At 31.5% G+C, this 121896-nt stretch overlaps 4 protein-coding genes across 5 annotated transcripts; 2 read left to right on the top strand and 2 right to left on the bottom strand.

Moving 5' to 3' along the window:
- Positions 1–5109: 5109 nt before the first annotated feature.
- Positions 5110–7173, top strand: LOC136980126 (BTB/POZ domain-containing protein 1-like). The gene is made up of 3 exons (XM_067276165.1): positions 5110–5288; positions 5572–5835; positions 5966–7173. The coding sequence occupies exons 1-3, from the start codon at positions 5125–5127 to the stop codon at positions 7071–7073; spliced, it is 1536 nt and encodes a 511-aa protein (XP_067132266.1). The 5' UTR covers positions 5110–5124; the 3' UTR covers positions 7074–7173.
- Positions 7174–18010: 10837 nt separating this feature from the next.
- Positions 18011–107260, bottom strand: LOC136980217 (enhancer of mRNA-decapping protein 4-like). 2 transcript variants are annotated; one of them, XM_067276305.1, is made up of 24 exons: positions 107174–107260; positions 86869–86977; positions 85847–85943; positions 84769–84874; positions 79946–80135; positions 74532–74697; positions 73085–73192; positions 63185–63297; positions 58898–58981; positions 58719–58814; positions 56764–56860; positions 50376–50538; positions 45003–45054; positions 43643–43731; positions 43186–43557; positions 34410–34578; positions 34226–34318; positions 33016–33233; positions 32462–32614; positions 28157–28272; positions 22876–23041; positions 18562–18959; positions 18316–18479; positions 18011–18249 (listed from the first exon to the last, which is right to left on the bottom strand). In XM_067276305.1, exons 1-24 carry the CDS (start codon positions 107178–107180, stop codon positions 18066–18068), a joined length of 3510 nt encoding a protein of 1169 aa, XP_067132406.1. In that variant the 5' UTR covers positions 107181–107260; the 3' UTR covers positions 18011–18065. The 2 variants fall into 2 exon arrangements, with proteins under 2 accessions (XP_067132406.1, XP_067132405.1); XM_067276304.1 differs by having other exon boundaries at positions 107052–107235.
- A 2863-nt stretch (positions 107261–110123) lies between these two features.
- LOC136980237 (uncharacterized) lies at positions 110124–113101 on the bottom strand. Its single transcript, XM_067276331.1, has 3 exons — positions 111765–113101; positions 110320–110441; positions 110124–110182 (listed from the first exon to the last, which is right to left on the bottom strand). Exons 1-3 carry the CDS (start codon positions 113099–113101, stop codon positions 110124–110126), a joined length of 1518 nt encoding a protein of 505 aa, XP_067132432.1.
- Positions 113102–113296: 195 nt separating this feature from the next.
- LOC136980238 (uncharacterized) lies at positions 113297–116109 on the top strand. The gene is made up of 2 exons (XM_067276332.1): positions 113297–114633; positions 116031–116109. Exons 1-2 carry the CDS (start codon positions 113297–113299, stop codon positions 116107–116109), a joined length of 1416 nt encoding a protein of 471 aa, XP_067132433.1.
- The last annotated feature ends 5787 nt before the right edge of the window (positions 116110–121896 follow it).

Genomic DNA, 121896 nt, shown 5'->3' on the forward strand with positions numbered 1-121896 from the left:
AAAAATCCTAGCCGTCAGAAAATAAAATATCACGGCGTGAGAGATACGAGCGAAAGTTTCAAAGTTGGATCAACACTCGTGGACCAAGTCGAATGGAAGTGTCCAATTGATTAACCCATCAAATTAAGAATTTGGGGGGACAGATCCTTTAAAAAGCCAAATATTTCAAGGAGAAAGAATGGTGGCTTCTACCCCGGCTCGGCCTGTTTTCCTCCCTGACGGTTTCCCCTTTGTCTCCGACTTCATTTTAGTTCGGGCGTATTATATAAGTTTTTCGGTATTTTTAATATTAACTTTATCCAGTTTGATGTCGCACTAATACGCGAAACCCGCAACCCCGACGGTGAGCGATGAATCTTTCCGTAAACGGCGTAAAGCGAAATAAATCGAAATCCTAAGAATTTGATTTATTTCATCCGATGGCCGAAAATGGACGAAAAAGACATTTGTCAAACGAATTTCGGGCAATTTTCGGAGATAATCAAGCCTCAAAACGTAGAATTTAAAGCGATCGTCTTTTACCTGTCCACGGTGGACATTCTGCACCACGTAAATGCAGAAAATAATTTATTTATCGAATTCCGAACACAAGAAAATGATTGAAGCAAAATTTAAAAAAGAAAAAACATTAAAAATTAATTTAAAAAAATAAAATTGATTATTTTTAATTCTTATTTTTACGTAATTCGAACATCTTTTAACGTTTGTTCGAAATTTGTCACGCATGACGATTCGCAGTTTGATTGTGTTTCTTGTTGTGGTCGGACGTGCTTTCGTTGTGCTCTTGGATTGCGTTGCTTTTTTTGCTGTTTGAAGACTTTTGCAGAGAAGATTAAAGATTTTTCAGGTAAGTCTTAGTCCATATTGACCCTACACGTAAGAATTTATTTAATATTACTTGGAGAATCGGTCCCAGAAGACATCTCGAATCTTTTAGGTTTAAAAACTTACGCCTTCACGCGCTTCAATCGCGTGAAGGCGTAAGTTTGCTTGAGCGTAGGGAGTCATCTGTAAACATTCGAAATTCTTTTAAAGATCTTCGTGCTCATCGTATATTTCATCATTTCGTAACTAAACTATAACACGCATATTTCATATAACCAACGTCCGAAGACGTCAGGTAATCGCTTTTAAAATGGCGTCGGATAAACGAAATTTAGTAAAAATTGCAATAGGAAAATACTGGACGAACGAGAGGAATGATTTGTTTTAGTTTTGGGGGTGGAAACGTTCGATTATAGAAAATCTTGCTTCTAACCCCTTGTGGAGAATGGAAACCGAAGGCGTAGGATGGTAGGGAATCTCTCGATCCCAATCCGTCGTCACTCGGGGAATAGAAACATAAAAAATGCAGATATTTAGCCTTAAAATTCGAAAAGAATTCATTACGTCAATCGCATTCGAATTCGTTAGGCGCTTTCTAATCTCCATAGAAACGGCAACAATTGCCGTTTCTATTGTTGCAACACGATTTTGCGTCACTTTGCACGTTTTTCGCTTGCCGGACGGACGTGTGCGCTCTGTGTTCTTGTTTTCGCTGTGCTTTTTGCCTTTCGTCAGTGTTTTTTGCTACCGGAACGTGGTTTTAAGAAGACTTTTGGACGCTTACATTATACCAAGTAAGATTTTAATTAGAATTTATCTAGCTGTAAGATTTTATTTTCGTTTCGTTTAGTCCAACTTTCAAAGACGACATCGGCCGGCGTATTTGCGTTTAAATGTGCCGTCGCTTGTGAATTCTTCTTCTTCTTCCTGGTTTATATGGAGATGTTAGCCTTGTATGCTCTTTCTCCGAACAGACGTCGCTTGTGAATCAGGATCCGAAATGACTTTTAAACGAGCCGCCACATTGGAAAGCGACCGAAGCGCCGGAAACGGATTGAGTATTTGCTCATTGGTTTATTTTCGTAATTAATTCTTTTATATTTTATAAACACGGTCAAAGAATAAGGATTATTTATAGAAATTTAATTAAAAATTATTTAATATTAACTTTAAATACGAATTCCATCGTAATTTTAACTGAAATATACTCTGGTAACATTGATGGACGGAGACCATATTCCGAAGCATGGGATGTTCCTTGGACAGGTCAAAACTTCCGCCCTTTGACCTCCGATTTCTCCATGCAATTTATGTACTACTTACAACGCTATTCAATGGCTTATTTTGTCAGAATTAAATTGTCTGCAAACACATCTAATACTAATACACTTAACAGTTATCTATACAGGCTGGACACAAAGAATTCTTTTCCTTAGGCTCTTTGTCTCTTTCCACGAGGTGGTCTTTTCCGAGTGCAGTCGATCTGCCGATGCTTTGTGCCAGTTACGTTCGTGTCCCGAATGGCGAGTTGGGATGCGGGCGGGTTTCGCTTCTTCGTACGTTTGTCTTGTGTTTTGGTCGACTCGTTGGCAATTTCTTTGCACGAAACTCTCTTAAATGCCGTCGTTGCGTTTATGTGACGTACACGTTAGGTAAATTGCTCTAGAACGAAACACTTGTTACGAGTCGGGCTCGAGTGCCTTTTCCTCAAGGCTACGTGCGGCGTGTCTTTAATTTACTGTCGTACAAATACAAATTACACGTAAGAGAGTTTCTTCGTTCCGGGTCGGTCGTCTCTACTGCAAATACAGTAGGAACGTTCTAGCAATTTCCGGTAGGATCTAACGCGAGCTATCCGAATTCCGATTCGTCGTGAGTATAATCTTGAACTTTTTCTGCGTTAATCGGTCCCAGAAGACATCTCGTCACGTCGTTCGATGGTCGGATTCGAATTTTTTAGATTTAAAAAGGCAGCTGCGGTGAGCATTCTGCTTATTCTCGGAAGAATTTAGACATTAATTTAAGCTTTTGTTTTAATCGACTAATTGCAATTTTTTTTTTTTTTTTTTCAGAATGAAGATGTTGGAGTGGTTTCGCCGGAGGTTCCGACGGAAGAATGCGGTGGCGCCGGCGCCGGAGGGAGGGGGTTCCTCGGACGGCTCCGATGAGACGTTCGAGGAGCCGGAGGTGGACTTGGTCTCTGCCGAATGTTCGGTGTCGTTGGAGACCGTCGAGCGAGAGACAGCGGGTGGTGACGACCTTCCCCCAGTGCGTGTGGCGTGGGACTCTCCCGGAGGCGGGAGAGTTCTGAGTCCATTCCACTTGGCCAAGGTCGTCAGGGATCAGCCGGCCACAGGCCTTGTTGTGGAAGACGTAGAGAGTGACAGCAGTTCGTTGTCACTTTCTATTTCCGCGAGGGGTGTCTCTTCGTCCGTGCTCGCGATAGCGGCGTCGTTGCAATCGTCTTTCGGAAGTCGGAACGGGGAAGAATCGGAGGAGAGCGCCACCGAAGTCGAGGAACCGCGGTTTTGTTGCTGCGGGTGGCTGCGGTTTCCTTGGCCTAGGCGGTGATCTTCTTCGGTTTTACCCAACTCGTCTTTTGCACCCGGATTCGACACTTTTCACCCGGACATGACACCTTTACTCGGACGTGACCTTCTCTTACCCGGATGTGACCACGGACTTGTCTCCCGAACGGGTCGACGACAACGGATCGGTCCAAATCGGTCGACGACAACGGATTTGACTCCCGATTGTGACCACCCGGACGCGACATTCGGCCGACCTTTCTTCCCAAACAGCTGTTACGAGGATTGAGCTTCCGGTTAAGGTTAGGTTAGGTTAGGTTAGGCTAGGCTAGGTCAGGTCCTTCTCTCTCCTCGTGACACTGTTCGGGAAGAAAGACTATCTGATAAAGGTAATAATTTGACGGCCGGATGGTCGAGCGGTCAAGGTGGCAGCCTAACGCTCTGGGGGACCCGGGATCGAATCCGAACGGGTCGAATAATCCCCATGAAATTTTCGGGGGGTGGTCCGTTCGGATATGTCGGGCCCCGTCCCTCACCACCCGGTCGCCCCATTGTGGGCCTGGCCGAACCCATAATGGGCTCCTCTAAAAGAGGCCCTCTTGGTGCCCACAGGGCGGAAAGAATTAAAAAAAAAAGTAATAATTTTGACCTTAGATAATAAATGAATCAACTTCTCGTTTTCTCACTGTCTTTGTGTTTTGTAGGAACATTTTGGAGGGAGAAGAATCTCCCTCCTCAACTTTACCAGGAAGAGGACCAATTTGCCATTTATCGTACAAGTGAATATTTGCCGAAATCTCCGATGGTAAGAACTCTTTCGTTTCATTTTCAACATATCTTATTCTCGTATCGTAATTTACTGATTTTCTGTTTTCAGACATGCCGAAGATGTTCTTCGAACACAGACACACACACACACGCACGGACATAGCATCACTGTACACGAAGATATACACCGTTTAACCTTTACTCGAATTCTCGCACTCACGCACTTACACGTCAAGCGCCTCGTTTTGCGTAATTCCACACAATGAAACAATCCGAACACTCGCTTCCCACAAATCCAACCCCTGGGTCCTCGTCCCGGGAAGTGGAAACGCCAATTTTAAAGATTAAAACACTTTAAATTGGCGGCCGAAGGGGCTCTGGTAATCATAACTTGCATGGATTAAATGGAATTTCACACATTCGCATCAATAATCGCTTTGTGATGAATTTTTCTGTTAAAATCTCTGTAAATTTATTATAGTAAGAAATTATCTGCGCACAAATCTCGCTTGTATTTCAATATTGCTAACTCTTACCTAACATGATTAATTAAAGATCTTCGTGCTCATCGTATATTTCATCATACTTGCAACATGGCAGCTGGTGGTTTTTTTTTTTTTTGTTTTTTTTTGTTTATTGAGAACTGCCTTAACGTTACCCATTTTTGTTTTCTTAAGATCCACAATTTGGGCTGCAGGACTGTATGGAACTTCAACAGCCCGAAATCGATCTCAGAGCGGTAAACTGAAGTCTTAACAGCTCAAACATCCGGCCGTCACCTTGTTATACCAGGTGTTGAAAGTATAACAAGTTTCTTATGTAAACTAATTAGCACTTGACGAATAAAACATTTTTATATTTTTATTTTTATATCTTTGAACGAAGCTTGGCAGTCAATTCAGCCTTTCACAACAATACTTATTACATTTATTGTTATGACTCTCTATTGATAAATAATAATATATTTTCTTTATTAATTCTGAATTATAACTATTATATAAATATGTATAAATATAATCCTTTCATTACTACGTACGTCATTTCTGAAGACGATGACGTACCGTTCAGCAGATTGCAAGTGTTTCCCGAAGATAATGAAATTTCGATTAGATTATGGAATCACAAAGCAAAAAATGAGATACTCGACATGTGCATTTATATTAAAAGGTGATTATGAATGTCTATTATGCGAATAAATTCCATTCTAGACTGGTTTTTATAAGTTATTATCGCATTAGAATTCTTGTTGTATTTATACGGTCGAACCTCCAATGACGTCCACCTTTGAACGGCAGCCATTTTTTTGGGAACGTTCGACAGAAAAAAATACAATAGCAACTCCCGGCACGGCCACTTTTTACGTTGCCGTCAGTGGCCGTTTTCGGGGTTTAGACTGTATATCTATAAAAATATTTCTCTAAATTTTAGAAATTTATAAACGCTTTTCCAGAGATCGAGATGAAAAAACATCGGATAAATGGCAGAAATTAGAATCGGATAATGCTAAAATGCTTTATTTATTCGAGTCGGAAGATTTTGCAGATGCTATTTTTCTAATAGGAAAAGACTTTCAGAAATATTTTAAGGTACATAAAATATATTTAGGGGCTGCCAGCAATGTATTCGAAGAATATTTTCTAAAGAATAATTATCAGGAAGATAAAGTCATAAAGATTCCCGACATCGATCCCGACACTTTCGAATCGCTTTTATAGTAAGTAAATTGTTACGTCAGACTCGGGTTAATATAATATAAATTCGTAAAGATTAAATCAATAATTGCATTTTAGAGTATAAATACGAATTATAAATGAGAAAATAACGCATTAAAATTTCCTAAACAGTTTTATTTATATTTCGAAACTGAAGACGACGTCGGTGGAAAAATCTATATTATTGCAGTCTGCCGCCGAAAAATTCCAATTGAATGATCTGGTATCTTCTTGCAGACAATATATTTTAGATCATTTGACGCCGAATAATGCGTGTCAAGCGTTAGCTCACGCTATTAAGGAGAACGACAAAGAGTTGCGAATGAAATGCAAGAGATTGATCGCTGCGGATACAAAAGACGTGGTTCTTTCGGAAGGTTTTCTGAATTCCACTTTGGAAATCGTCACTTTCATACTCGGAATGAAAAATCTTTGCTACGAATCGGAAGTTTTTTTATATTCTCAACTCTGTCGGTGGAGTTGGACACAATGTTGTAAACGTAAGGGATCCGAAGAAGTAACCGTAGACGAAGTGAGAAATACAATGGAACCACTTCTACCATTTATCAGTTTTTTATCTATGAGTAAAGAGGAATTTCTTCATTACGCTTTTCCTTTTAAGATTCTAACTCACGCCGAAGCTAATGCTATTATCGAGAATATCGTAAATCCCGGTTCCAAAGAGTTGCCGCATTGGTGCTGGGAAGGCCAGAGAAAACCTGGTTTCAAACTTCGCCCCTGGCAATACAACTGGAGAACTACTTGGGTCTGCGAAATATCGTGTTACAATAAAAAGAAATTAAAAAGTCAACTCGGATATTCTGGCTGTAAATTCGATCTGAAGTATAAAGATATCGATCTACGTGGATTGTGTTTCTTCGCACAGACCGAAAGCGATATAAATCTTCCCGGTAGTTGCGAAATTGCAGTGTGGTTCTCGCGCTCGCTTCAAAGTCGTTTCATAAAACTCGGAGGGAAATTATCACACGACTCGGCAACAGACATTTTTAAAGTGATTTTCCTAAAACCACTTTTTCTAGAAGCTGGAGAAACGTATACTTTTCTCGTCGATTCTCGACCCCTCTTCAAGAATGGTGATTGGACTTCGTGTGCAAATCTCGTCAATATAATACCGAGTGAAGTAGAAGGAGTCGAGTTTATATTTCGGCACATCCCGATAAAGTATAGACCTTTTTTAATAATTGATCATCCTCATGAATTATTATTTAAAATTCGATAAAGCCGTTTCCAAATCTTATAAAATTCTTTATAAAAATTTTCTTTTCGTTATCTTTTACAAAGTTTGATTATGATACAATTCGACATAAAGACAAATTTTAAAATTATTTCTAAAATTAAAGTATTAAAGTATATAAAATTTATATTATTTAATAAGTTTAAAAATAAATAAACTTAAAAGAAAGTCACTTTTAGAAATTCACTATTTTCAAGATGTGACAAATAACTTATGGAACACAACTCATAAAATTCTATAATATCGTGTGGTAGTTGCAAAATTCTTCAAACAGTTGGAATTAATAGTAGAATTCGAGGGTCATTGTAACAAAAAATAAATTTAGATTTTTGCAGGAATAATTTAAATTATTGTTAAATTGAAAATGTAAAGATATAGAAAATGAATTATATATATTTATAAGACTACTTATAAATCTTAAATAAAGTAAAATTTCAAATTTATTACAGATTTTAGAAGAAAAACGACTTTAAATAAAGTATTATTATGTACAGTAGACCCCACCATAACACGGTAAATACGTTCCGTGTTATATAAACCCGTGTTATAGGGGGGACTACTGTATAATAAAACCTGTCTAAAACGGAACGGCCAGAACTTTTCGTTTTGACAATTATCTAGTTAATAGAATTCGCGTTTTTATTGACGAAAAAAGAAGGAAAAGTTTAAAAATGTCCCAGTTTATATTTAGAACTGCTTCTTCTCCGTTGTAATTATTGTTGGAAATATACGTTAGAAATATCAAACCGTGTATGTGGTCCCCTTAAAACTCTTGGAATGTTGATGATTTTTGACTTATCAATATAATTTAACTGCCGTTATGCTGCAATATTCTATTTGAGATCCGTTTCCGCGTTAGACAACTTTCTGGTTTAAAATACTGTAATAATTTTTGTAGACGATTGTTCGTTCCGAGATTTATTTTTCGTTTCGGCAGATTTACGTTTTCTAAAGGGTCCGTTTTCGACAGGTTTTATTGTAAATTGTAACGCGTGAATATAAACATAAAAGAATTCAAAAATCTAATTAGATTACAAAGTTATAAATTAAATTGAATAGGAAGAAATTATTAAAAATGTTAAAATTTACTTAATTCTAAAATTTTATTCCAATCAAAATTACAACCATAATTACGGAGAAAATATCCTGTCTAAATGCTTGGCAGAAACTTTACACTTACGCGCTGTTTGTATTTATAGTATAGTTGGTTTATTATAACATTTACGTATGAGAACATACATACGTTAAAAGTTACTTGTCAATATAGCCCGGACACGAATATAAATATTGCGATTCACTACGTAATTTAGATAAATCAAAAAATTTTTCGTAAAATTTACTTAATTTAAAGAACTAAAACACGCTTGGAAAAATTGTTAATAATTTTAACTATAGATAACTATAGATTCTATTAATGAAACAATACAATTATTCTTAATTACCACTATTAAATTTCCTAAAGTTATATAATATTTACACTGAATAATACATGTTATAATCAGAGATTTAAAATATTGTGTTTTTAAAAATGCCTTTTTCCTTCTTTAATCAACATTAAATAAACATATAACTATTAAAGACATTTAATGGATATATTTATATATAGTATTTATATACACAGTATGTAAAAAGTCACGTTCTTTCAATTCAAACTTTTCACCTGGAAGCAGTTAATAGATGACTCGATTATAAATGACTATAAAAAATTTGTAACGATGCAGGCAAAACGAAAGTTGATATGTGCAATTAAAGTAAAATTTACGAGCGTTTACTTATTGTGACATCGTCATAATGCCGGGCTGCAACTTTTTACATCTCGATGCACAATGCTCTTTATTTTACTAGTGTCTTGCATTTGTATATCATACTTTTCCTGTTAATAAGATAGTCATGCCGGGCATCAATCTAACTCCGTTCTGGAGAAAAGTTTTGAATTGAAATCTCCAGTAAGTAAGGCGATAGAGGGGTCGTGTGTCATATCTCGAGAGGGATTTTTTTCAAACGAGGGAATTAAATTTAATTGCAAAAAAATACGTTCAACTGCTGCACTTGAATGAGGAAGCAATAAAAACATCTATTTATAGCCAAAGTAAAGTAAAAATAAAATATAGAAATATAGAATAAAAATGAATGTTTTGAAAGGTTACTAAATTGAAAGAAAAGGTATTAGGATTTCATGAATGGTACTAGGAAAATTGTGTTGGGTATCTTGGTACCGGAACAAGTAAAAATGTACTAGATTAGTACAAAAGTACTAGGTGGAACAACACTGGTGCCGCGTTTGTAGCCCGGATTCTGTTACCCGGCGTCCCGCTAGAGGCGCCTCGATCTAGTTTTGCCGTTCCTTCCGCTAGCTCTATTACGAGATCAGAGCGAGCCTGACATTCTTCAGTTCTGTTGTTTTAGAAAAAACTTTACATCAGCCCTTACACAGCTTTGGTTTGGCTCTCTTCGAAAAATCCCTTCTTAGTGTACATTGTCTTGAATACCCTATTAAAACGCAATGAAAAACGCAAAAAACCGCATCTGCGCCTGTAAATCTTGTAGGTCGCTTTCTCTTAACACTTTCATTGTTACGTAACTCTTCCTTTGATAACACTTCCATCGTTAACACTCCGATTGTGAGCGGCCGGATGGCCGAGCGGTCAAGGTTCGCAGTCTGCCGCCCTGGGGGACCCGGGATCGAATCCGGACGGGTCGAAAAATCCCCAGGAATTTTTCGGGGGGTGGTGCATCCGGATACGTCGGTCCCCGTCCCTCACCACCCGGCCGCCCCATTGTCGGCCTGGCCGAACCCATAATGGGCTTGCTATAAGAGGCCCTCTTAGTGCCCACAGGGCGGAAAGAGTTACAAAAAAAAAACACTCCAATTGTTGACAGATATTTAGTTCAGTATAAATAGAACCAATTGTGAGGTTTCCGACTGGATGCCGACCATGTCAAGAGGTCGAGCGGTCGCGAAGGGTCGTATGTGAGCGATCGGCACTGAGACAGACTCTACGGTTACAAGAAACCGTTTATTTGACACGAAAGAAGCTTACAAGATTTCCGCGATCTTGGAAGTTCTAGGTCGGCAGCAGCCTCTGGGTCTTCCTCTCCTTTCCGATATAGTCCCATTTTGAAGTAGTGTCCCTAGGTCGCGAATGGCCAGTTCCCTCGACGACTCCGCGACTCCAGGACGATGCGGTCGACTTCCGTTGATGGAAAGATGTCGATCCGAGGTCGGGAGACGGAGACGAAGATGGGCACCAGACACACACACGACAATAGATCCGTCACTTGGAACTTTCGGGAGAAGAAGCCCTCGCGTCCTTGAATTCTCAGGTTTTATCTGTTTTCCTCCGATTCCACTTTCCGATTGGTCTCTCCTCGTCACCTGGTGACAATTCGAAACCTTTCGGGGGCGCGGGAGAGGTCAAAATCGAAGTTTAATTCGATTCCCACTCGGAGATAGACGATCTACGTTTCCCCATTGTTCTATTGTTTAAAAGTTCGCGTCGTGTTTTTTAAGAAAAACTATTTCTAACTTCTATTTTTTTTCCTCTAAAAAAGATAATTTTTTCCTAAAAATAAATGATTTTAACGCGAATTTCAGTGAGGTTCGGACCTATCCAGAGCCTCACACAATAACCATTGTAGTATTAGGACTCGTGGTGGTCGGCTCTTAAGAGTAAAATCTTACCTAAAGACTTTAATAAAGGTTTAATCACCCTCATTCCAAAATCGGACAACCCAAGTGATCTTAGACATGTTAATAACTGGAGACCCATTTCTCTACTGAATACTGATTACAAAATATTAGCGAAAATCCTGGCGGAAAGGCTACAGAACTACATTAAACATATTGTAAACGACAACCAAACATGTGGAATAAAAGGCCATTCCATCCACACAAACACCCTCTTAGTCCAAACGATCTACGGCTATGACGTGAAAAAATTTAAAAAAAATAAAATAAAAATAAAAAAGGACCCACCGGTGGCGCAAACCCAGGCCTACCAGCTCATGACGACACAGACGGAGCAGTGGCGTAGCGAACATAACTGGCGCCCGGTGCACGACACTTTATTGGCATCAATGAAACAAACGGATTTTTCATCCAACGATTTAACCACGTGGCAACTATAGAACATGGAGGCAGTAAATTATTTGGAAACTCTTTTACACAAAATCTTCTGTTCAGCCAATTCCAGAATGCATTAGTTTGGAATTGCTGTTTATGTTATGATGGTCTTGATAGATATTTGTGTTTATACTATATGGGGGTATGTAAGCTAATGAGTTTTTGTGCCCGAAATGCAGTCTACTAAAAATTTGATTGTGGTTAATTAAAAATTAATTTTTGCATACATTTAGTCTATTTTCCTCCAGTCAGTCTCTGATCTGATAAGCCCTCCAATTTATTATAGCCATATTTATTAGGCTAATTAATTTAATCTTAATAATAGGTTGTTAGAGACTTGCACAACACAAAACATTAGTAACAAAAGAAAAAAATTTAATGGTAATTATAAATACAACTTAACTTAAAATGTGGCTAAATATAAAATTACATTCATCTTTATATTAACGCAGTTATGTTATGAGTAATGGAAAGTCTCACATGAAGATACGTACAGTACCTTTTTTACAAGCAAAATTAAATCATTACGAATAAAAATCCGATTGTCAAATAATTATGAGCATCGAGTGATTTGTATGCCTTCATCTGATCCAGTGTGACAGCGTTAGTTGTTAAAACCAAATAATTTACTGCCTCCATGTTCTATAGTTGGACACGTGGTTAAATCGTTGGATGAAAAATCCGTTTGTTTCATTTCTTATGGTGATGACTCTTCCCCCGATGAACCACCGAACTTTATTATATAAGAGAAGATCTCCATATTCTGATTCAGCTTCTTTCGACAATAATTTTAATTTCCCGTGAGAGAGAGAAGACCGTGTAATAATTTTATTGACAATTTTTGTCACAATTTTTCGTCGCCATAATTTCTTTAAATTTACTGCTACAAATATCAGCGCACGAGCTTTTTTTGATGAATAACACAATGAAAACATAAAATTGGTCGTTCGAAATATTTTTCAAACTTCTTGATGAAACCACTATTTTGCCAATCATTGCCGCTCCGTCCTAACTGAAAATATTTTATTCTCTACGTCATCGTATTTATTTATGCATTTTACAACACAGTCCAAAATTTTAATTTATATCTTATAAAATATATTATTATTAAAAATATTTTAATAAATTATTTTTTATTAAAGTACCAAAAAAGTTTCATTAATAGTCATTGTAAAGATAAGTAAACCCAACGATCTCTCCATATTTTTTTTTAAACTCTCCGCCCTGTGGGCCCTAAGAGGACCTCTTTTTAGCAAGCGCATTAAAGGTTCGGCCAGACCCACAATGGGGCGGCCGGGTGGTGAGAGACGGGATCGACATATACGGACGGACCACTTCCGGATTCCGACAGTCATGATTTGATTCCGGGACCCCAGAGCGGTAGGCTAGCACCTTGGCCCCTCGGCCAACCGGCCGTAAGCCCTCCGTATTAAATATTTGTAAAGGCTACACACGTTCTACATTAGGCCACCAAATAGTTTTCTCCGATTGGCGTAATAGTTAAATCTTCAGCATAGACATCGAAGTTCATTAACAATTTTATTTAAACAATAAAAAGACTCTACAAATCACAAAACATCTTGTAGCCGAACAACACTTCCGACCACTAAAACCATCCAGTCCCTACCACAGGGTTGGGGTCCAGGTGCCACACACCTCGCCATTCAAATTACAACGAGAGGAGCTAACGTCATCCTTTTCGCAAGCTCCTTCTCACAGATCATTAAACAAAATAGAAAAGTAAAAACGTTCATCTTCGGTTGTAACAGTCATTCTCTAGGCCGTGCCACCAAGAAACCTTTCGCGTGCCGGCCGCTGCCCTAAGCTTTCCATATTTGGTCTCGTCTTTCATCTATCTAACACAGTTCTCGAGATTAAGGAAAGACGGATGGACTCGATAATGCCTGTCCTTTATCACACGTGTTTTGTTTCCTGGAAGAATGCGATTCTCTTTAATCCGAGCAGTAAGTTCGTACGATTTATATTCTTCTAAATATATACAAAATGAGCCTATTGCACGTCCTTCGGCATCACGAAATTTTTTTTTCACTACATAAGTGTTTTATAGAAACATTAACAATGTCCGTAAGAACTGCAGTACCTTCGTATTCGGCATGTCGTATTGGTAGAATAATAACGAAGCAATTGTTTCTGCAATTATTTTACAAAGAAATCGGGTGTTACTGGTCACCAGAATATCTTTCTCAGTCTTCGTGGAACTTCGATTCAAATATGTATTTTCTCTTTTCTCTATTTCTGCAAATAGTAGCGGGAAGATTTGATATAGATGTCGTCGGTAATTATTTTGTTGTGCCTCGAATTCTTCATTGCACAATTGGCAAAACAGAACGGTTAAAGCGATCCGGTGGTATTGTTAGGAACCTGATGTTTGGTAAGTACGGTTCCATAATTAATCTCAGATTTTCCGATTTGATTATATTGGCCTCAGCTCGGTTATAAACGATATGGAACACGTCCGCTTCATCCATTCATTTATACGTAGGACGAGATACGAAGAGACTAATTGTTTTCACTACAGTTAAAACAATTTCATTTTTTAAACACTTCCATACATTCGTCGTCGAACCATTTCCGACATTGATATTTAATATTATCATCGACAACCTCGCATACAAAGTCGTAAACATTAAATATGTTTTTCTTATTCGTCACCGACAGAATATATTTAGCACGAAGATTTCTCAAAGGTATCGGTTTGTTCATTATACTGAAATTGTACACTTGTTTTCCGTTTTCTAAAGAGGAAAATTCCATTCTTCTTACTTCCATAAACCTGATTGACGTGATAAAAAGAATGCCAAATTACAACATCTAACAACGTAATGGTTTTTTAAAATAATTGCAAATAATTTCATAACAAATTAATTACAAATAAAGACAGTTAAGACCGAAATGCGGTTCTAACGTCGGGTGACTCTGGATCAAATTCTTCCAGTCCAAAACACTATACGAATTTTTCGTGTGGTGTTTTGGACTGGAGGAATTAGTTGTTTTGGAACAACTACGCGAATTTTTCGTAGTGGTGATAAATCCAGCTATGTCAAGCCCCGTCTTTCATCACACTATCGCTCCCATTGTGAGCTTGGAAGCCCCCTAAGGGTATGGAAAACAAAGGGCGTCTTAGTGCTCCACAGAAAAGGAACAATCAAGAATTAAAAAAAATGTATAAGTAAAATGTTTATAGTTTCGAATGCGGAAACTTACGCCACAAGTTGACGAATTATTTCGACTCTAACGCGAAAATACCTGGTAATAATTCATCGTAAATTTGAACAATTTACTGAAGTAATAAAATATGGATACGAAACTATTAGGCCTACTTCTCCATCCAAACCCACTAGTTTTATTTGAGTCATTGTTTAAGGATGAAACAAATGAAAGGGAGTAATTGTTATATTTCGCGATATTGTTGTGTAAATTATTGAAATTCATTAAAAGATTTTAAAATATTGTGTAGTAATTTTATATTTTTGATGTATTTGCTTTCTTGCACTTGGCAAAAAATTTCTGGAGTCTTTCGATCGCCCCGATTTCATCCCGACTCATCCACACCAGTAAACTTAAGTAAAATTTATTAGAATCAATCCCCATAATACAGAAACCTATATGAAAAACTTCAGAAATTTTTGACAGAGCATTAAAAAAACACGTTGTTTTAATGCTCTGTTTTGGTTTCCCGTAAACATCAAAATTACAAAATTCTATGATGCATTTTGTTTAGCGCAAATAATACTTACTCAAATATTAAATCATAATAAAAATACATAATAGAAATCTGCCTCTGGTGGCCAAAGGAGAAGTAATAAAAATGAACATTGGGCTTATAGCTGGGAAGAAAGGTTACTTTCAAAAATAAATTAGGAAAGGCAGTTTTGTGTTAAAAGATGGATGTGTTTTAAACTGATGATATATTGTTACTTTTCGACTGATATTGTTAATGTGTGACTTTTTATTTCGACTGTTTGTACGGGTTTAAGAATCCCAAAAATGCTACGATAATAAATTGTAAATTACAGAAAAAGCAGTTTCTTTCTTTCTTTTTTCAACTTCTTTCTCCAAGAAAGAAGTGAATACAGAAGTTTTTATCTATATTAAATTTAAATAATGCTTAAATAATAATTGTAATTTGACATCCATATTCAAAACAATTTCTTACTTTACAGACTACCAGATAAAGTAATATAAAAATTGACTTCGAATAAGAAAAGCGTAAAACTTCTTAATAAAAAACATTCCGAGGATTCTCTTCCTCATCTTCAGTTCTTTAAAATAAAACGGAAAATACGAATGTTTCTGATTAGGATGATAAAAGTCGAACGGACTTGGACGACAACAACTTTGAAACTTTCGCTATTCTAATTTGTCATTACAAATAAAAATGATATTTAAAAAATACGAAACGAAGCTTTAACTAAATACTGTACAATATGGTACGATAAACGAAAATTTGTAGTTGTTTCCTTTGTAATATGAATTATATGAAATGAGTTCCAATGGTCAAGTCTCTCAAGGATAAACCTCTTCAGCAACCGGAAGTTGAGGTATTATCACATCATAACTTCCTGTTGGCGAAAGGTTTAAAAGCTTCTCAATTCAAATTTTTTCCCCTGAAAGTAGTTAATAGTTGACTCTATTGTTAAAGAAAAAGTATGATGCACAGGGGCAAGCCACTACTAATTTGAGTTGGAGAGCACATGTTTTAAATTAAATGATTTAAAAATTGCACCTCGGCATTGTGACCGTGTCACAATAAATAATTTCTCGTAGTTATAGTTTGTTTGTGAAAACTTTGGTTTCAACTTGTGAAAATATTTACAACGAAAAACCACATTTGACCTTTGTCGTGTTACGAACAACATTAAAGTTAAAATTTTTCTAAGAGGTAATAAGAAGTTAATAATTGGGGGAAATAAAAGAAACATTGCGTTTTTCCATCAAAAATAAACAAAGAAAACATGCCATTAAGTGAGAGAGACTGATATGAAGAAACTACACCATTAAGATGTGCACTACTGTATATCCATCATTGTGGATAACACAAGTATATTAAGACGAACTAACCTTTTGTTCGTTATTGTTGGAGACAATAACTTTAGACATCGAAATCGGAGTCCGAAGAAAAATTGGAAAATTACCGATCCGAAATGCATTGTTAAGTAGGCGAAATACATACAGTTGTTTTAATCTCGGTCTCTGTTAATTGTGCATAATTACGTTAAAATTAGGAAAATGAAGTTATAAAAAATCGTCAAAATTGTTTAAATTTTGAGTAATAAGATAAAAGAAGGACCTTTGACATACACTCAGACGAAAAAACGGAGTGAATGCGAATGATGAAGATCGTAGATTTCTCGCAGGAACATGTTAAAATAGCCATCATAATAAATAAAAGTTAAAAAATGTAAAATAAAGTAAACAATCCAAATATTTGATATGCTCAAAAATAAGGAAGGAAAATCTAATGTAATTCTGAGTATATGGTAAATTGCATAATTTATTAAAAAATAAACAAACTTTTTCGACAGCTCTAGCAATTTTATCTAAAAGGAAAGGCGCATCCATACACCAAATGGGTAATTCGTAATCTACTCAAGACTGAAAATTAGTAAAGAGGAATAATTCTAAGGAATAATGGCATTATCAACAACTTTAACTGTTTACGTAATCGTATTAAAACAATTCTTGATAAACATTTTAAGTTAGAAAGTGGTAGGAAATTTATAAGTTCACGGATTCCAAGAGGAATATTTAATTAGCTTATCCCCGCTGACGTGACGATGATGAGATATTGGCGTAATGTAGCAGAATCCAGGGAAGAACAGAACAAACTTTAACACAATACTTTCAAAATTAATTGTAATTGTCAAAAATTGAGTCATAGTCAAAATAAACACTTTTTTATATACAGTAGACTTGCGTGTGAATCTTATTTTAAAAATATCACACTCCCTTATCTGGATTTTCTCACATCCAAATCACTCCCAGCCACATTTGTTAGGATATGAGAGTCTATTGTAATTTAAAAAAAATGATATAAATGGATTAGATTTATTCATTTGTTATAATTTTCAGCAAATGGTAACAAATAACAAAGAAATATGAATTTCCTCCTATCTTGTTAATAAGGAAAAAAATAATGATTACAATGGATTACATTTCAATTATTCCAAATCTACTGAATAGAATTCACACTAAAAACAAAAACATTTTTAGTGGTAGTGAGTAACCAACACAATTTTTAATTTCAATTTGTATTCAATAATCAGCTAAATAGAAAAAAAATTTTGTAAATATTATCTCTAAACACGTATGTGTGATGTAATTTATAACTATTATTTGTTTTTGATAAGATCTATATAAAAAATGACCGAAGAGGGGTCATTAAGACCCGAAATGCGTATCCACATCCAGTAATAAAGTCTATATCAATGAGTGTTCCTTATGTGATTAAGTTACTGAAAAATAACCGTAAATTTTAGGCTTGAAAAAAATCCACAGAAACTGAAAACGATCAAGAGTAGAACTTACACTTTCCCTAATATCTATTCATTTATATCTAGAAACGAAGCTAAAACTGCTCAAAAAGCTAATAAACGAAAAATATGTTTATTTATAAGAAAATAACATTAAATAATTTTTATTTTGAAAATAAAATACACAAATATTAAATATGTACAATTACATCTTTTTTTACTTTGACTTTTTTTTTTTTTTTGGTCTTAATTTTAACAACGAAAATAAAAAGAACGTAGACATAGTCAAGTACATATACTCAGTGTTGAATAAAAACTTTTATGTTCAAACAAAATAGTACAAAAATACTTAAGAACTAACTATTTGTTACACAAGGAATGTGTAGCAAGCAGTAACATTTTCACTTTTACATAATACTTATGATTTGTATTTGCTTGTAGAAATGCCATCAATTTCTGTTGAAGCGATCTCAATACTGCCTTTCCGTGTTCTCTAGTCACGTGATTATTCATGTCTAATTGCATTACCGCTTCTTCTACGTATCTAAAGTAAAAAAAAAACTTCGTGAGCTTCAATAAATGTACTTACAATTAGTTTTATTAATCGTACCTCAATTTTAAATCTATGTGCGTAGATAAATCTGCTACTAATTGTTGAATTAACGATAGAAGAACGTGCTGCTGTAGAGGACAAGGATATTGGCCAAAAACTACACTTGGATCGACTGCTCTACACGTGAACAATACTAGATTTAAATTAGCTGCTGATAATGCCTATTAGGAGGAAAAAAAATTGAATTATTTTTTAAAAAATAAATTTAAAATTTTATTTTCGTTTAATAAAGCTTTTTGTTACCTGTTGAAAGGCAACGCTCAGCTGTCCCTGTTTAATTGCTTGAAGTATTTGTTGCTGTTGCATTTGTAAGTCCATCATTGGAGGAAAAGGAGTCGTACTACACTGGCGTAATGACGACAGGTCACCTTCTAATACTGACTGCTCTTTTAAATTAGAATCTATTTCTTCTCTAACCATCACCTGCACTTTCGTTAACATCGTTTCTTGCTGTTTTGCTAGCATTTCTTGAAGATGTTTATCTGTCTGTTTTTTCACTTCAACAACACACGACTCGAGTAACTGTTCCGTAAAAAGTTTTATTTCACTTGCTTGTTCTAAAGTTTGTGTGAGAGTTTTTTCATTTTTATTACATGCTTGCTGTGACTGTTTATTTAAATACACATCCACTTCATGTAAATCTATATAATTAAAAAAAAAATAAAAATTTGATTATGAAATAATAATTTTTACTTATTAATAAAACCTTACTGTTAGTTAATTTTGCCATAAAAATTCAATTTTTACAATAATTTATGATGATTATCTAATATATAAATGATGATGTTTGTTTGTTCGCTATACACTCCTAGGCCGTTAGACCAATTGTTACGAAACTCAACAGTTACGTTTCACATACTCCCGATTTAGATAATGTCGTACATCCCATCCCAAAATATCTCTTGAAATTCTATAAATCAATTAATTTCTATCTACATTCATTTGCTAATTTACCCGTAGCGCCATCTATTGACAAAAATCTAACAAAATAAACTAAGTGCATAAAACCCCTAACTCTGGTAGTTAGTAGTGGGTTCGGACATGGCCAACAGCTGGCCACGTGGAGTTTTTCCGTTTTCCTTCACGTTAATAACACCTAAATAGGGTGCAGCATCCCATAAGTCTTCCTGGGATACATTCCTTTCGGCAGATCGCTGGTGTGTCGCATTGCCGTAACCAAATAAACCAAACTAAAAAGCGATTATTTATTATGACATCGTATCAATGCCGGGTTGCGACTTTTCGTTAATGTTCTCAATTCTTTTAGTGGTGGTCTTGCCCATGTACATCGTACTTTTTCTGTTAGCAATAAAGTGCCGGTCATTTATCTAACTCCGTTTGTATTGAAAATTCGTATATACAGTAGACCCTCCTATAACACGGGTTCATATAACACGGCGAAAAAATTGCAACCGTGTTCGTATAACAAGCTAAAGAGACTCGTATAACACGGTAAAACCTCATTGCCAACTCGTGTTGGGACAGGATTGGTCGATTCTGGGACAGATAGTGAATGAGCAGCCAAACTACTTGCCAACGTCCAGCGCCAGGCATATATACGGAGAGTTTAGGAGGGAAAGTATTAATAAATTTTAATACAGTTCTTGTGAATAAAACATTTACAGTATTATTCAACGGCCATAAAAATTATATTTCTATTAATGATGTCTCCAAAGTTCAGCAAATTCTTTGCAGAATGAATAACTTAACAGGAAGCACGCGCACCATTCGATGAGCCGCTCTGCAATGAAAACAAGTTTAGGCAATGGCATCTTCGAATGGTGCACACTCGGTAAGTAATCCCACAATTTTTTGTTAATAGCATAGTTTATATGGATTATTCCCAAAAAATTATACGTGCTTTGGAAATGTTCGAGTCAAATTAGTCTAGAATCGATTAATTTCATGGAAGAAAACCTTTCAAACAGCCGTACCCCCTAAACTGCACACGTGCTGGGATGTGATTGGCTCATGTATTTAAGTGACTCGTACAACACGGATTCATATAACACGGAACGTATCTACCGTGTTATAGGGAGGGTCTACTGTAGTTACTCGAGGCCTTCTGCCCCTATTCTTTCTATATCTGGTCTCGACTTTCAGCTATATAACTCTCTTCTTGAGATTAAGGAAGACAGGCAGACAGCGGACTACAGTGGAATTTATAGTTCTATAATTTTTTCAAATTGCAGCCCAATAACTTTTCTATAAACGCAATATTTACGAGAACATACTTCTCATGTAGTTTATACAATCTGTTGCCAAAATTTAAACACTATTATCACATAAAACAATTATTCTCACATTTTTGCATTTTTTTTTATTTAAACAAATCATATGAAGTCTTTAGGATGTTAAGGTTAGCAACATCACATGCTAACCAGCATCACAACCTATCCAACACGGATTACTTTTCAAATATTAATAGTAGACCAGTATTAATTAATTAAGTAATGGTCATTGAGCATCATCTCTTCTGGGAGAAGGTCAATGACTACTTTTGGTCGAATTACTCTGACCTCCTTTTGCAAAACTCCTTTCTTTCTATCAGACCAACAGTATAGTGACATTGGAATAGGAAAATTGAATAATACAAGGTTACCAGTCAGCACAAAATACGATTTAAGTAATTTTCGAGGGTGCCAAGTTTAATTATTTGGTCCGTTTTTCTGTGAAATTTGATTTGTTGGCAGATTACCATTTGATATTCAGCTGCAAATGGTACAATTTCTTAGAGTTAACATTAAGAAAAAATATATCTTAAAAAATTATGATATTTTCAATTGGTGTCTACTTGACCAATGAAATTGTACCATTTCATACCATCCGAGTATCACGATAAACATGACAATGGTAGACTAAAATACCAAATTCTATACGGTTTTCGTTTTGATGTTAGAAGTACCAAATAATCTGTAATCTTAATTTTTGAAGTCGTTATTTTTTGCTGGAGCAATGCTAGGCTCATCTGTTAGTATATGTATATTTTTTAAATTCAATTACTGTAAATGGTGATATGAATGGTGGAAAATTAGATTTGGGTGGACTATTATTGGATACACAATCATTTGTTTTGACCAATCAGTGATTTTCTCGATGCAGTGAACAGAATCTGAAAAACTAATTTTTGTTTTCACACACTCATTTGGTTTCTTGATTAATCCAAATTAATATCTTTAATGTGACACTAAATGCAAAATTTATTTCAATTTCCTACTACTTTCAAAACTATAATCAATGAAATTTTGTTATCCATAAAACTTAATAAAACTGCAAGTACTATCTATAAGATTAAAGAATGTTTCAAAAAAGGTCAAACTGAAGTTTGACCTTTCAGAATGTTTGTTGCTTTAAGCAACAAACATTCTGGTAGAACTTAAACTAGCAAAAATCCAAAAACAATTGAGAAAGTGTAGTGGTTGATGTTGGAAGATCATAGAATAACACTTGGAGAGAGTATGAATGATGTGGTCATTTCTTATAACCAGAGTGATGATCTTGGTATCTGCCAAGTTGCAGCAAAATTCATTCCAAAGCTCAGAGATGACCATAAGGAAAACTGTCAGTATGTTGCTTGTGACATGCTGGAATGTACCAATGCTGACCTTGATTTCATAAAGATCATAACCAGAAATGAGACCTGGATCTACAGGTATGAGGTACAATCATTCCAGTGGAAAATGCCAGGTCTCCACGACCAAAGAAGACATGGCAGTCACATAGCAATGTGATGGTCATGTTGACCTTTTTTTTTATCACTAGGCCTTAGTTCATCATAAGTATTCCCCTCAAAGACAAACTATGATAAAGAAGTACTACCTGACAGTTCTACATTACCTACAAGATGCTGTTAGATGCAAGAGACCACAGCTCTGGCAGTCTGGAGACTGGTTCATTCATAATCACAACAATACTCTGGCCAACAGATTGTGTTTCATCCAGACATTCCTTGCAAAACATATTAAAGCACAGGTTCAGCAGCCTCTTTACTCCACAGACATGGCTCTGACCAAGTTTTGGCTCTCCAAACTCAAGATGCCACTCAAAGGAAAAATATTTCAGGATGCAGAGATTAAGACTAATGCAACAAAGCACCTAATGGAAATGCCGATGACTTTGAAAAATGCTTTCAACAGTGGAAGCATTGCTGGGAAAAGTGTGTAAACTTAGAAGGGCACTAGTGTTTGAATACATTTGTAGGTATTTTTTCTTCACCTTAGGTCATATACTTTTTGAAGTGTTCTGTCAAAAAGCTTTATAATCCAAAGCATGCTGTGATTTCAGAAAGATTGAATACTACTGCTGTAAAGGGAAGGGAAGAGGTTAAAAGAATTATTTAAAGCTTTTTTAAAGCTTTAAATAATTCAGATTGTTTTGTTTGACTTTTTAAGTCAAACAAAACAACTTGAAAACTAAATCTAATTTAAATTATTATTAAACCATATTTTATTTTATTTGATTTAAACTAATAAAATAAATATATAAATTATTCATCAGAGAAAAAAATTAAAGTAACTTTACAATTTACATGTAATAAACTTATTATTAACAACTTACATTCATGAATGCCTTTGTTGAAATTATCATTAAGTTGTTGAAATAAATTTTGGCATGCTTTTTCTAATGATGGAGTTATCATATTTTTGCTGACTTCTAAACATGCATCATGGAGTTGTGGTTCAATAGCAGAAACCATACAATAGCCAATATTTTCAGAAAATCCCTTCAAAACAAAAATATATTTTATTTTAAAATTTATATTGACATTTTCTAAACATTTTAAAATTAAACAATATCATATCTGAATTCTACTTTAGTAATTTTTTCTTTCAACAAAATAATTAAATAGCTAACATATTCATATTGAAATAAGATTCAATATTTAAATACAGGCCTAGGAGTGCTATTTCCCCTTTGAAAAAGTGAGAAAAGTGAGTTGAAATACAGAAAAAGTGAATAAAAAGTGAGTGCAATAGTGACAAAACAAAGTGAAAACACAGAAGGAAAACTCAGCAAAACAGCAGTAAAAATTGTTATTTCTTTTTATTCTGTTATGGTTAAACACATTTTAAAAATTTCTGTATATACTGTAATATAGTAGCCACTCGTTATATCGCGTTTTTTTGGTCCCCTAAATTTTAAAAGCATTTGAGTCAATTAATTTTAAATTACCAATTACCACTGAATTTCTATTTGCAACGAAATACGAGAAAGAGCTAAATATGCAGAACAGGTGGATAGATCGATTGTCATTTGTTTCCTTTTGATATAAAAGTTGTTTATTTATTAGTTTTAAGTACAGTCTCCTCATTTACAAGTTTCTGTGAATTCGAAATTTCATACATTTATGTGAATTAACGGTATTGCGTCAATTCACATAAAGGTGTGAAATTTCGAATTCACCGCATAACGTGTAAGGAAAAGATCTCTCTAATTCTGAACGAAAACTTCTAAAATTTTTATACAGTAGTAACTTCATTTTGCTTTTTAGAGAATTTTTACTCTGTAATTTTATAAGTTTTGATGTTCTATTATATATTCAATATTCATTTTTTTTAAATTTTCAATTACAGCATTTATAATTTTTATTGAAAAATATAAACTACACGAATTTCTAATAAGCGATTTATATAGTACTGTATAATAAAATCGCAATTGATGTTTTGTTTTTATATCGACAGTATTTGTCTTTCAATGTCATTGTTAAAGAAACAATGCTAAATGGGCGTTCATGGTTTCGATGTTTACGTAAACGTCAATTAATTCGATATAACCTACGAATAAAATTCAGGATTGAAAAACTAAGCTTATTTTATATCAGAAACACTTGCTGATGAAAGAACAGAGATTCCATAGCATGTATAATCTGTTTAGTAAAAGCCCAGAATTTTTATTACTCGGTTATATCGCGTTTTTTTTTCTGTTTCCCGATAACCAGTGGCTTCTGTATTTCCAGTAAACCATGAATACTTGAAATGTCTTTGGCTTCTGTAAATAATCAGTCATGAAAGATGATGTTCTTTTATTAAGATTATTCTGCATGTTATCAACTTCCTTCTATTTCGCTTCCTCTTGCTTTTGAACACTTAACACTAATAAGCATCACACGTGCTGCTTGTACTTCATTCATGTTCTTGCTGTTAATAGCCTTCTCCAGTTTTTTTGTTTGCTGCTTCTAACAAAACTTAGACTGTCGCATGTATTTCATTTTCTTCTACATTTTTCTGGTTTAAACTCAGTTGCCGTTCCATAATCTTCATGTTACGAACAGCTTTCTTTTGTTGTTCTTCAAAACATTTCTGTGCTCTTTTTTCCGTTTCTCTTATTCTTTTAACTTCTTTTCATTTTCCAATCGTTCTTGATAATTTCTATGCACCGAGGAAGCTAATTTCAGTCGTCCTTTGCAATAGGTACAAGGTGTGGGCTTTGGTCATACATGTTTAGTCCCTCCTTAACAATCAAAAGTGAATTAAGCATTCTTTCCAACACTGATGCTCTATCAGGAGAAAGTGCCCGGCATAAAATTGATCCTCTCATTCATGGGAACGGGATTTTCGATGCTGATTTCACTAATTTGGCTATTCTCGGATATTTATCATTATCAGAAACTGTTTATTTTTTAATGCTTCGAGATGTGTAAATATTGATTTCCAAATAAAATAATAAATCTGAAATAAATATACTCCAAATAATATAAGTAAAATAATATTTTATTAATGATTTCATAAATAACAAAAAACTTTTTCCTGCAGATGAATAAAAACCAACATCGTTGCAAAGTTGTTAACCTTTGGGAAGCCTGTGAAAATCTTTCTCACAAGCAATTACGTGTTGTACTTTTTACAACACTTCGAATATTTTAATTTATTTGGTAAATTTTATATGTAAATATGAATTTACATTTTCGTTTACTTTTTTAGTCTCTCAATTAATGCACAATTATAATCGGCATAAGAGAAGATTAAAAAATGGATATTTCACAAGCAAAGTAATCACACATTTTATGAAAATAACACTTACTATATGGAATAATTATACTTGTAGTCAATTTAAACATACATTTATGGGAAGATGTAGATGTGATTTAACGTTAACAATATGCTATGAAATCATTAAAGTAATTTTATTAAACTCAAGTTTATGAAATTATTTAAAGATAAATCAAGTAAAAAAATATTTTTGTAAACGACAACTCCATAACCCGATTGTTAATTAAAACCAAATAATCTGCCAAATTATTGGGCTATAACCAGGATAACTAAATGGTCAGAAACGAAATCTTTTTTAGTGGTAGGAGGTTACGCTACTATCTCGTGTTAATTTTAATAATTATATATTTTGAATTTAAAAGCGGCAGCAGTGTTGTCAGCTTGAGAGATTAATCCCTCTGCGTAATGTGCTTTCCCCTGCAAAAGGACTTTAGTGATTTTCTTAGAAAACAGCCAAAACTGCAGGGATGCTTAGAATACTTATTTTTAAACTCTGTAGAAGGAAATGCAATTCGGATAAGGTAGATTTTGGCGAATAATGAAAATATGGCATGAGTACATAACTTTACTCAACACTGGCTTCTGAATTTGTAATGAGAGGGATTTTTTAAGTGCATAAAAGATTTTTTTAAATACGTTAAATAAATTTTTGTTTTCTATAACCTAACGACACTGAGCGGGCAGTTGCAATTTTGAGTCTGCTCAGGGCCGCGTATTTTCTTCTAAAAAATTCTATTCTGATAGTCCGATAATTCGGCAATTCGTTTGGCTTTAAAATTATTTTTGGTTTGCCCCACATCTTAATTAAGCACGTGAAAATGACCAAAAAAGTGAGAAAAGTGAGAAAATGACCTGAAAAGTGAGAAAAGTGAGGATACTTCAGAAAAGTGAGTACAAGTGAGAAAAGTGAGCGACTCCGAGGCCTGTTAAATACCAGTACAAAGTGTTGGATTAAATACACTATCGGTTAAGAAAATCAAAACATTAGGATGTAAACAATTTATATTTTCAAAATAATCATCCTGAGCTTCAATATATTCTCTAATTCAGAATACATTTAGAAAAATCAGCTTCTTTAAGGTATTGCAAAATTTTATTTTGATTCATTTTATACGAATTCTATTGACTGAAACCATTCTTTTTTACCTTTGGGTAAAAATACAAAAACATTAAAACCTAAATTAGGGAAACAGTTCCATATTTTGCTAGATGCCATAATGTAACTAGGAATTGCAATCCAGCAGTGTTTTCAATCCAGCAAAAATCCAGCTGGATCCAGTGTGGATGTATTTTTGGTGAATAAATGCAATAATGTCTGTCTGTCTATCCAGCAATTTATGGTTTTTTTTTTAAAGAAATAAAACATTTTTTTAAAATACTTAAGAAGCTTTTATTATTTAGACTGGTCACTATAAATCAGTAAAACATCTTACACATTTAGGTAGTAAACTTAACTTTGGTTCAGTTTAACACTTGAGATAGAGAGAATTATCTTTAAATGTTTAGTTAAAGATTACATTATAATTATAATCTAAGTTAAATAATAACAAAGGTAATTCTACTAATTAATTTATATTAATATATTATATTATAATAATGTAAAATGAGAATGTAAAAGGATCTCCCCACGGTAAACAATGAGTCTGCATCTCTATGGTTTATACAACCAGTTGCCATGTGCGCCTTGCAGATTTCCAATCTCTCAAGATGTTTGACCGTTTGCCTATTCGTCGTCGTTTTTATAATTGCCACTTGATCCTATTGGATGTTAACATCCTTCTGTTTTGTGTATGATGCCAGCGCAGTGTTGTCAAGGTTCTTACTGATTGTATATTTGTGCTCCTTGAGCCTTCGTTTTAAACTGAGCATCGTTTAAACCAACGTTTCAATTTCAAGCTTGTTTATGTGGGCTTGAAATTGAAACGTTGGTTGTGTAAAGGCACCAAATATATACCCGTTGTTGAATTCTGATCCTCTTTCTTTTTATCGTTTCTTAAAAGTTTGAAAACAGTGGGATTACGTCGGTATACAATACGAAAATTATTAGACCTGGCAGTACATCTATGTGTCTTGTTTAAAAATGGGATGTAATTAAGCACTATTCTTTTTATATTTATTCCAAACACATTTTATGTTCATAGTTAATGTTGTATTTTTTTTTGTAACTAAGGAAGATCGTTAAAAGCAATTTGAATACGTTATTATTTTATTAAATTTTGCTGGATTGATTAAAGGTATAGTTTATTTATAAGTAATTTAATTATTAGTGTTAGTAAAGTAGTGAGTAAGTAATTAGTAGCAGTCTAGTAGTTAGCAAAGCGGCAGTATGACAACGTAGACTTTTGCTCTATTATTTAGAAAGTTAATTGAGTATTTGCAGATCCGTAGCGCTGGATCCAGCAGGCCGAAGAATGCGCTGGCCAGCTGGATTGCTGGATGAGGAATCCAGCAATTGCAATCTCTAAATGTAACATCTACTTTTCGATCATTATTTTCCAGGTCATTTCAGTTTTATTTATTTACTAATTGTTTTTGTTAACTATCACAAAAACATTTTATATTAAATGTACCATAGATACCATATGGACTAAAAACATACAATTTTAATATTTTTCATAAGGAAAAAAATGGAATGAATATAGTTTATTAACTTGATTTATTAACACAAATAATTAGACAGTTTTTAGAAATCAACTATAAATAAAAAAACAGACAGCTAAAACAAAATCATCATACAAAGTTTATAATAAATAAAACTACATAAATTATAAACATATTATATTAAAAGTTAACTGAAACTGTTTTATTTTTTCAATAAATGTATGTTATTAATTAAAATTAACAATTACCTTATTTCGAATTAATTTTCCAATACTTTCTTTGACACTGTATTCAGTAGTTGTCAATTTCTGATTCAGATCTTGTTGAAGTTGATGTTGAAGTGTTTCAAGAAAATTTGAAATATCTTTAAAAAACAAATAAGAAAACATTTAATTAAATTATTAACTTTTCTGTCTATTTTATCAAAATATTCAATAAAAAAAGCTTAGACATCCCATTAAATATATCTCTCTGTATTATTATTAATGAAAACAGACAAAATTCATAAAATCAGACTCTTCAAAACTTTATTAACCAAATTTACTTTGACTTATACTTAGTTATAATTTCAATATTATATTCATCTTATAATTAAAAATATATCACTACCCATGTCTGTACTATTAAAAAAAAGTAACAAATTGTTTTGTGCTATTTCTTCTTAACTTGTACAAATATGATTTAAAAAAAAGTATTTTATTAAATGTTGATTTATGTCAAGTAAATTACTTTATTAATATTGTTTTATAACTGATTTTTTAAATTTTTGATCGATTATTACATCCATTATAAGTGGGCATAATCTGCAACAGATCAGCCAGCATTTATAAGGGATTAGAATGACATTCTAAATTGTACTGTCAAGAACAAAATATAAGTATCTAGATTAGAGTCAACACAATTTCTACAGCATAAGAACATGAACTCATAATATTTCTTCATTAATGGAAAAAGAGGGGGGAAAAACCCAGTAAATAGTATATACAATGATTATAAAAAGTATACTGTAATAGGAAATTGGTGCAACTTCAAAGAATAGACATTTTATAGAATTTTGGTACAAGAAATGGCTTTAAGCACAGTACTTGCATCCCTATATCCATGGACCTTTAATCCTAATGTCCAACAGTTGGACCTTATCAACTATTAGACCTGTGCAAGGAATAAAGAATAAAGCGCTTTATGTAATATGCTTTTTGAATGAAAAAGTCTGCCCTATCGAAATTTACAGACAGATAACTGAGGTTTTGTCTGTAAATTTTCACCAACTACGCCATGCCATTCAAAACAAACGGGGGGAATCGTAGTCCAGAGGCATTGTGTTTCTTCAGGATAATGCATGTCCACATGCTGCTGCATTGACGAAGAACTTGCTTCAGCAGCTTAAGTGGGAAGTTTTCTCCTTATAGCTTGGACTTAGCTCCTTAGAATTTTGGGAAAAGGTGATTACCACCTTTTCCCAAAATTGAAGGATTTTTTGAGAATCACTATGGAAGTGGCAACGAACTGAAAGAGGCCGTTAATGACTGGTTCAAGAACTTGGTGGTAACTGAGTGTGAAGAAGGCATAGAAAAGCTGGTGATATGCTAAGACAAATGTTTAAATTTGTATGGCAACTATGTAGAAAAATAGCTAAGTTATCATATGTGTTGTAAAATAAATATTGTTTCATTATCTTAAATAAAACTATCTAGAGAAACAAACATTCTTTATTTTTAGAATGACCTTCATATATTCAGAAATAATGTTATTTCTTCAAAAAGAATCCACAGAATTTTCAAATAAAAGTGATAAGTGAGGCATGGCATTGAAAATTACTTATCTGATTGATTGAAATGACAGTTTTTGAAAATTATTCTTTTTCATTAGAATTAGTTTTTTTTAACTCCACCACATTTATTCATCATCTAAATTTAATGATTATTTAATAAAAAATTAAAAAATGATGTGTTTTATATTTTTGGCCATTTTTTAAATTTCTTAAACCACTGTGCATTGTAACTGTTTATGCTTGTGTCATGATCAGACAATCATCTCTCCTGGTGGTCTGTCTGGGACATACAGAACCTGCCTACCATCACGTATCCAGTATCCCAACATCTCTTCAGTCTAGCCAGAACAGTCCAAATAGCAGGCAATTTGGTAAAACAGCAATCTTACTTCCTTCAGCCCAATGATCCAGCATTTCTCAAACTCTAAGCTGTGAAAATGTCTCTGACTGCATTGTATTATCACGGTTGGTGTTTGAAAACCTTCAGAGATACTGTGTTCAGAATTTTCAATGTAAGTTTCTGTGAGGCTTTATATAGTATACTGGGGTGGCAATTTAAAGGCATTCTGGTGGCATTATTTGATATGCAATTGGATCACAACTATAAGCATATAGCTATGTCTAAATGATGAGAATTTGCAGTAATTGGACAATTCTATCTGGGTGCCTTAACATTTTTGTCAATGAATGTAATTAAAAACAAGCAAATGTTTATTGTGACATCGTCACAATGCTGGGCTGCAATTTTTAATTTAATTTTAAATATATGCTCTCCACCTCGAATTAGTGTCTACACATCACACTTTTTCTGTTAGCTATAGTCATGCCGGTCATCTATCTAACTCAGTGTTTTTCAACCTATTTTATCTCACAGCACACTTGAACATTTAATTAAATTTCTGTAGAAAAAAAACACATAATTTAAAGTTATGTTTGTAAACATTATCTCCACATGACTTGCCACTTAACCTAATTCTTTTTATCTATATTTTTTGTAAATTAAATAAAACAATATTGTTGTTCCTTAAAATAGCAGCAGGTCACAACAATAGTTATTTAAATTAAAATTTTTATTTACATAAGAAAAGCAATTAACATTAAGTCTTGATTTGCATTTAAAAGTGTCATGATAATTTCCATTAGAAACCTGCCCAATGTCCTGCTATTTCTAAGTTAAAATAATTTGAATTAAATGTGGACAATTATAGATACTTTTCTGATTTAAAGAAAATTTCATATTAAATGAAATACATCCAGTTTATGCACATATAGTGTATTGCTTATATATATATATATATATATATATATTACTATGTGTTTATTTATTATAACTTGTGAAAAAGTTGTATAATCAATTTAAAAAGGTTTTAATTTTGATATATACACAATTTTTATATATATATATATATATTTTTTATACAAAATATATATATATATAAGAAGAAAATATATATATATATATATATATATATATTTTCTATATATATATATATATATATATATATATATGATAAATAAATATATATATATATCATATATATACTATATATACATATATAGATATATGTTACCGACAAAACCTGATTTTACGCCAAACTAGTTTTGCCTAGGCCAAACTAGTTTGGCATAAGTGTGTCAGGCCAAACTAGTTTAGAATTATTATTCAAGTATATTAATGGTTAAAATAAAATTGCGACCTTTCGGGTAGGAAAAATTTGGTTGCTAATAATTGTGGTAATTGATTAGAATAGGTTAGGTTAGGTTAGAATGCACATCTCCACTGTTCCGTCTTCTGATTGCTGGAATCGGAGACAAGCCGCCACCTTTGATATCTAGGATAACTAAGGGTAGGGTAATAAATATTGTTTATCTAATTGATTGCCTTTTAATTTTATTTTAACCATTAATATACTTGAATAATAATTCTAAACTAGTTCGGCCTGACATGCTTACGCCAAACTAGTTTGGCGTAAGCATGTCAATTTTACGCCAAACTAGTTTGGCGTAAAATTGGGTTTTGCCGGTAACATATACACAAATTGTTGCATTTTAAATTTATGTAATAACTTAAATTTAAAATGCAACAATTTAAATTTTGAATGTCACAATTCATATTTAAAATGTGACATTAAACTTCAAATGTAAAATTAAACCAAAATTTATTTTTATGATTTCCTTAAAGATACACTGTTCTCTGCTTTTAAAATTTAAAAACTGTCATATTTTTGTAAATATTTGTAAACTTAAATATAAATTGGATTGTTCTCTGTTTGTCTTTTCATGTTCTAACCAAAAAAGCCTTAGTATTAAAAGCAAAAATGCTTTTACTTACATTCTTATAATCTTTTTAATCTTTCTTTTTATCATTGATGCTGCGTAGAATTTCTCAAATTTATCACATATAATTACATTGATTAAACAATATATTTCATTGGTTATTGTATAAGAGATTAGCAACTTATCAATATTTCTTTACCTAAATTATGCTGTCCTATTATTTAAAGTGATTAATCTTGTATAATTCGATGTGCTGTAAGCTAGAACTTCTAGATAATATTACCACACACCTTTCTCACTCTTTCTAGCAAATTTTAATTAAATGAACAATTTTGTTCATTTAATTAAAATTTGCTAGAGGTGTGCAGTAATATTATGATTAATCTTGTATACTATATAATAAAAAAAATACACAGAATTTGTTGTAATCATAAAATTATTAAATCAAATAAACTTGATTTAATTTATATCAATGTTTATAACTATTAAAGTAAATTTTACTTACATGGAAGTATACTAGTTTTTATTTCATTTTTCACACTTTTTTCAATTTTATGTCCTACTGATGTATTAACTATTTCTGAGAGAGTGGTCGTTTGTTTATCAATCCATTCTTCATCTTCAATATTTTCCACAACAAATGAATCTAGATTATTTACTTAGAAAGTTAAGATTTTTTTTCTTAACAGCAGCAATTGAAAATTTTATGAAAATCATTTTATAATTATTTAATAATATATCTATGAAAACTAAAAACAACCAAAGATAAAGAAACATAAAAGTTTTATTCCATTAACAATGTTTCCTATTAACACTTATTCAATATTTTATACATTTGCATTTGTTTACTCTTACCTTGTTATAAGTAAGTTTAAATTTTAAATTTTTATTATGATAACTATGATATTATTATTACTATTTCCTACCAAACATTATCAATTCCTAGAAAAAGATATTAGGTTGGAATACATTACTATGGAATAAATGAATTTATTTATGCCTCCATCTATCTTTGCTAATGTATATTTTATTAAAAAATTTATTCAGTATAAAGGATACTTTCAAAATCTATTTGTTTAGAAACAATCTTCTCTACATTATTACATATGATTTTATCCATATGTTTTATATGATCTTGTAAAGATGGAAGTGATTTCATCTGCTTTTGATGACTCAGGAGCTTATGTTTTACTTTGCAAATACTGTTTTGCTGAGACTTCATCAAATCCATAACTTTAGGCAATGTTTCAGTCAATTTATCCAATGTTGACTGTAATCTATTTAATAAAAGTTAATATTTTAAAATAAATGTTATCAGAATTATAAAAGAAATTCATATTATTTACTATGATATTTAACAATATATTAAGTCTAATTAATCCAGAAATACTTTGTAAATTTAAAAACTAAAATAATATATTTTTCAATTCCTGATGTAAACAGCCACATTTCTTCCGAATGACAATGACTAAGCAGGTGAGAATATCATCCAATATTATCTTATTACAATTCTTAATATATATGCATTTCAAGTTTAGATATTCTGAGTTCAAAACACTATTTCACAAAGAATGTAGGAATACTTACAATGATTCGAAATGTAATTTACAGAATAATTATGTTTAGATAAAAAATACACTAATCTTAATTTCAAAATTAAAATTCTGAATGAATATTAGAACATCAACAACACAAGGCCGAAAGGACAACAACAACAACAACAACAAAATTACCATTGAAAAGGCTAATATTCATTTTTCTATGGCCAAATCCAGATTTTCAATGCTTCACTGTATATATATAATAATATACAATATATTTATTTTAAAATTTTGTAAAGATTACTGTTAGCAAATATTTCCTAAGTAACATGGTTACATGACAAAACACAAATTATCAACAGTTGATAATAAATTTGTTTAGTGTGGAAAATTTAAATCAAACATTTAATTGCCAGATTTACCACGCTATATTTAGACCACTGATTTAATTAACTAACTACATAATTTGTCTAAAGATATGCAGATTGTGATTCTACATAAAGTTTTTGCATTTTATTTCCTATTCACAAAATAATAAATACAAAATTAGGTGTACTTTAAATATTCATCACTACATCAATAATAATAGAAAGAATTTGGACCATCATCTTGTGTTAATACTTATAATCAGAAATTAAATTTAAATTAAACTACAAATTATTTAGAATAATCTGAAAAAAAATATTAGTAAATCAGGCTAGTTGAAATGATAATTTTAAATTACTCACGTCTGTAATTTAGATATTGTACTATTCTTACATTGCTTCATACTTTCAGAAGGAACATAACTATTCAAATTGTTCATAAAAGATGTTGAAATCCTGTAGAATTAATTATTAGGATAGGGAGAAATTTGAAAATCCAATCAAAATTGTTAAAAATGCAAATATTGTATATTTAAAAGATATTTACTTTTCTGTCTCATTTTTAATGTTCACATCATTATTTTTTGAATTAATAAATTTGTTTTCTTCAGAATCTTCTTTAAGTTCCATTGAGCATATATTTTTATTCAATATATTATTGTCCTTAATTGGTGAATCTATTGGCAATTTCTGATTTTCCTTGCTATGCTGTTTATCTATAATAAAGTTTTTACAAAAATTAATTCATATTTATAGGTGCATATTACATTAAAGGTAATATCATTTATTAAGTTCTTTGTAAACTAAAATAATTGTTTAATCATTTTATCTATGAATGAAAATAAAAACTAAAAATTTAATTATTACTTTTTTAAACAAAATATTTTTCCTTAAACGTTTTCAATTTATTAATTGCAAATTAGAACTATCATATTTAAAAAGTACTGACCAACTTATCCAAATTTACAGCTTTCCTTTTTTACATAAGTAATATAAAAGTCTATTTAAAATTTTTAATATATATAAATAGTCAACAACATACATTAAATTACAATAATAATTTTATCATTAAAAGTGAACAAGTTTATTAAGCAGCAACATTAATTACAATTATAAATGTATTTTATATTTTTGAATAAATCTTTATTTATTAAAATTTTTTTTTAAGCTAAAAACTTCATTTCAGATTTGATCTACTTATGCCAATTAAATTCCACTGTTTTAAAATATTAAATTTTACATATTAGAATCTCAAACCAAATTTCAACATTAAAGCTTTAAACAATTTCAAATTTTATTCTGATTGATAACATGTCTTCTTGACATTTCTAACAGAAAACCAATAAAGTTTATATAATAATTTGAACTCTACAAAAGATAGAACAAATACATTTTTAAATTGTTATTAATTCTAATTCTTTCATTATATATTTGTTTTTAATAGATAAATAATACAAATGCATATAGTTTCTAGCATGTTCACGATTATATCTGTTCTGTTATGCCAAAATTTTGAAATATTAATGAACTGGGAAAAAAATCAAATTGTTTTGTTATGCAATCAAAATTATTAAAATGAAAAATATAATACCACTTAAATTAAAATTATTTATCATATTTTTGTACTTTGTAAATTTTGGGAGAAATTTAGACAGCTACACTTAGTCAAGCATATTGTCAGCAAAATATCAACAAGGCAGTCAAGAAGGCAAATTCCTTGACTTTTCCTGACTTTCCAAACACTAATGAAAATCCCCGACATTCCCAGGTGCCCTGGAAAATCAGGCAAGAACCCTGTATATTAATAGTAATAAAAGAACTTTTATATTACAAATAAAATAAAACTGAAATAATTCAAACTATGCAATTAATCAATTTTCATTTAACCAGCTCAGTTTTATAGTAGTAATAATTCAATTTATTCAGTTCTTTTTTTTGTATCACATGATATGATATGTATATGTCTATCTTCAAACCTTTTAAATGAACAGACTTTTGTGTGATGGTATCTCTGTATGAATCTCAGTATTAAGAAATGTCTTTTTAATAACTTGATTTCCATTCTTTATCCAAGATTTCATCTTCCTTGTTTCTCAAGATTTATTCACTTGCAATTTTTTGATGCTCATTTTAGGTACTAAATCACAAATTTAATTTTTCTTTTTCATTTAATTTATTATATTAAATAGTTAATGTTGAAGGAAAAAGCCATGTTTCTGAGTATTTGTTAACAGATTTACAAATTGCAACTTAGTCCTTCATGAAGGTTTAATTGACAACTGTCAAAAATAAAATATATAAGTGACCCCCCATGATGTTACTTGCCATTTCAACAAAAAAGTTTAAGTTCTAAATTTAAAATTTTGAATTTATTTATTATGAATTTTTATTGTTTTTTTTATTGTTTATGGTATTTTTTTAATATAAATTTAGAATTTGCATATTGCAGTTGCATATAAAAATATTAGTAAAACCATTAAAGGGAGAATTTTTCTTTTTACATATTTTAAACTTTATCCATAATCTGTTTGTTAGATTGAAGTAATGCATATTTTACATCAATTTGACATCAATTGTAAAAGTGAAGAGATGAACTTAAAATGTATATTTTTTAGACAAAACAAGTAGGGCATCATAGTTTTTATAATGATAAATTAGCAACTGTCTGTTATATTATGATCTAAAATACCTGAGTAGGTTATTCAGAATGTTCACTATTAGAAAATAATTATAGCTGACTTAAAATACAATAGAATAAAGTCTGCATTTTACGAACATTGTACTCTAAATAACTGCAACATAGACAAAGATAACGTCAAAATACTGCATAAAGAAAAATTAATGTACAACTGTAAGTTTAAAGAAACCATAGAAATTATAAAAAGTAAAGACAATATAAATAAAAACCTAAGCCTTAAAATAAACGACAACTGGCTTAATATATTATAAATTAAAATATTTTGGGGAAAAAACAATTTCTTTGGAAAAAATGAGCCTGCAAAAAAGTTTGGTAAACGACCATAAGGCGGCGAACGCCATACGTGGCAACACTGGCCGTACCAACGTAAACGTCAAGGAGGGGGTGGAAGAGAAAAAGGGGGCAGAAAGAGTTTTAAAAATCTTTTATATTTGCAATATATTTTTATGTCTTACAGCGAACTTTTAAAGTTATAATGCACCTTTTATAGTCGATGAACTTCTTAAAACCATAATGTATACAGTTAACAAGATTTTACATTCTTTTAAAAAAGATAATCAACAGTTGACTGAGGAGGGGCAGGGCCCGAAACGTGTACAAACAGAGTACCGTATCAACGAGAACGAATAAAGATATCTGACAGAAAACTTGCCAAGTGTCTTTGAAGAAAAACACACAACATTAGTGTTTATCAAGTCTAAATTATAGAACAAGACACGGTTTTATAAAACAAAAAAAATAATTTATGTTAAATTTTATGTGATCTATTAGTCAAATATACAAATTATATCACATCATATAAAAATATGAAACAGTATATTTCAAACTAAAAACTTGTTTCCTGAGAACAACTTATATGATTTATTAAATTTTAAATTAAATAATTTATTTTCTTTTTATATTTTCAATATAGAAAAAATAAACTACATCCAATATGGCTGATTTTATTTTGCTATTTGTTCATTCAATATTGACCTTATACCTCGGAGGTCAGCCAGAAAAATAAATGTCAGGTTAGTTTCTTGGTATACTTTTCTTAAAAGGTATCATACCAACATACGGATCTCAAATAGAAGGGATATCAATAAGTTAACAAGAAACACTCCATTTATTAAAAGTCATTAGAAGTCTTGTTTTACATACTGTATGCTTTGTTACACATCACAGAGAGAGTTCTGTAAATCTATATATTTGCTTACAGCTATCAGCAGGTTTATGGGTCATCAAACAAACAGTCAGTTCACTTCATTGTTCATTTCCAGGCATCCATTTTGTTCTCGGTAAATCCTGCTGGTGACTCCCGAACATTGCTTGTGCATCCTGGTAAAGATCCTCTAAACTTCACTGTATATATATCAGTGAAAATTCTCTGAATTCACTGTCCTAATACATTCATAAAGATCCCCAAACTCTCTGAAGACTTCTCTAATAGCAAATTTTTGACTTTGATTTGTCCAATCACATAGACAGTCAATTTAGGGTCATGGAAGTGACAATTAGTTTTGTTGCTTTATGAAAATATATCTTGAGTACAGGCATCAAATCACTATTATTGATGGAAAAAAGTAATGCTATTTCCATCTAGAACTATTGTTTTTTCATGGTAATGATCAAAATAATACAATAAGGATCAATCATCAAATAACAACATAAATATGTTAATAGCTTAAAAATAAACAAACACATCAATAAGTTTTACTTGGGGTCCACAGATGGAAAAATATTAGTGATTAATGAAGTTTCATAATTTTAGGGATCCATTAAAAATCATGATCTAATATTTTCGTCTACAAAATATTGTTAAAATAATAAAATCTATTATGATAATGGAATAATTACCAGAAATAAATTTAAAAACTGAATTTACTTAACACTGCGATAATGAAGAATATCTTCTTGTCATGATAGCTAACTATGGAAGCCATAAATGCAAGAGAGACAGAGAACAAAATTTTATTTTTGAAAGACTCAATATATTTTCTTGGAAAACAGCTTTCTTTTAAATAAGATATGTTATTATTTAACCAAATCTAATAAACCCCATTTGTATGTTTCACAAGGACCATGGATTTGGTTTTATCGGCCCTGACTAGGGTAACATTGTTCTGGATCATCCAACGTGACACGTGACGCAGTTTTACCTTCAATTCAACACAATTTAGTTTTATATAATTCAAATATTTCAATTATACAATGCTAACTATTAAATTTATTTGATTTTTTTTGCATAATTTCATTAAAACTAATCAAAACTATTTGAAAATAATGAAAGAAGCTAAAGCACAAAAATTGTGCACTAAAAATATACAGGGGGATGCAAAAGTAGGTATACAGTTGAGAATCTGAGAAATATAATGTTTGGTGTTCATTATTATTATTATTTTTGATCTTTTATTAGTTCGTATTCCTTATTTGTGATTTAATTTGTACATAAAAATAAATGTTTTTTACTTCTTCCTATTTTCTACCTGTATGTTTTTTTTTCCATAACAACAACTGTATACCTACTTTTGCACCTCCCTGTATATAAATGTGGAAAGTTTAAAATACTTTTGAATTATATATAGAATTCTATACAGAACAAACTAACTTTTGCTATTAGTAAATAATTTAATAACACTGCTGCTACAATCTTTTACCCTGTTGTTTTTAAATATATGACAATTTGGTTAAGAGAACTATTCTTCAATTCAATTTAACACTACCGTAATCAGAGATAACTACATTACAAGATTTTTTATACTTTCAAAAGAGAAGCAAGTTATTTTAAATGAGTGAGAAATATAAAATTTACCATCCAGAAGCTTCCCTAAATAAACTCCCTAAACAAAATAATAATAATAAATAAGAATAAGATACAGTTTTTCACAATATATTTCCATGTTTCATCTTCCATAATTCATACTGTATATATATAACTAGCAGAGGAGCCTGGTGTTGCTCAGGCAAAAAGTAACAATAGCAAAGATTAAGATTATAGCTGATCTTACCCATTTTCACCAGGTGCAAGAATTAGTCCACCCTCTACTGAGACTAATTAGAGAATTTTTAGATGGGTCTAAAAATATGTTTGATTTCCTGCAAAAATGCAAAAACACTGCATGTAAAATAGTACAGAAGCAGCTGAGTTCTTCAGGGTAATCCTTAACCCTCCCTCTTCCCCGCAGGGGAGAATTTCAAAAATCCCTTCTTAGTATGCATTCTCATGACATGCCTTAACTGTGTACCAAATTTCACCTTTCAACTCCTAACCATTTGGGCTCTGCACTTATTATTATTATTATCAACTAATCTCTGCACACTAAGCTAGAACTAATTTAAAATCGTAGACACAAAAAACCTTTCACACTCTATTTCTAGCAGACAAATTAATGAGCACAAACGTTTTCGGCCGTTTTAAAAGGCCTTCTTCAGGTGCACTGAGGACGGTTGGAAAGTCGGATAGCCAATGTTTACGTGACGTCATTGTTTATGAGGGGTTTCCTCTTACAAGTGACATCTTAGCAGAGAAGGTTTAAACGAAATTGACCTTGGAAAATATTTTAAGATTAGCCAAGATGCGTGAACTATTGTCGAAGATAAGCGAATCCTGAAAGGCGGAAAAAAGGAAATAGAAAGAAAAAGGAAAAAGAAACCTGATAAATTTAGAAACTGCACGAGAGAACGAAATGGACAAGGAGAGGGTGGACCGGCCTATTTAATTAAGGGGGTTATCGAGGAGTGACCGCCAGGCAGGGGAGAGCGAATCTGCATCCCTGCTGTTAATGCAGTTTCCTTTGAGGGATTCAGTAAAGATCTCTATAGCTTCGATTGTTCTAAGTTTGCTAGAGTCAAGAATAGGAACGGTAATCCTAGCATCTTCCCATTCGGCCGTTATACTGGGTTCGCTTGCGTACTGGGCTAGGGTGGAATTAAATTTTTTTTTTTGTTGCGTGCGTCGTACCTATGCTCAGCTATCCTTTTGGTGAGCGATCTGTTGGTTGAGCCTATGTAGGTTAATTTATTGCTTGGCTTAACTGTATTGTCCACCAGCGGAACAGAGTAGACCCCTGGAATCCTGGCTTCGCTGCATTTATCTTTGTTATTTGTTAGAAGCTTATAAATCGAAGGGCTGCGCTTGTACGTAAGACCAACTTTGGCTTTTTTGGATAAGATTTTATACGCTTGGCTCAACCTAGGATCGAAATCAACAACAACTTGCTTACTTCGCTGGTTACGATGACTGGAACTGACGGCTTTGTTAACACCGCGATCATGTATTCTCTGGGCCAGCACATCTATAAATTTACCGTTGTAACTGTGGGCTACGGCGATGCGTTTGATGTGCTGGATTTCACGAAACGCGTCATTAGTGTTAGAGCAATGGGTATAGGCCCTACGGATCAGGGCCCGGTAGGCGGAAATTTTATAGGTAAAGGGGTCGTTCGAGGCTGAGGGGATGAAGAAAGGTAGAAGATCAGGCTTATGGAATACACTAGTGGCTATACAACCGCGGTCTATGAAAATACTGATGTCAAGGAAATGGGCCAACCTATCATCCTGCTGATCAAGCTTTAACTTAAGCCCAAACGGATTGTTATTAACAGTCTGCAGCAGCTTACCAACGTCCGGTTCGGATCTCCAGATAATAAGAATATCATCAACATACCGCGTGTAGAGTACAATGTCTGCATTGAAGGTTTGTAGGACTTCGCTATCTAATTTTCTAACCACTAACTCACAGAGGTCTCCAGACAGGGGGCTACCCATTGGGACCCCTCTTCTTTGAAGGTAGATTCGCTGGTTGAAGGTGAAAAAGGAGTTGTAGCATACTAGGTTGAGCCAAGCGTATAAAATCTTATCCAAAAAAGCCAAAGTTGGTCTTACGTACAAGTGCAGCCCTTCGATTTATAAGTTTCTAACAAATAACAAAGATAAATGCAGCGAAGCCAGGATTCCAGGGGTCTACTCTGTTCCGCTGGTGGACAATACAGTTAAGCCAAGCAATAAATTAACCTACATAGGCTCAACCAACAGATCGCTCACCAAAAGGATAGCTGAGCATAGGTACGACGCGCGCAACAAAAAAAAAAATTTAATTCCACCCTAGCCCAGTACGCAAGCGAACCCAGTATAACGGCCGAATGGGAAGATGCTAGGATTACCGTTCCTATTCTTGACTCTAGCAAACTTAGAACAATCGAAGCTATAGAGATCTTTACTGAATCCCTCAAAGGAAACTGCATTAACAGCAGGGATGCAGATTCGCTCTCCCCTGCCTGGCGGTCACTCCTCGATAACCCCCTTAATTAAATAGGCCGGTCCACCCTCTCCTTGTCCGTTTCGTTCTCTCGTGCAGTTTCTAAATTTATCAGGTTTCTTTTTCCTTTTTCTTTCTATTTCCTTTTTTCCGCCTTTCAGGATTCGCTTATCTTTGACAATAGTTCACGCATCTTGGCTAATCTTAAAATATTTTCCAAGGTCAATTTCGTTTAAACCTTCTCTGCTAAGATGTCACTTGTAAGAGGAAACCCCTCATAAACAATGACGTCACGTAAACATTGGCTATCCGACTTTCCAACCGTCCTCAGTGCACCTGAAGAAGGCCTTTTAAAACGGCCGAAAACGTTTGTGCTCATTAATTTGTCTGCTAGAAATAGTGTGTGAAAGGTTTTTTGTGTCTACGATTATTCTCAACCCATCTCAATTATATTATAAGATATTCAAGTAATAAGATATTAATCTATTTACTTGAGTTTAATTTTGAAGGAATTCATTATTTTAAATGTTCAGTTTGATATCACATATTTTTCAGATATATATATATATACAGTCAAACCTGTTTTTATGCGGGGGATAGGGACCGCATTAAAAAAGACACATTAAAAAAAAAAAAAATTTCGCACGAAACTTCACGAATGGCTGTAAAAAATAGTTTTCGCAGCACAATTAAAAAATATTTTTTTTATGCGGTCAACAGGGACCGCATAAAAAAAGTCTCACATAGAAAATAACTCAAAACCGTACGAAATAGATTTATTGACAACAGATGTCAGCACTTGACTGCATCGTCTGGTCTATCGTCTGTTTTACATATTTTTGTCCAGGTGGTGTTTTGTTGACTTAAAAAGTAAATTATTTCATTTTTCGCATATTCATGCAATAATATTACTATAATAAGTGCATTTATGCTATAATAAGTTTATTTAGCTATAATAAGTCAACGTGAGACATGACGAATCACACAAAACTAGTCGCCAACTATACCGCACAAATAAAAAAATCGCACAAAAAAAACCGCATAAATTAAAAATTTGCATTAAAAAAATCGCACATAAAAAGAGCGCATAAAAACAGGTTTGACTGTATATGTATATATATATATATTAAATTAATCATCACAAAAGGTATACAATTACTTAAACACTGCAAATACAATAATAATCATTCTTCTGTTTTACACGTTATTCCATTTGAAATGGTAAAAGATTTGCTAGATCTAATTTAAAGGAATTATTTCTAAAATCCATCAGAGTTTCTTATAACAGAAATAATGACAAATTATACAATATCATATTATATCAATTTTAAATTATGTTACATCAAATTATTTTATTTTATAAATGAAAAAAATTAAAATATTTACATGAAGTATCCAATGAAGTAATGGAATTTACAGAATTTTCATCTCTGCCCGATGAAGGAGATTTGATATCTAAATCTTCCCAAGAAGCAACAGGAACACATGATGATGGAGATGAAACACATGGTGCTATTTTATTTACTGATGTAGGTGAAGATGAAATAAAATCTTCCGGTGTTAATAAAACATCTTCGACTTTATAGTTTACTTTCGGAGATGATGCACAATGTGAGGAAATACTGTTAGACTTAGGAGAACTTAAAGCAACCGAATGGGGAAGAACTGATGACACATTGTTAGTTTGCATAGAATTTTGTACAATCAAATCTGGACTTGAAATATCTGAACCAAGATCAGACAATTTATCACAATAAACTAAAAAGTAAAATATAATTTAAATCTATTTATTCAAAATATGAAACATGAAAATAAAAAACAGTAAAATTTAATGTAAATTCACCAAAGGCATCTTGAAAGATGCTTGAAAATGTATCAGTATGATCCATTTCAGAATCCTGTTTCAGAAAAATATGGCATTCCTGTAATGATCTGTAAATAACATAAAATTTTCAGTATTTTACTATTGTTGCAAAAACTAAAAGTAAACTTTGGCTAAATTTTCTAATATTTTGTATTATTCTACTTAATAGAATAACTAAAATTTTCATGAATTAAATAATTTGTTTTCTTAAAGTTTCAGTATAATAAAAACAAATTCATCAATTATTAATTAATAAAATAGATGTTCAAAATCAATTAACATTTAAAAACATCAAATGTTTACGTAAACAGTATCAGTAATTAGAGAAATTGAAAAGAATATAATGGAATTAATATAACTAGGTACCATAAAATTATAGTGATATGATAATATTTATATAAATATTCAAATCAAATTATTCAATATATGCAAGTAGTTGGTTTGTTTGAAAAACAGAGTAATAAGATACATGTTATTACATGCCATTTTGGAAACAAAACTGTTCCATGAATAATGGCTTTTCAAACAAACCAAATTGTTGTAAGTTAAGGATTTCTTAGATTGATTATGGGTACCATATTTCCACACACATAAGAACATATAGGAGCTCTAATATCTGACAAAGAGAAGCTCAGAGAAGATTTTAATGAGCTTTTGTATAGTTATTCTGGGGCATACATAAGTATCCTCTGTAAAGTTCTAGGTTCCACTTTTGCATTTTATTTGAGAAAGTCATGATTTTAGGTTACAATGACAGATTGCTTTCATCTAAACATTTTTTTAGACTGCTTTCAGATCCAGGAAATCATCAGATATTGAAAAAACAATATATGTAATAATTTTCATATATGTATAGTGCATCCAAAAACAAAAACTGACAATTTTTGTGAAAGTTATCATTTTTCTGATTTAAACTGAAACTTGAAATACTTCAAACGTTTGATGAGTTGATAGGTGATAGTTGTAATTCCAGGAAGTAGAACACTCGCCGCAGATTCTATACCTCCCTGTTTGCACCCATTGGGGTTAATTGGGAGTTTTGTTTTTTTAATTTGATTAACTTTTACTTTTCTCTACACACTACAAGTTAACATTATTTTCAGCTGAATAATTTACAAATGAGGAATATACTTAAGAAGGTTGTGAATTATTATATATATATAGTTCTCCTTACTTGTTCACAATGCTCTTTGGCAAAATTTTACACACACTGATGTGTGCTAGTTGTTACAAAAACATGCAAAGCATATTGTCTTTCTATGCCATGTTTTGGCTAAATACATATATAAAATTTAATTATAAAAATAATGATTTTTAAAAGTTAAAATTATAATCTTACTTGGCATTGATCCACACCAGTTTTAGGCACACATTAAAATCATTATATTTATCTAAACAAAAAATAATAATAATTAATTATCTTCATTAACTGAACTGATAACAGTAATTATAATTTTAAAATAAATATCTTATATTAAAATGGTATTATTTTATATTTTATTAAATTTTAAAAATTACTATCGGATAAATATAATAATTTTCATTCATTTGTTTGAAGTTTTTCTATCGTAAGAACAGAATTTTGTCCAACCTAAAAAAATTTTATAAAACTGATAACTTTGAAAAAATAAATAAATTTATTTATTTTTATGTTTTAAAAAATTTCACAATGAAAAGCGATTCAAGAATGTCACAAAATATACATGTTTCATCTTCTAAAAATTGTTCTTTATAGCATGATAGTGTTTTTAATAAATTTAAAATGATATAGAAATACTTCCTTTTCTCTCTCATAATTTTTATATTAATATTTTGTGTTATATATTCAAATATTAAAAATATTAGTAACAAAATCAAATTTATATTGTTTACATAATAGATCATAAGAAAAAAACGAATTCCAATCAATTTGTGTAATTCGTTTATTAAGATGATTTAATATAAAGACTGCTAAAAAAATTTTTAATTAATTTCTATGATATTGATTTTTTTAATATAAAATATTGAAAAAGGAATTTCCAAATAAAAACTGTTATAATTAAGGCCCAGAAGTTCATGCAAACACATTTTTCCAAACATATTTATCTTTATATCTTTAGGGAATGCATAAAAATAGGTTTATGTTGCTTTGCAAAATTTTGAAGCACTATTATGTGAGCCTATCTTAGCACATTTTCGATGTGAAAGCATATTGCATGCACGAAATGATTAAGTTTAATCAAGAAGATTATGGAATGAAATAATTTAAAGATAGTGTTTTTGTTATTGTTTCTTAATTTTTATTTTTGCTGTTGAACATTGAATGCTTTAATTTTGTATTAATTTGCATTGTTTCTTTGATATACTTTTCTTTTTGTTTGCACATTAAGATACCTGTTAAACAGTAAGAAAATGAAACTTTACAGCCCCAAAATGTAAACAAATTACATGGATATATCAATATAACCATAAATTTTCTTGATGTTCACCTATTACCAGAAACAAAGTAAATGACTATAAGCATCTACAAAAGTCTATACTACAAAAGTCACAATTGAAGGATTGATCACAATAATTGCTATTAAAACAGTAATAGTAGTAGTTTAGGAAAATAAATAAATAAATTAAAGCAATATATTGCATAAAACTAATCAAAAAAGAAAACAACATTTTCTACAAATTTTCAAAAAACATGATGTAGTGTGCAAATGCAGGAAAGTTCCCATATTCGGGTGATGACAAAGTATTCAAAGTATATCCAGTGCATAGAACAATATTGTGAGAATCCGAATTTTAACAAGAACAGATTGTCGATGTCATCATATTTGCTCAATAGTTGTTGTCTTCAGCTACCTGAGAAAATCTCCACTTACACTATCTCGATGGCAAAAGCGACGCATTCCCATGATCTGCTGACCTCTTAGCCAGGAGATATCACTGTTATCAAAAAATTAACAGCTGAAGTGGCAGTCGTCGCCAGTTCTTTGTCCCAAGTGTCTCAATATTCAGATATCTTTGGATATATTATTTTAATATACATTCATATATCATCAAAGACCATCGTTTTAAACACCTTTCCGGATACATTCAAGCAAGTCTATGAACATTATCTATAGGATACCCAAACTGTCATCCCAAACTTTCTTTCTTTCAACCAGATCAATATCCTCTACAAGATCCTCAATAAGGTATTTATCCCCATGCAAACCTCATGTAAACTCTCTCATGACCCAGGGAAATATCTAGACATATTTTTAGTTCAATTCCTTATAACTCGTTAATGATATAAAATGTATAAAATCCTCCTTTACAAATAAATTGTTTAGTTTAGTTAACCTAGTCTCTGTATACATCACTTCCTGCTCACTATCTTGCAGTCTCCATCCTGAATCTGATCGCTCATTCACCTGATCGCTCGCATGACCAAATTTCTAACCCAACTGCCATCGCAGCTTCCGTGTCAATTGGGACATGATGATGTCATTCCTGACAGGGTACTGAAGAGGAGCCAACCTTCTGGTCACAATATAAATACTTTTTAAACTTAATTTGAAACAATGGGATCTCAAGTTCAAAATAAACAACAAGTGGTAGAAAGATTTATGAAAAACTTTTGTTATAATTTGACCTCCAATAAGAATAAAATACACATCCAGAAAGTGCACATTAGTATTGCTTTCTTGTTCCAAGTGGAGTACAAAGCTATATAGGTTGCTGTTAATATCATTTAAAAACTCCTGGAGGTCCCCTATTTCAAATCAGTAGCATTCAGGTCATTGATCAGAAGGGTGTAATCCCACTGGTTGGAAATCTGGGACAGGTTAGGTGAGATAAGGTACAATACATAAAAAAGATTGTAAAAAAGCATTGTTATGTCCAAATATGATCTATCACACAGTCAAGTGATGTCAGAATAACAAATGTGATACTGTACATATGAGGTTTATTAGTAGTTATTAAGGCTTTAAAAAGTTTAAACATTTAGCATATCTTTCCCATGAAGAACATTTTTAAGTCTAGTAAATGGTATAATTATTTTATTTTTAAATGTAACCATTCTGGCTATTTCCTAGTTTAAATTTGAAGTCAGTTCTATTTTGTTTTAAAGGTAACCACTGAGAGATTCTATTGAATAATGTTCTAATTTCTCTGATGGAATTTTGATCATATTATAAAGCCTGAAGAAGGAGATCCAACATAACTGAAAACATTGACTGTTGAAATTAAAGGTTATTTGAAGTAATTTGGAGTATATAGTTAACCACTTTTGCTTTTTTGCATATAATTTAAAAAGAAATTTTTCATAAATAATAAGTATAGAAAAGTCAAAGCTGGTTTAAGACAGTTTGTTAATGAGCAACAGTGAAAATGCTTTAAGGATTGTCACAGATAAGAGGTCTCAATTTAACATGGATTTATGTTCAATATTCCTATCCTTTTATCAAATGTAATCATATTCTCAGAGGACTTTTTAATGAAATATACAAGAAAGCATATTCCAAACAAATCTACCTTAAGAAAATCCTATCTACCTTTTGGTAGATAGGATTTTCTTAAGGTGTGACTGTGATAGCTGTGACACCACTACCAAACCACTGTGACACCAATAGAATTCTACATAGTAGGACCATCAACAGATTGCAAGATAGAAAACAAAAAAACATGAGTTAGTCTTGATGAAACAATATAGTGTAGGTCATGCAGCAGCAATGTTTACTGCTGCTGCACAACCTACACTATCTGATAATAATAACTATTATAACTAACACAGATAATAGGAACTCTGGATATGAACTAGTAAAGTTACATGGAGAAACTAGAAACAATGTTTCTCAATGTAGTTAGCCTGGATGAGCAGTTTGAGCAGTAATATGTTACAAATAAAAGATTACATGTGATTTATTTATATATTTTATGTGATTTATTGTTGATAAAAGAAAAAAATATGATGAAAAGTACAGATAAAAAAGAAAAGTGTAATACTAAAAAAATTAAAGTAAACTAAACTAAACTAAACAAAACTAATAATAATAAAATAAAATTATTTTGCATTTGAGCAGGAAAAGTCTTCAATAAATTGGAGTCGATCATTAAAGTTGCGCATTTGAGATTTTGTCCAGTCTCAACTGAGGAAACTGTCTCCCTCAATCTTCAACAATCCTGGACAGGTCCAATGTTGTGCTCCAGTTCCAGAAGGTTCTAGAACAATGTCACTACCACAAACTGCTAGGAAGACATTCCAGAAAGTTCCAGAATATTCGTGATTGTGGAAAATTCCCCCCTTATTAGAGCTAGTGAAAGGTGCCATCTAATAAAGATAAGCATCTAAGACAGCCGCTGTAACAGTAAGAGCAAGTGCAGCACATGGGAGCCATCCATATAGGATGTAAACCTGGTTCCTTTTTCTTAGAACTCAGATAACTTTTCCATAATTCAACCTAAATTCACCAAACTTGGCAAAAATATGAAGCAACTGTCTATTCCAAAAAAACAGCATCCAAAAATGTCAAAATACTTTTTTGTTATTAAGAGTCAAAGAGACAAAAGTCATCATTTTTGTTTTTGATTATATGTTATCTCAGAGTTAGATATTTTCCAGAAATTATTTTATGCACATACCAGGATTCCATGTTAGATATAATCATTCCATGTGTGTGCTGTGGCCATAGTTTACAATGTCATTTTATTGTTCATTATTGACACTGCACATTACATAAAAAACTGATCAAAGACTTAAAATGCTGTATTCTAAAATGATACACATTACATACATATCTTGCGCATGTGATGCACAGAGTAGCCAAGGAAATGAGAGGAATATCCTGCAATGTGAATAAACTAGTTTTGCGTGAAAAAATTTCTAAAAGCACCTGGTAGAGTAGGATTGTTCAAGAATTCATCAGGGGATCTTCCAATCCCACCACAACCAGTTATTACTTGATAGGATTCCTGGCTAAATGCTGTTAAATGTTATGCTGATAATTTTGTAGCAGTAAAAAACAGCACTTCCTTGATTAAAAGGAAGATGCTATTGAGTTTGATGGAAAGCTGCTCTTATGTGCACTGTACAGCACAGACATTGTACCTGAAGGTTAAGATATGAGATCAGTGAGTATACATTCAAGCCAATTTTCATTTTCTTTGTGATGCAATTTTTCAGCTCAAAAAACAGGGTACTGTCAGGGATGCTTTGGAAATAATTGAGAAGGTGAAACAGAATTTAGTGACTAAAGGTGCTTTTAGAGATGCTATTTCCAGAAAACTGTATTATGTATTGGAGAAAAACAAAAGGTATATTATTTTGAAGCTTAATGTAGATATATTAAAAGGGAAAGAAAATGTCCTCTAGAAACACTGGAAGAAAAACTAACAGTCAAGTGTTGCTATTAAATATTTTAAGTATGCTCCCATCACCTCTTGTGATGTTAAGCATTCTTTCTCCAGATACAAATCTGTACTGGCAGCGAATAAACAGTTTTACTGTTGAAAACCTTCAGCACTGTTTAGTTGTACATTGCAAATCTAAGTAAAATTATAGTTTTCCTATTATTTGCACATTTATTTCAACAACACAATTAATTATTAATTATTATTTAGGAAAAAATATAGGTATATCATTAACATATTTCGCAAAAAAAGATAACATATTTCCTATATTCTTTTTGGCATAAACTTCTTGGACTTAGTTATAATATATCTATACTAAATTTACAAAATAATTTTAAAAACTTACCTTGAATTATTTTATTTGAATTATTATTGAATATGCCTTTATATTTCAAAACATCTGCAATAACAAAACTAAGTATAGGTTGATCAAGAAAATATTCTGTTATAGATGATATTTTAATTATATTTTTTGTTATTTCTTCTTCTATTTCAAATACATGCAAAACCTAAAAACAAATAATTTCATTATTTTTTTTTAAAGAATATTTATTTAAATTTAAGATATTTATTAATTCATTTTGTTAATAATAGTAGAGAATAATATCCAACTCAATATATTTCAGAGTAAAACATTTAATTTTTGTTAATTAAAATTTCAAAATCAAGTGGAAAAAATTATTATATGGAGTGCATTCAAGATGTTTTAATATAATTCTGTTTACAATATGTGTAAAAATCCTTTTCATTCCATACACTAATTTGATCAATGCATTGAAGATGATTTGTGTGTGGCTTTTCAATTTTTTGAAATATCTTTAAAGGTATGTAATTAAATGGCTTTGCATTGCATGTAACATTTTTAATAATTCATCAATATAATAAAATTACAGGATACTTTTATTGTGATGAAATGAATGAATATTACAGTCAATCCTCATTAATACATGATCAGTTTATGTGAACCAATTTTCAGTCCCATGGATGAGGATAGGAATTTCAACATTAACAAGATTGATTAGTATGTAATACAGAGCATATCATGGCCTCATAAATTTGATAACAATTATATTACATTGTTTAATACAAAACACACTGCTTCCATCTTCATCAAAGTCACAAACAAACAAACACTCGTATCATGACCAGAGGTCATACAATGCACTTTTCTACTTTGCAATAAGCATTTAATGTAGGCTACAATGCTTATAACATCAATGTTGTAACCATTGACAATGCAGACATTGGACATATACCACACCACAACAATGTTCACTCCAACTCAAAAATTACTCTTTCTTATAGTCAGCACTTTGTACACTGTAACAACACCAAAAAATTAGTTATGACAGTTGGCATGCACATTGAAAACCAGAAATTTTTATTTACTCTTTCTTTCCTGTGAGCACTAAGGGGACTTTTTTCCACACTAATTGTGAGTGGTGAGAGATAAGGCCAGACAACCCAAAATAATTCCTGGATTTCCAACTTTCCCAGGTTCAATTCCTGGTCCCTAGAGCAGTAGGCCAACATCTTAACCCTCTTGGCCAGTAAGGAACCAAAAATTAATAGAATTTCAATTAAAAATCTGTAGTTTTACAAAATAGTTATCACTAATTGTTTTTATAATGGATATAATAAAACAACTGAATTATATGCTTGTAATTTTAAAATTAAAAACAAACTAGTTTCATAAAAATTTGAACAAATACAGTTAGTTAACTTAAAATTTGTAAAGTTTTACAAGTATCAGCTCCTGGATTCAATCTGATAGCTAAGTCAGACTGTTATACCAACTGACATCAAAAAATGAGTATTGAGCCATTTTTAAGCCACTCTATCTCATATAAAGTGTATGTTTAGAGTAACACAAAAGTTTATTTGTTAATTTTTTTTAAAACACATTCAAACAAAATAAACCTAATGAAATAACCAGGAGATTATTTGACATTTGCCTTTTGATTATTGATTTTTTTGTAAAGTTTGTTTAATACAAAATGCCAATTTTTAAGTCCCTTTGGCTTTGCATTAATGGGATTTGACTGTGTATCATTATAGTAATTATTTCTAAACCAAAAAGTTTACACAAAAATTGCACAGTAAATACACTAGTAAATCATGATGTAAATACCATAGTTACTGTAATTTCGTGCATATGATCTGCAGATTATATGTTTTGAAATCAGCAGGTGTAAGTTGTGTTCTGACCATTTTTGCAGGAAATTGCAGTATTCCAAAACAGGAGATGTGACAATGAACACAAAATATTTTGTCATATATCAATAGAACAGTTTTATATGCATATACTAATCTTATTAGTATATCATTTTATAAATATGAAATAAATATTTTAATCCTAAACTAATCTGGTTTTTACATGTATAATTGGTTATAAAATTGAGCTTTGGATTTTTTGCACACACACATCTAAGAATTTTAAAGTTGTCTTAGAGCCTTGAAAAATTATAGTTATGGATAACTTTGGTTAGAGCCATAACAAATTAACTTCTATGATCCAAATTAATATAAATCTAAAAAGCAAACATCTAATAAAGGTCCAGGTAGTGTAGCTGGTAACAATTCAGCATGATAAGCAAAGTTGCAGATTTGGATCCCGCCTCAGGTCAATTTTTTCTTAAAATTTTTCTAAATTATAAGACCTGTTTTTAAAGTAAGTACCATTTTGATATTAAAAAAACACAGCTGCCATTTTTTAAATAATTTTATTCTTACATGAAAGCCTGTACCTTAATCTACCTTCCAACATAATTTCCTCCATTATGAAGGCACTTTTCATATCGTACAACCAGCTTCTGAATTCCATCCTCATAGAAACCTGCCGCCTGATTTGCCAACCACTGAAGCACGGCGTTTTGACATCATCATCATTGTCGTAGCGTTGACTGCCTAGATGCCTTTTCAAGTGAAGGAACAAGTGGTAGTCACTAGTCACTACATCAGGGCTATACAGAGAGTGATCAAGTTGTTCCCAGCCATGTGATGTGGTAAGATCTCGAGTTCGTTGAGCCACATGTAAACAGGCATTGTCGTGAAGCAAAACAATCCTCTTACTGAGTTTGCCATGCTTTTGTTTTGGTTGACGAAATTGTAAAGTGTCTGTTTTCTTGAACTTTCTATGATCCAAATTAATATAAATCTAAAAAGCAAACATCTAATAAAGGTCCAGGTAGTGTAGCTGGTAACAAATCAGCATGATAAGCAAAGTTGCAGATTTGGATCCCGCCTCAGGTCAATTTTTTCTTAAAATTTTTCTAAATTATAAGACCTGTTTTTAAAGTAAGTACCATTTTGATATTAAAAAAACACAGCTGCCATTTTTTAAATAATTTTATTCTTACATGAAAGCCTGTACCTTAATCTACCTTCCAACATAATTTCCTCCATTATGAAGGCACTTTTCATATCGTACAACCAGCTTCTGAATTCCATCCTCATAGAAACCTGCCGCCTGATTTGCCAACCACTGAAGCACGGCGTTTTGACATCATCATCATTGTCGTAGCGTTGACTGCCTAGATGCCTTTTCAAGTGAAGGAACAAGTGGTAGTCACTAGTCACTACATCAGGGCTATACAGAGAGTGATCAAGTTGTTCCCAGCCATGTGATGTGGTAAGATCTCGAGTTCGTTGAGCCACATGTAAACAGGCATTGTCGTGAAGCAAAACAATCCTCTTACTGAGTTTGCCATGCTTTTGTTTTGGTTGACGAAATTGTAAAGTGTCTGTTTTCTTGAACTTTTGCAACAAGTTTCCGCACCAAGTCTTCAGTAATGACAGATGTCCACTACACTCCTCGTCGTGGACATTAGTACGGCTATCTTTTTAAATGCTAATGGTAAAAAAATGGGTTAGAGCATTTTCTTACCATTTCATCGCTCATAATGTTTTTTCCATACACCTCACTAATCTGCTGATGAATGCCAACAACTTTCATGTCTTTTGCATTAAAAAAATGAATCACCGCACCTACTTCACAATCGGTGGGATTTTCAATTGTCTGAGGCATTTTAAACACACACAAACAATTGTAAAACGAACGAATGTGTCCGTTTTTGTGTCTGTGGCTAGCCAACACATGTAGGTACTCAGCGCACATTCGCAAAACACCAACCATAGCACTGCAGCGGTCATATTTTAAAACGGCACTTACTTAAAAACACGCCACATATTTAAATAATTTCTAATTATTAAAGTAACCCACAACAGCTGCTTAACTGCCTGTCTTCAGACCAAATTCTGTAATTTAATTAGTTAAAATTTAAATCTGCTCCAAAAATACTGATATTTACTGATATTACTGATATATTCAACTGATATTTACACACATGATTGTGTATTATTTTTTAAACGATACAGAATAATACATAAAGTTGCTTGGTTTCCTTAAATAAGTTATTTGCTTAAGAATTTCTTTTAACTCTTTTTGCTGTATGGGCATTAAGAAGGCCATTTTTCCATAATCATCATAAGTTTTTATCAACCCACAATAAGGTTGGCTGAATGGTAAGGGCTGGAAACAAATATATCTGGGACAGACAATCTATGAAAAATTCCTGGAGCCAGATTCACAAATTCCTCATATTGTAAGTTATGAGAAAATTTCTTGTAAGCTACCAGATACAATATGCTTTGTGAATACAAGACATCTTGTAAGTTACTATATACTAAAAAGTCTAATAAATATTATAATAGTTAATAGTTATAATAAGTGAATGTAAGCTTACAAGAAAAGGTAGTGGTAGAGTATTTGGCTCTATCAAATCACAGTGGTCAAATGTTTGGCACATAAGCAAGTCAAACATTATTTTGAATTGTCTCTTTTAAAATATTTCTGATTTCAAACTTCCAAGATGTCGTCATATTCAGAGTGGAATTAAAACTATTTATGGAACATATGAAAAGATCTCATTCATTATAATTTAACACTATTTTTTTTTTTTATAAAAAGAACTAAAATTTATTAATTTCTTTCAAATGTCAGTATTTCTATTAATATAACTATTAGTATCAATTTTGTGCAGATTTCATTCCACACCTAGATTGGTTACAATTTTTGGAAGAAGTAAATTTTATGTATTGTCTATTATATGTACATAAACAATTCACATAAAAGTAACTCCTACCCCAGTTTCTTTTATATTTAGTAAGAATTTACTGTTTATCAGCTTTTTTCTTCTTACACCATCTATGAAACATCTTAATTCTAACAAAATAAAATATGGTTATCTTTCCTCATACATTGCAAGCATATGAAGTGAGAAAATTCTGAAAATATATGAAGAAATGCCTTCTGATTGGCTCTATTAAAATGGAAGTAATCACTAATGTCAGAAGACATACTCTTATTACCAATTTCCTGTTTTGTCAAAAGTATTACAATGTGTTTTGTGAATGTGGGATATAAAATATCATTACTTTCTAGTAACTTCACAATATCAGATATACTATGTCTTATCTTACAAGACATTTGTGAATTTGGACTCTTAGGCTTTCTGCTTGAATTCAATATTGAGTCTCCTAGCATAGTACGCTAATACCTTAATTATATTGACCATCCAACCACCTGTTTAAGGAAAAAAAAAACAGTTTCTCAACAATATTTTTATGTCACATCACAGTATACAACAACAAAAACAATAGGTTAAAGAAAAAAAAGCATTAAGTCTTTAATCTGTTTTTATCTGGAAAGAAAAATATAGAAAAAATAAGGCCATTAAAAAAATATTAGACATCAAACTAAAAGAAAATACAATAGTTCAGCAATACAAATATAGCAGACTGTAAGGGAGTGATGCAGAATTTCCCATCCAAAGGACATGATGAAATCATGGACTTTTGTCGAATCATGTGGGCGAGCATTATTGTGAAGAAGTCAAATATTGTGTGCTTTTCCAATCAAAATGTCACATTTCTCCAATAGCATCTTCAAGAGAATGCGGCAGTTGTTTTGAATCGTTTGATCAACAGCAGCAACTGTTTGAGGCAAAGCGGTACTTACCAGATGACCTGACCTGTGCTCATCATCAATCACACACTGACGACCATTTTTAAACATTTTGCATCATCGACAGACGTTTGAATAGTCCATGCAATTGTCACCGTACACCTTCCACATTTCCACATAAATTTGTCCACATTTCTTGCCCCCCTGCCCATAGAAAATAAACAACACTTTGCTCTTGGAGCATGGACAATGATAGTGTGCACGCCACTTTCTTTCCATTTGTCAGAAAATGTCTGACAGGCAGAACAAGTGTTCCTATCATGCAATAATGCTGCCAGAAATTCAAACTTCATTTACTATATTCATGTTTTTGCATACACATTAAAATGTTTGTTTAAAAAAAAAATAAAAGACGTTACTTATTGAAACCCCTCGTATCATTACACATATAACTGAATGCATCTAAAGATAACATTTCAAAAAAATACTATCCAAAAGTTAGGACAAAAATTTTTTAAAAGTGCATAATAAGAAACAATTACATTATACAGAATCTAAGAACAGAGATTTTACTATACTGCTCAAAAAATAGGAAATAATGCAATAGAAATCATAAATAGACAATAATTTTTATCTACAATATGACATGTTTAACAATGAAATGAAACAGCAAAAATCAATAACAAATGTTATATCATGCAAAATTTAAATTATTAAAATTTCAACTTAAATATACCATTTAATTTGATTTTTTTAAAAATTAACAAACCTTTCGACTAATATCTGAAAGAAGAAAGTATTTGCTAGAAAGATCAAGTTCCGCTTTTAGACGAAATTGTGTGTTGCCATCAGATGGTAAAATAAATCTGGAAAAAAATACATAACATAACATCAATACAAAAATTCGTAATTAGATCATTCATTTATAAAGCTTGCATATCTATTATCTATTATTCTTACAAATATTTTAAAGTAACACTAATCTTTCTGACTGATTAGTTATTATATTGTGAAAACTCGATAAGTAATTAATCATCTGAAATTGTTAGTTCTATCTTTAACATAATTCTCTAGAAAAAGAGATACAAATTTAATACAGAAATCTCTCTCTAAATATAAACACAAATTTTTTTAAATACATCAAACTTTTTCCAATGTATTATCATTTTTTTGAACAAATTTTGCTTGATTGCATTAAGATTATAATAATTTACTATTCTTATTATATTTAAATAAACATAATCATATATAAATGTAATAAATATCATATATACAGGGGTTGAAAAATAAATAACAAGCATGTATTTATAAGGCAAAAGTGAAAGTTATGACAATTATGATTATTATGCTGTATTTAAGATTGATTCCCTAGATATCCACTGGCAAAAAGGTTTCTGACACCTTTGGACTAGCACAGTAGCAACAGAAAGAGACTTGTGCAAGGCAGACCATTCTAAAAGAATTTTCTAAGTTGGAACAGCAATGTTGACTGAAAATCAAGATTGCAAGGAAATCACAGCAAAACAGAGTTATCAGTGGCTTGTACAAGCTTGTATATCATCTGCTTTATTGTACAGTACCATCAGAAAGTGAATAAATACACTGAGAGGTCATCAGAAAATAGATAATGAGCATTATCCTGAGTATCTCCACAGTTTTATGGAAAAATAAGTACAAGCTGTGGCTGAACTGTTGAAGATGATTGTTGGCTGATTGCTGAATGATTGGAGATGGGCAGTTTGTAACCTAGGTTGTGAGAACAATCCACCCACAAAACCATCCTACACATTCTGCAAGAAGAATTACATACAAATGGATTCCACTTACTTTGGATTATGTCCAGAAACAGCAGTGTGTATCCATTTGGAGTGCTATCAGCATGAAGAGCTAGTGTTTTTACATCATATCATTACGTTAGATGAAACAGAGGCTCAATCCTATGAACCACAACTGAAATGTCACTTCACTGAGTGGTGATATTATTATTCTCCATGATGAAAAAATTTCACAACAACCCCATTAACATCAATGCTATGACTGCAGAGGTGTTACTTTAAACATACAATGCTACCAGGGAAAACTATAAATGCACATTTCTATGCCCACTTCTTAGAACATAATATATGACCAATGCTGCATAAGAAACAATGCCACTTCTTGAAGAATCCTACATCATGTTGCATGGCAATGGGCATTGTCATGCAACATTATGTTGGCCTTAGTGAAGAGCCTGCTTGATAGGTGGGGTTGGGAAGTGTTGTACTACCCTCTCCATATCCTCTGGACAATAGTCTATGCAATTTTAATTTGTTCCCTAAGATGGAATCTCTCCATAGGAATTCCTTTCAAGACCATCCAGGACATTATACGAGAAGCAGATCATGCCATAGCAACTAGCAACAGAAATTTGGCTGCTAGCAGCATCAACCAACTTCCACATCAATGGGAATCTGTGATTAACAATATAGGTGACTATATCAAAAGACTATAAATTGTGCACAGCTATACTACTGTTCTATATAATGATCAGTGATTTATTATATGGAACACATGTAATAAATCACTGATCATTATATAGAGAAAAACAATAGTGTTTGACAGAAGAATAAAGGAATATTGTCTAACAGCAAAAATGCCACACATTTGAATAGATTCAAAAATCAAAATTTTACATAAACTAATATTTGATATAAAAATGTAATTTCATTATTTAATTTTACCCACCGAATTGTTTGGAGACAAACCCATTTTTCACAACTCCACAACTTAATCTCTTGATTGTTATCTGCTCCAGTTAAGGCAAATCTCCAAAATTGAACACTATAAAAAAAATAAATAAATAAAAATACAAGATATTATTTAAAAGACTTTCAAAAGCTGTGTTTGAATATATAAAAGCTTACGTTGGTTTAGGATTTTTGTGATCATCTAAAAAAAATAATGAAGAGAGAGGTTTGCCATCATGAGGTTTCCATTGATGAAGGCATCTAAAAAAAATTAAATAAATAAATAAAACAAACACAGTTTTTCATAAAATAATATATGTATAAGTTATCATTCAAAAAACTATTATTTCTTTAAATTACAAATCTCAAATGCAAATTTAAAAAATTTTTTGTGTAACTAAAAATTTACTGTATAACTAAATATTGAATCCTAAGATTAATTCTAAGTTAAAAATAGCATAAAAAGTAACTTTACCTAAAAAATAAAATTTTTAAATTTACATAATAAAAGATAAATATTAAAGAAAACAGCAAAATACTTCTAGTTCAACATTAATACTAGATTATTGTTGAACTAAACAGATTAAAAAAAAGTTATAAGTTACTATTCTTTTATGAATTAATAAACTTCAAATCAACGTAAACATTGAGCTAAAACTTTCTTTTTCATAAAAAGTTTTCGTTTCCTATTAGAGAACTAGACTATCAATGCACAAATCAGTTATTTGTTCATACTAAATATAATATCAGTATTTTGTATTTATTAGTTTATGCTTTAAAATTAAGTCATAAAATGGTATTCTTTAGTTAAAGGACAGAAAGAGTCAAAAATTAAAAATAAATAATAAAAAAGTTTACGACTATGTAGTATTTATTTTCTTTTTTTTTGGTCCATTCAGTTAAAAATTTCTGGGAAGAGAGGTTTAATAAAGGTGTCCATTACAAACAATGATAATTACGAAAAACACAAAATAATTAAAATTAAGCATATAAGGAATTTTTGGTTATAGAGCAAGACAATTTCTTAATGAAAAGTCTACTTTTATTAATGTTGGTCATTTTATCAATCAAGAAAATAAAAAACAGAAAATTAAATTAAATTCAAATAATTTTAATATTTATAATTATAATAAATATCATTGTACAGTCAAACCTGTTTTTATGCGCTCTTTTTATGTGCGATTTTTATTTGTGCGATTTTTTTAATGCGAATTTTTAATTTGTGCGATATAGTTGGCGACTAGTCTCGTGCGATTCGTCATGTCTCACGTTGACTTATTATAGCTAAATAAACTTATTATAGCATAAATGCACTTATTATAGTAATATTATTGCATGAATATGCGAAAAATGAAATAATTTACTTTTTAAGTCAACAAAACACCACCTGGACAAAAATATGTAAAACAGACAATAGACCAGACGATGCAGTCAAGTGCTGACATCTGTTGTCAATAAATTCTATTTCGTACGGTTTTGAGTTATCTTCTATGTGAGACTTTTTTTATGCGGTCCCTGTTGACCGCATAAAAAAATTATTTTTTAAATTGTGTTGCGAAAACTATTATTTACAGCCATTCGTGAAGTTTCGTGAGATTTTTTTTTAATGCGTTTTTTTTAATGCGGTCCCTATCCCCTGCATAAAAACAGGTTTGACTGTATATGTATGTATGTATGTAGAACAAGAAACAGAACTAAGCAGATCACCTGTTTGGCCACAGGTCAAATGCATTAGAAACAAAAGGGTCATCATTAATCTATGAACAATGAGGGCTATCACCCCTGCACAAAAGATAAGTAGATCATTCTTGGTCTGGAGACCAAAGGAGACTAATGTACAGCTCCAGGCTTGAATCAAAAGTGATAGAAAAATTTATGTATATTTAATAATATAAAATACTGTCATCAGTGTGTATGTGAATTCCTTATAACTCCTGCAATTTTTGTCCAATCAAGATGAAATTTTGGTTATATTCATTTTATGTTTCAACAAAGTATAGGCTACTTATTTTGCAGAAATATTAGCTATAGAATAAATAGATGTTTTATCGATTTCGGATCAGTGATCGCATTTATGTTGCAGTAATGTCAGTGACCTCATTAAGTTCATGCTTGACAACAGAATTTCTCATAAGTTGCATTTTAAAATATTTTGGCAAATGACGTGTTTTAAACTTATTTCATTAAATTTAAAATTTAAACAGTAAAAATAGATAGCCATGTTGTGTCACTTCTAAAACAAATTTTTTTTAAAATTTTTCTGCAGTGACCATGTGACATTCCATTATCCAATTGGAAGTAATGATCTAAGAGCCTGTTATTTAAAATGTATTATTGTACTTCAATTATGTTCTGGCAAACTGTATAAGCCAGAGGTGGGCAAGCAAGAGTTCAGTGGGAGCCGAAATGTAGGTTTTGCAAAATGCATGGGAGCCACAGTTCTGTACTGTTGTGATGGATAGTATGGTAAGACAGGGAAGGATAGGGTGTCCTCCATCTGGGTCGAGAACTTGTTTTAAAAGAATAGATTTGAAATGTCAATTTAATTTATTGCACCAACTTGGAAATAAATTACTAAATATTACATATATATAATTATATATTTTCACAAAATTGTGGAATTAAATTGTAAAAATAATAATAAAAAGCAGAAATTAACACTTTCAGTCAGAGCCACATGTAGCTCAAAAAGAGCCACATTTGCCCATGTCTGGTATAAGCTATTGAATTTGTAGAAATATTAGTTACTCTTGAATTTCTTGAAATCTATACTATTCTCAATTCTTGATAGGAGAATCTCTAACATATATACGAGGTCTGTTTAAAAAGTTCCCAAACTTTTATTTATTACAAAAAAAATACTTCACTTACAATTTATTGGTCAGGTCCCCTTCAAAGTAGTCTCCTCCCCAACGTATACACTTATCCCAATAGTGTTTCTACTTTTTTGAAACAGTCTTGGAACACTTCTTCCAGAATGGTCATAAGCTCCTCCATTGAATTTTACTCTATCTCAGAATGGGGGCAAATCTTTTTCCTTTGAGTGGGTTTTTTAGTTTGGGGAACAGGAAGAAGTCACATGGGGCCAGGTCAGTAGAGTGAGTGGGAAAGCACAGTGGTCTTATTTTTGGCCAAAAACTCAAGAGTTCTGCGGGACAAATGAGCCAGTGCATTGTCATGGTGAAAAAACCTCTTGCTGCTTCTCCAAAGTTTGGGCCGTTTTTGCCTGATTTCATAACTCCCAGGTAGTAATGTGTTGACTGTCTGGCCTGTAGGTAAGTATTTGTGATGCACAACCCCCTTTGCATTGAAAAAAACAATCAACATCACCTTAACATTTGAGCAAACTTCTCAAGCTTTTTTGGGGCAGGGAGGATGTTTCACCCACCCATTGTGAAGATTGCACTTTTGTTTCAATGTCGTATCCATAAACCCATGACTCATCACCTGTTATGATCCTGGACAAGAAAGTTGCAACCTCTTCAGCTTGATCAAACAGTTCCTGACATTCCTGACAGACTTGAACTTGATATTGTTTCTAGTCTGCTGTCATCAGGTGAGGCACGAATTTGGCAACTCGATGCATTCTCAATTTTTCAGTCAGGATTTTATGGCACAAACCAATCTTCTGCAAGTTCCCTGACAGTCAAATGTTGATTTGCAAGAACGAGATTGTTCACTTTCTTGTCATCAGTCGATGTTGATGGTTGTCCAGAACGCTAGTCATCTTTTACTGATTGCCATCCCTTTTTGAACTAGGCAAACCACTCGTACCACATGGTATGTTTCATAGCATCCTCACCATAAGCCTTGGTAATCAACTCAAAAGTTTCCATGAAAGATTTCCCGAGTTTCACACAGAATTTCACAGAACAATGCAGCTCCTTCAAAGAGCTCATTTCTGTGGATCTGATTTTTCGCCGAACCCCATGAACACCCTTTCACAAACAAATGTAACTAATCACCAAAACAAGATATCAACAAATGGGTTGAAGAAGGTTACTCAAGAGGTTTCAGTGGATTAAAAAATAACCAACTGGAGATGCGCTATTCAAAAAGTTCAGGAAGCTTTTGAACAGACCTCGTATAGATATGTACGTATGTATGTATGTATGTATGTATATATGTAAAGAATAAATATTATATTGATATATTAAGAATTAATAAATCATAAAAATCAAGAATTTACATTTTATATATATATAATTTTGTTCAGATATTTTTTAATAATATAAAAATTTTTATTTTAAATTCTCATTTTTAAACTATTGAAATCAGTGGTACCAGTTCCATATCCTACAGTAAATATTTCACATTAAACTGAAGTTTTTAAAAGAGATTTTGATCAAGTATTCTTAAAAAATGTATTTAACATAAAAACAATTTTATATTAATACACTTACAACCAAAAACAGAAATGATTTATCAAATTTTGGTTTCTGTTTGTAGAATATCTAAATTTACCTTGGAGAAACAGTATCCTCTTCTGAAAAAACTTCAAAAAATTGAACTTCTCCATTGGTACTCGCTATAGCCAAAGCATATCCGTCAGGAGAAAAAGCAGCATCTCTAATAGGCTAAAAATGATATATATATAAAATTTATCAAAATTAATTTTAATTTTACAAATTGCAGAAAAATAAAAACTTATTTCAAGCTTTTATATTAAAACATTTAGGAACAATAATTCAGAAAGTATTGTATATTAAAAATACAGTACTTTCTGAATTACATGAAAAAATTATTCATATTTAATTCCTTCACAGTAAACAATTTTAAAATATATGCATTTATAAACTACTAAACAAAAATTATCTATTTAATTATTAACAATTATTTCAAAATTTATATCTGATATTGTAAAGACAATTAAATAATCATATTTAAATTCTAGCCATTTAAATATAAGATACCAGCAAAATTTAATATTACATTAATTAAAATATAATTACAGCTATAAATATGAATGAAAATTGAAGCTATGAAGTTATAAAAATATTCAGTGAAAATTATATTGAGCAATTTCATCTCTCAGTGAAAGTATATATTATCATTATTAAAAATTTTAACAGATAAATAACATTCATAGATGAATCAATGTATTTTTAAACTAATGAAATTTTTTTGTTAAATTAGCTATAAATTTTCTTAATTAAATTAAAGTTCATTAAATATTTAATTAGAAATAATCTTTCATAAATAAAAATGTTAAGTTTTCTAAAGTATAAAAAATATTTTATTATATTTTTATAACATGTTTGTTATCTAATATGTACACTAAATCTGCAAAAATACTTTACAGTAAAAAAAAAAAATAGTTTAAAGTAAAATAGTCAATGGAAGCAAAATAATTTATGCTTAAATACAGTAAGGAAAAATGATGAATGGAATGAGGAAAATCAGTACATACAGAAATATTCTATTTATGCAAATTAAAAAGCTAATATATTGATAGATATAAAATTTTAATAAAATAAAATATTCAATAATGATGAGTGTTTGTCTCTAGAATAAACAATATGAAAAATAAAAATAATTAATCAGAATATCTCTAGCAAGAATAAGCAAAATGCAATCCAAAAATTAATTTTTTAAAAATTTGGATTATTTTTGAATGTTCAATAGAAAAATTACATAGCATTTGTTTGTTAAATATATTAACTGTTTGGTTTTTATTAATAAAAATTCTACAGAATTATCAAAAATAATTTAAACCTTGTTAAATATGTAAAATTAATGAATAGTTATATATGAGTTGGGGAGACTATCCAATTTGTGAATAAGAGAATAAACTGATTATTTTTCATTTTCTAGAAGGGACATTTGCCGGTGTTGTATGGTTGATTCATCATTGGATACATATCATGCGATTGCAGTTTATGCCTTTTTGTTAAATTACATGAGGAGATTTTTGATGTTGCATTTAATAATTTTAGGAAAGTAATTTCTCACACTGATTTATTTTTCAAGGTTCATAGTGAAAGTTGTTAGTAATTTTATGTTAATTGTGCCCTGAGGCTTGTTTTGCTCATTATTTAACCAGTGGCTAGCTTTGATTATTTGGGAGATTATCTAATTTGTGAATAAGAGACTAAAGTGATTATTTTTCATTTTCTAGGTAAGATATAGCCTAGTTTTCTGGTAATTTTTTTATCTATCTTATTTTATGGATAGCTCTCTCACTTTTAGGTTTAGAACTGAACTTATTTTTTTTTTATTTACTATTGTGTTTTAGTTATAAGTTGCATATATTTGTTTTTGTATTAATGGATATGTTGTATGATCTTGTATGATTTTTTGTTTTTTGTCTCCTTATCATGGTTTTACCAGTATGCTTTAAATGAATAATAAAAAAAAAATTGTGCTCTGATTCTAAACAGAACTTTTATTCCAAAAATAATTTGTTTTGTGTTTTTATTACTATAACTACAATTCCAATCACTGATAAAAACCTAATTTTACATAACACTAAATATATATATATATAATCAATTTTAATATAAAACAGATAAAAATAATTCAAGTATATTTATATATTTATGAAGTTTTTTTTAATCAAGAAACAAATATTTCTATAATATGTTTTGAAATATTGTTTAGACCTACTCTAATTATAAATTTGCAATTGCTTTTAGTTTAAATAATGTAAAATTCAATTAAATCAATATTTTACATTTTTTCAAACATTCATCATTGAATAATTGTTGAGATTCAAGAGGCAAAAGTTATGCATGGTCTTGCTTAAATTTAATTATATAGAAATAAATAACTATAAAAAATAAATTATATAAATATATGGCTATTAAGTTCAGAAATATATGAACTTGAAAAATATTACATGTTAAAGTATAAATATTTTACTACTGTTCAAAGTAATGTTTTAAGAAACTATACACTTAGATACCATGTGTAACCAGAAATATTTTTTTAAACTTATTTAAGTTAACTATCACATTGCATTTAATATCCTCTGTATCTTTACAAATTACTAAATTTCCTCAAATTATCAAGTTTTGAAAACAAAGATAATCTGTAGAAGTACTTCAAAAAAATAAAGGGATATCTCCAATCTATGCCTTGCCAAAGTTTTCTTTAAAATGAGATCACACAATCTCAATTGTACATGTGATCTCATTTTGAAAATTGATTTCCCTCCAAAGTTGATGGTTGGATGGTTGAAGCAATTAAGGCATCAGATTTACTGCTCTGGAGAACACAGGACTGAATCTGGGCAAATTCATAAATTTTTCATGGTGATCTGTCCCAAATTTGTTAAAACCTTGTGGATTTGGCCAAACCAATGGCAGGTATGGAAACAAAAGCTGTTTTAGCCCATATAACAGAAAGAGATAAAATAAAACATAATCCAAAACTTATACTTCTTTACTTGTTGAGTGATCTAATAGAACAAATTCTTTGTGAATAAATTTAGAATTTGGTTATTTATAGTATTTGTATAAATGTGAACAAACTGCTTAAGTGAAGTCATAATTATGATTAAGATGCTAATGTTTTTGATTAACAAGCCATCTTCAGTCATCTAGAACTAAATACAAAAATTTCACTGAACAACATTATCAATACTATGGAACATACACGATATAGTGCACTAAGGTCAAGACTCCACCTGCGTAAAAACCCTCACCGTAAATACTTTTAATCATGTGACCTATTTGCGTTTGGATTGTGGTGGAGGTCCAGCTCCACTAGCAAAGTTCTCATTTTGACAGCACTATCGAAGTTACAGTTGTATACATGATATACTGATATTTTTTATATCAGTAATTAAATTCTGTGACTTTTTTGTACTATAATTACAAATGTAATAAAAATAATATCTTTACGTTCATATATTAACTTTTATTATCATATTATTAAAGTACTATATTGCACTTATACGCCTAGTTTTTTTTATTATACAAGTATATTCATCTGAATTGAAGGATTTTCCTTTGGCCATCCATATCACTTGTTTTAGGCATCTATTATTATAATCAGGATACCTCTCGTCATAGATACATGCATACTTTTGGATGTTTTCCATAAATCTTTCCAGATCTAGGTCTTTTCTAAGTAGTCATGAGAGAACATACATAAAAGCTTCTTTCCCACCATTTTCACACAACATCACAATGACTCTGCTGACTTCTGATTGGTTGATGGTACCATTTTACAGACATTTTTGCACCAACACTGCTCAACTTATTTTACACTAGTTTTATGACCTGCTCCAGCATAAAATATCGTGGTCGCATGATTAAAAGTTTTTACGGCAAGGGTTTTACAATTCGTTTTTACACTAGTGGAGTCTTGGCCTAACAATTTACACAAAATATGCAACCAGATGAATAAAATACAAACAACATACATAAAAACTAAATACAAGAAATGGATTTTGAATTTCACAGAAACAAGCCATTTCCATTCCGTGGTCAATGATGTAGCATATCATGTATTAATTACAAGGTCCATACTAGTAATTCCATCTGTGATTCCCTGACTTAATGTTTCTATGCATTTCTCCTTTCCATTATTTGGCCATGTCTATTTTAAGCCTATTTTGTACACAATTATATAAAAAAATTTTTTATTAAAACACTTTATTCATTTTAAAAAAATGAAAAACTTTTCATAAAATTGATTACATAATTAGCTGTCATTTCTGTCGTATAAGAAAATTCATGATTTAATTTAAATTAATTCATAAATTTTATTTAAGTAAGAAAAAGACTTGCATCGCATTGTAAAATCAAATTTTCTTAAAGTGAAATGAGAAATTCAAAATAATTTAAAAAGAAGAAATTGCACACTCCACAAGAGGAAGAAATTGCTTATTGTGCTATTTTTGGTCCAGCACAAACCCATTCAAAGTCATTAGATTTCCTCCCATCTTTTATCCCCGAAACTTATAGTGAGAGTGACGGAGTTTTGGTGGGAAAGTGAGTGGTTGTCAACGATGTTTTGAAAACCTGACTTTAACTTTATGGTGATATTTTGGTATATTTCCGAAATTTTGCAGGCCATCCAATGACAAAAATTTGCAGTTAGAGAGAAGACATATCATAGATCATCAATCCATCAGTATTGGCAGGATTATTATCTCCACATACTGCATGTGGCCAGCAGCAAAGTATACAACGAATAAAAATACAAAAAAATATTTGAAGACAAAGTCCATCCAAATAAAAACTAAAAATACCTAACCCAACTAAAAATATTGGAACCTTGAATAAGTTCTCACTGTTTTACAACAGATGGCATTACCAGAACTGCATGAGTGTATTTTTAGATGGTGACACGTCTGTAAGGAAGTATGATAAGCGACCTTGAAATTCAGTATGTCATTTCGCTGTAGTGTAAAGAACCTTTTTCTCATAGTGTTAAACATGTCAAGTTTCATGCCAACAAAAGTATTTGCGGGGAATTTTATTGCACTATTTTATTCAAAAAAAATCTGCAGCTGAAGCACACAGAATTCTTGTTGAGAGTTACAGCGATCATGCTCTGTCAGAAACAACATGCAGAGATTGATTTAGATGCTTCCAAAATAATGATTTTGATGTTGAAGATAAAGAACACTCTGGCACACTGAAAGTGTTTGAAGATGAGGAATTGGAGGCATTACTTCATGAAGATTCATGTCAGAGGCTAGCTGAACTTGCAGAATCATTAGGAGTTGATCACACAACAGTTTTGAAACATTTGAAAGAATTAGGAATGATTCAAAAGCAAGGACATTGGGTGTTGTATGAGTTGAAGCCGAGAGACGTCGAACGACATCTTTTCACGTGTGAACAGCTGCTTCAACAGCAGAAAAGGAAAGGTTTTCTGCATCATATTGTGACTGGGGATGAAAAGTGGATACACTACGATAACCTTATGTGTAGAAAATCGTGGGGTAAGCCTGGCCATGCATCAACATGGTCAGCAAAGCTAAATATCCATGGTGCAAAGTTTCTGCTCTGCATTTGGTGACATCAGCTAGGTGTAGTTTATGAGCTGCTCAAACCGAACAAAACCATCACAGGAGATTGCTATCAACTACAATTGATGTGTTTAAGCCAAGCATTGAAAGAAAAACAGCCATATACGAGCAGAGACATGACAAAGTGATTTTGCAACATGACAATGCTCGACCACATGCTGCACAACCGGTGAAAACCTACTTGGAAATGCTTAAATGGGAAGTCCTACCCCATCCGCCATATTCACCAGACATTGCCCTTTCTGATTATCACTTGTTCTGATCGATGGCACATGGCCTGGCTGAGCAGTACTTCCATTCTTATGAAGATGCCAAAAAATGGGTCGATTCTTGGATAGCCTCAAAAGACGTGTTGTTTTTCCAATGTGGAATTCAAATGCTGCCTAGACGATGGGAGAAAGTAGTGGCTAGCGATGGACAATACTTTCAGTGACTTTCCCATGGCATCAACTGACTGCAATGAGTTAACCAAACATCGTGCAGGTCAAAAAAATTGAGAGGGTTGTGTATGGGACATAATCGCAACTGTTTAAGGAATGTCCGTCTTTGTGTTATTAGAGGAAGGATAAGATGTAAACAAATAAAGTCTTGGTGGTAATCATATTCCAAGTCAATATCTATCGGTTGAGGCAGTGGTGCACTCAAAATATTTGCACCAAAGTCGATGCACTTGGTTTTCTTACACACACTATATAATCTGCATCGTTCGGCATTACTTATTTTGGGCTTTTCTGATTCCTTTTAAATTTTTCTTTCCAATGAGATATGTCTCTTACATTTCTGTTCATATTTCTTTTCAATTTCTTCAACATTATGAAATAGTAGACTAATAATAAATCTTGATAGAATTTGTAGTAATTGTAACATGCAAGTGTACGAAACTTGGAAACATGTATTTTTCTATTGTGTGAAATTTGAACAAAATAGGAAAAGATATTTGATGAGATTTAAGTCTTGGAAAGATATAATTAGTTCATTGCATTTTTCAAAAACTGATTATTACTGTGTATTTTACTTTATGTTTCCTTGTACTAAGTTGTTATTTTAATTTGTTAAATATTACTAACTTACTTTTAAATTATAATTTAATCTCCTGTAATGAACTAAGGGTCATGCAATAAAAAATTATTATTATTATTATTATTATTAAGTCTTTTAACAACATAAGTTATTAGATTCAGTTTTTTTGGCAATTCATTACCTCTAAAACTACTTAAATTAAAAACTCAACACAAGGCATTCTTAACTATAATATGCAATTAAATATTTATTACTGTAAAATTTTTAGTTCAACTATTTTATAAATTTTATTATAAATGTTTAATTTTTCTGAAAATATACTCAAACTAACATAATCAGTAGTTGAATGACATTACTTTGAAAAACTAAATCTTTAATAACCAGCATTTAATTTTTGCATAAGGAAATGTTTTTAGCTAATCTAATTAGTCGTCATCAGGTTTCAACAGTATAAACTATAAAATTCAACAGGGTAAAATTTTTAGTTCAACTACAGTGGGGTATTCTAGAACAAACAATGCTATAACATAACAATATTTTTATCTACAAAATCAAAATGTTACAATGAGCATAGATGCTGCAACAAATGTAACAAACATAGCCTGTGCATGCACATGACATTTAGTGGTTTTCTCATTTTGATTGGAGTATTAGGCCACGAACACACATGCGTAAAATTGTGTGGCAGAAAACTGAATCAGAAATCAGCTTTCAGTTCAGTTTCTGTTTTACGCTTTTATGCCAGAACACACATACGTAAAAATTCTGGCTGAATAGGAAACGCCACTGCCACCAACAGTTTATTAATTTTTTCCTCTCATATATCTATGAGAGGAAAAAATTAATCCCTTTGTACCTTCCATTTTTTCTCCGCTTCCTCTGCCATAATATAGAAAATTTAAATTAATAGACTTGTATTCCGAATTCAAATAACGTGTGATCTAAATACTAGGTCTATGTATCGATTCTACTAGACCTACCTGTTGTTTGAAATTTTGACCTAAAGCCATCCATAAACGTTGTTTAAATACAGTGTCTTTATACATGACACTGATGTGGTCAAACGGATTCGATAAACTCCTCTATTTCATTTATTTTTCGTGTTTTTCGAGACCGTCACAATTGTAGGGTTAACCCTCATTGCCGCCATTGTTAGAATAAAAACCACGTGTCTACTTTGACGTCACAGAAAAGACCTCTCTATTGGAGGAATTTTGGCAGTAAAAAGTACAGACATGCTCTACTCTTTTTTCAGTTCTGTTTCAGCCAAAATTTCAGAAAAATTTTTACGTTTTCAGTTTTAGGCTAGATTTTACACGGAATTTTACGCATGTGTGTTCCTGGCCTTAGTCAGGAACACACATGCGTAAACACACAGTGTAGATCTAAGTGCTGAATATCATATGGCTTAAATCAATGATCAGTACAATTTTAAAAAACAAGGAAGAAATAAAAAGTCTACAAGTTGCAAAAGTAATCTCTAGATTAAGCAGTTTATGTTGTAATATCATGGAACAGATGGAAACTTTCATGTATACCATATAAAAGTTTAAAAAATTCATTTTATATTCTTTTTATACTTATATTTTTAATTTTGTATTATATTTTTCCTGTTTAAATGGTTATGTTAGATGATAACTTTGCTCTGGTCTACAGACTTGGAACAATTATCCCTAAATACATGTATTTCCATGTAACCTAGAATGAACAAGATTCTAGAATCAATTACATTTGTTCTAGCATACCCCACTGTACTTAATAAATTTAATTATTATAAATATTTAATTTTTAAATCAATTTTCTAGAATTTTATAGTTTATGCAGTTGGAACCTGATGGCAGCTTATTGAATTTACTGATAATGTTTGTTAGTGCAAATATTAAAAACTGGTTTAGTTTCTCAAGTTACTCACAAACTACTTGATTAAAATATAATCATTTTTATATGCAAAATTGCAAATAAATATATAAAATAATTTTTTCAATGTATGTGCATAACGTTATTTTCAAACACATACTGGCAAAACACAATAAACTTCAAATATTCAATTTAATTCCAGTTTATAATTTTTTGGTGATATGAAATTTTTAATTCAACATTATATTATAATTATCAGTGCATTCAAATTGACTAGCAAAGTGCATGAAACAAATAATTAAGTCTGGTACCTTTAAACAATAAAATTCTGTCACCTTTTTCATTTTCTGATTCTCATGAATGATGATTTTAGTCTGTTTAAATCATGAAGTGATATTAGTTGAACAAATTGATAAAATTCTTCATTAAGAGGCAAACTTTAGCTAAAGGTTTGTTATCTGTTAATTGTTAGAATGAATTCTTACAATAATTTAAATAAATGATTTACAAAACAAAAAAAAATTCTCTCTCAATTATGAGCTTCTTCCCTATTTATTTAGTTGTTTAAACAATTGAAATAATTCTAAAAATATAAACATTTCCAAATGCAAATAATCTAAGAATTTTTAAATCTTTACAGAAATTACTAAATTTTCTAAAGAAAATTGCAGTCAACATAACTCAGAATAATCAATATTTTTTTTCTAGAATCCTAAATAATTCTTGAATCCTAAAATTATAAAAAATTGATTGTATCATATTTTATAAAATGTTCAATAATATAAATATTCTTTAATTATCATTTGAAACCTTTTAATTCATTTACTGAGCTATTAACATTCAAATTAAACATATTGCATAAACTAATTAAATAATACATTACAGTAAATAGTACCCCCCATAAAAATTTAAAAGTTTTTTTTATCATGCAAAATAATGAATGTTTTTCTTTACAAAAAGATCTAGTGTCAAAAAATAGCAGCTATAAGTTCTGGAACAGTAATGGGATGTTTGATTTACTATTGAAATATGAAGTGTACTTGTTTTCCTATTCTCATTTCTTTTCATTTTTAACTTTATTCATGTATTATTGAGATATTAATGCCAACAGCATATTGCCAAAATTATAAAGATTATGAGTAATAATATAATTACAAATTAAAACACAAAATATAGATAATATGTAAAACTTCATTATTTACTAATTCAAAAACTTAGTAAATACTAAATGCTAATTTTAAACAGTGTAATTAATAAAACAGAGAATATATTTCAAAAAATGAATGATCCTAGTCTTCTTAACACTTCATATTGATTGGAAAATAACATACACATTTCATTTTGAATGAATAATACAAACTGAATTAATTTAAGATGTTTAAAAATTTGCATCAAAAAATAATTTATATTAGTTGATGTTGTAATGCTTTATTATCTTTGTTAATTATTATTACTTAAAATACATTATTATTATAATTAAATTTTAATATATTAAAACATACCATTGAATGGCCTGTTAAAATTGTTTGATATCCTACTTTCACATCATCTGAAGACAAAGTTCCTTTTCCATACTCTTTGATAACTAAATCAATATTCCACATATGAGCCTATTAAAACATAAATTATTATAAACTATTATCATATGCTAATAAATTTGTTGAGTTATTCCATAAGTGAAGTGATTTAAATATTAATAATTTTTAAATTTAGATTAAAGTTATTTTTGTTGAAGTAAAGTACAAAACAATTTACTAAAAAGTTATATTTAGAAGAAAGTAGAGAGAAATAAAAAAAGCTAAAAAATTTTTGTTTTTATGTACCATATTAATATACAGGTAAAATAACTCCATTTCCATGTTTCTGAAAATAACACTATTCCAATTACCCCCAAATAATTTAATTTTTGGAACATATGTAGTTTAAGAATAAATTTAACTTATTTCATGAACAGATGATCATTACTGTAGTGGTCCATGACTTTGTTTTCAAGATACAAGGTCTTAGTATGAGTACGTGCAACAAAGCGATATTGCATGACTTTGTCAGATGATCACTAATACGTCTTCTATGGGCTTACAGAATTAAGTTCATTCTCAAAATTTGTTAGATTGATTTTTATGAAACTTTGCCATTTTCCATTAATTGCAATAAGGAATTCAAAAATGTAATGAGGGTCCATTTAAATGCAAAAAATAGGGGTCTATGACTTCATTTTCAATATACAGTGGAGTCAAAGTGACAATGTCCATGCTCCCTGATGTAATTAAGCATGCCTAACAGAATTTAAGAAGAAAAATAAAAAACAGCATTGCATGTACCTGACAAAAAAATAGGCACGAAAAACAAACAAAACACAAAAACAAAACAATTGATGGTGTTGCTTTGTTCTTAGATCACCTCTCCATCGGCCAGCAGGTATAAGCAGGGTTGTGAAAAGCAGGGGTAGAAGAGATATGTGCCTAGGGCATCAAGATGATAGGAAACCACAATTTCAAAATTGTTAATAGATCAAACTAATAAATTCATAGAAAACTGTCACACACAAGTATGAAATAATATATTACAATATATATGCATTATATTAATTAATAAAAAATGATTTTATAATTTAACCTTTCAGCCTAAATTATAAAATTATTAATAAAAAGCTCATCCAAAAGACACCATATTTAAGTTTCCTTCATTTAGCTTCTTATTTGGTAAATTGTACTAAAGCATTATTTCAGTAACCTGTTAGTGCTGTTTTTTCAAACTCATTATGATAAGTTTGCAAAATAGCACTAACAGGTGATGAAATAACACTTTAGTGCATATTTAAATTTGCCCCTGGTGACAAATGCTCTAGCCACATATATAAGGATAACCTCTTTTGTGGTGATTAAGTATAAAGATAAAGTATTAATTAAGATATTAATTTAAAACAAATAAATAAATTATTTTTATTACCTCTGCTTCATGAATTACAACTAATAATTTTGAAATGTCTGATCCTTCTTCAGTTTGATCAGCAGAATCTAAAGATTCTTCTGGAATATAAGGGCACCAAATAACCCTGTTATTTTCACAAACTTGATTTTCAGCTTTCCTGTTGACTTGCAGAATACTATTACAACTTTTCTTATATTAAGAAATAACAGTTTAATACATTATTTTAAATAAAATATTTAAAAATATAATATTCTAAAATTAAAGAATTTCATTTGTAATAATTAAAATAGTTTTTCATTCTAATGCAATTGTTTTAGAAATTGTTACTTATAATTTAAAAATATAAAAGAGACCAATGAATTATTACACTGGATCTTCAATTTTATCCTTAGTGATGGTTTGATATGCAATATGATTGACCATAATAATTAGATGAGGAATAATCTGATCTGCACTACCCATGAAAAATAAAAATATGAATTAGATCCATGGCCAGTTTTAAACATAGGCACAATAAGTTTGAGCCTAGAGAGAAAAGTGAAAAAATTTCATTAAAAAAATAAATAATTCCAAATATTACAAAATTTTTAATTACAGTCAAACCTCAATTTACGAATTCAATTCATTCCTAAAAGTTGTTTAGAAACTGATTTGTTCTCAAACCAAAATAAATTTTCCATCAGAAACGACATAAAATGGATTAATCCGTTCCCAACCCCCAAAACAAAACCTGATTTTTACCTTGTTAGCTGTATTTCATGCATAAAATGTTTATAAAAGCAATATATTATATATAATATTGCTTCATCTATATTTATTTATATATATAGTATTAAAAGCAAAATGTTCCCTCATCAGAACAGAAACCAAAACTAACACATTACAAAGAAGTGCTATAGAGTCAACTCTGACTGCAAAGATGAAATATAACCAAATCTATCAAGACTAACAAGTATTTTATCAAGGTTTTTCGAAATATGGTGTTTCAATTAATTTGATTTCAATTTTAATTAATTACAATTTTATTTTCAGTGTAAAGGCCAGTTTTAATTATTATTTATAAATTTAATTATTAGTTTTAGTTTAATTAACTGGCTACCTAGTATTAATAAATATTAATATTATAATATACTAGCTGACCCGGCCACGCGTTGTTGTGGCTCAAAATGTATCTATTATAAATGTGTAACACTTCCCCCGTGGGAGAATTTCAAAAAATCCCTTCTTAGTGTACAGTACATTCTTTTACGTGGTACCGGGCTTGTACCTTTGTACGGCAATAAAGAACTTGAACTTGTACAGTACATTCTCTTGACGTACCCTATTAAAACGCAATTAAAAACGCAAAAAATCGCATGTAAAATAGTATAAATATAAGCAGAGTTCTTCACAGTAAGCCTTAATCCTGTCCCTCTCCTCGCTGGGGAATATCAAAAAATCCCTTTTTAGTGTATATTCTGTTGACGTACCCTATTAAAACGCAATTAAAAATGCAAAAACTGCATGTAAAATAGTATAAATAGAAGCTGAGTTCTTCGCAGTAAGCCTTAATCCCGTCCCTCTCCCCCGCAAGGGAATATCGAAAAATCCCTTTTTAGTGTATATTCTGTTGACGTACCCTATTAAAACGCAATTAAAAACGCAAAAAACCGCATGTAAAATAGTATAAATAGAAGCTGAGTTCTTCGCAGTAAGCCTTAATCCTGTCCCTCTCCTCGCTGGGGAATATCAAAAATCCCTTTTTAGTGTATATTCTGTTGACGTACCCTATTAAAACGCAATTAAAAATGCAAAAACTGCATGTAAAATAGTATAAATAGAAGCTGAGTTCTTCGCAGTAAGCCTTAATCCTGTCCCTCTCCTCGCTGGGGAATATCAAAAAATCCCTTTTTAGTGTATATTCTGTTGATGTACCCTATTAAAACGCAATTAAAAACGCAAAAAACCGCATTTAAAATAGTATAAATAGAAGCCAAGTTCTTCACAGTAAGCCATAATCCTGTCCATCTCGACCCCCCCAGTGGGGGAATTTCGACATGTATATTATATAAAAACACGTGCGTATTTGAATGCAACGTTGTGTCAAAATTTGAAAGGAATTGGTAGGAACAAACGAACGTTATATTTTATTTATATAGATAGATAGAAAATGATCTGCTTTAGTCCATTCTCACAGAAAAGCATAATGCCTCACAGAAAAGCAAACTTAGGTTGTCGGAAGTTAGCGCCATCTGTTGGACATAAAAGCCTTAATCCATATATAAATATATTTTTGAAAGGGGGAAATGGTGGTCTTCACATGTGCCAGAAACCTTCGTGGGAGTGTATTAAACAACTTCCCGAAGTTTTATGGCAATCGGATAAATGGTGTGGTAGTGCATGAAGGACAAACACACATACACACACAGACATACTGTACATTCATTTTTATATATATAGATAATATTATATTAATAAATTTTTAGTCATTTAATTTAACTTAAGCATATTTAAACACAAATTCTTGAATGCCATTTATATTACATCAATGTCAATTAATGCAGTCTTTATTAATTAATTTGATTTAAATTCAACTGTAATGCATACAGAAAAGCAAAAATAGTATCTTTCCCACATGTGCATTAAAATGTAATTTAAATAGCAACCTCATTGATGATTTGTTACATGATGTGAGGCAATCTCAGCACCACTAACTTCTGAATCAATTCTTCTGTCATTGATTAGTCAGGCTGCCAACTTTCTTTAACCACTTATAATGTAAATACAGGGAGACAATAATTAACCCGTACAAAGTTTGTAGCAATGCTGCACCTGAACTTTTTTACTGTCACCAATTTACATACTATTGTTTAATTCTCCATGATTTCCTGCTCGTGTAGATGTACTTTCGATGTAATAAGGGTTAGTTCTTTATTTGTTTAATGGTGTCGAACAAATGTTGTGCAATTTTGGAGCTATTCCGGCAAGGAAAGCATCAATGTGAAATTGTTCGTCTGCTTGGTGTTCCAAAAATGACAGTCTCAGATGCAGTTTGGCAATTCAAGGAGCTTGGCCACAATGGTGACCGTCCCGGACATGGAAGAAAGTGCACTGTCAACACGTCTAGGAACCGCAAGATCATCACAAAGCGAGTTGACTGACATGCGAAGGTCTCCATGAGAAAAATTGCTCGTGAGATCAGAATCAATCGCGAATCGGTGTGGTTAATGGCGAAAAAGGAACTCGTACTCAAGCCCTACAAGTTCCAAAAGGTTCAGCTCCTCACCGATGAAAACAAGTGCGTGAGACTCCAAAGATCCCATTAACTCAAGCGTCGGGCCGCAGGTCGACAATGGGAGTGCATTCTCTTCACAGACGAGAAGCTTTTCTCTGTACAACCATCAAAATGACAGGAACTGGTCCGCGGGGGCTCCTGGATGCTCAGCCATCATCGAACATCACAAAATCCAATGTCAGTCATGGTTTGGGGCAGAATTTGTGCGAGCAGCAAGACACCCCTTGTTTTCGTCAATCAAGGGGCCAAAATCAATCAAGATGTGTACCACCCTGACATTCTCGAGGATGTGGTACTTCTGTGGGCTCACCAGCATTTTGGCAGTGCGAAATGGACGTTTCAGCAGGACTCGGCGCCGACACACAGAGCGAAAAAGACTCAAGAGTGTGCAAGGCTCATTTTCCCGATTTCATCTCGTCTGCGGAATGGCCACCGTACTCGCCAAATCTGAACCCAATGAACTACAGTGTGTGGTCCATTTCGGAGGCCAGGGCCTGTTCTAAGCGCCATGAAAGTTTGGAGTCGCTGAAGCAATCCTTGCGCTGGGAGTGAGACAAACTGTCTCCAGAAGAGTGCGGCCCATCGCTGAGAATTTCTAAACGCGTTTGGGCCTCTGCATCAAAGCAAAAGGAGGCCACTTTGAAACTGGCTGAATATCTGATTAATACGTAAAGTATTGTCACTGTTATATGCTGTTGTTTTGCTAATTTTCATTTCTTTAATAAATTTACGATACAAAAAACTTGTACGGGTTAATTATTGTCACTCTGTATATACCAATATGCAGGATGTAACATTTAATTAAAACAAAATGTTTGTTAACCATACCATTTAATAAAATGGTGTCATTTTAATACTTAAAAAATGTGTTATAAATTTGGTATGCTTTCATATAATATTCTGTAATTAAAATTCAAGTAAGTATCAGAAGCATTTACATTTAGACTGTATCAAAGGTGACATTTTAGAAATTTTTGACCTGTACCTAAAGTGACAAAAAGGTTAAATCCAGCCCTGATTAGATCTGAACCCAGAGCTCTTATAATGTTAAGATGATACCATATCATATGACCATTCAGTCCAATTAATTTTAATTTGAACTATATTGTTAAATATAATTTATAGCAAATATCTATATGACAAATCAAAAATAAACTAATCTTTTAACATTTATTACATTTACAGTACACGTATTTACAGAAGGCCACTTCAAAATAAGCACCTTATGCAGCTACACACTTCTGCCAACACTTATATCACTTATTAAAACAGTTTTACAACTAGTTCTGTATTACTTTGGGTTATTGTCACAGCATGTTTTCATCAAATGCAGTGCTTTTTTTCGATATGAAAGGTCTAGTGTATTATAGGTTTTTTTCCTGACAGTAAATACATTAGCAAGAAGTCCTATATTGACACTCTCAGGTTGCTCTGTAACACAGTTAAGATGAAAATGGCCTAGAAAGCAAAAATTAACTATTCCACAATGAAAATATCCCAGCATATCATAGTTGCCTACTTGGTGAATATCTGACAAAAGACCAAAAAAAACCTGTATTTCCACAATCTCTTTGCTCTCACTGGCTTTTGTGTTGTCAGCAAATAAAAACTGTACTGAAGAACTGCATATTCAAATCAGCAGAAGTGAACAGTGATGCAATGATTGCACTCAAGGAAGTCACATACTAGGCAGCAAGATTATTTTAATAAGTGGTACAAGATTATTAAGTTTAAAATGGGACAAATATTGGCAGAAGTATACAACAGTTGCATAAGATAGTTATTTTGAAAGTGAACTTCTGTAAATACTTTTACTATTAATGGAATGAAAATTATATTAAAAATTCAGTTTAGTTTGTCTCTACAACATGTATAATATATTCAAATATAATACATTTATATATAACTTGACATGTAATATTATAATTTATCATAAAATAAATTATTAAGAAATAAATGAATTTTGACGCATAAAATTTCATCAGAAAAAGAAAAAGATACATGAAAATGAAATGTTATAATTAAAATATAATCAAAATAAACAATAACTTATTTTTATTCCATTCCTTCACTATAAATATCAACTACATAATTGTAACTTAGACCAGATATTTACAAATCAATAAAAAATCATTTAAATATTTTTCAAAAAGGATACACAAGTTTACCATCATCCTCTAAAATTTCATAGACAAATAATGATCCTACATTATCAACAAAGGCCAAAATTACTTGGTCAGTTTTATGTGCAAATGCTAAATCTTTTACTTGTCGTCTTGCTTTAATAGTAGAATGGGAACCTGTTTTCGGATTTATAACACGTATAATTCCTTCACGAATCCTACGTCCTTTAAATTATAATTTCAATAGTATTAAAAATTATTATTAATAGAATTATTACATTTAAAATTTTTTTAAAATTTAAATAAGAATAGCTTAATATGAAAAATGCAAAGCATAAAAAACAAATCCTTAAATTTTTTACCTCTACTGATTTATTTCTAATTAATGTTATATATATATAACATTAATTAGAAATCTAATTCAATGTTATATATATATAAATAATGTTTCATGCATTAATATACTGTAAATATTAATGTATAAAAACTATTTATAAAAGTTTCTGTAATATTTACTTACATAAAGAATATCTAATGTTCAAAATAAATGGAATATTTAGTTAAATTCATACATATAATGCAAATGAAAATGTCTCAAACTAAATAAATTATTTTCATTTCTTTGTACATAAATAAGCAAACTTGAAGTTACATTTTTAATTCCTGCCCAAAGTCAATTATTATTTAAAGTCAAAGTTTTAGGACTTGAAGTTTTAACTACTGTATATCTCGACAGATAAGACGATAATTGAATCATAAAAAAAGGCCCCGAAAATCCAGGGTCGTCTTATAGGACAGATACAAAAAATTCGATTAAAATTTATATAAATTAAAACCATTATAAAAAAAATACACAAACTATAATTATTTACTAGTAGAGAGTAGGGTATGTGCACAAAATAGAATAGCCCATATGGTGTTTTTGTGAATAGTCAAGGTCATTACCCGAATGCCGAATCAGTGCAAATGCTAGCAACAATCGCAAGGCAGTGCTGCCAGATGCAAGAAAATTAATTTGTTCATTTGAAAAATTACATATACATTATACAGTATTATTATTCAGATGATGATTACTGATCTAAACTAAATTCATAGGCCATTGATAGTTTGGGGGTCATCTTATAGGACAGATATATGCTAAAACTATAAAACTTTATAAGTACTCGGCGGATAAGACAAAAATTGATACCTCGTCTTATCCGCCGAGATATACGGTACTTGTTTTAATAAGTTAGATACTGATAGAAATAGAATTAGTATATAACTTATGCTGAATAGGAATGTAATAGATACTGATAATTTGGGTGTAAATTTGAAATCTGTGGTAGTTACTTTATATTTTTATTCTTGTTTTGTTTGTTTAATTTATTTACAGTTTTTGCAATTAATTTTAATGGTTGCAGCTATAATTTTCTTCCTTATTTTTAACAAAATGATTAATGATTAATAATTAATAAATGAGGTAATATACTGCAGTGTAATGTGATTAATTTTCAGTGTCATGAAAAGCTTTTTACAATAATATGTTAGTAAAAATATCCATTTTGCCATAAAGTTTTCTATGCTATTCTGAATGCTTTTCTTGCTAAAGGATTATTGGATTCTTGCTAAAGGATTATTGGCTAATTAGATTTAATACATAATCAAATAAATTTTAAGATTTGGCTGTGCTTTACAACTTAAACAAGTGTAAAAACAACCAACCTTTCATTCTGACTTTATTTTGCAATTTAATTTTTTAATTGAAATTTGTTTTCCTATTATGTGTTGCAAAAATAAATCTTGAAGATTTTTTACTATAGACAAGGGATAACAATTTTAAACTTTAAATAAATAAAACTATTCATCATTTTTATAATCAATATGCTATGTTAGTCAAGCACCATTGATCCTTTTAACTGTGCAAGAGATAAATAATAATATATTCACTGAGAAATGTTTTTGATGTTTTATAATGTGAGGCCACACATTATAGTAATACCAATACATTGTATTCAAACAAAATGAGAGTATTTCAAGATTACAATGCTACCATTAGGGATTGCAATTGCTGGATCCCTCATCCAGCAATCCAGCTGGATCCAGCGCATTCTTCGGCCTGCTGGATCCGCAAATACTCAGTTAACTTTCTAAATAATGGCGAAAAAGTCTATGTTGTCGCGTTGCCGCTTTGCTAACTACTAGACTGCTACTAATTACTTACTCACTACTTTACTAACACTAATAATTAAATTACTTATAAATAAACTATACCTTAACCAATCCAGAAAAATTTAATAAAATAATAAAGTATTCAATCGCTTTTAACGATCTTCCTCAGTTACAAAAAAATACAACATTAACTATAGAACATAAAATGTGTTTGGAATAAATATAAAAAAAATAGTGCTTAATTACATCCCATTTTTTTAAAACAAGTTACATAGATGTACTGCCAGGTCTGATAATTTTCGTACGGTATATTGACGTAATCCCACTGTTTTCAAACTTTTAAGAAACGATAAAAAGAAAGAGGATCGGAATTCAACAACGGGTATATATTCGGTGCCTTTACACAACCAACGTTTCAATTCCAAGCTTGTTTATGTGGGTGCAACGATGCGCAGTTTAAAACAAAGGCTCAAGAGCACAAATATACAATCAGTAAGAACCTTGACAACACTGCGCTGGCATCATACGCAAGACAGAAGGATGTTAACGTCCAATGGGATCAAGCGGCAATTATAAAAACGACGACGAATAAGCAAACGGTCAAACATCTTGAGAGATTGGAAATCTGCAAAGTGCACATGACAACTGGTTGTATAAACCATAGAGATGCGGACTCATTGTCTACCATGTGGAGATCCTTTTACATTAATTAATGTTAACAGACAATGCTGGTTTTTCGTTGGATCTTATATACAGGTTGTTTTTTTTTTTTAACTGACGGTACTCAGAAACATCTGTAGAGCAATCTAACAGCCAAACTGTCGCAAAATTTGGGAGAGTCACTAAGGACGACATGGGAAAGAGATTCCGCGAAGAAAAAAGTAGCACCCAAATTTGCCGGTAGGGGTGGATTTGGCGCTGTTGTAGCAAAACAGCTAAGAATCTACATAAAATCCAGCTGCAATTAACAAACACACGAACGAATAATCAGACAGAGGTTTCAGTGCAATAACGAAAGTTTAATTAATCAGCAAATAACCTTCTCCCTTCTTCAATGTGATCACCGTCCTGCTGGACAACTCATTGCATCCTGAACACCGTGTTCTGTATGGCCGAACGTAACATGTCCGCAGGAATGTTCATCACAGTTCGAGAAATGTTGTCTTTCAAAGTCATCAAGTTTTGGACACTACCAAGATAGACCTTGGACTTTAAGTAACCCCACAGGAAAAAGTAACATGGGGTTAGATCCGAGGAGCGAGGCGGCCATGCAAGTGGAAAAAAGCGACTGATGACCCTTTCTTCAGTGAAGTGCTGGTAGCTTTTTCGCTACAACAGCGCCAAATCCTCCTCTACCGGCGAATTTAAATACTACTTTTTTCTTCGCGGAATCTCTTTTCCATGTCATCCTTAGTCACTCTCCCAAATTTGGCGACAGTCCGGCTGTTAGATTGCTCTACAGATGTCTCTGAGTACCGTCAGTTTAAAAAAAACACCCTGTATATATTTTTTCCGCTATTTATTTTGTTTATTTATCTATATTTTGTCCGTTTGGGCGTTTTCCGTTAATTTTTATATTTATTCCGAACACATTTTATGTTCTATAGTTAATGTTGTATTTTATTGTAACTGAGGAAGATCGTTAAAAGCAATTGAATACGCTATTATTTTATTCAATTTTGCTGGATTGATAAAGGTGTAGTTTATTTAACTTATTCTACTTCCAGTACATAGTTTTATATACTTATAAATAACTACAGACTAATATGTAGAGCCTATATATGAAAACTGGTAAGACTGATAGCCACTTAGCCACTGATTCTCTGTCCTCACATTATTATAATATATTAATATAAATTAATCAGTAGAATTACCTTTGCTATTATTTAACTTAAAGATTACATTACAATTATAATCTAACTAAACATTTAAAGTTAATTATCTCTAAAGTGTTAAACCGAACCAAAGTTAAGTTTACTACCTAAATGTGTAAGAAGTTTTACTGATTTATAGTGACCAGTCTAAATAATAAAAGTTTCTTAAGTATTTTTAAAAAATGCTTTATTTCTTTAAAAATCTATAAATTTCTGGGTAGATAGATAGACAGATAACACTTTATTGCACCAAAAATACATCCACGCTGGATCCGCGCTGGATCCAGCTGGAATGATTTCAATCCATCAAAAATCCAGCTGGATTCAAAACACTGCTGGATTGCAATCCCTAGCTACCATATGCAAGGGGATGATTACTGCAAAATAATTCTCAGGAAATTCTGATGTTTTATATAACTAGTATAGTCTCTAGTTATTAGATCCAAAGATCGCACATTTTTAATATGGAATCATTTTGATGATCATATCTGTTATCAACAATATCTCCCAATGAATATAAAAGAACTAACAGTGTATCTCAGCAGCAAAGAACAGACAACCAAATCAAACTAGGTTATTCATTGATTTGATTGTCTATTCTTAAAATATCTTTTATAAAAATTTCATGAGAACTTTTACAAACATTTAAAGAGACAACTGAGGAACAAACTACAATAGCAATCAACTTCAATAGTAAAATTTATTTATTAACAAAATAATTTCCAAGTTTTTATGATAATCATGTATAATGAAATATACATTTAATTACATTATTATTAATTAATTAATTCTATTATTAATTTATTTTATATTTTAAAAATCATTCAGCTTACCTTTCAATGCATAAGCCAAGTATGTACCTGAGAGATGAACACTAATTAATTTCCCAACATAAAATTTAGTTTCCCATCCAAAATCAACTATATTATGAATTTTCATCTGAAAAAAAAATTTTTGAGATCAATTAAAGATATATTTAAATAAATTTTCTTGTATTATAATTATAATAATAATAGAATTTAATGTATTATACAATAGATAATGTTATGATAAAAAAAATGATGTCTTCAAGTTAAAAAGCAAAATCTTTATATTCAAATCTAAAAACCTTTGTAACTTTAAATACAGTCAAACCTATTTTTATGTGGTGGATAGGGACCGCATTAAAAAAACGCATTAAAAAAAAAAAATCGCACGAAACTTCACGAGTGGCTATAAAAAATAGTTTTCGCAACACAATTAAAAATATATTTTTTTATGCGGTCCCTATTGACCGCATAAAAAAAGTCTCACATAGAAAATAACTCAAAACCGTACGAAATAGAATTTATTGACAACAGATGTCAGCACTTGACTGCATCATCTCGTCTATCGTCTGTTTTACATATTTTTGTCCAGGTGGTGTTTTTTTGACTTAAAAAATAAATTATTTCATTTTTCGCATATTCATGCAATAATATTACTATAATAAGTTCAATTATGCTGTAATAAGTTTATTTAGCTATAATAAGTCAACGTGAGACATGACGAATCGCATGAGACTAGTCGCCAACTATACCACACAAATAAAAAATCGCACAAAAAAAGACCGCATAAAAACAGGTTTGACTGTACTAAAATTTTTAACATTTTTTTGTTTTCATTTTAATACAATTTTTGGATCAAAATAACATGTTTTAAAGTAATTAGATTCTTCATGATAATTTATAACATAAATAGGATTAACAACATTTAATAAATATTTACTAAAAAAAGTAAATATTTAAAAAAAAAAAAAAATCAGCCCTTTCAATGTTTAAAGCATAAGTTATTAAAAATTAAAACTAATTTTTAATGGTTATTTCAATAATAGACATTATTAAAATAATTATTAATGAATTATATTTTGGAATAAAAGTATTAAGTAGTTACCTTCCTCTCGTTGGAAAAATTATATGATGAACTTGGAATAATAGTCACATCCTGACTAATTAATGATATAGTATCACCATCTTTTCCAGAAAGAACACTGAAAAACATTTTTTATTGTAAACATCATTTGAATTAATAATATAAATTCAGAAATATTAATAAAAAAAACTCCTGAAGAAATGCTAATGTTGCTAGGTAAAGATAGGGAATTCCCAGTTTTATACAAATACAGTAGAGCATCGATTATCTGACCCCCGATTAACCGACTTATCGGTTAACCGACCGTGTTCTAGTCAGCATATTCAAATGTCCGCTAGTGATGTGGCGCTACAATATTTGGTTATGTCTTGGCTACTTTAATATTATTTTTGTTAAAATTTTGCATGTTTTAGCTGGCAGCACTGGCTCAACCATGAAAGGGAGGATAGTATTTAAACCAGGCCTAATACACTATACTAATAATGTATTTTTTCATACTTTTCGGTTATCCGACTTTTCAGTTATCCGACCAACCCCAGTCCCCAATTAAGTCGAATAATTGACGCTCTACTGTACTTCCATGGTTCCATTTGTTCTGATTGGCTGTGCCTAAGAGTTCAGCCACAAGTTACTTGTAACCAAACTTATTTTTTACCTCACCTTTTAGGTTTTCTATTTCTTTCAGATCATTTTTCTATTGGTCTGTTCAGAATATGGGCTGTGTGGAATAATCTCTATATAAAGATTTTCTACAATTTAAACACATTTGTAAACAGTTACTTTATAACATATAATCTTTTGTTTTTATTTATGCATATTTTTTTATCATGTGTATCAATTTTTATTCTTTGTTATTTGTATTTTAATCTTTTGTTACGAGCATTATTTTCAGGAGGAGGATGTCAATTGTCTTGTGACATTTCCTTTTGTATATGCAATAAACAATAAATAAATAATTCATCTTTGCATTATACAAGTGATTTTACTTATAATTCTATAAAAAATAGGCAAATCTTAACTCATATATATTTTGTAATACTTACACATGTTGTGATTCTTCAGATAAACTTCCAAGCATTGTATTTTTATTATCAAGATTGTCTTGAATTTCGTCAGTAATCTCTTCCTCTGAATTTATATTAAAATGTTTATCTATAAGGAAAAATAAATAGGTATATAATTCAAAAAATCATTTCAAATAAATCAATTTAACTAATGTATATATTTTACATATTTTATAATCAATATACAGATATCACCCATATAACATGGTAGTTAGGTTCCAAAAAAGTACCATGTTATGCAAATCCATGCTACATGAAACAAAGGACTAGTACAAAACATAGGATTAGACTCCAAAAGTTAGCAAAAGTATACTATTCTTTTTCTAATTAAGAGAAATATGTTTACTTGAAGCAATCAATAATTAATTAACAATCACAATCAAAATCATTGCACATTACTATTTTTTCTTCACTGATAAACACCATTAAATGAGGACATTTTCTTTTTAGCAAAGTATCATTGTCTATTGAGCTTTTCTGTTGACCTTAATTTGAAGTATCAACAACATCTTGATTTTTCTCTACTTTTTCATGAAATCTGATATTTTCATTTGCTTGCATTTGCCTAAGAAATCTTTAAAAATTTAATATTTTTGTGCTGAAACTTTTAATTTAATCTATAAAAACAAAACACAGCAATAGTCTTTCAGGTTCATTTAAAGAACAATCACCAACAACAGCAACACCTTTATAGGAAAACTAGAAAAGGAAGCTAGAATAAAGAAGAAGAAAAACTGTACAATCATTTCTCATTAAAGAAAACTGGATGAAAAGCACAGAATAGCATTGAAAATTTCAATACATTAGAGCATCAATTATCTGACTCAATTGGGGACTGGGGTTGATGAGATAACTGAAAAAATGGATAACAGAAAAGTATGAAAAAATACATTATTAGTATAGTATATCAGTATATCCCATGTAATTAGTATATTAGTATATCACTATTAACCTACTTCACATTGAATTTTCATTGATGTTAAACCTAACAAAATTTTTTTAAAATAATAATCGTCGCTATTGTATCGTAAAAAATTATTTCTTTATTTTGCACAAAATAAAGAAAAAAATTGAAAATTAAGCCTGGTTTAAATACTGGCCTCTCTTTCATGGTCGAGCCAATGTTGCCAGCTAAAACATGCAAACATTTAACAAAAATAATATTAAAGTAGCCAAGACATAGTCAAATATTGTAGCACCACATCACTATCAGACACTTGAATTTGCCGACTAGAATGTGGTCGGCTAACTGATGTGACGGTTGATCAGGAGTCAGATAATCGATGCTCTACTGTATTCTAAAATCCACGGGCTTATGAGACAACATGATGTGCTTGCTTGAATAAAAAAATATCAAATGACATGTTTGCATTTAAAAATTGGCATTTTGTATGTAGGGATGTCTCCAATTCTCAGTGTTAGAGCAAAACCATGTTGTACAAAGGATACTTGTACATTTTCTGTGTGTCTATAAAATTGGAATTCTTTGCTGCAAAATTAATTCAAACAACTTTAATTATCCTATTCAATTTGTTATATTATTTAAATAATACATAATTAAGAAAATGACTAAGTTCATCTGATATGAACTCTTTCATACTTTATGTTTTAATTTGGCTTACTACATTATATATAAGGTATTTTGGAGATTTATTAATTAGTAAAAAATTCTCTCATTTATAATGATGGAGAAACAAGATATAATAATCTTCAAACCACCTTTTATCAATATATCTACTGAATTTTTTCTATTCCTATTCTATATTTCAGTTGAATTCTATAGAATTTTTATCCACACATCAATAAAAATGCAATATTTATTTAAAATTCTGCAGAATATAATTACAGTAGAGCATCGATTATCCGACCCCCGATTAACCGACTTATCGGTTAACCGACCGCGTTCTAGTCGGCAAATTCAAATGTCCGCTAGTGATGTGGCGCTACAATATTTGGTTATGTCTTGGCTACTTTAATATTATTTTTGTCAAATTTTTGCATGTTTTAGCTGGCAGCACTGGCTCGACCATGAAAGGGAGGCTAGTTTTTAAACCAGGCCTAATACACTATACTAATAATGTATTTTTTCATACTTTTCGGTTATCCGACTTTTCAGTTATCCGACCAACCCCAGTCCCCAATTAAGTCGGATAATCGATGCTCTACTGTACTTCTCAGAATCTATTACTCCTTAACTCATCTCTGTAGATATTCAACTAGAGTTTTCTTTACTCCATAATTGAGATTTCCTCATTTAAAGTTTGTAAAAATTAAAGAAAAACAAAGTGCATTTTACTTCTAAAATTTAATTTCTCAACCACTTACCCTCAGCAATAAGATAAACCACATACAACACCTTATTTTGCAAACATTTAATAATCACAAACATTATCAGCTTGTTCTACAAAAAAACAAGCTGATCCTCAAGCATTATATAACATTCTAACAGCATTTCAAAAATAATAAATGTAAATATGAATAAAAGAACAAACAATTTTTAAAAAGATGAACTTTACACAAAATCAAATCAAATCAAAAGTAAATTTAATAAAAATAAATTCATTAAGTAGCTCTAATTTTTCTAAACTAAAGTTCTCAAGATATTATGAAGACAATATAAAGAAATTCACATTAATTAAAGGAATAACAAAATTTACAAAATTAATATTTGCTTATATGAATAGATTACTAAAGCTATTACATAAATAAAACAACAAAGTACTTTATAATACAGTCAAACCTCAGTTTACAAACTTAATTCATTCCTAAAAGTTGTTCTGAAACCAATTTGTTCTCAAACTGAAACAAATTTTCCCCAAAAAAACAATGTAAAATGGATTTAAAAAAAACAGGTTTTGTTTTGATTAGGTCCCAACCCCAAAACAAAACCTTTTTTAGATATATTTCATCCATAAAAATGCCTACAAATGCAATGTAATAATATATTATATCAAAACCAACTGAATAACAAATAATGTTTATAAATAAGAAAGATAATTTCATTCATCCTTATTCATGCTGAGAAGTCTTGATGGTGCAAGTGAACAGTGGAAGGAGGTGGAAGGAAGGGACGTTATTTCTTGGAATGTAAGTTCCCCTTCATAACATCAAGTAACTGCACTTCAGGAGTTTTTTCCTCTTACCTTTTGGATTTTCTGCTTTTCACTAGCAGATTCTGCCTGGGACGCATTAGGCCTCTTTCTCAATAAAAATTTATCTAATGAGATTTGTTTTTGTCTGTTTCACAATGTTACAGAAGTGAGACATAGCATTGTCATTAAAAAGGTTAATTAATGACATAGTTTGCTACTGCCTTATCAGAGTGACACCTTTCAACAAAACTTTACACTTAAACCCATTTTGCACACATCAATAATAAGAGCACTAGGTGCATTCTCCCTTCCCTTCTCTTCCTCCAAGAGCACCTCCTCAAGCATATTCTTATGCTGCTCCTTTTGAAGGAGTTTGAGTTCAAAGGTAGACAACTCAATATCATGTTCCTTCACTATCTCTTTGACATCAGCATTGCCAACTTCTAGGACCATGCTTTTGCCTAGAGATACAATCTCATTGAAAACTCTAGTAGACTCTGTCTCAAATCCTTTGAAATCTTTCTCTGCAACACAATCAGCCCAGAAGTTTCTCCAGGTTGAGTTCAAGGCCCTGCAAGTCACTTGCTGCCAGACCTTGTCAATAAGACCTAAGCAATGGAAGATATTGAAGTAGTTCTTCCAAAAGTCACAGAGAGTTAACTCTGTGTCAAAGGTAACCCTGAAGCACCTTTGAAAAAGTATTTTGGTATAGTACTTTTTATAGTTAGAAATGACCTGTTGATCAATTGGCTGAATCAGTGGAGTCATATTAGGTAGAAACTTCATGACGATGAAGTCAAACTCTTCCAGTAATTTGGCCTCCATGCCTGGGGATGGGCAGAAGCATTGTCCATCAAAAGCAGGTATTTCAGTGGCCAGTTATTTTCATTAAGATATTTCCTCACACTAGGAGCAAACACCTCATGGACCCATTTGAGGAAAAACTGTCTGGTCACCCAAGTCTTACTGTTAGCTCTCCACATGACAGACAACTTGCTTTTCATAAATTATTTCTCTTAAACACACAGAGGTTCTCTAAATGATATATGAGCAATGGTTTCACCTTAAAATCACTACTAGCATTGCCACAAAGTAAAAGAGTTAGCCTGTCCTTCATTGGTTTGTGTCCAGGCAAAAACTTTTTCTCCTGGGTTATGTACATTCTGTTTGGCATTTTTTTCCAAAAGAGTTCAGTTTCATCAAAATTAAACACTTGCTGGGAGATATAACCCTCAGCAGTCACCCACACCAAATTCTTTCACCAACTTTTGCACATCTTTTTTGTTTGCACTTGAAGCCTCTCTATACTGAACCACAGTGTGTATGCCACTTTGCTTCTTAAACTTTTCAAACTAGCCTCAACCAGCCTCAAACACATCAGTCTCAGAACTTAAACCTGGGGTTTTCCTTCAGCAAATTTTGATGCAAAAGCCTTGCTTTCTCACAAATGATAGTCTCCAAAATACTGTCACCAGCCAACTGCTTTTTGTTGATCCAAATCAAGAGCAATTTTTCCACTTTGTCTAATGTCTGTAATCTTTGCTTGGTGATCATAGCCACTTCTTTGGCAAGGAGTGGCTATGATCACCAAGTAATTAGCACCTTTATTGCTTCCTTATTCTTGAAAATGATACAGATCAATGACTTTCCTAAGTCAAACTGTAAAGCCAGATCTGAAACACAAACACCATTTTCATGCTTCCATATGTTCTCTTTCTTCACCGCTATTGATATTTTCACTATTTTCCTTTTCGCTTTTACCCTTACATCAACTTTCTTAAATCCCATGACGGCTTATGGAATAATGCATAATGCAAGAAAAATTGCCAAAGTCAAAAAACAGTTCACTGCAAAGTGATGTCATGCTGCTAGCTCCACAGATTAGAGAAATATAGATGGACAACTTCAAGAAAATCATGTGACTAAATATACACAGCACACCATTGGTTGAAGCACGGTACAATAATGATCATGTGATTTCCATTTTCTGTTTAATGCAAGTGATGTCATTAGTTTCAATTTGAATTTACCATGGTTTAAGATTTTCTTTGTTTCTAGCACTATAATTTATAATTTAATTTAAAAATGAAAAATAGAGTTAAATGCATAATTCATAGAAGCAATAATTTGTTACTGTTTGCTTTTCCTGAAAATTCAAAAAAGTAATTATCATACAAAAATATTATTAATTTAATTTTCTTTTTTGGCTTACAGATACCCATATTTTTCTAAAAGATATTCATTAAAAATTCTAGCATTTAATTAACACTGTTAAATATAATGCCAAATGTCGATTATATAATTTAAAAAATATATTTAATAATAAATTTTTATTTAATTTGAATTAAGCCATTTAAATACAAATTATTGGATGTCCTTTATATTATGCAAATGTCAATTAATGCAATTTTAATTAATTAATTTGACTTGAATTGGGATGCATACCTAAAATCACTAGTAATATCTTATGCAAATGTACATCGAAATCTAATTTGAATAATAACGTCACTGATGGTTGGTGTTGTGACATCTAATGATGCAAGGTAAATCTCGGTGTCACTGGTTGGTCAGGCCATCGACTTTCTTTAACATAGAAAGTATAGGAAGTTACCATTGGTGACAGGCTCTGCCGAAGCTTTAAACTACATAAACAAAGTAATGACATAAACCAGATGCTTTTCTACAAACAAAATAACAAATGGGAGCCTGATCTTGACAGACCTATGTATCAGATTTTTTTTTAAATGAAAATGAAACATGATCTATTAATTATAGTTTTAATGTAGTCTGAAACAACTATACAGTGAGTGATCAGTTAACAAACACATTCGTGAAAGATTTTTATGTTCAGACAATGAACACCTCACAGAACAAACACAAGAAGCAGCAACGTAAAATAACGAATACCAATGGTCTTCCCTTGTCTTCAGGCAATTCGAAACTTTTTGGAACGGGGAGACGTCAACATCAAAGCTCAACCCAGTATATACTGATCGAACAGATCCCTCCAAACTTTGAAACTCTCCCATGTAATTCCTGCCTTTTATTTTTCTGACAGAAATAATTCTTTTATAGTATTCACAAGACTGTCAGGTGGGCACTCGTTAAGTTTTGCGTCGGTTTTCATTTTCGAAAGGTGAGAGTTTAATAACAAAGGTAGAGAGTGGGCAGATGATGCCTGATGTTGCTGGGCAATATGACTTGAACAAATGTACAGTAGGCCACAATTCAATCTTATCTAAGAAAGATACAGTATAATCAAGAAGACTCAAGCAGCTAAAGGAGTAACAAAAATCACATCTGAGAAATAAAGAACATTGAAGAGCTCATAATGGAACCTGAAACTAATCTGATGACAGAAGAATGGCAAGAACTCTTGAATAAAGAACACCAAGAAACTCAGCAAGATATGTTTTCTTCTGAAAAAGAGGATTAATGCCAATATTTGCTATTAAACATCTTTTAAAGATGTGGGAAGATGTCAGAACAACATCTTAGAATGGGCATCCAAACCAGGTTGAGGTTAATAGACACAGGGGTCTCTACAATTAAAATGCTATTAATTATTTCTGAAAAATCAAGAAGAAGAGAGAAAAGCAATCAACACTGGACAGATTCTTTAACCCCCACAAACACAAAAAACACGACTAATAAAAATGCAAGACTGTATATACAGTCAAGTCCGAATAAGTCAACACCCGGATAACTCGACACCATTGGTTAAGTAGCCAATTTTCTGTGGTCCCGGCCGACTTACATAGGCATTAATGTTAAAAAACTCCGGTTTACTCGACATTTAACTCATCATCACTGGATAAGTCAACATACTTTTGCTGTCCCACACTCCGATAAGTCGTCACTCCCTCCTGAAAAAATGAATTCACTCGGCACATGTGGTGCAAACTCATTTTCTTTTTTTCAGGAGGGGACTTGATTTATTTATTAATATACAATTAATATATTTAATAATATAATAATATATTAATATATATATACATATTAATAAAAATGCCTTAACATTTTATGTATAAAATAATAACAGATAAACAAAAAGAAAACATACAATCTACATCAACGTCACACCAGAAACCAATTTTGCATTTTCTCATGCCAGAGGCATTAAGAATCCTTAGACGTTACTTGCCAACAATTGACAATTGCAAAGATGATGTTTTCAAGGCATTCGTGATCATTGAAAAAGAAAGTCAAGACAGTTAAGTGCTCAAAACAAACAACACTAAATGAATTTTTCAGTTTTTCATCTACAAAGTACAGTGGTGCCTCATATAACGTACTTAATCCGTTCCAGGTGCATGTCCGTTAAGTGAAACGTCCATTATACAAAACGCATTTTCCCATAGAAATACATGTTAAAACATCTAATTCATTCCGCAGCATAAAATAACCGTACTATATCATTTAAAAAAATGAACATGGGGTGCGTTCTTTTATTCCTCAGCGTAACTCTGCGCGAGCGACATCCGTTTAAAAATTCCTGCAGAACGTGTTCCTAAATTCCGCTGGGAGTGGGCATTGTCGAACGGCAAAAACAGCTGCTTGTAGCTGTAGTTTACGGTGGAAAGCAACATGGCGTTCTCCATGGCTCAGATAGTTTTGTTTCTGGGTCCATTATGTGGTTTTATGAATGAAAATTTAGAAACTGTGAAAGCGCGAGTTAGCGCACGCGGTGATGTGTCTTTACGAATTTTTTTCAAATGGTAGCCGACATTCAAATTTTTTTCGTGGCTATTTTGAATGTTCTTTCGACAAATAATCCATTTTATGGTTAAATTTTACAATTGGGACTCTTCTTTTGCCTTTAAAAGCTCATATTTTAGAATTATAGATTCCTCCATCACGATACTATCGATAGTGCGGGCGCCGCCATCTTTTTTTTCTTTCACCGTCGTTCCTAAATGCCTATGAACAGCAGCGCACTCCCGTAGTAGGGGAGACGCAGAGCGACCGCTATTAAAGAACGCACCCATGGAGCAGTCACTAATTATGCCGGAAAGTCCGTTGTTCGCAGCCAGTCCGTTGCTCGAGTCACGTAACGGTCAAACAAAAAGTCCGTTGTTCGCAGCGTCCGTTATTCGAGGCGTACGTTATACGAGGCACCACTGTAATTGTAAATGGAGGACACAATGTATTGTAAGCCTATACTACTGTATAACACACTACTGTATTTTATTAATTGTAGTTTTGTGGTTTTTTTCCAACTTTGCTTTAGTCGTCACATTGAATAACTCGATACATTTCCATTTCCCCTCGGGGTGTCGACTTATGCGGAGTCAACTGTATTTTTACTATTACATATAAATAAACGTAGTAAGAACATATATATTTTTTATTTTTTGGGGTCTCCAGAACGAATTAATCAAATTCCCATAAAAACCTATGGTAAATTGATAATCAGTTAATGAACAATTCAGATAGAGAACAAAGTCTTGGAACAGATTATGTTCATTAACCAATCACCCACTGTACTTCATAAATTATCTTATAAGGAAATTTTGTTTTCTTTTGTATTTTCTATAATTTTTAAGTTTTATTAATTGAGTATTTTGATTTCATTTTGTAGAAAGCACATATTATTTTTCTTTTTGCATATTTAAATAAACTTTTTCATTTTAATTCAACTTTATTTCCATATGTTGATATACAAAAATGATAAAGATGGTTCCCTACTGCCCTACTGACCCAGTGGTTCCCTACTGCCCATGAGATGGTGAGTAAACCTAGGACTCAATAAGAAACAAAAGGGTGGCAGGGGGTATTGGAGTCAGGCTTCTGACCAAACAGTCCCTTTCATCCATTAAAACAGATAAGAAGAAACATTGCATTTAATGGTTTCCCTCATTGACATTGATTAATATTACAGAACAATATTTGATAGATATAAATTAAAAATTCAGAATTTTTAACATAACAGTCAACTTGTAACAAATCTATATTTACAGAATAGTGTTTACAGAACAGAATTCAAATTTGGAATTTTAAACATGCTTATCAAATGTTAACAAATTTAACAAACTTAAACAGTCAAACCTTGGATTACAAACACCCCTGTTTAGAAACAATTCGGTTTACAAACAAAATTTTGAAGACCACATTTGCTCCGGTTGCCATACAATAACTCAGTTTCTGAATAAGCTACTTCTTTTTTTGTTTAATGGGAACAGGAAAAACATTCTGGATCAAAGGGAAGGGATAATGGAAGGAGGAGTGAGCTAAGTGGATACCCATATTTCCTTTTTTTTGCCAGAAGTCATAATTGGTGGTCATGTTATTTTAATTTCAGATCATAACCACAATTCCATTTGTTTTGGCAGGAAGACACCTATAAGAAAAGGCATGAAAAAAAAGGGGGAGGTTAGAGTCTGAGACAGCCAAAGGAGAGGTCAAGCTCTGGAGAAGGTACGCTGGAAACAGGAATGGAGGTTGGAAAGATCTGTGTGACTTTCATGTAACAATATTGGAAAGTAAACTTTCCAATGTGTTCTAATAAGAATTTATTGTATGCTTGATCTGCTAACTCCGGTCTCATGTGCACATTGTTTGAAGGACTTTTGTGATGAACATGTAAACTGGTCCGAGACCATATCTAAACAAGCTGTACTTGTTTTGCAACACCTCCCAGATCTTTGCTTGTGCATATCATTTACAACCATAGGTTTCAAACTTATCATTAATGTGTGTTATTGTCAGATGTGAACAGAACCATCAACATACCACTGATGGTTCTGTTCCAAACTCATATTTCTATTGTCAGTGTCAGTGGAAATTTGAGAATGTCTCACACACTCAGATTTCCAATACAACTTCAAAATGGTCTTGCATTTCTCAAAAGTCAAGCATGCCTCTGCCATTTTGACTCTAATGACAGATGCATAGTGGCTTTAGTAATCATGAGACCACTGGCATCTTTAACACGTTAACTGCCACCTGTAATATGATATTTTGCGTTTTATCAGGCTAACTGTAATATGATATTTTCCATTTTTTCAGGCCACAATGAGAAAATTTGATATTTAATATTTTATTATGATATAAATAAAAGGGTCATTATATAACAGTCGGTAGAGTGAAGATAAAAAAAATATATCAGGGTACAACAGATGACTGGCCATCGTATGGCCTGAAACCGGAGACTATAAGACCATGAAATATTTAATATCAATTACTTTATATGTAGCAAAAGAGAATAATTAAACTAGTTTTCAATATTTTTTCCTTTTTTTAACTATTCACTATTAGATATAAAATAGCTTTTTATTAAAAAAACTACGACAGCCGGCCGTCGGACCACTTCTGAGACCATACGACGGCCGGCAGTCGGAAACAAACTTCATAGACATCCGCGAGAGGCCACCACTAGGATGTAAAACAACGTCTTACGAAGCCAGGATAATTTAACCTTGAGTGAAACTACATTGGTTATAGCGACGACGGGCGGTCGGATGGCTCTGTACGGCCCTAACTAGTACGACCGCCGGCGCGTCGGATGGCTCTGTACGGCCCTAATTAGTACGACCGCTGGCGTGTCGTATGGCAGTTAACGTGTTAGAGACAACATAATACTACATATTGACACCATAATTCAATTCAGATTTTTACAAAAGACATAGATAACTACTATGGAAGTGTGTATACATTTCTTTGGGTTCCTCTGTATAAAATATTATAAAAAGAAAGAAAAACATGATGAGATAATAATAGATGAAATAGGACTTAAAAGAACAAAAACATAAAGTTACATTAGAAGTGAAATGAAATACTTTTTACAATTTCACTTAAAGAAAATAAAATCAGAAAATACAAGATCTTCAAGCTCAGAAATAGATGATACAACTTGGTAAACAATGAATATCTTGAAACATTAGGTCTTTAACCAGCATTCTGCAGCATATGCATCCAGCAGATACATGACTTTTTTAATGAATTTCTCAAAATTAATTAACAGTTAAACTTTAGACTTTGCAGTATTCCTCAACTGATATGTTCTGAAGTGATTCCTACAGTGGTTTTCAAGTTTATGATCCTTTTTCACAGAAATTTTATGAAAAACAATACCTTACTACCACCTGCAATAAATTCTCTAGCAGCATGAGAGAGAGCTTACTCTCAATTGTTGCACATAGCAATCATGATTCAATAAAATAATAATGTAGAATATTTAAACTTTACCACAATGCTACACATTCTATCTTTTTCTTTTGGTTTCAATGACTGGACCAATCCCAATTCATTTCAAATAAGTTATTGAAGCTATTTTTGACAATGCAATTTTCTCGATTTGGTGTTATTGCTTTGCTTCATCACGATCAGAGTATGATAACAAATTTAATACTTTTAATTTTGCAACAATTAAAATTTATGTTCATTACATAGCAATACTATTTAGTAATTGTGACCCAAACATTTATTTGGTAATTTTATCAATATTTTTAAAATTATTATAAATTTAATTATAGAATTCATTACTGGCAAATACTAGTTGTTAAATCTAAAAGAAAACATTCTTTTAGATTTACCAACTTGCCCTGAGTGCAAGAAAACAATTTGTTAGTCATTTGATCCACTACTGACAGAGAAGGGAGTTTTTGAAAACAAAGTAATAAAACAATTAGCCATTTGTTGTCCTTTACAGTGGAGGATTTGCAGAGTCTATTACTTTCGCAGGCGAAAATAAACAAAGCTTTACTGTGCTGAAGTTAAAAGATAATACAATCCTGTAAAATTTAACAAATCTGATGTCAATAAGTGAAAGTAGAAATGATTCATACAGGTATACCTCACCTTATGTCAGTAATTGGTTCCAGGAGAGGCAACTTAAGTCAAATTTACTTGTCACTAGACTAAACCACAAATAACCATTCCCAGTTCTGTATTTTATTTATAAATGCATTTTTAATAATATATGGTTAATAAGAATCTATTTTAAGCTTACAAATTACTTTTTTTCTGTACTATATTAAAAATTAAAATTTATGTAAATTTACGAATACATATACATTATATAGTACATACTTGTGAATGTACTGTACATGTTAACAATTTGGCAACGTTTAAAGTACATTACGGACTCTTTATTTGTTAATGTGGTTTGCTCTAAGACATTATAAAATAAAATGATTTTTGTAAGATTAAATAACAAATACAGTTATTAAAATTATTTTGTGATAGTAGAAAATAAACTAATTTATGTTAAATTTACCAATAAAGACCGCTAAATAAGACAACACAGAGCCACAGATGTTTTCATATTTCGTTCTCTAGGATTTATGATGTACATTATTAATATTTATTATATATGTACATATTTTAATATAATTTTATATACTTTTATTCTTACTTATTGTATAGTAACATGATTTTATGTGCTTCTAATGCTTTTCTAGTGATATTATGACTTCAATATTTGTGGCGGACAGACGTATAAAGTCGAATAAAATGACTTATATAAAAAAATAAAAATCAAGGTTATTTTTTTTGACAAATGACGTATAATCAAGAATGACTTAACTTGAAACAACATAACCCAAGATATACCTGTAGTGAGTTGAAATTTGGAAAGTTTAGTTTTTTGCATTTACAAATCAAATTACAGAAAATACAAATAAAAATCTTTTTTTTAAACCCACAAGTATTTTATACTGTTAGATAGTAGAGAAAGTGTAGAAATCAAAGATATAATCATAGTCAAGCATATATATATATGTAAAACTATAAAAATTGAATTTGCATTATATATCCCACATATACACATGCACCAAGTCCAAGTCATGAGTGATGTCACAATACTCTATGCTCCCAAAGAGGGTTAATCAAGAAGAAGTGTGATGCAAAAAGAGTTGAGAGTTGTTCAGACTAGGACAAAAAGAGAATTTACTAGATTTAAGGTACCCATTAAAAAAAAAATCTATATAACAAAATCCAATTAAAATATAAACTATGACAACTAAAAGAAGGAAAACAAAGTTTAATACAAAGCTACTTTTCCTAAGTCAGTGATAGGAAGATGGCTTAATTTATCAAAAAGTAAATAAACTTTGTTAAGTTCAGATTGAACTTTTGGTAAGAGAGTGTAGCTGAAGCCCAAAAAAGCAGATAGTAATTGACAACAGATTGAAAGTTGGCATAATGTTTTTAAGACAGATCTTGATGATAAGGAACAATAATGACACCACAGAATGCCTCTACAAATTGCAAGGGTTTTTGAGACTGAATCCACTTGGAACTTGAAAGGGAGTCTTTGATCGAAGACAATTCTCAAATCATTGATGGAACTTACATAGTTGATGATATATTGATTAATGGAAAAAGTTGGAAGGAGATTATATGAAAAGGAAAAGACAATAACTATTTTTGTAAGATTAATTTTAAGATTAAACAATTCAAATGAACAAGTATTGAGATCTCACTGTAAAATAATCAGATCAGAATTTAGATTTTAACATCAGTCTAAGCAAAAATGTTTGATTTTAAGTATGGCATGATAAGCAACAAAGAATATATTACCTAAAATAGATCCTTAAGAGATGCCACATGTCAGATTTAAATTACAAAAACAAAAATCTCCAAGACTTTAAACAAATGAAAAAAAAAACAATTCCTTAATACACTCAAACCTGTTTTTGTGCGGTCTATTTTTGTGCGATTTTTTATTTGTGCGATTTGTTTTGTGTGATTTTTTGTGTGTGGTATATGAATTTCAATCAAATTGGTATACTGCACAAAAATAATTGCACAAAACACATTGCAAGTATAAAAAATCGCACAAAAATAGACCGCACAAAAACAGGTTTGAGTGTATATAGTTGGCTTGATGTATGGCAGGGGTCCCCAACCTTTTTGTACCTAAGAGCACATTCTAGAATACCGGCCGGACGTCGGGCACCATTTATTTTTTCAAGGTGAATTTATATTTGGACATAGTTAATAATACATACACATAATGTACAGAAAACATTTAATTCCAAAAATGTAATAAAACATACACAAGATTATTAACAATAATTTTTACAAAACAAGTAATTACTAAACAATGCATACAAAATCTACAAAGTATAAAAATTCTTTATAAAAAATATAAATCTGAAAGTAAATGTGATTTTTGGCATTGCATTTCATTGGCCATTGCTTCGTAATTAGGAGAGTATGATGATATTCCTGCTCGTAAGCAATCGTCAAGGTGTTCATCTGTAAGTCGTAATCTGTACTTTGATTTTATGATATTCAGAACAGACCGGTTTATTTCATTTCAGGTATGGGAAATTTGGTTGATGAAGATTTGGTGCGTGGGGAAAAAGAGATCGGTCGCATTTCGCTTTGTGCTTTTATCTGTGTTGGACGCCATTTCTACTTTTGAGTGGTTAATCATTAAAAACGAAAAAACTTTTACATAGCATTTTATTGAAAACTGAAATATTTTTATTTTTATCGTGGTCGCACAGCGGCGGGCACACGTAAAACGATCGGCGGGCGCTATGGTGCCCGCGGGCATAGGGTTGGGGACCCCTGCTGTATGGTATCACAATGTGGATTAGTCTCTGTAAACCTTGTAGATTGGTAGACTTATCTCACAGCAGAATTCTGCTGTGAGATAAGTGAATTTCTTAAGTGAATTTCAATATTTTTTCCACATTGTGAAAAAAATAACTTGAATTATGAGATGATTGAAGGATTAACACTGAAGTAATAAACACGAATACTGTATCTATCACAGCAGAGAAGGGATTAGAGTCAAACACATAAAGATATCAATATATAAAATGTATGTAGATTTCTTATCCTTGAGATTGTTTAATATAGCAGATTGATTCTTAAGAAAATTGAATACTTTTGATCTATGACAAATACCACAATATAGAAAAGACTCATAAAAACACACACCTCTGAACCTTAAAAGTAAAATTCCAGAATAGTTTAAGGCAGATAAAAGACAAACGTTTTTGATCTACATAAGAGATCTTCAGGTTAAAGTGTTCTTCAGGTTTATTTGCATTAAACTATTCTGGAATTTTACTTTTAAAGTTCAGAGGTGTGCATTTTTATGATATAATATATTCCAGTCTTACAGTGTTTGAACTATAGAAAAGGCTATAATCTTGTGATAATGAAGAATAGTCAAATAAACAATGTTTGAAGATTTTCAACATAAGTGGATGAAATGAAAATAAGGTGGAAAGAATTTTGATCATTTTTAGAGAGAGCAATAATGATAGACCACCACTGATCAGAAATTAAGCCAAACTGAATGATATAGTTCAAAAATACAGGATAAAACAGTAGAAAGTAGCATTTAATAAAATGTTATAATAATAATAAAAATGGAATAAAATAAAAAATAAAATAAAAATTGGAATAAAATCAGAGGAAGAAGAGGATAATATCAGAATCCCGTAGTGAACTTGTGAAAAGGAGAATGAGATACAGTGGAACCTCGCTTAACGAGTACCGCATAACGAGCAAAACAAATTGTAAAAAAATGACTTGCTTAATGAGCGACATTTCACATAACAAGTGATGAGGAGAGGGGAAGTCCTGGAGTGTGTACATGCTACATCCAGTGGTGATATTCAGCAGGTTCGCACAGGTTCGTCCAAACCCGTTGATAAAATTTTCAGTTTTCCGAACCTTGTTAAACACACGTAACATTTCTCAGTGGTTTTGTTTCTTTTAAAAAATATATTAAAATATACATATTATACTCTGTAATACTACTAAACTAGAGTCTTACACCCCGTTTGCACCGAGCATTTCAATCTAGATTGTGAGCAAGGTCGGGGACTATGCCTTGGTGCAATCTCTCTCGACCGTTTCAATCTCAACCGAAACGAGGTTTAATCACGATCGATTCAAGAGAGTTCTTGAAACTAGATCCAGTCATAAGAGAGATCCCAGAATTCCACGTGCGTGAGATAATAGAAGATGGCTGCAGAACACATGTCGGGCTATGGACAGTGAAATAAAAAGGATATTGTATTTCGAGAGATGATATCTGTCTATTATCAGCAGTGCCATTCGGAGTGAAAATTTCTCTGCCTAAAAACAAAAAAAAAAAAAAAAGGTCAACAGCACTAATATACTACTGTTACCTGGTCTTCACCCAGTGCCCCTTACATTCCAAATATGCCACTGATTATTAGATGTATTGCAAGAAAAGGTATTGTATTTATTTCTAGCCAAAACTTCCATTTTGTTTGTCGGTGATTGTTAGGGAAAAATTTTCTGCTAGCAAACCCTTTGTTAAATATTTCGAATATCACCAGTGGCTACATCAGTCTGTGTTTAGCACTCGTTCCACTAGCATCTGTGTCGCTTGTGAACACACACTTTTAATGTTTTAAAATCAACAATTGAAAATACAGGATTACCAATTGAAAATATCACCTCATTTGGAGCTGATAATACACTGGTCAATTTTGGATGTAAATCTTCAATTTTTACAAAATTAAAAACAATTAACAATAATTTAATAAAAGCTAATTGTAACTGTCATATTTTCCATAATACTGCTAAATATGCATTAAAAACAATGAAATATAATGTGGAAAATTTAGTATTAAAAGTCTGTACTGAATTTTCATCAAATACCTGCAATATCAAAGAATTAAGAAATTGTTTTGATTTCCTGGATCAGTCATATGAAATATTGAAGCATATTTCTACTAGATGGGTAAGCTTATATAAAGCTATTGATACGTTATTGAAAAATTGGTCTGCTATTACCCTTTATTGTATAAATCAGGAAGAGGAAGAATGTAATTCTACAATCTGGACATTTGTGCAAGGTCATGAAAATAGTATTAATGATGGAAAATCCCTACCAGAACTGATGGTATGTTAGAAACAATATAGTGCAAAGAAAAGAATGGTGCTTTTATGGTTTAATAGTTAATCAGGCTCTTTTGGATTTTCCAGAAAATAAGAAAAAGTTATTCAAACAAGAAGCCAATAAGGTGTACTCACAAACATTGAAATATTTAAATGACTGCTATGATTTTGAATATGCATTTTTTATTTCAGTTCAAAAATTTAATTTAAAAAATAATGTTCCAACTATACAAGACTGCTGTGAACTTGATAATATATAAACAAAATTGACTTCAAAGTAAAAGGTGACAATGTTTTTAATGAACTTTGCACAATAAAGGAAAGAGTAGGAAATTTGAAGGACAAGTTAAGAGCAGAAAAAAAAATTATTCACAGTTATGGGCATTTATGTTAAAAAAAGGAAATCTTCCAAATTCAGAAAATAATTGAATTTATAATTAGCATTCCAACTTCTAATGTATGTATTGAAAAATGTCTCTCTTCAATGAATAACTTATGGTGGGGAAAAAAGAAAAAAACAGATTAACACCAGAAAATGTTAAAGCTGAACTACTAATTTGCAGTAACAAAAAATTAAATGTAAAAATTTTTACAAAAAAATAATAAAAATAAAAAAACTTTTAGAAACAGCTAGGAGCAATCAAAAATACAATTTTAAAGCAGTAAATAAAAAATAATATAATATTTATTTTTATGTAATTTTTCTCAATTATTTTCATATAGTTTATTAATATATGTATCCATAACTCATGTTAGTTTTTAAATTTTTATATTTATATTATATATTGTATCAGATACAATGTATCTTTTGTTACTTATTATTATTAATGATGGTATATGTTGTTATTTATTATTCTTACTTTTATGTATTATTTTTGCAATTAATATCAACATCAGACTGTTATTATTTTTGGATATGCCACATGTGATTATTGTATTACTTTAATAATATATCATGTACTGTATATGTTTACCTTCTAATTAAAAAAAATATTTATTTCCTATGTAACATCCTAATTTTAAAATGTCCAGGTCAGCAATTTTGAAAAGGTGGCAACATAATTACATTGTTGTATACTGTAATGTCATGAAATGTTTTACACAGACTAAGGAAGAACTAAATGACTGCAAAACAAACATTTACAAAATACTGTTTTATTAACATAGTAACATTTTTTTTGTTTGAAATGCCAAATAGGAAGGGTTATTTCCCAAACCTCCCAATGTTCATGGTCTTGCCATTAAGATTACTTTCTAGCAAGAAATTTTAGACTTATTATAATTATATAAATTAACCAATGTGACTTATATCATTGTTTCTGCATAAGACATTCAAAATTTCAATTAGAAAAAGAAAAAGCATGAACAAGCTTTATGTAACTGATAAGATTCTTTTTTGTTTCTATTTTACACTTTCCACTCTGTGGGCAATAATAAAGCCACCCCATTGTGGCCCTCATCACCCAGGCCCACAATGGGGTGGCTGGGTGATGAGGGATAGGCCAAACATGCCCAGGACAGGTCAGTCCCCCCAAAAAATTTCTGGGATTTTTTCTAATCCATCTAGATTTGATCCCAGGTTCCATAGAGCAATAAGTTGCCACCTTAATCACTTAAAAATCTGGCTGTCAACTGAGATTTGAATATCATAATTTTTATATGATTCCATAAAATTACAGGAAAGTTGATAAAATAAAAATCATTCATCTAAAATTATACTGAAAGTATTTCTTTAAGCTACATAATGTAGATCACATAAAATAACTTTTTACAAATATTATACATAAATTTCATTACAAATAAAATGAGAAATCAGTTTAAACTATTTAATAATTCCATGATTTTATATGGAATTAACTTACATGCACCTACGTAATCTAGAATAGCAGTTTCCAATTTATTTTAAAGGCAGGACCCTTTCCATCTTGATAATGTTTCAAAGCCTAACAAATTTACTGATTTAATAAAACAACAAATCAAAAATAATTTATTGAACATACAAAAAACAGATTAACAATAGACAATTAGTATTAATTCAAATTAGCAATTAACGTGAAGGATTAATTTTTACAATTGATTTTACCAATAGATGTACTGGGAGCTCAACTGGTAGCGGGAGAATTGAATTCATTAAAGTGAATGAATCTGTGGTACTGTTATTGTTTGATGCTTTGGAGCAGATGTTTACTGTAAACTGTATTATTTGTACATATCATACAATACATAAAATACATGATCAAAACAATCATATGATATGACTTTTAAAATCAGTGTCATGGAATACGTGAAGGAACTTTCAGGTGAACAAACAGCATATCGATTTGCAGTAGATCCAAACAGAGTAATATAGTAGTATAAACTGCTATATGAACATGCAAGCATTCGAATATTGCAACCTCTAAGTCAAAGTTCCTCTAACAAGAATAAATAATTTAGTATTCAAATACAAAAATCTGAATACACAGTAAAGGATCCAATACAATTTGATTCTCTCACTTCTCTCACCATTAAACTCAAGAAATTTTATTTTCCACAAATGTGTGCCATGCAGGAGCCATATTCTGGTCTCTTGTCTCTCACAAGCCAGTCGCCAATTGACTAATCCATATGATTAGCCAATCAGTAACCGGTTTGTGAGAGACAAAAGACCAGAGACAGTGACCAGAATACGGTCCCAGGATCTGTGTATAAGTCCCCCTTTTTTTACAGAATATTAATCATCTTTTTTAAACTTTATTTAAATAAACTTTCCATACTTATTTTAAACTATTAATTACAGCTCAAAAACTAATTTTACCGAAGAATCCTAGGGTTCCATAGAATGCAACCACCAATCTGAGATTTGGTCAGTGACTATTGTAGGTATACCCGATTGTAATATTTATTTATAATTTCTATGATACAAGACTGTTTACTATTACATTTTAAACCATAACTTAATTCTCATCTATCCCCAATTTTCATGATATAATCACCTTGAATAAATATTTCATTCATTACTCTATATTAGAAATTATAGAACGTGAACATTAAAAAGAATATAAATCTTCCAGAAACAATTCCTAATTCGAATATCGTTAATAGAACAATTTTTCATTTCTTTACTGTCATATATCACAAAATTTACTATTTTATTATGAAAACAAAGGCAAAGGAAAAAGAAAACGACCTATCTGACAGGTTTTAATTCCATTTTGAAATCTTTAGTCTATGAAATGTTCGTATTCTTACCCATCGCGTTTCCAATTCTCAAGATATCTTTCAAATGTTTCGTTGCTTCGCTTGCATTAACTATCAATTCTTTATTCATATCAAAATAACCAATTACATAAAATAATAAAGCAAACTTCTACCTATCATTCTCAACGCATATTTCGCTCCATTTCTTAATTGCTTAGTTGCTTACAGCGACGTCTACAAATATTTTTACTTTATTTTTAAAGATTTTGGGATTTCAATAATAATAATTTTTGTTTTTAATTAATCAAAATAGAATATTTTAATTTTTTTAAGGTAATAAAAATTTTTTTATGTAATTTTGAAATGTGTAGCTTATCGATTATATAAAACAATATATATAAATTATATACGTATTGATTGGTATGGTTAAGGTCAATTTCCTCGAATCTCATTTCCCCGAATCTTATTCGAGTCACGTCATCACTCTTTGTTTAATCGTTGGAATTATACTGTATTTCCAAAGAATCATTGTATACACTGTATAATGATTAATACATGACAAGAAAAAGGAGTGCTAGTAGAAAACACATACACATATGTATATGTATATATATTGCCTATATATTGTATCAATAGAATATTAATACTTACGCTTTATTTAAAATTTTACTGCGAATACTCTTCACGTGTTTTATTATAGGCTTTAAAAAATTAATGACGTATCTAAATATTAACTTTTTAAAACTCTTCTCGCCCTGTGGGCAGTTGAATGCTTTTTATCAAGCCATCGTGGGATTGGCCAAACCAAAGGACTTGGCCGATCCCACGATGGCCTGCGCTGATTTGGACATGTCCGACGATCGCCCAGATACAGTTGCCAACATTGCCTTCCATGTAGAGGTTAACGACCGACGACCGCGCGGAAGACAGAGACAGCGATCGATGGCAAGATGCCATCAACGTAGACCTGAAGGCTCTGCACCTGAACCCAGACCACGCACTTGATCGAGCAAGATGGCGTTCGATGATCCGAATAGCGGTCCCTACACTAGCGCTAGTAGGACAATGCTAAGAAGAAGAAGAAGAAATCGTGGGATAGGCCAGGATCATAATGGGGCGACCGGGTGGTGAGGAAATTCCTGAGGTTTATCGAACCGCCCAGATTCGTTTCCGAATTCTCTTGAGCGGTAAGCTGATACCAAATATCTTATGTATATTCTATTTATATCCACTTCGATCGATACACGAAACTCAAACTGAAAGCGGGAGTAGTGAAAATTGCGTTATCTATTGGACTAGAATATAAAATTCTCCAAGCTGGTAGAGGTGTAATGCGTGAGGCTGATCGCTTTAAACTTTGTCATTGAAAGTATTCAGATATATCAACATTCATAGTTTTAAAACCTGAAATAATTTTTTGGAAAAATATTTAAATGTGGCCTTTGTAAAACGAGTGACCAGATATGAAAAATGAAAGTCAAAGCAAAACAAAACTCAGAAAAATCTCGCATTTCTAACTTTTTCTTAACATAGCACAAATTTACTGAAATACTTACTTTTCTATGTTAGTATTATCAATGTATTAGATACTAAAGAAAAATATGAGTAAGTAGATTTTATTTCGTGGAATTGTTTCAATTACGAATTTAAAATGCATGAAAGTTTATCTATAGAATCAACTTATGCCTTGCATTAATATATAGACTTAAACTAATTTTCAACGTAGAACGTAGTTGGATTTTTAAATTTTCATCGGTCAATCTATTATGACTCTTACATTGAACAATCTTCAGTTTTGAGAAAAAAGATTCACAAAGATAGGTGGTTCTCATTGCAGCTGTAATGCTCTTCGCCAATTATTTTAGGTTAGGGAATTTATCATTACAGACGTATTTTCTTTTTTATAAAACTGAAATTGGCCTCAAACTGGAGATCTATTAACTCCATCTGCAAATTTGTTGAGCTGATTCCACAACAATGTCAAATGAACATAGGAAAATATTAAATATATTCTCATAATTTTTTAAATATGAAAGTTTCTCTTGAAATTCTCTTAGTAAATTAGTAATTTTGTGAGGTTTCCGACTGGGGGCTTACCATGTCAAGAGGGTCGAGCGGTCGCGAGGGGTCGTATATGGGCGATCGGCACTGAGACAGACTCTACGGTTACAAGAAACCGTTTATTTGACACGAAAGAAGCTGACAAGATTTCCGCGATCTTGGAAGTTCTAGGTCTGGGAGCAGACTCTGGGTCTTCCTCTCCTTTCCGAGATAGTTCCATTTTGAAAGAGTGTCCCTGGGTCGCGAATGGCCACTTCCCTCGACGACTCTCGACGACTCCGAGACGATGCGGTCGACTTCCGTTGATGGAAAGATGTCGATCCGAGGTCGGGAGACGGAGACGAAGATGGGCACGAGACACACACACAACAATAGATCCGTCACTTGGAACTTTCGGGAGAAGAAGCCCCCGTGTCCTTGAATTCTCAGGTTTTATCTGTTTTCCTCCGATTCCACTTTCCGATTGGTCTCTCCTCGTCACATGGTGACAATTCGAAACCTGTCGGGGGCGCGGGAGAGGTCAAAATCGAAGTTTAATTCGATTCCCATTCGGAGATAGACGATCTACGTTTCTCCATTGTTCTATTGTTTAAAAGTTCGCGTCGTTTTCATTAAGAAAAACTATTTCTAACTTCTATTTTTTTTCTCTAAAAAAAAAATAATAATATTCTCCTAAAAATAAATGATTTTAACGCGAATTTCAGTGAGGTTCGGACCTATCCAGAGCCTCACAATTTCTTGTGCATATTTTATTTAATAAATGTTTTCTGCCACTATTAAATTTATGTAATAATAGAAAGTGGACTGTATTTTTTGATTTTAACTAACTTTCGTAAAGTTTAAGTGAATGCTTTTATGTTTTGTAACAGTCTGTGGTCGGTTTGTTTTCACCTTGAAACTGCTTATTAAGTTCGTTTAATTTCATTGTGATATCTGTGAGAAAACATAAATTCAAAAGCCGCTATCCATCATATAATTTAGGAACATTCTAAACATTTTCATTCATGAAAATTCGAATTTCTTCCCTCAAATTCCAAAATCTTTCTAAGCATTTTCCACGATTTATGTGTAAGAAAGCAAATCGCTGTTCTCAGATTCCAGTTCTTGAGGATAATGTTGTGCTTCAAAGAATTATTTTTCATTGTGTTTACTGTTTTAACAACAACCGACATCACGTGGTTCATATTACATACTTGCACACACAAATTTTTGAGGTGCCAAAAACAATGACAAATGAAAAGCTCCGAAGATTTTAAACTTTTTTCTATGGCTTCTCTATGCCCAAAAATAAATTTAACGGCTCTAATATTCTTGCTGATCATTGAAGCTGCGTCATCTGTGGTGATTCCAATTACATTTGTCTGAAAATCTTGACATCTTCTGGAACATAAAAAATAAAATTAATTAAAAATAAAATTTTACCTAATCACATAAAATAAAATTACTCAGCGTTTATTTGGTTCAGTTTGTATTGGGTTATTTGTTAACGTTTCAATATGTTTAAGCTACTAATAAAACAACAAGTTTGTGGTAATTATAAATGCGGCAGTAATGAATTTAACACTTCATTACTCTATAAAATTTATGTAAATTAGTAGAAATAGCTAAACAAAATAACGTTATAAAAAATGGCTGCATTTTGAAATGACCTACAGCAGTGTTTTCAAATCTGTGGGGTGCGCGACTATTGCAAGGGGGCGCGCAGCGTTAACCAAATTATCAATTTTTGATACAAACAAATTGATGTCGAAAAAATGAATCAGCAAAACGCTTATACCTAATTCACAACCCTAGTCGGAATGACTAGGAATGCTAAAAATCATCCATACTCTTGCCGAAACGTCTGGACAAAAGTCAAACTCCGATAATATTATAAAGCACTCAGCAAATCATTATATATATATACGTACTTAACACCTTACACTTGCCGAGAAAAAATATATTTATTTGCAACAAACACGCAAACGTTTTCAGCCTGATTTACAGGCCATCTTCAGGCTTGGAATACATTTGAAATTAAAATTCCATCCATGGAATACAAAAATTCAAATTCAAAATTAAATAAGGAACAATCAAAATAAAACATTGAATAACTAACATAAAGCAAAAAATAACAAAAAATATATAAAAATGTAACAAATGAATACGTAAGCATTAATAAATGCAAACTTCTAAGACATACAATAAAACCACTATATTGATTGGTTAGAGCCCTTATTAAACTTCTTAACCATAAACTTCCATGCAGAGGGAAGACTTTCTGCGTCCCTCGCATTAAGACAGCCTTCTTGTAATCTACTTCTAAAAATCTGCAACTTTTCCGCTGTCAAGGCTAATGATGGAGACGATAAAGGATTTATGATGGCCGCCTCATTCCATTTGACCGTAGCTCCTGGCGCTTGCGCCATTTGGGACAAAACTGTTGCATTAGACCCCTTTCTGATATTATAACCATGCTCCTTGATTCTAATTCCTAAACTTCTAGTGGTTACTCCGATGTAATCTTTTTTAACGCCCAATTGCATGTTTTCATACGGAATTTTATAAACTCCTGCTTTCTCTTCTGCCTTTATAACATCTTTATCATTCCTGAGGATTTTGTATAAATTAGGGGCCCTTTTTATAAGCATCCTCGAACTTTTTCTGTGTGCTATTTCTTTCATGACTGTATTCATATTTTCATTATATGTAAACTTTACAAACTTATTGGGAGCATTCTTAAAACATCCTTTCTTGATGTTGTGTTCATATTTCTTAATTATTCCTAGAATTGTACTTTTTTGGTAACCTAGGGTCCTGGCTACATTTATTATTCTATTTATTTCTTTCGTCCTGTCTTGTACTCTTTCGCAATACAAAAAGGCTCTTCTTATTAAAGCTCTGAAAGCTGCAATTTTATATTTATACGGATCCTTGGATTGGGAGGGAATATACAATGGGCTGTGGGATGGTTTAATAAAAACACTAGTGGACAAGTGGCCTTTTTTGAATGTGATATCGATGTCGAGAAAATGCAGATTCAAGGAACTTTTCTGCTCCAACCTTAAAGTAAGGCCATCATTGTTATCATTGATCTTATCTAAAAAATCCTTAATTCTGCTGTTACTTCTCCATAATATAAGTAGGTCATCAACGTATCTGCTGAAATACACGATATCATCCTTAAAACCATGAAAAATTCTTCTTTCCAGCCTCCTAACTACCAATTCGCATAGGATCCCTGAGAGTGGACTTCCCATAGGGACCCCTCTTCTCTGTCTGTAGACCTGTCCATTAAACACGAAACAAGACTCCCGGCAGACCAAACTAGTTAAACTCTCTACTTCTTCTGTATAACTAAGCAATTCCGAGTTATTGCTGTATAAGAAATCCAATAGTGCCTCCTCGCACGATTCTATCCTTACTGACGGATACATGCTCTCATAGTCGAAAACCGTTGCAACTTCATCCTCCATTAATGCTATACTTTGCAGATCCTTAACCACCTTCATAGGATCACGGGCAACAAGAGTATCCGTGTCTAGTTGCAAGGATAAGTATTCATGCAATTTCTTTTCTAACACAAATGTGGGACCCCTGCACTTCTCTACAACAGGTCTTATTTCTTTACCGGTTTTATGCACCTTCGCGAAAGCAAATAATCTAGGTGTTCCTGGCCTAGGGTTCCTGCATTTCTTGAGAAAAGGCAAAGCTTTGGAAAGCTTAGAGACCTCCAGTTTCCTGACCCTTCTATCCAAGCTTCCAATAAGATTGCTGTTGATCTTTTCACACTCCGTCTTTTCGATGTAATCCATTAGTGCTTCGTTATATGTACGCCTTTTCATGATGACTAGTTGTTTACTTTTGTCAGCCCTAGTCAAGACCAAATCATTATGTTTTAACCAATTCTTCGTGAGCCGGATGTCACTACTCCTAAAATCCTGCTTACGGCCCCTCTGCCTGTTGTTGAGGACTGCTTTCCATCTGAAGTACTCTTTTTCTAAATCGTCTAGCCCAACAATGCCTCTTTCAATTTCCTGTACTGAGGTTTCCCAATTCATAGCCTCCACAGGTACAAAATTTGGGCCTTTTATTAGAAGCTTCTTAATTCTTCCTGGTACCTCAATTTGGTACAACAAAAGGTTAGAAGTACAAAGAAAAATCTTATTGCTTTCCGCGCGTGGGACCAAATTGAGGTACCAGGAAGAATTAAGAAGCTTCTAATAAAAGGCCCAAATTTTGTACCTGTGGAGGCTATGAATTGGGAAACCTCAGTACAGGAAATTGAAAGAGGCATTGTTGGGCTAGACGATTTAGAAAAAGAGTACTTCAGATGGAAAGCAGTCCTCAACAACAGGCAGAGGGGCCGTAAGCAGGATTTTAGGAGTAGTGACATCCGGCTCACGAAGAATTGGTTAAAACATAATGATTTGGTCTTGACTAGGGCTGACAAAAGTAAACAACTAGTCATCATGAAAAGGCGTACATATAACGAAGCACTAATGGATTACATCGAAAAGACGGAGTGTGAAAAGATCAACAGCAATCTTATTGGAAGCTTGGATAGAAGGGTCAGGAAACTGGAGGTCTCTAAGCTTTCCAAAGTTTTGCCTTTTCTCAAGAAATGCAGGAACCCTAGGCCAGGAACACCTAGATTATTTGCTTTCGCGAAGGTGCATAAAACCGGTAAAGAAATAAGACCTGTTGTGGAGAAGTGCAGGGGTCCCACATTTGTGTTAGAAAAGAAATTGCATGAATACTTATCCTTGCAACTAGACACGGATACTCTTGTTGCCCGTGATCCTATGAAGGTGGTTAAGGATCTGCAAAGTATAGCATTAATGGAGGATGAAGTTGCAACGGTTTTCGACTATGAGAGCATGTATCCGTCAGTAAGGATAGAATCGTGCGAGGAGGCACTATTGGATTTCTTATACAGCAATAACTCGGAATTGCTTAGTTATACAGAAGAAGTAGAGAGTTTAACTAGTTTGGTCTGCCGGGAGTCTTGTTTCGTGTTTAATGGGCAGGTCTACAGACAGAGAAGAGGGGTCCCTATGGGAAGTCCACTCTCAGGGATCCTATGCGAATTGGTAGTTAGGAGGCTGGAAAGAAGAATTTTTCATGGTTTTAAGGATGATATCGTGTATTTCAGCAGATACGTTGATGACCTACTTATATTATGGAGAAGTAACAGCAGAATTAAGGATTTTTTAGATAAGATCAATGATAACAATGATGGCCTTACTTTAAGGTTGGAGCAGAAAAGTTCCTTGAATCTGCATTTTCTCGACATCGATATCACATTCAAAAAAGGCCACTTGTCCACTAGTGTTTTTATTAAACCATCCCACAGCCCATTGTATATTCCCTCCCAATCCAAGGATCCGTATAAATATAAAATTGCAGCTTTCAGAGCTTTAATAAGAAGAGCCTTTTTGTATTGCGAAAGAGTACAAGACAGGACGAAAGAAATAAATAGAATAATAAATGTAGCCAGGACCCTAGGTTACCAAAAAAGTACAATTCTAGGAATAATTAAGAAATATGAACACAACATCAAGAAAGGATGTTTTAAGAATGCTCCCAATAAGTTTGTAAAGTTTACATATAATGAAAATATGAATACAGTCATGAAAGAAATAGCACACAGAAAAAGTTCGAGGATGCTTATAAAAAGGGCCCCTAATTTATACAAAATCCTCAGGAATGATAAAGATGTTATAAAGGCAGAAGAGAAAGCAGGAGTTTATAAAATTCCGTATGAAAACATGCAATTGGGCGTTAAAAAAGATTACATCGGAGTAACCACTAGAAGTTTAGGAATTAGAATCAAGGAGCATGGTTATAATATCAGAAAGGGGTCTAATGCAACAGTTTTGTCCCAAATGGCGCAAGCGCCAGGAGCTACGGTCAAATGGAATGAGGCGGCCATCATAAATCCTTTATCGTCTCCATCATTAGCCTTGACAGCGGAAAAGTTGCAGATTTTTAGAAGTAGATTACAAGAAGGCTGTCTTAATGCGAGGGACGCAGAAAGTCTTCCCTCTGCATGGAAGTTTATGGTTAAGAAGTTTAATAAGGGCTCTAACCAATCAATATAGTGGTTTTATTGTATGTCTTAGAAGTTTGCATTTATTAATGCTTACGTATTCATTTGTTACATTTTTATATATTTTTGTTATTTTTTGCTTTATGTTAGTTATTCAATGTTTTATTTTGATTGTTCCTTATTTAATTTTGAATTTGAATTTTTGTATTCCATGGATGGAATTTTAATTTCAAATGTATTCCAAGCCTGAAGATGGCCTGTAAATCAGCTGAAAACGTTTGCTGTTTGTTGCAAATAAATATATTCTTTCTCGCCAGTCGGAATGACTAGGAATGCTAAAAATCATCCATACTCTTGCCGAAACGTCTGGACAAAAGTCAAACTCCGACGATCAATATACTATATTTAATAAGACATATTGTTTTGTAAGCTATTAAATAAATTTTATGGACAGTATTTATAAAATTAGACTGTTTTAAAAATTGTGGGGAGCAACAATTTTTTCTGAAAAAGATGGGGCGGAGGGACAAAGCCTAGGCGGTGATCCTCTTCGATTTTCCTCAACCCGTCCTTCTGTCCCCGAATTACCAGATTAGACACTTTTCACCCGGACTCGAATCTTTTCCCGGACGTGATCGTCTCTTACCCGGATGTGACCACGGTCTTCTGACACTCGGTCGACTACGACGGATTAGACACCCGATTGTGAATACCCGAACGTGATACTTTCACTCACCGGACGCGACATTCGGCCGACTTTTCATCCCAAACAGCTGTTATGAGGATTGAGCTTCCTGTTAAGGTTAGGTTAGGCTAGGCTAGGTCAGATCCTTCGCTCTTCTCATATCATCGGAAAAAAGCTGTTTGCTAAAGGTAATAATGTTGACCTTAGATAATAAATAAACTTCTCGCTTTCTCACTGACTTTGTGTTTTGTAGGAACATTTGGGAGGGTGAAGAATCTCCCTCCTCAACTTTACCACGAAAAGGACAAAGTGACCATTTATCGTACAAGTGAATATTTTCCAAAATTTCCGATGGTAAGAACTCTTTCGTTTTCTTTTTCTACACATCTTATTCTCGTATCGTAATTTACTGTTTTTCTGTTTTTAGACACGCCGAAGATGTTCTTCGATCACACACACACACACACACACGCACGGACATAACATCACTGTGCACGAAAGATATACACCGTTTAACCTTTACTCGAATTCTCGCACTCACGCACTTACACGTCAAGCGCCTTGTTCTGTATAATTTGACACAACGAAACAACCCGAGCACTCGCTTCTCACAAATCCAACCCTTGGCGGCCGAAGGGGCTCTGGTAATCACAACTTGCATCGGTTAAATGGAACTTCAGACATCAGCATCATAAGAAAATAAATGTCGTTCTAGATTTTTAGAATTAATTCTTACTGTTATTATTTGTTTATTTAATATAGGTCTACTATTTAATAATTTTTGAAATTTGTTTATGATGAACATAGGCGGTGAATGACGAACCAATTGTTTTATTTTCAATATCCTGAATGTTAATATTGTGAAAAATTAAAATTTTTTTAACGTTATGTTCTAAAGATAAATTAAATAAACGTGACAAAGTGATAGAAACCGTCTCGGAAACAAAAGTATCGCGTCATCCGTCCTATTCACCAGGTAAACTATTTATAGAAGTTATTACACAGTATAAGAACTAAAGAGATCATAGTTTCCATTTAATTCGTTACCTTTTATATAATTTTTAATTTATGTAGGAATATAAATAATAAAGATTTGAACAAATATAAAAATTTGATTTTATTTTGTAAACTTCAAAAAACGCATAAAACATATACACTACATAGTTAAATTATTACAGTAATTATTAAAAAACAAAATATATTTTGAAAAATAATAATTAACATTATTTCACATATTTGGATAATATGCACGTTGTACTCCTACTCGAAGAGCATTGTTAACAGTAATTCAGGCGTATATATATATATTTTTTTTAACCAAAAAGTTTAAGTCTAAATGTTATAAAACGATTTATTATTTTTATTTTAATGTTACAACATTCTTTAAAATAAATTTTCCGAATTTTAACATCAGAAGTTATAATTTCAATTAAGAAATCCTTACAGTTTTGGTTCTTCTTTAAAAGAATTTTCTCCAAATATCTGAATTATGTTTCCATGTAGAAAAACAATTATATATTTGCTTTTAGCACCATAAACTAAAGAACTTTTTGTAACTACTGAGAGATTCTAATTTTGTTAAATTTGTATCTACATCAGTGGCATCTTTGGAGCATACAGATTCAAAACATTCATTGCATGTTTTCTCATTCTCTATTATGTTCGATAATATATAGCCTGCAATATGATATAATACGTTATTTTCTGTATTACCACATTCATTGTATCTCATTCTTCTGTTTTAATGTTTTCAATCCTTCTTTCAATTTTCTAGTTTCGTCAACTGTAGTTTTTCCCATTAATCATCAGGAAAATGTTGAAAATCAAATTAAGTGTATAATTTCAGGTATTAAGACAGCACATTTTGATTTAAACAATTTATGCTATTACTTGTGTAATTGCATGGAACTTATAAAATAATTATGCAATTACGGGGGTAATCCCAAAAGTAAGGTCTCTTATTTTTTTAAATACAAACAAACGTTTATACAAAAATAAAGTTCATATCATTTTAACACTCTTACATTCGCAAAAAATGCGAGCCTTAGTTAATATATTATTACAATTAGGACATTTAGTTTGTAGATATTCTAAATATTTATTGCTTATTAATATCCAATTTTTATTCAGTCTAAGGTGGACAAAGACTTTTTTAACATTAAACGCTAAACATGTGAACATATAATTAAATGGATATTTTAGAATCTTTTTATACCAGCCTGGGTGAAATCTTTTTTGGATGTCATCTATATCTTGAACAATGGAATTTTCTAATACTCGGTATATTAATAGACTACTCTGTTCTTCATTAGCATCTACTTGTTCCATGAATAATCTCAAGGAAAACCTATAAGTATTTAGTATTCTTGAAAGTTATAATATCCAATTCTTATTTAGTTCTTTATTCGTTGATTTTTGGTATAGCAATTGTAACAATTTTGTTGTTAGATTCTCTGCTTTTTGAATTTTCAATAAAAACTTAATATATCTCTTTATTAATGTTGTATTTACCCTAAATCTATTAAGTTCAAGTCTTAAGGCACTCCCTGAGATATTGTTTTCTAATTGAAAGATTCTCCGAATAAATTTGTTTTGAATTTTCTCAAATTTATTGAAATTGTTAATACTCCATATTGGAGCAGCATAGCTTAACGAGTTCATTATTATTGAGTTAAAAAATATAAAATGTATCTGGAGATTCTTTATTTTAGTCTTACTAAATAATATAATTAAATTATTTATTCGATTATTGGCCTTAAGAACAGTTTTCTTATATTGTTTTTCGAAGGCAACATTTGGAGTAAATATTATTCCTAATATTTAACTTCATTAACTATCTTCAATTCATCCTGATTTATAAAAAAGTATGAGAACATATTGAAGTATTGAAATATTAAATTATATTTAAAATCTGTAGATATAAGTAATTTTTATAGCTTTTTAACCTTCCTAAAATAAATAAAAAAACAGGTGTGTTTATACATTTGTTACAGACTAGAATTCGGTGTGTATCTATAGTAACTACAGAAACTTCCTCTAAACTCCATATTTTAAATATCACCAGCCACGTGAATTTTTTGACAAGGCATACTCAAAGATAAGGCAGAAAGCTACCACTGCACCATGCCTTCCTGCTCGGCATTGGCGTGTGTCTCTCTTAGTTGGATCCGGCCGCAACACTGACGAGAAATCCCATCGAGACACTGCAGCATAGATCACCAAGCCTCCCCACCACGACAAGGTGGAGACACGACGGGGAGGAAAAACTACCCCCTGCTTTGTTGGCGTATTCCTATCTCCCTTCCCGTCACTGACCAGGGTACTTATGGGTTAAGAGGACACCAGTTGGAAATTGCGATTTTTCCGAATAATGCAAGTTTTTATTTAGAAAAATTTATTATATCTAAATTGTCATTTATTTATTTATTATTGTAATAATATATAATTTTGTTTGTGATCTTATGTTCATTGTATCGCAGTGTTTTGTTTTTTTAAAGCTTTGTTGCAACTGTCGTCTCCACTTGGCACGGTCTTTGGCATCTTCCGGGTTGAGGTTGACAATGCGCATGTCTTCCCTGATGGTATCCATCCATCGTTTCTTGGGCCTTCCGCGTGGGCGGCGTCCTCCTGGGTTCAGTTGCATGGCTGTTTTTGTTATTGTAATAATATATAATTTTGTTTGTGATCTTATGTTCATTGTATCGCAGTGTTTTGTTTTTTGGAAATGATTTTGCTACACTAATCAAGGAGTGTATCCACTAGGGGCAGTAATAATAATAAATAAATAAATAAATAATTTAGAAATATTTAGAAAAATTTAGAAAAATATTTAGTCAGTATTTAACTAATTTCAAAAACTACTTACTTGAACAGTAACAACTTAATTTTGTCTTTAAGTATTAAAAATAAAAAGAATCATCGGACGAAAAAATTACAACTTAAACAGTAAATTTTCTTCTTTTTAGAGTTAAATTTACTAGTCTGGCGTCCTCTTAACCCATAAGTCCCGGTCAGATCACACGAGAATGTGGCAGATAGGAAGTACCCCGGGGGCACCACGAGGAGGTAAGGCTAGGAGGATTTGGGTTTCCGCCCCCATTTAGTCCGGAGAGACGCGTATTTCGTCTCTCCGCATTAAATGAAATCCAACAAATAAGACGCCCGATTGTCATATTACATTCTTATTATTTATATTGTCGATTGTTTATTGTTTCGTCAATCGGTATATTGATATTTTCACAGAAATTTTTGCAATTTATAAATCAAAATCTTCACAATTATATTAATGTATAATTAATGAATTAAATTATTGCAGACAATTTGTAAATTCGTTCTAGCAACAACATTCTCCATTGCAACTTTTTAAATTTACATAAATTCATAAGTCAAGGATAAACATTCACTTTTTCTAAACATTTCTTGTCATTGTCTTAACGGTAACCACAAAGAGTTAATTATTTCACAGAGAAATCTTCGTTTTTGTCATCTTCTGTCCAAGTAGATTTGTAATTTTAAAGACTTCATATCAGATATTGTATATCACATAGTATAAATATTAAACTATATCAATACTCATATTAATTGATGTATACTGATTATTTTTATTTACATTTTAACCAATTTTTAATGAATGAATATATCATCCGAATATAAAATAAAAACTTTACATACATAGATGATTGTTAATACTTCACTTTTCTCACATACTGTAAATAAACAACTTCTACTTAACTAAAAATATCAGTATATAACAACTCGCATAAAACTCAAAAACTTAAGACGATATACAAATAAACAGTATATCGTCTTTGGCCGAAATATTTTTTATATATTCTTAATATCACTAACCTTTTATTAATTTTAATTTGTTTCCAGACAACGAACACGAAGCTTTCGTTCCAATATCTCTAACATATTGTTTGGTAGAATAATGGCGGCTCAGTCATGTAATCACAAACTGTAGAAAGTGTATCGTGCATATACAGTTTATACTGATGTTCACGAATTAAATGTATTTTCGTCGGATAATAAAAACTGATTTACGCGCCGTTATTTTATGTTAAAATAACAAGTTTAAATATATTTTTGTTATTAACGCAAAATATCACATTCTTTTATTTTTTATTTTGTATTTTTATTTAATCACTCTCTATATTTATTTTTGTTTTTATATTTTTGTTTTATTTATATGGTAATATAATTATGTCGCAAGTTATTCTATATTGTAAACCTTCATATTTTTAATTTTCTTTGATATTCAAATGTTGATCCATCTGAGGATGATTTGTGAAATAGTTGAAATCATTAATGAAAATTAAAAGTTTCTCAGTAGATAAAAGTTTATTCTATTAGTTACTTACAATTTAGATAGTTTCCTAGCATTTTTATTGGCCATTGTGCTGCTTATAGACTTATTATTTCTTCTATTATTATCAAATATTCTAACAACAACAATTTTTTTTAATTTTCTACATGCTGAGAAATGTTTTTTTTTTCCACATAACAGTAGTAAATGCAGCAGCTGTTTGGAAGGATGCAGGAGTCTTAAATATTTAGGCATATTGGGAAAAAGTAGGAATTGTATCCTGTCTTAGTGTTGGTTGTAAACGTTTCTCCGTACGTTTTCTTCCCTTAATAATTACATCATATGTCCTTAGGGGCTATCCATAAATGACGTCTATACTGGAAGGGAGGGATGAAGTTAACCTATATCTATAAATTTTGAAATTAGAAAACTTAAATTGAATTTACAGGTATTCGCTATCAGAAGCAAAAAAGTAATAAGAAAACGATTTTTCTGCTTATCCAATTTAGTTCTCATTATCATTTCGGAAGCAGGAACTGAGCAGCTAATCAAATGCAAACGAATGTAAAGATCTGTAGGGAAAAAAATAAAAGCTGATAACAACGATAACTACACGTCTTAAAAATGAATATGATATTCTTTAATTTAAATCAGAACTTAACTTTAAATATTTTATAAATTTTCGGGATTTTGTATTACGTTTTGTGTTTTAATTTATTTTAATTCATTATATTATCTAAAATTTTAGAATTTATAACATCTTGGCTAATAGATTATTAATTATGAGTAAGCAATTCTAAATATTTATAGACTA

The sequence above is a fragment of the Centruroides vittatus genome, unplaced genomic scaffold, assembly GCF_030686945.1.
Source record: "Centruroides vittatus isolate TY-2023 unplaced genomic scaffold, ASM3068694v2 contig_680, whole genome shotgun sequence".
NCBI lineage: Eukaryota > Metazoa > Arthropoda > Arachnida > Scorpiones > Buthidae > Centruroides > Centruroides vittatus.

Excerpts from the sequence above, each read along its gene's own strand:
- LOC136980217 (XM_067276304.1), bottom strand. The coding sequence starts at position 107,130 with ATGAATAAAGAATTGATAGTTAATGCAAGCGAAGCAACGAAACATTTG. Across the intron at positions 74,698-79,945 it reads GAGGATGATGGTAAACTTGT|TTGTAATAGTATTCTGCAAG; the intron begins GTATCCTTTTTG and ends ATATAAGAAAAG. Across the intron at positions 73,193-74,531 it reads TTGTAATTCATGAAGCAGAG|GCTCATATGTGGAATATTGA; the intron begins GTAATAAAAATA and ends ATGTTTTAATAG.
- LOC136980126 (XM_067276165.1), top strand. The coding sequence starts at position 5,125 with ATGTATAAATATAATCCTTTCATTACTACGTACGTCATTTCTGAAGAC. Across the intron at positions 5,289-5,571 it reads ATGTGCATTTATATTAAAAG|AGATCGAGATGAAAAAACAT; the intron begins GTGATTATGAAT and ends ACGCTTTTCCAG. Across the intron at positions 5,836-5,965 it reads ACTTTCGAATCGCTTTTATA|TTTTATTTATATTTCGAAAC; the intron begins GTAAGTAAATTG and ends TTTCCTAAACAG.
- LOC136980238 (XM_067276332.1), top strand. The coding sequence starts at position 113,297 with ATGAATTGGGAAACCTCAGTACAGGAAATTGAAAGAGGCATTGTTGGG. Across the intron at positions 114,634-116,030 it reads TTTAAGAATGCTCCCAATAA|GAACATTTGGGAGGGTGAAG; the intron begins GTTTGTAAAGTT and ends TGTGTTTTGTAG.
- LOC136980237 (XM_067276331.1), bottom strand. The coding sequence starts at position 113,101 with ATGAATTGGGAAACCTCAGTACAGGAAATTGAAAGAGGCATTGTTGGG. Across the intron at positions 110,442-111,764 it reads TTTAAGAATGCTCCCAATAA|AAGATGTCAAGATTTTCAGA; the intron begins GTTTGTAAAGTT and ends TTTATGTTCCAG. Across the intron at positions 110,183-110,319 it reads TAGAGAAGCCATAGAAAAAA|CACAACATTATCCTCAAGAA; the intron begins GTTTAAAATCTT and ends AATTCTTTGAAG.